This window comes from Bos mutus, chromosome 17, assembly GCF_027580195.1.
Source record: "Bos mutus isolate GX-2022 chromosome 17, NWIPB_WYAK_1.1, whole genome shotgun sequence".
Classification (NCBI taxonomy): Eukaryota; Metazoa; Chordata; class Mammalia; order Artiodactyla; family Bovidae; genus Bos; species Bos mutus.
Window position 1 is genome coordinate 68400446 of NC_091633.1, and position 144179 is coordinate 68544624.

General features: G+C 42.9%; 3 protein-coding genes across 5 annotated transcripts in view; 1 reads left to right on the forward strand and 2 right to left on the reverse strand.

Annotated features, from left to right (window-relative positions):
• Positions 1 to 1620: 1620 nt before the first annotated feature.
• TLR2 (toll like receptor 2) lies at positions 1621 to 24735 on the forward strand. 3 transcript variants are annotated; one of them, XM_070386674.1, is made up of 2 exons: positions 1621 to 1639; positions 21215 to 24735. In XM_070386674.1, the coding sequence occupies exon 2, from the start codon at positions 21231 to 21233 to the stop codon at positions 23583 to 23585; it is 2355 nt and encodes a 784-aa protein (XP_070242775.1). In that variant the 5' UTR covers positions 1621 to 1639; positions 21215 to 21230; the 3' UTR covers positions 23586 to 24735. The 3 variants fall into 3 exon arrangements, with proteins under 3 accessions (XP_070242775.1, XP_014336306.2, XP_070242774.1); XM_014480820.2 differs by lacking the exon at positions 1621 to 1639 and adding an exon at positions 11681 to 12008 and having other exon boundaries at positions 21215 to 24733; XM_070386673.1 differs by lacking the exon at positions 1621 to 1639 and adding an exon at positions 12336 to 12530 and having other exon boundaries at positions 21215 to 24734.
• Positions 24736 to 25044: 309 nt separating this feature from the next.
• On the reverse strand, positions 25045 to 94636 carry RNF175 (ring finger protein 175). Its single transcript, XM_070386675.1, has 9 exons — positions 93468 to 94636; positions 83496 to 83533; positions 80109 to 80250; positions 55285 to 55439; positions 42049 to 42156; positions 38717 to 38837; positions 34035 to 34168; positions 30463 to 30564; positions 25045 to 28243 (listed from the first exon to the last, which is right to left on the reverse strand). The coding sequence occupies exons 1-9, from the start codon at positions 93516 to 93518 to the stop codon at positions 28123 to 28125; spliced, it is 972 nt and encodes a 323-aa protein (XP_070242776.1). The 5' UTR covers positions 93519 to 94636; the 3' UTR covers positions 25045 to 28122.
• A 41205-nt stretch (positions 94637 to 135841) lies between these two features.
• SFRP2 (secreted frizzled related protein 2) overlaps positions 135842 to 144179 on the reverse strand; it is an 8618-nt gene continuing 280 nt past the window's right edge. Inside the window, exons 1-3 of the mRNA XM_005903796.3 lie at positions 143673 to 144179; positions 141214 to 141294; positions 135842 to 137022 (exon numbers count right to left, since the gene is read on the reverse strand). The exon at positions 143673 to 144179 is cut by the window's right edge and continues 280 nt beyond it. Coding sequence (XP_005903858.1) covers positions 136718 to 137022; positions 141214 to 141294; positions 143673 to 144171 — 885 coding nt within the window. The 5' untranslated portion in view covers positions 144172 to 144179 and the 3' untranslated portion in view covers positions 135842 to 136717. The remainder of the gene's footprint in view (positions 137023 to 141213; positions 141295 to 143672) is intronic.

Genomic DNA, 144179 nt, shown 5'->3' on the forward strand with positions numbered 1-144179 from the left:
TGATTGAACACATACCATATACAAGTTACTGGGTAAGCATTAAGAATACAATAGTGAGCTAAATAATTCTTTTTATGGCTTCATGAGAGAGACGGGCATTAATCACACACATGGGAGCATCTAGTTGCAATCTAGCTGCAATCTAAGCTAAATTCTATGAAGGAAGGGAACACATATCTAGGTTGAAGAGTAAGGGAAGTGAAGGTGAGTGGAGACCTGAAGGAGAAGTGAGAGTCTCTATGGCAGGTGGGGACGGTGCTGGGGACGGTGCTGGGGATGCCGAGACGCCGGAGACGGTGGAGATGGTGCTGGGGACACCGTGACGATGGAGACGGTGGAGATGGTGCTGGGGACACCGTGACGATGGAGACGGTGGGGATGGTGCTGGGGACGCCGTGGACGGAGACGGTGGAGATGGTGCTGGGGACGCCGAGGCAGCGGAGACGGTGGAGATGGTGCTGGGGACACCGTGACGATGGAGACGGTGGAGATGGTGCTGGGGACACCGTGACGATGGAGACGGTGGGGATGGTGCTGGTGACACCGTGACGATGGAGACGGTGGGGACGGTGCTGGTGACGCCGTGACGATGGAGACGGTGGGGACGGTGCTGGTGACGCCGTGACGATGGAGACGGTGGGGATGGTGCTGGTGACGCCGTGACGATGGAGACGGTGGGGACGGTGCTGGTGACACCGTGACGATGGAGACGGTAGGGGGGCGGTGCTGGTGACACCGTGACGATGGAGACGGTGGGGACGGTGCTGGTGACGCCGTGACGATGGAGACGGTGGGGACGGTGCTGGGGACGCCGTGACGATGGAGACGGTGGGGACGGTGCTGGTGACGCCGTGACGATGGAGACGGTGGGGACGGTGCTGGTGACGCCGTGACGATGGAGACGGTGGGGATGGTGCTGGTGATGCCGTGACGATGGAGACGGTGGGGATGGTGCCGGTGATGCCGTGACGATGGAGACGGTGGGGATGGTGCTGGCAGAGGTGGTGGTCACAGTGCTTCCAGCTGTTCATATGGAGGGGCAGGGGAAATGTTAGTCACTCAGTTTTGTCCAACTCTTTGTGACCCCATGGACCATAGACTGCCAGGCTCCTCTATGAGATTCTCCATGCAAGAATAGTGGAGTGGGGTGCCATTCCCTTCTCCAGGGGATCTTCCTGACCCAGGGATCGAACCTGGTGGTGGTGATGGTGCTTCCAATTGTTCATATTGAAGGACAGGGAAGATTCTGGAGATTGGGGGGAAGGAAAACCCTCTCCTTCAACCCTGTGTTTGGTGGCACGATTGACAAAAGAGCCTGCCTGTGTGGGAGGTAAGGGTGATTCAGAGATTCTGAAGTCAGAAGAGCTGCATCATCCCAACTTCCCCCAGGCTTCCTGCTGGCTACTCTGGTGCCCCTATGCAGCACACATGCATATTCAGACCATCTGGAGGCCACATTCAGGCTGGTATTTTCCCCTCAAAAAGGGGGAAAAACCTAGTGAACCAGAAATTTGGGGTCAAGTATGACTCTCCATAGAATGCTTAGAGAATAGGAACCCCAGGGTCTGCTAGCCCTTCCACTGTGAGCTCCAGCTTGTGCCAAGTGCTGGCCTGAATCTAAAGAAGGAAGAAAGAGAAGGTAAGAAATGACCAGTGAGTTGGAGGAAGAGGCAGGACAAGTGGACCCTGAGAAAGATGCAGGAGGCCAAGTGAGTCATTTTGAACTTGGACAACTGTTGGTAATGTCCAGGTTCAGGGGGTGACCGAGGTAGTGCTGGGGAGGAGGTCTGGAGGAGCTGGCGTAGGAACCGAGAGGTGATGAGGAGGTCATCTCTATGACCAGGGAATCTGGGCTCCTGGTAGATCTTAAGAGGTCTAAGAGCAAGTGCCAAAGTCTTTGACAAGTGAAAGTAAAGGCATAGGAGGTGCGCAGATGGTGAGACGAAAGAGGCTGTGAGGGCAAATGGTGTGTGTGAGCCTGGAACTTCAGAGGAACTGGTTTTCTTACAAGTAGCTGGGGAGATAAGAGTCAGTGGCTCTCACATCTCAGGAAGTGGAGTTCCTGGGTCTGATGATGCCTTTTGGGGGACACTGCGGATTTAACCCTATAGATTTAATCCCATTGTATAAACCAAGATTTAGTTCAAATCATCTCTTAGAAATCTAAGAGGCCTGGCACTGTTAACAGTGCGCGGTAAATAATGGATACACAGTTGAATCTGTCCCAGTGACTGACAGTTCAGGGAAGCCACAGCTGAGGGGAGGGTGGAAGGACACCAGCAGGACACGCAGGAGCAGACCAGAGGACGAGGCCTGAGGTCAGGAAGCTGACTCAGCTCCGAGGAAGCCGCGGGGACAGGCGGCAGGAAAGGGAGGAGGACACGACAAACTTTAGTTAGTGACTCAAATGTAATTTTGTCAGCGTTTGCTTTTTAAAAAAGTCTTCAGAATTTGTCTGCAGAAGTGAGAATTTGGAAATTTGCTTTGGCTGTATGATTTTAATATCTAAATGACTAACTTTGCCATCTTTAATATCTAAATGACTAACTTTGCCAACTTTAATATCTAAATGACTAACTTTGCTGTATGATTTTAATATCTAAATGACTAACTTTGCCAAGTTAAAAACTTTGTCCTTCCTTAAGTGTTCAGGTTCCACTATTCATAAATCTACCAAATTTAAACATCACTTTAAAAGGGACTTTGGCTTTTGTTTGATCCTGTTTACAAATTTTGCTAATTAAGCCTAAATAATTTTAGCAGCATTTATAAGTGTAATGTATTTGATATTCTCTGTATTAGTTTGACTTAGTAAAACTTTACTGAGTTCTTAAACAATGCTTATATAACTAATACACTTCTAAGAATGATAAACTGTAAACTCTGTTAAATGTTTCAATGTATGACAAGTACTTCGATACATGTTTATACAATGAAAAATTTCAGCTTAAAATCACAATAAATGAAGTAAGCATTTTAAGTTGGAATTACAAGCCTGACCTTGACTCTAATAGGCCAAATTAAAAAAAAAATGTGACAAGTCTTTAAAAAACAAATACGGATTCCTTAACACAAAATATTAATGTAAATACTAATTAAAGTCTTCCAGAGTTTGCATCCAGAAACTTTCTGGGTCAAGCATAACCATCTACACAGTGTCCAAGAAGACAGCAACCTCCAGGCTTTGAAAGGTAACACAAATAAGGAATCATTACATCATCATACATAATCTGTGAATTCCTTCATAGAGAGGTGGCCAATGATATGGATTATGAAGCTGGCAACATTCTTGTCTGTGACCGTGGTTGGTACACACTGAGCCCTGTTTGTGCTTTTTAATAGGACTGAAGCTAGAGAAGGCAGTGGTCACACAGCAATGTCCCTGGGTTTGAGTCATTATCATGAGCTCATTTTTTCCATCCACACGGAAGGCAGCGACTTCTATGCAGGTTGCCACATCACATGGTTGGATTTAGCAGCTATCTGATTCTTAAAATATTTCAACATATTTCCCCAGGCGCTCCAAAGAACTGGGAAATTGATAAAATTCTGCCTTCTTTCCCTGTTCTTCCTGATGGATGAGGCCACGCAGAATTAAAATGATACCAGCTGCTCACTAGTGGCTTCGTCTGACTCTGTGGTTGGAAAGAATACACCAACATTTCTTCATTCTTGTTTTTAAACAAGGTCAGCTATCGTGTGGCAAGGATAGGAAGTTGGGGCAAGAAGTCACTGGTCACACTTCTGTCCCTTGAAGTCTCACTGTGTCTGTAATGTCCACACTCCATTCCTCTAGACCCAACTAACCCTCCGAAAAGACTCATCAACCCATTACTCAACAAGTAATAGTTGATTAGCGCCTCCTGCAATCTCAGGGCTGCTGAGGCGTCACTGTACAGAGGAGCACAAAGGCCACGCCCTCATGAAATATACTCCCGCCACAACCAGCTGCTGTATGCGAATTTGAAATCTCCTTGTCTGTCGTCTAGTACATGTCTTGCAACAGGTGAAGATTATTGCCTTGTCTGGATTCTTGTATATTTGAATCTAACTCATAACAACTGACCTCATATGTCATCTTCGTGGTTTGGCCCTTTGCATCTGGGATAGTGCATCAAAGAACTTGAAGAAAAGTCTCTTTCCCTCTTTTTTCATCTTTCCAAGTTGTAGATTCCTGAAATACTTACAAATTCTTTAAACTAAAAAAGAATCACAAATTTTTATGGGCTTTATGTTCTGAGTTAACTTAAGACTGATGCTTCTGATCCTTAGAAATATGTACCAACAAGTTTGAAATCAATGTAGACCAGTCACTTGGACTAACAGATGAAATAGTCAATTTTACTCTGAGAACTTTTGTCTTTTTTTCTTTTCTTTCTTCCCTCCTTTCTTTTTTCTTTCTTTCTTTTTTAAAAGAATGAACATTTAGGCCATCAGGAATGGTCTAGGAATACATTAATTCCTGGAATCATTGTAGCCCAATGAGTCTAGTCCTGGAATGGATTTTGTAAAATTTGGGTGATGAATTGCTCTGACTATGCATGGAGTAGTATTGGCAAGACAGAAAGCTGAAAATGAGCATTCCAGAAGGGATAAAGCCATCTGAATATGATATTAGAAGATTTTATGATTTATACTTCTGTGTAGTTTAGACTTCCTGAGCTACTTAAGAAATAATTTTCTTTCCATCAAGAAATACCCTAGTTAGATCTCTTGCAAGTGAGAAATTAATGTAAACTTATTAAGGTAAAAGTAGATGTTTTATAAGCAAGGCAGAATGACCTGTTGGAGAAATTAGATGTTTTCTCCTTCCTTCTATAAAAAACAGACAAATGGTCCTCTATTTTGGAGGCCTGATATACCCATTCTTTGCTCTTGGAGAGAAGAGGATTATTTAAACTCAGTTTTATTGAGATAATTTGTATAGAATAAAATTTATCAATCTAAGAAGTACCGTTTGATGAGCTTGACAAAGACATACAGTCGTGTAACCATTATCACAATCATGATGCAGAACATTTCCATTATGTCCCAAAGCCCCTTATTGGCCCCGATAGTCAGCCCTCTTCCCAAGCTGGTTTCCTGATATCTCTGCTCTCTGTCATGATTTGTGTAGAATTTCATATAAATGGATTCTGTACTATGTATTTGCCTGTGTCTGATTTCTTTCACTTAGTATCATTCTTTTCAGATCATCCAGTTCTTGTATATTTCAGTACCTCTGTCTTCTTATTGTTGAGTAGGAGAAGGCAATGGCACCCCACTCCAGTACTCCTGCCTGGAAAATCCCATGGATGGAGGAGCCTGGTGGGCTGCAGTCCATGGGGTCGCTAGGAGTCGGGCACGACTGAGCGACTTCACTTTCATGCATTGGAGAAGGAAATGGCAACCCACTCCAGTGTTCTTGCCTGGAGAATCTCAGGGACAGGGGAGCCTGGTGGGCTGCCGTCTATGGGGTTGCACAGAGTCGGACACGACTGAAGTGACTTAGCAGCAGCAGTAGTCTATGGTATAGATATACAACAATTTATCTATTCACGAGTTGATAGATACTTGGGTTGTTTCTAGCCCTGAATGAAGAATATGCTTTTTTTGTGGATTTATTTTTCATTTCTAGTCGGTAAATACCCAGGATTGAGACTACCGAGTCATTGATAAGGTATTAATATAATTTTACAAGAAACTTTCAAACTTTCTGGGAGTGTCATTTTGCACTGCCAGCAGCAGTGTATGAAAACGTTTGTTCTGTATCCTAACCAACACTTGGTATTGTCAGTCTTTATCTCTTTAGCCATTCTAGTGAGCACGTGGGCTTCCCTGGTGGCTCAGTGGTAAAGAATCTGCCTGTCAATGCAGGAGATGCAGGTTTGATATCTGGGTGGGGAAGATCTCTTGGAGAAGGAAATGGCACCACACTCTAGTACTCTTGCCTGGAGAATCCCATGGACAGAGGAACCTGGTGGGCTAGGTCCACGGGGTCACAAAGTGTCGGACACGACCGACAACAGCACAGTGAACAGGCCGTGGTATCTCGATGTGTCCCACCTCCCAGTTTTATTGAGACATGATTGACATGTAATACTGTATTAGTTTAATAATACAACAATAATAATTTTGATATTATTATTATTAATAATTTGATATATGTATGTGTTGTGAAATAATTATTACAACCTTTTTACATAATATCCAGCATGTTAATAACATCCATCACTTCAGTTACCATTTTTTCTTGTGTTGAGAACTTTTAAGACTTATTCTCTTAGCAACTTTCAAAGTTATAATAACAGTATTATTAATTATCGTCACCTTGCTGAACATTACTTTCCCAGAATTTATGCATCTGATAACTGAGAATTTGTACCTTTTGACCACATATGAAGAGGTCAATTTTATTCTGAAGGTTTTGGTAAATTTTCCAAGTTTCCAAAATGTTTAAAAGTGAAAAATATTGCTCTTCATATGAGATCATAGGCAACAGAAGACAATCTCACATTCGGGCCCATGAAAAAACTAATAGTTAAAGAAGTTGTAGCTATTAAACAAGATGATTTGAAAATCTGTTTAGAGGATGTAGAACTGGAAGACTGTACTTCAGGAAAATGGAAAATGGATAACGAGATATCTGAAATTCCATGATCAGACCAGGCTGAATAGAAACTGTAATAACGAGAGCTTAGCTATGAGAATTTTCCACCATGACAGAACTTTAAAGACACGCTTTTTTATACTAACTAAAGACATTCACGGTTGAAAGTGCCAAAGTCTGCTCAATGTCATATCTTCCTTCACAATATTTAAAATCCACAGGATACTTGGATCTCAGTGAAAATTTGATGATTGGAGAATAATTGAAAACAGTTCAGAGGATGCCTTGTGCTACCTACATACTTTTCATTTAAGACAAAATAATATATAAACTTTGGAGAATGTTACTTTCTTTAGAAAAACCTAACATTGAATTTGGTCAGTGTCAACTTGGTTCTTCACTTAAATCTTATCAGTGGCCAGAAAATTTATCCAATGCAAATATTAAGTAGAATCTAACACCCAGTGTTTTCCAGACACTAGGCATATTTGATGTTAGCAATATTGTTGTTTTCCAGTTGCCAAGTTATGTCCGACTCTTTGCGACCCCATGGACTGCAGCATGTCAGGCCTCCGTATCCCTCATCATCTCCTGGAGTTTACCCAAGTTCATGTCCATTGAATCAGTGATGTCGTCCAACCATCTATACTCTGCTGCCCTCTTCTCCTTTTGCCTTCAATCTTTCCCAGCTTCAGGATCTTTTCCAATGAGTTTGCTCTTCATATCAGGTGGTCCTTCCAATGAGTATTCAAGGTTGATTTCCTTCAGAATGGACTGGTTGGATCTCCTTGCAGTCCAAGGGACTCTTGAGAGTCTTCTTCAGCACCACAGTTTGAAAGCATCAATTCTTTGGCGCTCTGCCTTCTTTATGGTCCAACTCTCACATCCATACATGACTACTAGAAAGACCATAGCTTTGACTATGACCTTTGTCAGCAAAGTGATGTCTTTGCTTTTTAATACACTGTCTAGGTTTGTCATAGCTTTCCTGCCAAGAAGCAATTGTCTTCTAACTTCATGGCTGCACTCACCATCCCCAGTGATTTCAGAGCCCAAGAAGGGAAGTCTGTCACTGCTTCCACATTTTCCCCTCCTATTTGCCATGAAGTGATGGGACTGGATGCCATGATCTTAGTTTTTTGAATGTTGAGTTTTAAGTCAGCTTTTTCACGCTCCTCTTTCACTTTCATCAAGAGGCTCTTTAGTTCCTCTTCACTTTCTCCCATAAGGGTGGTGTCATCTGCATATCTGAGGGTATTGTTATTTTTCCCAGGAATCTTCATTCCAGCTTGTGCCTCATCCAGCCCAGCGTTTCTCATGATGTACTCTGCATATAAGTTAAATAAGCAAGGTGACAATATACAGCCTTGACGTACCCTTTCCCTATTATGAAACCGGTCCGTTGTTCCATGTCTGGTTCTACCTGCTGCTTCTTGACCTGCATACGGGTTTCTCAAGAGACAGGTAAGGTACTCTGGTATTCCCATCTCTTTCAGAATTTTCCACAGTTTGTTGTGATCCACACAGTCAAGACCTTAGTGTAGTTAATGATGCAGAAGTAGATGTTTTTTCTGGAATTCTCTTGCTTTTTCTATGATACAATGGATGTTGGCAATTAGATCGCTGGTTCCTTGGCCTTTTCTAAATCCAGCCTGAACATCTAGAAGTTCTTGGTTCATGTACTGTTGAAGCCTGGCATGGAGAATTTTGAGCATTACTTTACTAACATGTGAGATGAGTGCAATTGTGCGGTAGTTTGAGCATTCTTTGGCATTGCCTTTCTTTGGGATTGGAATGAAAACTGACCTTTTCCAGTCCTCAGCCACTGCTGAGTTTTGCAAATTTGCTGGCATATTGAGTGCAGCACTTTCACAGCATCATCTTTCAGGATTTGAAATAGCTCAACTGGAATTCTATCACCTCCACTAGCTTTGTTCATAGTGATGCTTCCTAAGGCCCACTTGACTTCACATTCCAGGATATCTGGCTGTAGTTGAGTGATCACACCACATGGTTATCTGGGTCATTAATATCTTTTTTATATAGATCTTTTGTGTATTCTTGCCACCTCTTCTTAATATCTTCTGCTTCTATTAGGCCCATACTGTTTCTGTCCTTTATTGAGCCCATCTTTGCATGAAATGTTCCCTTGGTATCTCTAATTTTCTTAAAGAGATCTCTTTCCCAGCTTCAGGATCTTTTCCAATGAGTTTGCTCTTCATATCAGGTGGCCAAAGTATTGAAGCTTCCACTTCAGCATCGATCCTTCCAATGAGTATTCAAGGTTGATTTCCTTTAGAATGGATTGGTTGGATCTCCTTGCAGTCCAAGGGACTCTCAAGAGTCTTCTTCAACACCAGTCTTTCCCATTCTATTGTTTTCCTCTATTTCTTTACATTGTTCACTTAGGAAGGCTTTCTTATCTCTCTTTGCTATTCTTTGGAACTCTGCATTCAGTTGGGTATAACTTTCCTTTTTTCCCCTTGCCTTTCCCTTCTCTTCTTTTCTCAGCTATTTGTAAGGCCTTGTCAGACAATCATTTTGCCTTTTTGCATTTCTTTTTCTTGGGAATGGTTTTAATCACCACCTCCTGTACAATGTCAGGAACCTCAATCCATAGCTCTTCAGGCACTCTGTTTATCAGATCTAATCCCTTGAATGTATTTGTCACTTCCACTGTATACTCATAAGGGATTTTTAAGTCATTCCCTGGTAGCTCAGTGGGTAAAGAATCTGCCTGTAGTCAGGAGAACCAGGTTCGATCCCTGGGTGAAGACCTCCTGGAGGCGGAATGACTACCCACTCCAGTGTTCTTGCCTGGAGAATCCCATGGACAGAGGAGCCTGCGGGCTGCAGCCTGTCGGGTTGCAAGAGTCGGGCATGACTGAACCACCAGCACACATACCCGAATTGCCTAGTGGTTTTCCCTACCTTCAATTTAAGTCTGAATCCACACTCAGCTCCTGGTCTTGTTTTTGCTGACTCTATAGAGCTACTCCATCTTTAGCTGCAAAGAATATAATCAATCTGATTATATTCATTTTACATAGGGACTATTAAATTCTATTCTTCAAAAATTACAGATGTTATTGACATTGTTCAAAGTAGAAACATTTTGAAGAATGATTATTTGTGTACAAAGATCTGTATATTAATTAGTGCAAGGATTACAGCAGATTTTCATTAAGTGATTTTTGATGGATGTTATTTTTTATTATTTTCTTTAACTAGTACAAAATATTTTATGTGAATAAGACACAGACTTTTTTTGATAACTTCATTTTAGAATTTCAGTCAGATTCTCAAAAATATGGATACCATTAAAGTTATATTTAAGTGAATACATTTTCATATTGTGTTCATTTAAAAAAAAAAAAAGTTTTGTGGTTAAATAAGTTTTGAGTTAGAGAAGGTCTGATATCCTACCAAAAAGAAGCTAAGGTATTTTGGACTCTGACCTGGGTTTTGCCACTTGGCTGTGAGCCATATGGCTTGAGTCAAATTCTTTAATCACTTGAACTGAAAGGTGTTATAATATCAAAACTATTTATTTCACCTGCTATTGGGAGACTCAAGTGAAAAGATTCATGTGAAAATGCTTTGAAAACGTGAAGAACTGAACACGTACAAAGATGTGCCAGAGGAGAACGTGCGGAGTTTTGAGGAGAGTGTAGGAGAAATCTTCATTGCAAGGAGATGATACTGGTAATATGTTGTGGGTAAATACATGATTTTTACCTTATTTTGTCAGAATATTCTAATCGACTTTGGGATTACAAAGCAATAACATCAGTCTATCTAGGCAGCTCTACTAGAAAAGATTCACAGAGAAAGAACAGAGGTTTTAGTTTCAGGGCAAAAAAATTGGAAAGAAGTTTTCCCAAGGATCCACTTGAGAAATCATGAGGAAGGGTGGGGGGGATTTTGAAGTAATAAGAAGGAAGTCTTTCCAACAACTGGAGAGCCAGGATGGTCAGGAATGAGGAGAAAAGTCCACAGGTAATCAGTAAACTGTACAGAAAACCAGATTCCACCCTCTCAAGTTCACGTTCATGCCTGTAGATTAAGTTTGCCTGAGACTGGGGCCTTTAATGAGACCTGCTGCTGCTGCTGCTAAGTCGCTTCAGTCGTGTCTGACTCTGTGCAACCCCAGAGACAGCAGCCCACCAGGCTCCCCGTCCCTGGGATTCTCCAGGCAAGAACACTGGAGTGGGTTGCCATTTCCTTCTCCAGTGCATGAAAGTGAAAAGTGAAAGTGAAGTCACTCAGTCATGTCTGACTCCTAGCCACCCCAGCCTACCAGGCTCCTCCGTCATGGGATTTGCTAGGCAAGAGTACTGGAGTGGGGTGCCTTTGCAATGAGGACTAGGCATGTAGAATAGAAAGAAAGAAACCTTAGTTTCGGGTAAAATTCTGGTTTCAAGTCTCATTTCTGCCACTTAGAATTTGCATGGCATTTCCTCCTGTGTCAAAGAGGAACAAGAATGCTTCTTCAGTCTCTGATCTCAATTTAGGAAGGGCAAATGTAATTATGAAAATAAAATGTAGTTTATGACTATCAAGGTAGTTCGTTTCCCTTACAGACACGCTTCACTAGTTTCTGTGGCAAAGAAGAAAGCCAAACTAGGCTGTTTGTTTTGGGAATTACCCACTTTGAGAAACAAGGATGGAAATGCTTAGGCTCAAATCGTAGACGCAAGTGGAGTCCACACCTTTTCATCATAAGAGCAGGGATGGCAGGTGGCAGGCAGCTACGGACGGACAGTCAGCGCACCACAAAGGGACCACCACAGGACTGAAACGTTTAAACTCCGTCTCATCCTCATCTGCTCTTCAGGCAAAATTCTGCTGCGTTGGTTTGGATAGTGATTGACGAGTTATTCTAATGCAGGAGACTGTAAACTTGAGAGTGGAGGTGGGCCGTGTAGATATGCTGACGGGGAAATAGTGTTGAAGAGGGCGTAGGGGCAGGGGTGAGCCCGAATTTGGGCATCCACGGGTGCAGAAGAATGGAGAGGTGGAGTTTAAAGACCGAGTGTTTCAGGGTAATAGGCTTTGGGTGCTCGAGGCTTCAGGAAAATACTGGTTGGGTAATAAGCCTTCTCGTTGGTTTCGAAATCTAACTGTGTGATGGGGGAATCCCACACGGAGGCGTGAAGCATCTCCCCGCAACCCGGGCCCCAGCGCCCTCCTCCGACCCGGGCAGCACCCGGCAGCTGTCCGGGCAGCACCCGGGTCACGGTCCCCGCCGGAGACCGTGGGGAAGCGCGGCGGCGCGCTGGGCCACAGGGGTTACGCGCACTCCGCGGAACCGGCGGTCCCGCACCCGCGAGGAGGGGGTGCGCACGTTCCCGCGCTTTTCCCGGGCCGCTCCCGGCCGGAGGCTGTGGAAGGCGCTGCAAGGCCGCGCAAGTCCCAGGTACGTCGGTCAGGAATCAGGATCCGCTGGCATCCCCGCTCCGCAGTCGTCTCCGGACCCGGCGGGTGGCCAAGCAGGCAGGGCCCCAGCGTGGCCGAGCGCGGACGCGGGCGCTGGGCATCCCCGCTTCCCTGTCGGCGGCACCCGGGACCCCCGTCGTGCCGCGCGGGTCCCTGGGAGAGTGGGGCACTGGGCCCCGAGGCCGCGACGCTCCCGCCGCCCCGCCCGCGCAGTCCCGGGGAGGAGCGGGGGCCGCCCGGAAAGGGACGGGGGCGCGGCCGGGGTTCGCCCAGCCCTCGGCGTCCGGGTGTCCGCGGGCCGCGGCGGAGCGCAGAGTCCTGGAGCCTCCTAGCGGGGCTCCGCGCTGCGGGCGGCCGCGTTCCCGGAGGCGAGGGGCGGGTGGCCAAGGTTCCCCGAAGGGCCGCCCTCTCGCCGGCCGCTGTGCCTGCCCCGGCCGCTCCCGCCTCTTTCACTCGAAGCGGCTGTGACGGGGCCCAGGTGGAAGCTTTCCAGGGTGCACAGGTGCGTCTGCGCTCACTGCTTACCGCAGAGACCCGGCTTCCAGGGCTGGGATTTCCCACCAGGGCTCAGAAGTGGGACAGGGTCAGGACTCGGATCTGCCCAGGACTCTCGCTCCCCGCACCCCGAGCCTGGCCTCTGTCCCCGGGGTGGGCTTCACGCCCTTTGAACCTCTATAAATGAGAACTTGTGTTTAGAACTTCTATCCCAGGCAGGAAAATACTTTTTCCTGTTTGGGGAGAAAAAAAAATCTGGGAGAATAGAAATTGTTCTGGGTGTGAGCAGTTCAGGTGGGTGAGATGCTTGTACTCTTGTAAAAGGTCTCCTCTGCACTGCCTGCAATGTTGCTAACTCAGATCTTGGCAAAAAGCAACTGGGAAGTAGGATGACCTGACTTGAAAGTAGAGACAAAAAAAAGGCAGATATCCTTATTCACCAGTATTTTGTTTCTTCCTGTTCTGAGCAGAAAACATTTGTATCTTTAAACTTTTTGTAGTGAACGCATTTTACAAACATTGCCTGAAGTTGACAACTTGTTTTGGAAGTTTCTAAGCCGTCAGTTAATTTTTTTTTCATTGTGTTACTTAAGAATTTGATTTGATTGGTTAAATATCTTGTTTTGATTTTGCTGATTGAGCATAATTAATTATATGTGGCATCTTGGTGTAACCTCTTCATAAATATCTTTAAGTAAATTGCTTGTCAAAAATTTTTTTTATCTCCACAATATCATTTAAAATTTACATCACTGTGCCCTCATACAGAAGAGGCATGTCTGAGTTTCTGAGTGCTGTCTTCTTCCTTATCTATCGTTATGTTTAAAAAAATCCAGTTGTTGCTTCTTGCTATCTATTCTTACTAGGTTTATTTTCCATGTTGCTAAAGAACATATGTATTTGGGTACTTCTTTTAACAACTGTCTATGCATAAAATTCTTCTTTAGGTCTTTAATGTCTGGAAATGTCTTAGCTTTACTCTTGGATGATTATTTAAATAGATGTAAATGTCTAGACTAACAGGTATGTTTTCTCAGCCCTTTGGGGCTATTATTCCATTGTTTTGAGGTTAGATGAGAAATTTCTATTCTTTTTTTTGCTTGGGATTTAATATACATTTATAATTCATGAACTTACATTTTTCTTAAGTTCTGAAAAATTCTTAGTTATTTGAAAAGACCCTGATGCTGGGAAAGATAGAAGGCAGGAGGAAAAGGGGACGACAGAGGATGAGATGGTTGGATGACATCACCAACACAATGGACATGAGTTTGAGTAAACTCCGGGAGTTGGCGATGGACAGGGAGGCCTAGTGTGCTGCAGTCCATGGGGTCGCAAAGCGTCAGACACGACTGAGTGACTGAACTAAACTGATATCTTTTAATATTTGGATCCATACCAGCATTTGTGGCAGACCTTATGGGAGATTTCTAGGATGCTAGCTTCTAGCCAAGTGGAGACCGAGGGTCAGAGGGCAGAGATTTGTGAGGGCCCTGTTCACAGAAGGTGTAGCCTCTTCTCTGCGCCTGGCTTTATGGAGAGCCCACTTGCACTTCTCTGCCAGGCATCTGGCCACCAGCCTGTCCCTCTCCAGTCCGGCTTCACCTCGGCATCCCAGCCCTTGCCCTGGAGAGAAGTCTGCTCCTGCTTTCACTCTGAGCCACAGGGCTTCAGCTTCCTCTCAGCTAGATCGCCTCTAATGCCAGGCTTGCTCCTCAGACTCCTGTCCTATCCTAAGTCTGGGACCAATAATTCCTCACCACTCTGGCAACTTTCTGAATTCTTTAGGCACATGATTTTTATACTTTGTGCAGGTCCACAGCCTTCATTAGATGTGACTCCACTCCATCTAACTTGAGCATCCCTTCCCTTTCCTGGTGTCTTACATTGAAGAGTTCTCTGCCCCCTGCTATAATGTCTTGAGGAAATGTGAGGAGAGACAAGTAATTCTAACCTTAAGTATCAAGTTGTTAACCATAGTTTTAGCATTATCAATAATTATTATTTGTTGAAAACTGGTCATGCAATAGGTGTCATATAACATTTATATGAAATAGCTCAAGACCTCTGCTCATATACACTTCACCTTTTAAAGAGAAAAAGAAGCGAGGACAAATTTTAAAATGGGCATCAGTTCAGTTCAGTTGCTCAGTAGTGTCTGACTCTTTGCGACCCCATGAATCACAGCACGCCAGGCCTCCCTGTCCATCACCAACTCCTGGAGTTCACTCAGACTCACGTCCATCAAGTCAGTAATGCCATCCAGCCATCTCACCCTCTGTCTTCCCCTTCTCCTCCTGCCCCCAATCCCTCCCAGCATCAGAGTCTTTTCCAATGAGTCAACTCTTCGCATGAGGTGGCCAAAGTACTGGAGTTTCAGCTTTAGCATCATTCCATCCAAAGGAATCCCAGGGCTGATCTCCTTCAGAATGGACTGGTTGGATCTCCTTGCAGTCCAAGGGACTCTCAAGAGTCTTCTCCAACACCACAGTTCAAAAGCATCAATTCTTCGGCGCTCAGCTTTCTTCACAGTCCAACTCTCACATCCATACATGACCACTGGAAAAACCATAGCCTTGACTAGACGGACCTTTGTTGGGAAAGTAATGTCTCTGCTTTTGAATATGCTATCTAGGTTGGTCATAACTTTCCTTCCAAGGAGTAAGCATCTTTTAATTTCATGGCTGAAGTCACCATCTGCAGTGATTTTGGAGCCCCCCAAAATAAAGTCTGACACTGTTTCCACTGTTTCCCCATCTATTTCCCATGAAGTGATGGGATCAGATGCCATGATCTTCGTTTTCTGAATGTTGAGCTTTAAGCCAACTTTTTCACTCTCCACTTTCACTTTCATCAAGAGGCTTTTTAGTTCCTCTTCACTTTCTGCTATAAGGGTGGTGTCATCTGCATATCTGAGGTTATTGATATTTCTCCCGGCAGTCTTGATTCCAGCTTGTGTTTCTTCCAGTCCAGCGTTTCTCATGATGTACTCTGCATAGAAGTTAGATAAGCAGGGTGACAATATACAGCCTTGACGTACTCCTTTTCCTATTTGGAACCAGTCTGTTGTTCCAAGTCCAGTTCTAACTGTTGCTTCCTGACCTGCATACAGGTTTCTCAAGAGGCAGGTCAGGTGGTCTGGTATTCCCATCTCTTTCAGGATTTCCCACAGTTTATTGTGATCCACACAGTCAAAGGCTTTGGCATAGTCATATTTGACTTTAAATCTTAGTATAATAAAAAAAAATTGGTATAGATTCCTTAAGATTTGTGTACTATCTTACAAAGTGGACAAAAATCAAGTAAATTTTGGTTGTTCAGTAAAATTATACTAAGAGGATTTTTCCTCCAACAATGATTAAGCAGGAAGACAATGGCATAGACATAGGCGCAAACAGTAGTAGTCATCTCATCTTAACTCTGTTACTTTTAGAGGTGGGGACAATGCTGGATCTGTGGCCTCTGTGGGTTCGTGTCTATTGTCTGCTGTTTCTGCTCTTCTTGTGCTTATTACCTTGCTTCCGTTAGTGCCTGGTTGTTTTTGTTTTATACTGGACATTGTATCTGAAAACTTGTTTCAGATTTTCAAATGACATCTGAGGCCTAGGATGATGCTGTCTTCTTCTGAAGCAAATTTTCCTTTGCTGCCTAGTGCTAGGTACCCGTGAGCACTAGCTTTCCAGAAATGATCTTGGTCCTTATTCAGAGATTGAGGCCGCCTGAGCCATCTGGATAAATCAGAGCTGTGATGGAACCTCTGTAAGGACTTATCTTCCTCTAATTTGGCCTTTCCTATCCAATCCATGACTGCCCCAGACCTTAACACTTAACTCCCTGTCTTCTGAGGCTGTCAAAAATGCTCTGCAGCTTGTCAGACTGTGATACTGTGTTCAAAGTGATAAAAATCAAGGCTGAAAATTTTGGCAGAGAATTTGAAACTATCTTGCCTGGAGAATCCCATGGATGGAGGAGCCTGGTAGGCTGCAGTCCATGGGGTTGCTGAGTTGGACACAACTGAGTGACTTCACTTTCACTTTCATGCATTGGAGAAGGAAATGGCAACCCACTCCATTGTTCTTGCCTGGAGAATCCCAGGGATGGGGAGCCTGGTGGGCTGCCATCTATGGCGTCACACAGAGTCGGACACGACTGAAGCGACTTAGCAGCAGCAGCAGCAATGACATAGCAGATATGTAAAGGAACCAAATAGAAATTATATAGCTTAAAACTATAATAATAAAAAAATTTAAAATCAGTGGGTAGATTTAACAGTAAATTAAACATAGTTGAAGAAAAAAAAATAAACTAGAAAATAGATCAGAAGAAAATGGTTAGACTGAAACTTGAAGAGACCAAAGTATGGAAAGAACAGAGTGGAGAGAGACATGGAGACACAGCTAAACTAGTGCCCAGAGGAAAATCCATGACCTGAAGCGGGTATGTCAGCAGTGAGGAGCGGCTGAAAGTGAATGAGGAAACATCTGTCCAAGGAAACGCAAATGAGAACGTTAAAATAAATCCAGAGAAAGCAGAAGGAAGAAAATAGTAATATAAGAATAGAAATTAATGAAGTAGAGAATCGAGGCTCTGTTGACTGAAAAGTTGGTTTTTTGAAAATGCTAATAAAGATGATAAACCTCTGGCAAGACAATCGAAAAAGAAAGCAGGCATGAATAACTCATCTAAGGAGTAGAATAGAGGTCCTGTAGACGTTAAAATAATAAGAGGATGTAAGTAACTATGTCAGTAAGTTTGACGAATTAGGAGAAAACTTGATAAATTCCTTGAAAAACATAACTGACAAAAGAATAAAAAGAAAATCTGAATCATTCTGTAACTGTTAATATATTTAACAACAACAACAGCATTAGGAGGAAGGAAATTCAAAGGGCAATTTTATTTATGAGTATAGATTCAGAAATTCTAAACAAAATACTATAAACAAAATCCAGCAATATATAAAAAGGATAATCAGTTCAGTTTAGTTGCTCAGTCATGTCCGACTCTTTGCGACCCCATGAATCGCAGCATGCCAGGCCTCCCTGTCCATCACCAACTCCCAGAGTTCACTCAAATTCATGTCCATCGAGTCAGTGATGCCATCCAGCCATCTCATCCTATCGTCCCCTTTACCTCCTGTCCCCAATCCCTCCCAGCATCAGAGTCTTTTCCAATGAGTCAACTCTTCACATGAGGTGGCCAGGGTACTGGAGTTTCAGCTTTAGCATCATTCCTTCCAAAGAAATCCCAGGGCTGATCTCCTTCAGAATGGACTGGTTGGATCTCCTTGCAGTCCAAGGGACTCTCGAGAGTCTTCTCCAACACTACAGTTCAAAAGCATCAATTCTTTGGCGCTCAGCTTTCTTCACAGTCCAACTCTCACATCCATACATGACCACTGGAAAAACCATAGCCTTGACTAGACGAACCTTTGTTGGCAAAGTAATGTCTCTGCTTTTGAATATGCTATCTAGGTTGGTCATAACTTTCCTTCCAAGGAGTAAGCATCTTTTAATTTCATGGCTGAAGTCACCATCTGCAGTGATTTTGGAGCCCAAAAACATAAAGTCTGACACTGTTTCCACTGTTTCCCCATCTATTTCCCATGAAGTGATGGGATCAGATGCCATGATCTTAGTTTTCTGAATGTTGAACTTTAAGCCAACTTTTTCACTCTCCACTTTCACTTTCATCAAGAGGCTTTTGAGTTCCTCTTCACTTTCTGCCATAAGGGTGGTGTCATCTGCATATCTGAGGTTATTGATATTTCTCCCAGCAGTCTTGATTCCAGCTTGTGCTTCTTCCAGCCCAGCGTTTCTCATGATGTACTCTGCATATAAGTTAAATAAGCAGGGTGACAATATACAGCCTTGACGTACTCCTATTCCTATTTGGAACCAGTCTGTTGTTCCATGTCCAGTTCTAACTGTTGCTTCCTGACCTGCATACAGGTTTCTCAAGAGGCAGGTCAGGTGGTCTGGTATTCCCATCTCTTTCAGAATTTTCCACAGTTTATTGTGATCCACACAGTCAAAGGCTTTGGGATAGTCAATAAAGCAGAAATAGATGTTTTTCTGGAACTCTCTTACTTTTTCGATGATCCAGTGGATGTTGGCAATTTGATCTCTGGTTCCTCTGCCTTTTCTAAAACCAGCTTGAACATCTGGAAGTTCACGGTTCATGTATTGCTAAAGCCTGGCTTGGAGAATTTTGAGCATTACTTTACTAGCATGTGAGATGAGTGCAATTGTGTGGTAGTTTGAGCATTCTTAAGGATAACACATCCAGACAAATGGGTTTATTTTAAAAATGGGAGGTTGCCTTAACACTAAAGGTTGCCTTAACACTATCTGTGTAGTCACCAATGTTTATTAACAAAGTAAAGAAGGAAATGTTATTATCTCAATAGTTACAGGAAGAAAAAAAGAATTTGATAAATTTCAGCATTTATGAATAAACAGAATAAAGTATAAGGAAAAAGGAAATCAAATGAAAAAAGGGAATAAAATGATCATTATGCCTGGATGATATGATTATGTATGTAGCAAAAAAACAGGAATTTATAAACTGTGAAAATTGCTGAATTAGTTTTGCAAGGTTGCTCAATGTATGGTAAATATGTAAAATTTAATTGAATTTCTCTCTCTGTATCTATAGGTATATGCCATATATAAGTAATACTATTTTTAAAACTTCAAAAGTATCAAATGCCTAGGAATAAATATCACAAAAATATGCCAAGACCTCTGTATGGAAAAATCATAAGGTATTATTGCAATAAAGAAGACCAAAATAAATAGAAATATATCATGCTCATGAATTGAGAACTTCAATATTATAATGATGTCAATAATTCCCAAATTATCTATAGATTGATGGTATTGCCAATTAAAAATCAATGGATTTTGTTTTTGAAACTGTTAAGCTAATTCTGTAGTTCATAAGAATATACAGAGGGCCAAGACTAACCAAGGCTCACTTAAAGAAGAACAAGGAGGAAGGCCTTGCTCTTCTGGATATGAAGATGAGTCATATATGTAATGTTGCCAGTACAAAGATAGATGCGTAGACATCGGATTGGAATAGAGAGCCTTGAGGAGGCACACTCACCCTTAGATGGACGTGTGAGTATTGGCAAAGGTAGTATTGTTGTTTCCCCAAAATGATCTTTTGAAAAAGGTACTGAGTCAAACAGCTTCCTCAGTGATTCAGCAGGTAAAGAATCCTCCTGCAGTGCGGAGACATAGGAGACATGCGTTTGATCCCTGGGTCAGAAAGATCCCCTGGAGGAGGAAATGCCAACCCACTCCAGTATTCTTGCCTGGAGAATTTCGTGGACAGAGGAGCCTGGTGAACTACAGTCCATGGGGTTGCAAAGAGTCAGACGTGACTGAGCCACTGAGCACGGGCGCGTGCACACACACACACCGAGTCAAACACTGCTTTCTGCACTTAGTTTCTCAGGAAGAGAAAGTTCTGATGGTCTGATTGTCCCTCAACCCAACAAACCCCCTTGCTCTGCCTGGGATTCTCAGCATCCCTCCTGTCTGCTAGTCGTTAAGTGCAAAACAGGTTGAAGAGCATGGAACCTTTTTCTTTTGGTTAAAGAGCACACTCTTCCTGGAGCTGCTTCTAGTGAAAGGTGGTCAGAGAGAGCTGTTGTTTGGCTTTGTGAGACCTCTAACTCTTGGGGGCATCAGGTCCGACAAGAGGTGTGTTCTAGTGGAAGGTCTGAAGGGTACAGGTAGGAGGTGGTAAATCCACTTGGTTAAGCCTAGCCCTTTTCTTAAACTGCTTGCTTTTTCATCCTCTATAATTCATTTACTCATTTTTCAATCCATGATTGGTCCTGCTCCATATTCCTACGTGGTACTGTGCTTTTTATGTCATTGTTCAGTGGTGGTCTACCTGTGTTAGTGTTGTTGGAGGTGTTAGGGAGTTCATTTTTTATCCTATTCATATATTCCATTTCTCTCTTGGTTATTTCTTGGTGTATATGTGTGTGTGTGTGTGAAGAATTGATGCTTTTGAACTGTGGTGTTGGAGAAGACTCTTGAAAGTCCCTTGGACAGCAAGGAGATCCAACCAGTCCATCCTAAAGTAAATCAGTCCTGAATATTCACTGGAGGACTGATGCTGAAGCTGAAACTCCAATACTTTGGCCACCTGATGTGAAGAACTGACTCACTTGAAAAGACCCTGATGCTGGGAAAGATTGACAGCAGGAAGAGAAGGGGACGACAGAGGATGAGATGGTTGGATGGCATCACTGACTCAGTGGACATGAGTTTGAGTAAACTCTGGGAGCTGGTGATGGACAGGGAGGCCTGGCGTGTTCCAGTCCTTGGGGTCACAAAGAGTCGGACACGACTGAGTGACTGAACTGCGCTGATGTGTGTTATATCTCATTCATTTATGGCTGGCTCGGTCTGTGTTGCTGCGTGTGGGCTTCTCATTGAGGTGGCTTCTCTTTTTGTGGAGCATGGATTCTAGGTGCATGGGCTTCAGTACTTGCAGCACATGGGCTCAGTAGCTGTGGTGCAGCTGAGTCTCCTGCATTGGCAGGTGGCTTCTTAACCACTGGACCCCAGGGAAGTCCCATGTTTTATATCTTACAGAACATTTCTCAAGAACTGGAATTAAGCCATGATGTCAAACACAGTCATTCATTTGAACCTCTTTTCTTTGTAGGTCAAATGACTGGACAATGCCACGTGCTTTGTGGACAGCGTGGGTCTGGGCTGTAATCATCCTGTCCACGGAAGGAGCCTCTGATCAGGCTTCTTCTCTGTCTTGTGACCCAACTGGTGTCTGCGATGGCCATTCCAGATCTTTGAACTCCATCCCCTCTGGTCTCACGGCAGGTGTGAAAAGCCTTGACCTGTCCAACAACGAGATCACCTATGTCGGCAACAGAGACCTGCAGAGGTGTGTGAACCTGAAGACTCTGAGGCTGGGGGCCAATGAAATTCACACAGTGGAGGAAGATTCTTTTTTTCACCTAAGGAATCTTGAATATTTGGACTTATCCTATAATCGCTTATCTAACTTATCATCCTCCTGGTTCAGGTCCCTTTATGTCTTGAAATTCTTAAACTTACTGGGAAATTTATACAAAACACTTGGGGAAACATCTCTTTTTTCTCATCTCCCAAATCTGCGGACCCTAAAAGTAGGAAATAGTAACAGCTTCACTGAGATTCATGAAAAGGATTTCACTGGACTGACTTTTCTTGAGGAGCTTGAGATCAGTGCTCAAAATCTGCAGATATATGTGCCAAAGAGTTTAAAGTCAATTCAGAACATTAGCCATCTGATTCTACATCTGAAGCAGCCTGTTTTACTCGTGGACATTCTTGTAGATATTGTAAGTTCCTTAGATTGTTTAGAACTGAGAGATACTAATTTGCACACTTTCCATTTTTCAGAAGCATCCATCAGTGAAATGAGTACATCGGTTAAAAAGCTTATATTTAGAAATGTGCAATTCACCGATGAAAGTTTTGTTGAAGTTGTCAAACTGTTTAACTATGTTTCTGGGATCTTAGAAGTAGAGTTTGATGACTGTACCCATGATGGAATTGGCGATTTTGGAGCACTGAGTTTGGACAGAATTAGACACCTAGGTAATGTGGAGACGTTAACAATACGGAAGTTGCACATTCCACAGTTTTTCTTATTTCATGATCTGAGTAGTATATATCCACTCACAGGCAGAGTTAAAAGAGTCACAATAGAAAACAGTAAGGTTTTTCTGGTTCCTTGTTTACTTTCACAACATTTAAAATCATTAGAATATTTGGATCTCAGTGAAAACTTAATGTCTGAAGAAACCTTGAAAAACTCAGCCTGTAAGGATGCCTGGCCCTTCCTTCAAACCTTGGTTTTAAGGCAGAATCGTTTGAAATCACTAGAAAAAACGGGAGAACTTTTGCTTACTCTGGAAAATCTGAATAGCCTTGATATCAGTAAGAATAATTTTCTTTCAATGCCTGAAACTTGTCAGTGGCCAGGAAAAATGAAACAGCTGAACTTATCCAGCACAAGGATACACAGTTTAACCCAGTGCCTTCCCCAGACCCTGGAAATTTTAGATGTTAGCAATAACAATCTCGATTCATTTTCTTTGATTTTGCCACAACTCAAAGAACTTTATATTTCCAGAAATAAGTTGAAGACTCTACCAGATGCCTCCTTCTTACCCGTGTTATCAGTTATGAGAATTAGCAGAAATATAATAAATACTTTCTCAAAGGAACAACTTGATTCTTTTCAGCAACTGAAGACGTTGGAGGCCGGTGGCAACAACTTCATTTGCTCCTGTGACTTCCTGTCCTTCACACAGGGACAGCAGGCACTGGGCCGTGTCCTGGTCGACTGGCCCGATGACTACCGCTGTGACTCTCCCTCCCACGTGCGGGGCCAGCGGGTGCAGGACGCCCGGCTCTCCCTTTCTGAATGCCACAGGGCGGCCGTGGTGTCCGCCGCGTGCTGTGCCCTCTTCCTGTTGCTCCTGCTCACGGGGGTGCTGTGTCACCGTTTCCACGGACTGTGGTACATGAAGATGATGTGGGCGTGGCTGCAGGCCAAGAGGAAGCCCAGGAAGGCTCCCCGCAGGGACATCTGCTACGACGCCTTCGTGTCCTACAGCGAGCGGGATTCCTACTGGGTGGAGAACCTCATGGTGCAGGAGCTGGAGCATTTCAACCCTCCCTTTAAGCTGTGTCTTCACAAGCGAGACTTCATTCCTGGCAAGTGGATCATCGACAACATCATTGACTCCATTGAAAAGAGCCACAAAACCATCTTTGTGCTTTCGGAGAACTTTGTGAAGAGCGAGTGGTGCAAGTATGAGCTGGACTTCTCCCATTTCCGTCTCTTTGATGAGAACAATGATGCTGCCATTCTGATTCTGCTGGAACCCATTGACAAGAAGGCCATTCCCCAGCGCTTCTGTAAGCTGCGGAAGATCATGAACACCAAGACCTACCTGGAGTGGCCCGTGGATGAGACTCAGCAGGAAGGGTTTTGGTTAAATTTGAGAGCTGCAATAAGGTCCTAGGATCCTTCATTAAGGGTCAGTCTTGGTCTGGTGGTGGTCCTTCTATTGCTAGTTATAACTGAGTCCATTCTGACTCAATTATATGTAAACCATCCAGTGAATATTCACTGGAAGGACTGATGCTGAAGCTGAAGCTCCAATACTTTGGGCACCTGATGTGAAGAGCTGACTCACTGGAAAAGACCCTGATGCTGGGAAAGATTGAGGGAAGGAGGAGGAGAAGGGGACGACAGAGGATGAGATGGTTGGATGGCATCACTGACTCAGTGGACATGAATTTGAGCAAGCTCCAGGAAACAGTGAAGGACAGGAAAGCCTGGTGTGCTGCAGTCCATGAGGTTGCAAAGAGTTGGAATTTAGCGACCGAACAACAACCATATATAAACTATTGAATGAGGACCTGCTTACTAAAATGACTAAAACTGTTCAAATTTTGTCTAGAGTGCTGTTTTATCAAAACTGCGACCAAATTGGAAAAACATGGTTCTAGGCTTTTATTTATCCTATGAGACAGTCATGATCTCAGTCCATTATTGATATGTGAATTATCTGTAGCAATTGGCTTAGTTCATTAGGAAACAGCAGAAATGAATAGATTTTAAGTGACTTTCCATCAGCTTTCTGCCAGGGGACTCATCCATGTCTGGAGAGGGTGTTCTTTGTCCCCCAGCTGTCCCTTCTGTGTGTGACTGCTCTCAGGAGCAACAAGACAAAATGTTAAAGTCCTTCAGCCAAATGTATTGTTCTCAGAAAAAAAAAGTGCTGTTTTGTGTCCCCATTAAGCTTTACAGGATACTAAAATACCTAGAGGGTATATTTTAAAATGAACTGTGTGCGTCTTCCTCAGAATTTGATAAGTTTCTCCAGCCATAGTTACTTGAGAGAGCGTATATAACCCAAGGTGCAGTAAATTATGTATTTCTATGGAAATGAAACTGATGAAATAAATACTCAGTTTTGAAGAATTTAAAGCAGTCTTCTACATCCCTGATGCTGATCTTCAGCCTTTAGTTATGTGTGAGGTTCTCATTACTGTCTGGTTACTCTGCTCCCTGAATCATATTGCTTTTTCCTTCTTTTAAAAAGTCTTGTTTCTAATTCTAAAAAGGGCCCTCTTTTTCTCTTTCTGAAATGTTATAGAAGTATGTGTGAGCTAAATAAATTTTTAAGCAAGCATCGACCTAGAGGTTCCTCACAATGACTCAAAAATATTTGATACACAGTGATTTAAAAGAAAGATACTACTTCCATATGTTAATTTTTAGAATCTAGATAATAAGGCATTAAATGAATGCATTAAATTTAAAAGCAAGGAGCTGATCCTGGATTTTGTGCAACTCTCTTGGTAAGCTGGGAACCATGTGTGAAGGAAGTGACCTTGCTTCATCTTCAGCCAGAACTGGGTCTGTGTGGTTTACTGGGGTCTGAAGTCAGAAAGCCCTGGGTTAGGACAGTGCATCTCTGGGTAAGTCGGTCTGACCGCAGATATTTCCCTGTCACAAAGACAGGGCAGTAATGAATCCATCAGAGGGTCCTGTGTCGAGACCGATATTCAGCAGAGTCAGTGAAGCACTGGGCGTGTGCCCCGGGGTGCTGTTCAGGCTGAGGAGGCAAGAAGAACGCCTGCAGGAATGGAGACCCGGGTGCCCACACAGGCCAACAGGCGCCTGTGGCGGATGTTAGCGATTATTATTTCCACGGAGTGGTTCATCTCATTAGATATTATGGGTTGTAAATGAACATTTTTGTGTTATGGGTCCTAGTGGGGATCTCGGGTATATTTTCTGCTGTTTGCAGAAAGTTATACCAAAGAAATAAGTCCATTAAATGCATAATAGGCTTTAGTCCTTGGGAAACCCAAGGGTGGGTTCTTCTCTCTTACAAACTCCTGGGAGCATGCAATGGAGGAGACAGTAGCCAGTCTAATAAAAAACAGGCAAGTTCAGGAAGAGGAAACGAGAGATGCCACAGAAACCAAAGACAAAATGGACTTTTTGCTTTACTTCTCTATTTCCTACGTAAGTATAACATTGTCATGAGAACCAGACAAATTTAACATGGATGTGATCTGTAGATTTAATTTCAATAATTTAAACAGCAACAGGAACAGCTTCATAGTTAATTGATAGATCTAAAATAATTTTTTGAAAAGAATCTTTATTTTTTTTCATTACAAATGTTAAACTGTAGAAATTTTGGAGAAGAAACTACAGCATATAAAAGAAATTAAAGAGTCAGCTCTTATCCCTTCACCTTGAGCTAACCTCTGGTAACTGGAGATAGGTTAGTGCTCTCCATAATTTTTTCAATGTGTATATATATATTACTTCATAAAACTGAGATTAGATTTTACATGCTTAAACTGTATAAAGAAAATAGCATCTCTTTTTTTGCCCCTGATATTGTTTGGTAATTATCTAACATTTCTAAGCTCTGAAGTTCAGTCACAATTCCATGCAGACATCTATTGGTTTACTTGCTCAGAGTTCTAAAGGGCCATCATGCAGCTCTCCATAAAAAATAAGTGGCAAATACCCCAGAGGTCGAACACATCAGAGGTCACATACAACAGAGGTCATTTAAGGACTCTTGTACAGAAGAGAAACTAAGTGTTAGTTGGTGTTTATCCAACTGCAAGGTGCTTTGTCAATACCCAGTTCAAGAATCTCGTTTTCTCTCTTTAACCTTGCACATGGCTGCTATGTAATATATATGGAATTGTTGAAATGTCTGCTGAGTAGGGAAATAAACTAGAGTTAAATCTTCTAATAATCTGGATGATGAGCCAGTTGTAATACTGAAGCATTGAGTAGTTTCAAGAAGGAAAATTACCAAAAGGTAGAAATCTTAATGTGAGGGACTTCCTTGGTGTTCCTGTGGTTTAGAATCCACCTTCCAACGCAAGGGATGTAGGTTTGATTCCTGGTGGGGGGACTAAGATCCCATATACCTCGGGGCAACTAAGCTTCTGCCCTGCAACTAGAGAAAGCCTATGCATTCCAATGAAGACCTGGCACAGCCAAAAAAACATCTTAATGTGAGATCTCATCATAACTATGATGGAATTTTGTATAAAGGACATTGCCAACATTTTTTTAAATTTATTAAGTACAATTGATTTATAGTGTTGAGTTAATTTCTGCTGCACAGCAAAGTGATTCATTTATACATATGTGTCCATTCTTTTTCACATTCTTTTCCATTATGATTTATCACAGAATACTGAATATAGTTCCCTGTGCTACACAGTAGGAGGTTGTTGTTTATCCTTTCTATATATAATAGTCTGCATCTGCTAATCCCAAACTCCCAATCCAACAGTCACCTGGCCCCCCTCCGCACTGGCAACTCCAAGTCTGTTCTGTCTGGGAGTCTTTCTGTTTCATAGATCAGTTCATTTGTGGCATATTTTAGATTCCACGTATAAGTGATATCAGGATATTTGTCTTTCTGATTTACTTCACTCAGTAGGATAATCTAGGTCACCTATGTTGCTGCAACGTGTTGCCCGTGTTTTGGCAATAGACGTGTTTCCTTTTTACTTCATTCAAGTGTAATGTCGTCAAGTGTTGCAGATGTCTGGTGTGATGTATAGTGGTGACTATTTAGTAAATGACCAGTAATTTAAAATGAATTAATTTGAGGGAGTTAAACGTGGTAATACCATTCTTAGGTTAATTTGTTCTGACTTCTCAGTTCTGTTCATTTTTTCTCTCTTGTTGGATTGGTTCATTTGTTCAGCAGATATTTATTAGTGCCTCTTATGTGTCAGATGGTGCCCAAGTGCTGCAAAGATAGTAGGGAACAAAACATAAAATCCTCTGTGTTCATGGAGAGGAAGAAAGACAGTAGACAAATGAGTCTATGATGTGATTTCAGGTGTTGAAAAGGGCTGGGATGGAAGCGAAAACAGTATGGCCATGGAAAGAGTGTGTGTGTTTACGTGTAAACAGGTGGCCCCGAAGAAGAGAGGGGTGCGCTCCCTCAGTCACCCGTGCGTGGGCTGAGTGTGCAGCAGCCCCAGCGGACCCCGCGCGGCTCTGGCCCATTGTATGGACAGCAGCACCCGGTGCTAACGGAAGGGCTCAGTGGTACCAAAGCTGCCGCGGGGTAACAAGAACAGAGACCAGAAAAGACCGTGTCCTTAAACCATAGATTTAATGACTCTACTTCTTTGAAGATGTTCAACCGATAAGACGGCATTTGTTATAACTCAATAAAATTGTATGTGAGAAGCACTTTGCAGACCTCTGAAACCCATCCCAGGTGAGATCACTGTAAGCCAAGCTCGGGATGGGATGTCCACGGTGGGTGGTACCAGAAGTGCCACAAGCCCGGATGAGACAGTGGTTGTAACCGGAAGGATGCAAGGCCTCTGTGTTTATTCCACTGCTCAGCTTCTGCTTAAATTCTTTCCACACAGACCCAGTGCCAGCTTTTATTCAGTCCTCTGAATTCTTGGGATCTCTAAAAATTAAAAGAGTGTTAGAAAATATTTCCACATGCAGTACATCGCTTCTGGGGTAAGCGTGCCATGTTATTCCAGCCCTAGTGAATAGGTAATGCCTTGGACGATCCCGATGACCACGGGTTGCCAGGCCACCAGGTAACGAAGCCAGTCCAGGATCTGTCCGTATAGAAAGTGTGTGCGCTCCCAGCTGAATCTCAGTTAAGGAGGTTGCGCTACATCTAGCCACATAGCAGAAATAGTCACTGTTATTTATACTACATCTGATTTCTAAAAGTAAAACGGTCTACAATAAAATCCCCAAATACAATCCCAAAGAAGAATAAAAGGTAAGGGTCACATACTGAAAGAAAGAGGAAGCGGGGGATGATGAACGTGGAAAACGAAGGACGATGAAAACTACCGTTGAGCGAGCAAAAACAGCTCTGGGCTATTCTGCCCTCGTTCATCAGAGGGAACTCACTGCATGTTAAAAAGGAAGGCATTAGTTCACTGATAATACATATCCTATCCTGGTCCCTTGGCTAGACTGTGCTGAGGGAACTTCATACGTAGTATCTCTATTAGCCGTGTTATACACGGAAAGGCAGACTTTTCATACGTATCGTTTATCTTACACTGAATCTCAATGAGGAGTGCATGTGTTTCTTTAGCTGCCTTGGAAGAATGATGCTTGTTGTTAGATGCTCCATTCAGAAACACAGTTCTGTATTTCACAGAAAAAAAAGTACATGTAATATTCAAAAGTTTATTCTCTCAAGACCGTTTCGTTCTCTCAAAGAAATCAATTGTCTTTTATTATTTAAATGATCGTTAAGGTGACATTTATGACCACATTATCACCCATTTTATGACAAAGACGCATATACTGAGGTTTCACAAGTGAGTTACTAGTCGAAAGCTGTTCTGGCTCAGCCTAGTGAGGAGAGAATGTGCATGACGGCCTTCTGCCGGGGCTGGGGCTGTTCTTGGCCAGGTTCTGAGACAAAAGCCAGCTGGGAGGGAGCTGAGTGGGTTCTCTGTGCCGGGGTGTGGCTCTGAGACCCAGGGCCCACCTGCGCTGCCGCCCCTGCGGCTCTACTGACAAGTCCTTCCTTACCTGCAGCTCTCAGCCACGGCGGCGCTTCTGCAGATAGCCACTGGTGAACCTGCACAGTGAGGGTTGGTGAAGAGTCAAGGGAGCAGGGATGGGGGATCTCCTTTAGCACTGTGAAAGTCGGGTGACTGGAACTTAGAAGGAATACGGTAAGTCCCCTGCGTATGAGTGAGTTCCGTTCAGAGAGTGCTTTCATAAGTCCAACAAAGTTATCTAGGTACCCAACTAACATCATCATCTACATACTGTACTTTTCACACAAATAACACATAAAAATCAAGCAAACAAAAAATGACACATTTTTAATCTTATGAAAAGTACAGTAGTACAGTACAGTGGCTGAACAGACACACGAGCTAACTTACATGATTGGACATGCAAAGGCACATTCCCATCCCTGAAAGTTCACGGCTTGGAGGTGCATACGTAGGGGACTGACTGTCGGAAGGCTGCTGCTGAGGAGCTAAGAGGGAGTTCCTGGCAGGCTGTGGCCATCCCCTCAGGGCTCTTCCACTTAAGGGGGATGCGTTTTAGATCTGTTTACCCCCCTGGAAGAGACACTGTGGTCTTGGGCGGGTGGGGTGGAGGGCCAAGGCTTGTAGTCAGCGCTGGAGAGGGACACTCCCTTCCTGTGACCTTAATGAGATGTGAGTTTATTTGGTCGGGGGTCCCTGCTGTCCATAAAAATCCTGTTGTTGCCATTCACTGACCAAATCTGTAGTAGGTCTTCAGTCCTTTCAATATTATTATTACTTAGGTTAGCCTAAGAAAAGATGAGATACAGCAAGGAATTAAAGAAGCCAAAACTCAGGGGGAAAAACCCTACTAATTCTGGAAATAATACAATTTTGTACACCTTAAAAATACTTTTCTATAGTTCACAGTTGGGGCTTTTAAATTTTCTATTCTATTTCCCTCCCCATCCACTCATCTTATCCACCTGTTATTTATCATCTGTCTCTCTGCCTATCTATCATCCATTTATCTGCCTACCTACTTATCTTATCCGCCTACCTACTTATCTTATCCTTCCATACATTCATATTATCCATATTTGCAATGTCCCATCACATTTTCACTAAAGCCCTTATAGTGGAATAAGTGGAATACAAAGAGTAGAATGTATCTTTTTTGGCATTTAACTTAGCTAGAATAGTAACGCAGACATGGGCAAGAAAAGGGACAAGTCACTTTGAAATAGGTAGTTAGGGAAAACGGTGTTTTCTGCCGTACCTGTAGTGATGATAAAGAAAGTTTAGATTAGAGAATGTGTTGCCAGAAAATAATATTTCATAACTTCATAAAAAGGATACGGGTTATTGATCATCCTCTTCAAATCGACCTTCTCTTTGCAGTAAGGGCACGTCTGCTTTTTACCAACAATACACCAACCTCGGATGCAGAATTCATGAAAGCTTAGGGATCTTGTTAGGGAAGATACTGAAAGGCAAGGTCTACTTCATGACGATGTGATGGAAGTGATCCCGCCTGTTGGGTGGAGTGGTGGAGGCAGAAATGGCTCTCGGTCATGACTTGGTTGTGTCTATTGCTTTCCTAGAGCCTCTGCAGGACAGTGGAGCCACCAAGGACAGTGAGCTTGAAGTCAAAGCCTATGACCTTGAGGAGTTTACTGATCTTCTTAGCCTTACATGTTCTGACCTCAGATTCTGTGATTAAATTAGACAAAGAATGTGGATGTGCTTTTTTACAGGATGTCTTATGCAAACATATCCTCACTTTTTGTGCATATCTCTGCATTTATCATAGCATCTCCCCATTTAGCTTTTTGGGCACCTACCCACTACCATCTATGTAATGAGATTCAGTTCAGTTCAGTTCAGTTCAGTCGCTCAGTCATGTCTGACTCTTTGTGACCCCATGAATTGCAGCAAGTTCAAATTATTTGTGGTCAAATATTTGTACAGATATTTCTATTAGCTTCATAAGTTTTTTCTCAAGTTTTTATTACTGATAAGGAGCCAGTTATTTTGAAATAGAATATATAGAATCTAGGCACTTACAGATTCATTTGTATACAATCCCTTTTGATGCTTTGTCCCCAAAATTGACAATGAACCGTATGTTTTCCCTCAGCACCAGGGACTGAGTCTTACAGAGCCTGAGTCAAGTCACTCTGGGTCATGACTTTTTGTGTACTTACATATCTCTCCTGGGCAATGTGCTACCTGTGGGACAGTGACTCATTCATCTCTGTGCTCAGCACCTTAAGCAGTGCCTTAGTGCCTGTTTGGGGGCTTCCCAGGTGGGACTAATGGCAAAGAATCCACCTGCCAATGCAGGAGATGCAAAACTCAAGTTGGATCCCTGGGACAGGAGGATCCCCTGGACGGGGTAATGTCAGCCCCCTCCAGTGTTCTTACCTGGAGAACTCCATGGACAGAGGAGCCTGGTGGGCTATACTCCATGGGGCCTCAGACAGTTGGACATGGACATGACTGAGCGACTAAGCACACACACACACACACACACACACACGCCTATTTATTGAATGAATATTTGAATGAATCATTCAAAACCAATTACTATTGCAAACTTATTTTCCTTGGGTTCCACAGCTTATAGATTTGAGTAAGATCATTAACTGGGGCTTTTCTGGTGGCTCTGTGGTGAAGAATCTGCCTGCCAATGTAGGAGATGCAGGTTCAATCCCCGGGTTGGGACGATCCTCTGGAGAAGGAAATGGCAACCCACTCCAGTATTCTTGCCTGGACAGAGGAGCCTGGTGGGCTACAGTCCATGGGGTCACAAAAAGAGTTGGCTATGACTTAATGACTAAACAACAAACACAATGATTAACTATGAGATTCATCGTGTTGATTTCTTTCTATAGTCACTGACCCCAGGTGGCTTTCCCTGATCTGCTACAGAACCCATGTAGACGTTCCCTCACTAACGGAGGGCGTGGAGGTGGAGACAATCAAGGCCACGCAGATGATTCCTCGGTATTAGATTGGTGTGCGACCAAGAGTCCCCATTCTTTTATGTTCTTGGAACTGGGGTCACTTTTGCATGTTTGGGTTAACATAAAGTGTATTATAACAAAGATACTAAGTCAAAACCTGTACAGTTCTTCATTCAAAAGAGCTGGTGTATAGCCCCATACCCTCCAGATAGGTATGGCATTCAGGGCTCATTGAGCAAGCATTGAGATGTTCATCTCCTCTTTAATATCCCCTTTTATCTTCAAAATCTCATATGCAAAGCCTTCACCCCAGCAGAATTTCTGCAGAGCAAGACTCAGATTCCCACCCCTTGTTAATATGATTCATGTTTGCCCACTCCTTGCTAATATGACTCATGCTAAAATGGGCCATTAATAATACTCCCTGCAAAGCAAATTTAAAGGTGACTACATTTTCGATTACATATGCACACATGTACAACAATCCCTAAGGGCTTTTAAAGATGGAGAGAGAAAATATTTCCACTTGCAAATGGCAGAAGGGGCTCTGTTCCAACATTTGAAAACTAAATCATATTTAAAACTAGGACCAGACTTGGAAAATTTCTACTAAGAATGATAGGTTTTTGGGAAATGTATCACACTGAAAAACCACATAGAATCCCACATGGGATATCTTTGTGTTTCTTACCTTAAAATGTTAAGACTTAAATGTTGGAGTAAAGGCTCCTATTACAGTTCAGATGCATTTGGTCCAGTTTTTTACTCTCAGGATTGAATAAATGGAATCTGTCCAGATTAAACAGAATCAAATCATGAGTGCTGCACGTCTATGGTGTTACTGACTGAGTTTGGTGGGCTTCAGAAGCAAGAGGCAGATGGTTTGATCACCTTATAATGCCAGAGCTTTGAACTGACTGAGTGCCCAGCAATATTATAAAATTGATATTGTACTATCAAATAAAGATAAATGATGCCTTCTTTTCCCTGTATGAAGAGAAGAATTAAAATACTGATTGTTGGTCAATGCAAACACCACTGTGGCATCCAGAGTTACGTGCTCAGGCGGTGCAGCCTCGGCCCAGGGCTCTTGATGCCAGCATCTCTCAGCACATGGAGCCCTTCCTCACTGTTGCTGGAGTCCCAGAGGGTGCTGGTTTCCAGGGCCAGGCTGGTCTGGCCCCCAAAGATCCCTTCTCCTGTGGATAGTGATTTGGGGCACAACCCATAGGCCAGGGAATCAAATGGTCCAACTGTAATTTAAGGTGTCCTCTTTTCAAGACCAAAGCTGATACTTGGCTTTCCCCATCACCACTGTGGACACAAGCAGGTTCCTGAGAATTATTTCCAGGTAAAACACGCCACCATTAATACCGTAGATGTGTAGCACTCATGATTTGATTCTGTTTAATCTGGACAGATTCCATTTATTCAATCCTTAGAGTAAAAAAACTGGACATTGTCATTCTTGTTCTTGTGAGATTCAGACAAGGGCTCCGCCAGGCAAGTCCTGAGCTCTGCCCTGCAGCTGAAACTGCACTCTGTTCTTCACTCCCCACCCTCTCTCCCCTGGTCCTCACTGGCTACCTGTGTGCTTAAGGCTTCACCGGCTCTCCCAGCCAGCCTCTGCTCAGATGCTGCAGCCCTCCTGTTCGTGTGGCCTGAAGACTCCTTTTAAAAAAGCAATTACTGGGGGAGGAGGAGGGTGGGGAGGAGGAGGGAAAGAGGTTTACCGCCTGCTAACTAAGAGCAGTTCATTATTCATCAGGGATCAGAGAGAGTCTCAATAAGAAAATGGACAGGAGCATAAAGGCTTGGGGTTTGGTGAAGGGAGCTAAGCAAGGCAGAAGGAAGTGGGGAGAAGGAGGAGACAAAGGAGGAGGAGGGTAATGGGACAGTCTTCCCTGATTTTCCATCTCCCGGCTTGAGGAAGGCCAAATGGCCTCCCGTGAAAAAGGATACACATGCTTGCATGAAAGCTGGTAGGTGTTTTCAATGAGCCCTTCCTCATCAAGTTCCACAATGATCTTCTGCCCACACACGGCGCAGATGTCGTCCGACAGACTCCTGGTGGGCATCCCACTGCCGCTGTAGAACTGTTGGGGGACAGGCCCAGAGCACACATCATTCTGTGAACACAGGGAAGCCACTGGCAGCTGGAAGACATAGAGGCTTCACCGTTTCTCTGCTGCTTTAGAACTTGAAACGTGTTTTCCCATAGAACAATGCTACTGTGGGGTGAAGGTTTCCCAGGCAAAACCCCACTGAGCCCCAAAGCACATCGCTAATTGTAACCACCTAACTTCTCCACTGAGGAATCCTTTAAGAGGAACAGTTTTATCGAGGGCTATAGTTCAGAATGACATGGGAAGCTTTTTAAATTCACCCAGAACCTGACCCTTCTCCTTATTCTCCTGAGACTCTGATTCCCAGATCTCAAGTAATCCCAGACATCTATGTATCTTTTAATTAACTTTAATATAATTAAAATTTTAATCAATTTAAATAAAATCCCATCTGACTATAGGGAGTATGAAGACTAATCCCATTAGAAAGCAGCGCATTTAGAATTCTAACTTGGGACATTGCATCTCCCCAGGGCTGTGGATGAGGAGCGATTCCTAACATTGGCAGCACATTAGAATGTCTAAGAAGCTTTTTTAAAAATAAAAGATTTATTTTATAATTGTTTTAGATACAAAAGATACAAAGATAGAATAGAGTTTCCACACCAAGTTTCCCCTGTGATTAACATTTTACATTTAGGGTGGTACATTTGTTACAATTAATGAACCAACACTGATGCATTATTATGAAATCAAGTCTATACTTTGTTCAGATTGCTTGGTTTTTCTCAAATGTCCTTATTTTGTTCTAGAATCCCATCCAGGATACCATTAATTGTCTTATCTCTTTAGGCTTCTCTCTTTTTTTAATTTTTTAGGCTTCTCTTGGCTTTGGCAGTTTCTCAGACTTTTTTTCCCTATGATTGACAGTTTGGGGGTGGGGGCGGTGCTTATAGAATGTCCTTCACTTGGATTTTAGCTAATGTTTTTTTCTCTTGATTATGCTGAGCTTATGAGTTTTAGGGAAGAAGAGAACAGAGGTGAAATGCCACCCTTACCACATCGTGTCAAGGGTGCGTGCAGTCCACATGATCCATCGTTGCTGATGTTGACCTTGATTACTGAGTTTGAGGTAGTGTTTGTCAAGTTTCTCCACTCTACAACTACCTTTTACTTCTTTTACTTCTTTCTACACTGTACTCTTTGGAAGGAAATCACCATCACCACGAGCACTTCACACTTAGGGAGTGGGGAGTTAGGAGTTATGGTCCACATCTGTATCAGTCAGAGTTCTCCAGGGAAATGGAACAGAGGATATGCATGCATGTGGGTCGGGGGAGAGTGGGCAGAGAGGGAGAAAGGGGGAAGGGAGAGAGAGACTCATTTTAAAGACCTGAGGCTGGCAAGTCTGGAACCTGGAGGGCAGGCTAACAGGCCGAACTCTGGAAAGAGTTTTCAGACTTGAGGCAGAACTCCTTCTCTGAGAAACTTCAGTTTTTGCCCTTAACGTCTTTGACTGATTAGCTTAAAGACCCATCTATATTTTCAAGGGTATTTGCTTTCCCTTAAAGTTAATTACAGCTACAAAATACATTCAAAGCAACATGTAGACTCATCTTTGGTCAAACAACTGGATACGAGAGCCTAATCAAGTTGACACATAAAAGTTAACCATGCAACCTCTTAAAGGTGGAATATCTCCATAAATTATGTGGAATTTGTCTGAATAGATTTGTCTGTTCTCATTTATTTATATATCTATCTATTCAATCATTCACTTATTTCACTGTGGACTCATGGATATTTATTCTAAACTTCGAGTTATAACCCAATACTATTTACTACGAATACTACTGCTACTGTGTTGCTCAAATTGTTTCAGCCTTGGCTTCTGTGTCTCTTTGACATAGCCTCATCATTGTGGGTTTTTTCTTGTGTGGGCTTTTTTTGAGAGCCTCCTTACTTTCTGGCCCTACAAAATACTCTAGGTTCATATTGTATGTTCCCTGCCAAGACCCAGAATCAGACGTTCTCCCAAGGAACACTGTTTCCTTTTATTATAGACTGGTATTAGAAAACAAGATCGGAGCACTTTGTGTGCTCACTGCTACTAAGCTGTCATTGCTTCCAGGGCTTCTTAGTTGACAAAGCAAGGAAATATATCTGTATACTCTAACCCATGTGTATACACATATCTATAAAATATTTCTCTATATATCATCTACATTAAGATACTTATAATCTATGTTATATGTATCTTCCCTGGTGGCTCAGACGGTAAAGCATCTGCCTGCAATGCGGGAGACCTGGGTACGATTCCTGGGTCGGGAAGATCCCCTGGAGAAGGAAATGGCAATCCATTCCAGCACTCTTGCCTGGAAAATCCCATGGACGGAGGAGCCTGACAGTCCATGGGGTCGCAAAGAGTTGGACATGACCGAGCGACTTCACTTTTAAACTTTCACTTTCAATCTATGTTAAGCTAAACACCAGTTCAGACTGATGTCTCTGATCCATTCACAGATCATTCTAGCCTTCTCTCCTTGCGTGTATATAGCCTTCTGAGAGCAAGAAACATAGCTTCCATGACCAGTCTTCCATTCATTTGGAGTCCAGTTCCAGAATACATGCGCAGTGGTATCAGGGTATCCCCATAGCCCTGAGGGGAACTTACTTAATGGAGTGCAGTGCTTACATACAGTTCCTTTTGCTTTTAATCTTAGATCTCCACTCATTTCAAAGAGACTTAGGTCAGCACTTCCCCTGTCCCCCCGACTTCAGAGAGGTTATTTTACACATTTGTAATACAGTTGAATTCTCTTGTCACAGTCCGCATTCTATCCTGGCATTTCCTGACATCCTACATGACTTGTTTTAGATTTGCACACTTAAGGTTTAACCTTTCTGCTATAAAGTACTGTTGATTTTGACAGATGCATAGTGTCATGCATTCACCATTAGAGTATCATACAGAATAATTTCACCACTCTAACAAATTCCCTGTGCTTCACACATTCAACCCTGCTCCCTCCCTAAGCCTCTTGGCAACCACTGGTCTCTTTAGCATCTCCACAGTTGTACCTTTTCCAAATTGTCATATAAGTGGAATCATAGAGTACAGACTGGCTTCTTTCACTTAGCACTATATATTTACGACTCATCCAACTTTCTGCATGGCTTAATAGCTTATTCCTTTTCCTAGGGAGCTTTTAAAACAAAGCAGATGCATTGGCTCCACTCCCAGAGTCTGACTTAATTAGTGTGGGGCTCAGGCACTGGTGTGGTGCTTCCTCTTTACCTCTGTCACAAGCACATGAATAAGTGCATGTACAGACGTGCACACACACACACCATCAGTTGAAGTCACTGGTGGTTGTGCCAATGGCTTGAGACAGTACTTGGTGGTTGGAACGAGGATGGCAGGAGATGACAAGACGTCATAGACTGGTGGGATGGAATCAGGTGAGGAATCTCTGTAAAGCTGGGGTTTAAAGACTTTGTTCTTTTGCTAGGTTAAGTCTTTTCTTCCTGGTCCACTGGAGAACAGAGGAAATTCAACTCTTCCTCTCCTGTCCACAAGCAGGCACAAGAGGCTTTGGAAATTTGTAGAAGGGGGATGGCTCTGGTTTCTGTTGGAGGCACTGGGAGTGAAAATGCTCCCTTCTGTGCTTGCCTTAGACCTCACTAGAAAGGCAGCTGTCTTAGAGATGACACAAGGCTGGCCATTCCAGCATTCCACCACAGAAGTTGGACTCCAGGCTCTAGAGAAAGAGTAAGATGGAGTCTACAGAGATGGGGAAGGGGAGGTGGGGGATGAAACAAAGGCCTTATCGACTAGGTCCTGACCGGTAAGTGGAGGGGAGAACACAGTCCAGAAGGCCAGTCTTTCCTCGCTGCTCACAGCGGTTTCTCCATTTCATACCTGGATGTGTGCCAAGAGACTGGTAGAGGACAGAGATGTGGAATTTCTGAAACCACTGGTCACACCCGGAACCTTTGGGATGTAAGTTTTTAAGAGATGCGCGTGTGTTAGACCACAGATGGTTACTCCTAATATCTGCATCTGGAATCCATCTTTCCAGAAAGTGTGTCCATTCTGAGTTTTAATTTTAAGAGCGTTAAAAAAACTATTAGTGATTTTTTTAATTCCAGGGGACAATACACAGTCAGAACACATTTAGCACACATTTTATCTCTTCTATTTCTTCAAATGCTGTATAATAACTGATCTTTATGATGATTATTACCCTGAGGTACTTATTGATTCTAAAGTGCTTTATGTGCATCAAATATGACTTTTATTTGCATCGGCAGATAAAGGGTTTTTGTTATTGCTGAATTTTTACTAATTCTTTATTTTTATTTTTTAGATTAATTTTTACTAAACCTTTAAATGTTGGCAATTGGAGTATGCTAGATATGGTTACTTCCAGATAATTTGACACCCGGAGAATCCAAGGAGCAGTTGGGCTGATAGAACCAAATAACACCTATTTCTTAAAATGGTCACAAATGTGTAAGATGAGACCATTTTTCTACATACCAAAAATGATTTCAAAGAATGAAAGCAACGCTTACCCCTAGAGTAGAAGCCATGTAGTCCGAACAGATCTCTGCGAAGTCTCTCCCCATTACTCCATAGTAGAGGCCATAGAACAAGGACACGATGCCAAAATCCATGGAATCTCTAGCTTTGATTCTATTGAAAACAACAGCCAAGGGAAGTAAGAATGGGCATCTTGTGGTGGTGGTGGAGGGGGGGTTGGTCTCGGGAAAGACTGCAGCTTGGAAAGTATTTCTTGCCATGGTATCTAAGAGAACCTTGAGTGTATTTTCCTTCATTTATTTGTTTAGTGTTTCTTTTTTTTAAGTGAATTTAAAATTCTCTCCATTCCTTTACGTTTTACCACTCAAGGCTAAGTGGACGAAATAATTCTTGAAAGAGTGTTTAACGTCTTCTTTGGACTGCAGTGCTGAGACAAGCCAACTCTAACCAGAGGTTCTCAAGCTTGGCTGTCGGTGGGAAAACCTGGGCAGCTTGTAAAAAACCTCCATCTGCAGGCTGCACCCTGGGCCAATTACATTAGCTCTCTGGAGGTGGAGCCCATGCAGCAATATTTTTGGAGGCTCTCCAGACAAGGATGATTGCAGTGGGGAGCTAACATGAAGAACCTCTTTAATAGTCCAATGGTTCTCAGCCCTAACTGTATGTTAGGATTACCTGGGGGAGATTTTAAGTATATACTAATACACTATCTTCTAGGGCTCTAATTTAAGTGGCTTGGGGTGGGGTCTGGACAGTAGCTAGGGCTGAGAAGTTTGATTCCTGTGATCAAACTTAGATTTTACAGAATGCTTTCAAATACTTAATCTTACCTAAAAATATTGGAGATAGACATCATTAGCCATACTTTGGTTTGAAAAATGGGGACTTAGGGAAAATGATTGCTTAACCTGACAACTGGTACAGGGATTAAGCTCACATTTTGATGTCATTTGTTACTATGCCATAGTGCCATGTATTAATAAAAAAATTTTATTTTGCAAGTTGGATATTTCAAATACACTAGGATTCTCTACAACAACTCCTATTTCTTTTTTTTTTAATTTATTTTTAATTGGAGGATAATTGCTTTACAATGTTGTGTTGGTTTCTGTCATATAACAAACGTGAATCAGCCCCTTCCCCACCCCCGCCCACTGCCTTCTTTTTCTAAAGGTCAAGGTTTCTTTAAAAAGTGAATGATTAGCTCCTGATGTAATATCTGGATCTTAATGATCACGCTTTCGATTTGCTCCCTCTGCAAGAGTCACTAATACTAGCAATGGAAGTTGGGGATCTGCCTGAGGCAGGAAGGAAGTGGAGAGAGGAGAGGAGGTGGGGGTCTGTCTCTCTCTGGAACCCTCTACTGGTGGTTTCTGTGCTCTGTTAACTTGAGGAGGGAATGGTACAGCTGTGCAGACCTGGAGGGCGGAGGTCTTTTGGTGTTGTGAACTGGGCATTCCAACACAGTGGGCAGCTTCATCCTTCCAAACTGGGGCAGTGACGAAGAATGAAGATGACCTTTCCTCTATGCCCAGGGGAGCATGGATTTATAGTCTAATTGATAAAAAGTGTAGCAACAAACTTGTAGTTCCAGAGAAAAGAATCTCAATACAATTGTGTTCAACGACAATTAGTAGTGAAAAAAATAGTTCCTTCCCATCTGAGGGCTTCTCTGGTGGTTCAGCTGGTAAAGAAATCACCTGCAATGTGGGAGACCTGGGTTCCCTAACCCCTGGGTTGGGAAGGTCCCTTGGAGAAGCTACCCACTCCAGTATTCTGGCTTGGAGAATTCCATGGATAGAGGAGCCTGGCAGCCTACATACAGTCCATGGGTTTGCAAAGTCAGACACAACTGAACGATTCTCACTTCATTTCCCATCTGAAGGGTTAGGTTCTTCATACACCTCATTATAGGAGAATTCCTGGATAAGGATCTTAAAATCATACAGATAATATTTTGGGGATAACTACAGTCCCAAGTGACTTCATAAAAGTAAAAAAATATTTTACACACATTAAAATAATATAGACAGTATGCTGCAAGAATAATTCAATGTCTTTCTATAGCTTAAACAAACAATAATAGATCTGTACAGCTGTATTCTATCCCTTTCTTCCTAGGGAATGGTAGGAGTTCCCTCTCTGAAAATTGCATGAAATATTTATGAAATCAGATTGTTGTGTTGCCACAGGAAGAGCCCTTCCCCCCAGGGCTGGGTCTCCATCAAGTTTCCTTCCTTGTTTTATGACTTATGGGTAGCTAACTTCTGCCTTTCAAATTTCTAAGGTTCCAGAGATTTAGAGTAATTTTTTTTTGGTCACGTGGCCTGTGGGATCTTAGTTCACTGACCAGAGATCGAACCTGCACCCCCAGTTGGAGTCCCAACCACAGGACCACCAAGGAGGTCCCAGAGTTAGAGGAATTTTGACGTGAGACATATTCCAGGGATTTTCATTTGAGTGGTTTTCCACAGCTGGTATGTCCACCATCCACAGTGGTATGTCTCACACTTCCTTTCCAACACACAGGTTGATTACAGCTCTGCCCCTGAGAACCTCACTCACAGCACATCTCAGCAGCCATCTTCCCAGTGGAAACATGATTCTGAGTCATGGATATTATTATCCCAACTTCCTTTATTTCTCCCTAGACTTTGTTGCCCCATTACCTCTTCACTTCTCTTTCACTGTCTAAGTACTCAGTTTCCTCTTTTACTAAATGCCTCCAGCAGAAGAGATTTAGAGCAGAAACAAAATTCTAGAGCAGTGCTGTCCAATGGAAATACAGATTGGACATAATTAAAAATTTTCTTATAGCCACAAATAAAAGGTAAAAAGAAACAGATCAAATAATTTCACTAAAACATCCAGAGTACTGTCATCTCATGTAATCATAAAATGATTTTCTTATACGATCTTTGAAACTCAATGTGTATTTTAGACTTACAGCACCTCTTATTTCATATTTTACATGCTCAGTATTTACATGGGTTGGCAGCTACTGTGTTGGATAGCATAGCTTTAGGGGTTTAAAGAAGAAAGATATATAGAGGGATATGAGACTTAAGAATTTTGTAGAAGGGAACTTTTTAGCTCAATAAAAATTGCTCTAACAAATATAGGCCAACTTTTAATGACGATGTCTTTAAAGCTTATAATTTTTTAAAAACTTTGAAATCTGAGTGTTATTTTCCTTTTACTAGTGTCCCCCAGTGGCATCTATGATACCAATGATAGCCCTATAAACAGTGCGTCCCTGGAAAACTGCAGGGCCAAATGTGGCTTCCAGACACTGAGAACTTGACCAGGTTAATGCTACAAGTAAGTGCTAAGAGACATCAATATCTTAATTGGAGATACTTACCTGAAAAATAAATGGAATCCACACATTGTAAATATGATAGCCAAATAACCCACAACACCAAATGCACAGCTGAGTTTGTAGATTAGAAGAAACCATTTGTAAACCAATCTGTGGAGTGAAAAATGGGGAGACGCACCAAACGTGATATATTAGAAAATATTTTCTCTTTTTCAAACATTGTTATAAGTCAGTTTTTAGTTTCTAAAATTCTGTTCATTTTACAATACACAGAACATGAATATATCGTATCAGCTAAACTCCATGATAATCTAGAGTTTTAATATACTACCAACAAGCAATATATAGACAGTACTATCATGCAGGTGTGTTTCTATGTATATATCCGTATATAAATTCATTGTGACTTACGCCCTCATGTAAAGGTGACCTTCGGGACTGGTTATTCTACATGGGGCCCTGTCGACCTCCCTCTCTTCTTTTCTCATTTGACCCTATATTGGCTTACAGTGGCTTTGGCAGGAGTCTCTGAAGGCAAGCGAGTGATGCGAGATGTCCTCCCCGGAGCCTCTCGCTTCCCGCCCGCGCTGCCCCTGCCCTCGCGCGGCCTCACTCACGCGGCCCCCGCGCAGCCCTGGAGCAGGAGCCCTGCGCATTGTTTTCTGTGCTACGTGGACGGGCCCTGTGTCCGTCCCACACTCACCATGGTGGCTTTCAGAGCTTTCCCCCTTCCCACAGGGTCCACATGGAGAAGCGAGAGGGTGGGGATGCAGGGCAAGGATGGAGCGGATGTGGAAGGAGCCGTGGACCTGGCTGCTTCCCCTGCTGCCCGCAGTAAAAGCTCTTAGGAAAACCGCCCGAAGGGCCGCATGGCTGCTTCCTGCCTGAGAGAGCCTGGGCTGGGGCTGGGGCGCGGCTCCATTCCTGGTTCGGTACCAGGGCCCTGCCTGTCAGAACACACAGGGGCTGGAAGGAGGGGGGCTGGGGGCCCGGAGCAGCAAAGGGGGTGCTGGCACACTGCACACGAGCATAGGGCTCCCCGTTTGCCCTCAGCCCTTTCCCGCCTCCTTCTCTGGAACCCCTCTCCTGCATTTCTCCCCAAACTTCATTCAGAATCTCCCTCTGGAGACAGGGCCCCACGCTTTCGCCTCTGACCCCTGGCACCCTGTCCCCAGATCTCACCTTCCCTGGCTTCCTCCCTGTTGGAGCCATTGCCGCAAATGCTTATGTATATTATTACTGATGCAATGTTTCAGCGTTCTTTTATTTACTTATTAAAATTTTTATTGAAGTATAGTTGACATATGACTTTATATTACTTTCAGGTGTACAGCATAGTGATTTGATATTTCTATGTATTATGAAATCACCTCCACTAGGAATCTAGTTACCACCTATTACCATACAGTTATTATGATTTTACCAACTATACAGGCAGACCTAGCTTTATTACACTTTGCAAACACTGCATTATTGTTATTGAACAGAAGGTTTGTGTTAACCCTTTGTTGAGCAGGTCTGTAGGCACCACTTTTCCAACAGCATGTACTCACTTTGTGTCTCTGTGCCCCATTTTGGTAATTCTTACAAGATTTCAAACTTTTACATTATTATCATATTTGTTTTGGTGATCTGTGATCAGTGATCTTTGGTGTTACTGTTATAATTGTTTTGGGGCACCACAAACCACACACATGTAACATGGCAAACTCAACTGATAAAAGTAGTGTGTTTTGACTTTACTGCTTGGTCTTCCCCCCACCTTTCTCCTTCTTCTCAGGCCTCCCTATTCCCTGGGACACAACGAGATTGAAATCAGGCTGATTAATAATCCTACAATGGCCCCATTGCTCAAGTGAAAGGAAGAGTTGCATATCTGTCACTTTAAATCAAAAGCTAGAAATGATTAAGCTTAGTGAGGAAGGCATGTCAAAAGCAGAAATTGGCTGAAAGCTTAGGCCTCTTACATCAGTGAGCCAAGTTACGGATGCAAAGGAGAAGTGCTTGAAGGAAGTGCAAAGTGCTGCTCCAGGGAATGTACAAATGAAAGTGAGACAGCTTTACTGCTGATATGGAGAAAGTTGTAGTGGTCTGGATAGATCAAACCAGCCACAACATTCATTCTCTTAAGCCAAAGCCTAATCCAGAGCAAGGCCCTGCTGCTGCTGCTGCTGATGCACTGCTTCAGTCGTGTCCGACTCTGTGCGACCCCACAGACGGCAGCCCACCAGGCTCCCCTGTCCCTGGGATTCCTAACTCTCTTCAATTCCCTGAAGGCTGAGAGGTGAGGAAGCTGCAGAAGAAAAGTCTGAAGCTAGCAGAGGTTGGGTCATGAGATATGTCAGGAAAGACCCTGTCTCCGTAATAAGAGTGCAAGGTGAAGCAGCCAGTGCTGATGTAGAAGCAGCAGAAAGTTACCCAGAAGATCTAGCTAAGACAATTAACAATGGTGGCAACAGTAAATAGAGGCTTCTCTAGTGGCCCTGCGGCAAAGAATCCACCTGCCAAGCAGGAGACATGGGTTGGGTCCCTGGGTTAGGAACATCCCCTGGAGAAGGAAATGGGAATCCCCTCCAGTATTCTTGTCTGGGAAATCCCATGGACAGAGGAGCCTGGTGGGCTATAGTCCATGGGGTTGCAAAAAGTCAGAAATGACTTAGTGACTAAACAACAGATTTTCAACATAGACAAAACAGCCTTCTATTGGAAGATGCCATCTAGGACTTTCATACTTAGGAGAAGACAATGCCTGGCTTCAAAGCTTCAAATGACAGGCTGACTCTCTTGTTAGGGTCTTATGTAGCTGGTGACTTTCAGTAGAAGCCTAAGATTTGAAAATCTTAGGGTCCTGAAGAATTATGCTCAGTCTACTCTGCTTTTGCTGTATAAATGCAATAGCAAAGCCTCGATAGCAGCACATCTGTTTGCAGCATGTTTACTGAATACTTACTAACCCCCAGGGAAAAGATTCATACTATTGCTGCTCACTGACAATGCACCTGGTCATTCAAGAACTCTGGTGGAGATGTACAGTGAGATTAATGCTTTTATGCCCGTAACACAACATCCATTCTTCAGCCCATGAATCAAGGACCGATTTTGAATTTCAATTCTTATTAGTTAAGAAGTACATTTCATAAGGCTACAGCTGTCATAAATAGTGATTCCTCTGACGGATCTGGTCAAAGTAAATAAAAAGCCTTCGGGGAAGGATTCACCATTCTAGATGCCATTAAGAACACTTGTGGTTCATGGGAAGAGGTCAGAATATCAACATTGACAGGAGTTTGGAAGAAGTTGATTCTATGCCTTGTGAATGACTTGGAGGAATTTAAGCCTTCAGTGGAGGAAGGAGTTGCAGATGTGGTGGTTAGCAAGGCAGCTAGAATTCAAAGTGGAGCCTGAAGAACTGCTGCAGTCTCATGAGGAAACAAACGAGGAGTTGCTTCTTATGGATAAGTAAAGGAAGTAGTTTCTTGGGATGGGATCTACTCCTGGTGAAGATGCTGTGAAGCCTGCTGAAATAACAAAGGGTTTAGAGTATTACATAAACTTAGTTGCTAAATAAACAGCAGGGTGTGAGAAGACCGACTCCAATTTTGAAAGGAGTTCTATGTGGGTAAAATGCTATCAAACAGCACCACACTGTACAGAGAAATCATCATGAAAGAGTCAATCAATGCAGCAGACTTCACTGTCTTATTAGAAGAAATTGCCACAGCCAACCCGACCTTCAGCGATCACCAATCTGGTCAGCAGCCACCAACTTGGAGGCGAGACCTTCCACCAGGAATAAGATTACAACTCCTTGAAGGCTCAGGTGATGGTAGGCATTTTTTAACAATAGAGATTTAAAAATAAAGAAATGCACATCATTTTTTGGATATAATTCTGTCACACACTTAATAGTGTAGTATAAACATACGTAGTGTAAACTTTTATATGTACTGGGAAGCCAAAAAACTTGTGACTTGCTCTGCTGTGATAGTCACTTTATTGCAGTGCTCTGGAACCTGACCCAAAAGGTATGCCTGTATATTACGTCCCTGAAACTTCCTTGTTTTGTAACTTGATGTTTGTGCTTCTTAATCCCTTTCACCTATTTCATTCCCCTACTCCCTTCCCCTGTGGCAACATCTATTTTATTCCCTGTATCTATGACTCTGTTTCTGTTTTGTTATGTTTGTTCATTTGTTTTTATTTTTTTTATATTCCACATGTAAGTGGTATATGATATTTGTCTTTGTCTGACTTCTAAACTTAGCATAACCTTCTAGGTCCATCCATGTTCTCAAAATATGCAAACTTTGGTCCTTTCAATGGCTAAGTAATATTCCATTTTACATGTATACTCCCTCTTCTTTATCCATTAATCTATTAAGGAACATGCTGCCATATTTTGGCTATTGTAAATAATGCTGCAATGAACAGGGGGGTGCATACATGTTTTTAAGTTGGTGTTTTTACCCAAGACGTACCCCAGAGAAGAACTGCCGATGGTAAGGTAATCGTATTTAAACATTGTTTTTTTGTTGTTGTTGTTATTGCTGTTTTTTAGGAATCTCCACAGTTTTCCATAGTGACTCCAATAATTTACCGTCCCATCCACAGGGCACAAGGGCTCCCTTTTCTTCACATTCTTGCCAACACTAATTATTTCTTGTCTTTTTGATAATCATGATTCTGACAGATGTGAGATAATATTTTTTTGTGGTTTTGATTTCCATGTGATTTGATTTCCCCAGATGACTGATGAGCATCTTTTCATGAGCCTGTTGGCCATTTGTATGCCTTCTTTGGGAAAATGTCTATTCAGGTCCTTGGCCCATTTTTAAAATGAATTGTTTGGTTTTCTAATATAGAGTTGTATGAGTTCTTCATATATTTGGAGATAGACCCCTTATTGAACATATCATTTTCAAATATCTTCTCCCATTCAGTTGGTTACATTTTCATTTTTGTTGATGGTTTCTGCTGCCGTGTAAAAACTCTTTAGCTTGATGTGGTCCCATTTGTTTACTTTTGCTTTGGTTGCCCTTGCCTGAGAAGACAGATCAAAAAATATTGCAAAGACTGATGCCAAAGTGTGTCCTGACTATGTTATCTTCTAGGATTTTTATGGTTTCAGGTCTTACACTTAAGCCTTCAATCCATTTTGAGTTTATTTTTTGTATATAGTATAAGAAAATGGGGTCGTTTCATTCTTTTACACGTAGCTGTCTGGTTTTCCCAACACCATTTACTAAAGAGACTGTCTTTTCTTCATTGTATTTTCTTGCCTCCTTTATTGTAGATTAATTGATCACATTAGTGTGGGTTTATTTCTGCACTCTCTACTCTATTTCATTGATCTAAATGGCTGTTTCTGCCAGTACCATACTGTTTTGATTACTATAGCTTTGTAGTTTGGTTTAAAATCAGACAGTGTGATACCTCCAGCTCTGTTCTTTCTCAAGATTGTTTTAGCTATCTGGAGTCTTTGGTGGTTCCATACAAATTTTAGGATTATTTGTGAAGAATGCCATTGGTATTTTAATAAGGATTGCATTGAACCTGTGGATTGCCTTGGGTAGTATGGATTTTTAACAATATAAATTCTTCCAGTTCATAAGACCGGTATATCTTTCTATTTATTTGTGTCATCTTCAATTTATTTTATCATTGTCTTAGAATTTTCCAAGTATAGGTCTTTTACTTCCTTAGGTAGGTTATTCCTAGATATTTTATTCTTTTTGATGCTGTGATAAATGGGACTGTTTCCTTAATTTCTCTGTTTCATAGTTCATTGTTAGTATATGGAAATGCAACATGTTTCTTTGTATTCATTTTATACCCTGCAACTTCACCAAATTCAATAATGAGTTCTAGTAGTTTTCCAGTGGCATCTTTAGGATTTTCTGTGTACAGTACTATGTCATCTGCACACAGTGGTACTTTTACTTCTTCCTCTCCAACTTAGATTTATTTCTTTTTCTTCTCTGATTGCTGTGGCTAGGACTTCCAAAACCAAATTGAATAAAAGTGATGAGAGTGTATATCCTTGCTTTGTTCCTGATCTTAGAAGATAACGGTTCAGTTTTTCACTGTTTGAATATGAGGTTAACTGTGGGTTTGTCAGTGTTTATTATGTTGACACATGTTCCCCCTATACCCACTTTGTTGAGAATTTTTATCATAAATGGATGTTAACTTTTCTCAAGTGCTTTTTCTGAACCCATTGAGATGATCATGTGATTTTTATCATTTGTTTAGTTAGTGTTCTTTATCATGTTGATTGATTTGCGGATGTTGAACAGTCCTTGCATCCCTGGAGTAAATCCCACTTGATCATGTTGTATGATTTTCTTCAATGTATTGTTGAATTTGAATTCCTAATATTTTTTGAGGATATTTGCATCTATGATCATCAGGGATACTGACCTGTAATTTTTCTTTTTTGGTAGTGTTTTTGTTTGGTTTTGGTATCAGGGTAAGACTAGCCTTATAGATTGAGTTTGAGAGTGTTCCCTTCTCTCTCTCTCTTTTTTTTGAATAATTAGAGAAGTTTAAATGTTTGGTAGAATTCCCTGTGAAGCCATCTTGTCCTGAATTTTTGTTTGTTGGAAGTTTTTTGATTATTGGAGAAGGAAATGGCAACCCACTCCAGTATTCTTGCCTGGAGAATCCCAGGGACAGAGGAGCCTAGTGGGCTGCTGTCTATGGGGTCGCACAGAGTCGGACCCCATAGACGGGGTTTGTTGGAATTTTTTGATTACTGATTCAATTTAATTACTAGTAATTGGTCTATTCAGATTCTCTATTTTATGTTGATTCAGTCTTGGAAGACCATATGTTTCTAGCTATTTATCCATTTCTTCCAGGTTGTCTAATTTGTTGGCATATAATTGTAGTAGTCTCTTATGATTGTATGTTTATGGTTGTAATTTCTCCTGTTTCATTTCTGATTTTATCTGGGCCTTCTCTTTTTCTTGATGAGGCTGGCTAAAGATTCATTAATTTTGTCTCAAAGAAACAGCTCTTGGTTTTGTTGATCTCTTCTATCTTTAAAAGTCTCTATTGCATTCATTTTCTTTGCTTTTTTATTATTTCCACTCTTCTACTAACTTTGGGCTTTGCCTGTTCTTTTTTCTGGTTCCTTTATATTTAAATTTAAGTTATTTGAGATTTTCCTTGTTTCTTGAGGTATACCTGTATTGCTATAACCTTTCCTCTTAAAACTGATTGCTGCATCCCGTAAGTTCTGGACCTTGTGATTCCACTTCCATTTGTCCTGAGGTGTCTTTTGATCTCCTTTTTTTATTGCTTTATTTACCCATTGGTTGTTTAGTAGCGCATTGTTTAGTATCTATATGTTTTTATTTTTCCAGATTTCTTCCTGTAGTTGATTTCTATTGTCATACTATTATGATTAGAAAAGATACTTGATATGATGTCGATCTTCTTAATTTATTGACACTGGTTTGACATATGGCCTAGCATGTTATCTATCCTGGAGAATGTTCCATGTGCACTTGAAAAGAATTTGTATTCTGCAGTTTTTGGATGCAATGTTGTATACACATCTATTAAGTTCATCTGATCTAATCACTTAAGGCCCATATTTCCTGACTGATTTTCTACCTGGGTGATCTATCTATTGAGATAAATGAAATATTAAAGTCCCCTGCTAATACAGTATTGCTGTCAATCTCTCCCTTTATGTCTGTTAATATGTGCTATATGTATGTAGGTGCTCCTATCTTACGTGCATAAATATCCCCAAATGTTATATTCTTTTCTTGGACTGACTCCTTTATCATTTTGTAGTCTTTGTCTTTTGTTTTAGTCTTTGTTTTAAAGTCTATCATTTCTGATGTAAATATTGGTATCCTAGCTTTCTTTCACTTTCCATTTAGAAGGAATGTATTTTCCATCTTTTCACTTTCAGTCCCTGTGTGTTTTTAGATCTGATGTGTATCTCTTGAAACTAGCATATAGATGGGTTTGAGTTTTTAATCCATTCAGTCACCCTATGTCCTCTGATTGAGTATTTAGTCTGTTTACATTTAAAGTTCTCATATATATATATTTACTGCCATTTTGTGAATTGGTTTTTGGTCATTTTTATAGTTCCTTTCTCCTTCTTTTATTCTCTTCCCTTACAGTTTAGTGATTTTCTTTAGTGTTTGCTTAGAGTTCTTTTCACTTTATTTTTTTGGTATATCTATTGTGGGTTTTTGGTTTGTGGTTCATGAGCTTCATATATATGCTGCTGCTAAGTTGCTTCAGTCGTGTCCGACTCTGTGCGACCCCACTGACGGCAGCCCACCAGGCTCCCCTGACTCTGGGATTCTCCAGGCAAGAACACTGGAGTGGGTTGCCATTTCCTTCTCCAATGCATGAAAGTGAAAAGTGAAAGTGAAGACGCTCAGTCGTGTCCGACTCTTCGCAACCCCATGGACTGCAGCCCACCAGGCTCCTCCATCTATGGGATTTTCCAGGCAAGAGTACTAGAGTGGGGTGCCATTGCCTTCTCCGTCATATATATGGACCTGTGTATAAAATATATATATATATATATATATATATATATGGATTTGTTTTGAACTGATGCTCACTTATTTGAATGCATTCTAAAAGTAGTACATTTCTACTCCTCTCCAGCCCATGTTTTATGGCTTTGACATCATATTTTATACCTTTTTGCTTTGTGTATCCCTTAACTATTTATTGTAGTTATAATTTATTTTACAGACTTTGTCCTTTCATATTCATACTAGTGATTGATTTATTGCCTTCACCAGTGGATTTACCTTTACCAGTGAGTGTTTTCCTTCATATATTTTCATATTTCTAGTTATGGCTAGTTGTTCTCCACTTAAAGAAAACTCTTTAACATTTCTTGTGAAGCTGGTTTAGTGGTGATGAACTCTTAGTTTTAGCTTATCTGGGAACCTCTTTACTTCTGCTTTGATTCTGAAGGAGAAATTACCTTGTTGGGAAGAGTATTCTTGTTTGCAACTAAAAAAAAAAATCCTTGTAGCACTTTAAATATATCCCGACACTCTCTTTTGGCTTGTAAAGTTTCTGCTGAAAAATCAATTTATAGCTTTAGGGGGGCTCCCTGGTATGTCACTCATTTTTCCTTGCTGTCTTCCAAATTTGCTCATTATCTTTAACTTTTGCCATTTTAATCATGGTTTGTGTTGACATGGATCACTTTGGGTTCATCATGCTTTGGATTCTCTGTGCTTCCTGGACCTATATATGTTTCCTTCCCCGGCTTAGGGAGTTTTTCTTCAAAGATGTTTTCCGTCATTTTCTTTTTTTCTTTTCCTTTTCAGACTCCCATAATGTGAATGTTAGTATACTTGAGGTTGTCCCAGAGGTCCCTTAATGTATCCTCATTGAAAAAAGTTCTTTTTGTTGTTGTTCTGATTCATTGACTTTTACTGTCTTCCAGTTGCTGTAGGAAGGCGGACCCCTTCCAGGGCCCGAAACTGGGCTCTTGTCTAACACTTGGAAATGAATTGTCTGAGGAGACACATGTGCTGACAAAGCAAGAGATTTTACTGGGAAAGGGCACCCAGGGGGAGAGCAGGAGGGTAAGGGAACCCAGGAGAACTGCTCTGCCGCGTGTTGGTGGTGGCTTATTAGTTCCGTATTCCTTACCAGGATCTCCTGTCATAAAACAACTCATGCAAATGGTTACAATGGTACCTGGCCAGGGTGGGTGGTTTCAATCAGTGTGCTTCCCCTAACACAGTCACTGATCCATTCTTCTGTATCATCTAATCTGCTATTGATTCCCTCTAGTGTATTTTTTTGTTTCAGTTATTATATCCTTCAGCTCTGATTGGTTCTTTTATATTTGCTAACTTATTTGTTGAAGTTCTCCCTCTGTTAATCCATTCTTCTGAGATTTCTGAGCATTTTTATGACCATCACTGAACTCTTTATCAGACAAATTGCTTATCTCTGTTTCATTATTTTTTTTTTCCTGGAGTTTTATCTTGTTCTGTTCTTTTGAAAAAAAAAATTACTTTGTCTCCTCCTATTTGACTTTTTGTGTTTGTTTCTATGAATTAGGAGGCGTGGCTTTGGCACCAGCTTTGCTTTGTGAACTATGTTTCCGGGCAGCTTGGCAAGCTGGTTTGCACTGGAGTGGGCGTGGGCTGGGGATTTCCCAGGGTGTGCCTGGAGCCAGTGTTCTTTAAAAAAATGCTGTGCTTCACTGAGTCCCAGTTAAAAGGGATCTTATGAAACATGATTTAAACGAGGATTTGTGACCTTGTCTGAGAAATGACTTGTCATTTACATTATTTCTATGGTGAGATGCTTTCTCTGCTTCAAGCAATTGACGTACCACCATTATCTAGACAGCATTTTCCTATAGGTGTAATCCTGTCCCATCAGGGAATTACCTGGAGCAGGAAACTCCCAGGGGCTGCAGAAGGTGTCTCCAAGGACTGTGAGGTTGTGTCACCTGTAACAGGGGCCAGAGAGGACTTGGGGGGTCTTCCTGCCACAGCAACTCCTTGGGCTGCTGGTCCTATGACTTGGTGCTGAGCACTGTGGATCACTGTTCAGTGCACGAGATAAAGGCAGAAGTTAATGCTGCCACAAATGGTGACGTGGGAAAAGTGGCTGCTCTGAGAGGATCTTCCCTCCACCCTCACAGCACCAGTTAGCACCAGAGTGGGCTTCCTTCAACTCCACACATATTCTCTACCTCGAGGGTCCCTGCTCACGGCTGTGCCAGCATTAGAGCTGTGTCTGCTTACTAACTGTTTGAACTGCAGGGTTTCTCTATGCAAAGCAGCCGGTTACCATAATTAAGCCGCAACATGCTCTTGGGGCAGGGGCTTTGCACTCCAGTAGTCTGTGGCTTGATTCTGGGCTCCCTGACTTACTGCCTGCGGGACTGTGGCCCCCTGCTTAGCTTTTCTTCCTACAATTTCTTCATTTACGAAGTGGGGGAGGGGGACAGGTAACACCAGCTCCTAAATCTGTCCTAAAGATTATGTGAAAAAATGTAGTCATATTTAAAAGAACTGACATGTTAAATGTTCAATATGTCATATCATTGTAATAGATGTGTTATGTTTTCCAAACCTACCCTTCCCTGCCCCCACTCAAATCTTCCTGTTTATTGGCAGTATGAGTTTGTAGAGCCCAGAACTCCCTTGCTATTCACAGTACACTGAAATAGATACGCCAGATTAGACACTGTGCTCGTGTCAGAGCAGCCTCCACAAGGGGAAGCTTGGCTTTGGGCTGGAACTGATGTGATCGGTCCCAGCTCTTTGTGGCTGACCTGTGGCCTGTGTTTGAGCCTGAATATTGCTTGACAGAAACCTGACTGTAGTAGAGAGGAAACCCACTTCCCTTTCTCTGTTCTCTCTCCCACAGCAGGGCCTTGGTGCACTCTGGAGAGGAATAACCAGTTTTTAAACTGCATTGGTACTAGAGATGCCTCTTGGGTTTGCCCTCTGCACCATGCAAATCTGCTCTGACCAGCTTTCCTCACTTGTCATGAAGTCCTCCACTTCCAAATGGGACACAGTGAGACTCACCTATAATGTGATGAGTAAGCAAGCATCCATAAAGACCCTTAGGGCATACTATTTCTCAGGACCTGGAGCTCCTTTATCCAGACTACTTTTCTGGAAGGAATGGAGCCTTAATATGATAGTCCCATTGTCTCTTAAAATGTTAGTGGAGCATCTTGGCTCTCAGACTGTGCCAAGGCTAGGAGCTGAGGGGCAGGAAGAAGCTGGAGGAGGAGCAGCGGAGGGCAGGGGGCTCTGGTCATCTGAGATATAGGAGCAATGAAGCGTCAGGAGGTGTTGTAGGTGTTTTAGGCATAGGAGTTCCTCTTCACAGGCAGAGAAATAGCTCAGTGTTTAGCTCAGGGAATTCATTAAACAGTAGAAAAATGACGCTTTCTCACTGAAACAAAATGTGAATTGCATTCAGGAGATGAAAACAAGTACATTTCAATTCATCCAAAACATAGATCTCTTTCACAAGTCTTAAACAATTTATAAAGTATATAGCGTTTTGTAAGAAGGAGAAAGGGTACTGTATGCTCATTTGCTGATGGGTAAGCCAGGCCCGACAAAGGCTGTGTAAAGCCCTAAACTGGCCAGCTTAGAAGGTTTCTTAATATCACCCTAAAGCTGTTCCCTAAGTGGGATTAAACTAAAATACGCATAAACGTGAAATTCATTTACTTGAACGTCAGCTTTCATCATTACATTTATTTATCTGGTTTCTCTCACTGAATATATTTTCCTTCTCCAAAGCAGAAGTAAAAGTTGATATCTGCCTTTCCCACTTCTCTAGAGGATTACAAATAAGCATGCGAATGGCTAAATAATCATAAAAATATTTCATGGATACTTCTGACTTATTCTCCAACACAGATCAAAATCTGACATTGTCTTATTGCCATTGAACACTACACATTTTCTCTTTATCTCAGCAGTTTTATCTGAATTGGATTCAGATCTTGTCTACAGAACACAGAGAGCAAGAACTTGTGGACACATTATGAGACTATAAACCCTTTGGAAAGATTAGTGAATGATCCGATGGAATTATATACATTTCCAGAGGTTGGCAGTGGTAACTAAAGTGAGTGCTGGAATATTAAAGCCTCATTTGTTATGTGAGTAATAGCTTGTCTGTTGCTTATGATTTATCAGATGTGAAATACATACATAGCTGTTGGAAGTACAAACTTCTAACTCTTACTTTATGATAAAATGTCTGTGACCTGACTTAGCATAGAACCCTATAAAACGCTGAACTAAAAATCAACATGCAAATAGTGCTCTAGAAAATTTAAACAACGGTTTCACTTCTCTTCCTCCTGGCTTTTACTAGCTATTGTCTAAAACAATAAAATTTACAGGCATGTCTGAATCCCCATTAAATATGAATGTGAACACACAACAGTAGAGCAAGTCTCCAAACAGTTTTGCAACAAAGGGTCAAAGAGATATAATACCCTACTCCCCATCAGATCAGATCAGATCAGTTGCTCACTCGTGTCCGACTCTTTGCGACCCCATGAATCGCAGCACGCCAGGCCTCCCTGTCCATCACCATCTCCCGGAGTTTACTCAAACTCATGTGCATCAAGTCCGTGATGCCATCCAGCCACCTCATCCTCTGTCATCCCCTTTTCCTCCTGCCCCCAATCCCTCCCAGCATCGGAAAAAGGAAATTAAATATACTTTCTAATGGTTGAAATGAAGGGTGTGCTGAGGAAGGAATGAATGAAATACATACCGTGGTGTTCTCCCTGAGAGGGGTTTTCGGGTAGCTCTGAAGAGGATGTAGCTGGTAATAACTGAGAACATCCCCCACATAGACAGAAATCGCCACCAGTAAAGTTTTATCGTGAAATACAAAGGGACAACCCACATCTGCAACAGGGTCACCAGCTGTCAGAAAGATGAACAGAAAGTCTCCTTCAATGACTGAGGGCCAGACAGCATGTCTACTATTGACTCTGGGTTAGGGGTTGGGGGAGCCACCTTCACCACCCTGTCTGGGACATGGCACCTGGTTCACCACCCCACATGCAGAGCTCTGAAGGGCACAGTTATTTGAACATTCAGATGGGAAATAATCCAAAATATCCATCTTCCGTCACCTCCTGCAGATATTTCAGATGGAAGGAACTTTAGGCTGAAACAGCTCTGTGCTGTTGGACAATGCACTTTAGTCGTAAAGTTGGGGACCACAATGCCTGCCTTCCTGTGCTGATTCAAAGTGAAAGTGTTAGTTGCTTCGTTGTGTCTGACTCTGTGACTCCATGGACTGTAGTCCAGCAGGCTCCTGTGTCCATGGGGTTTTCCAAGCAAAAATACCCGAGTGGGCTGCCATTCCCTTCTCCAGGGGATCTTCCCAACCCAGGGATCGAACCTGGGGCTCCTGCACTGCAGGAAGATTCTCTACTTTCTGAGCCACCAGGGTGGGACACAAATGGCATCACAGCTGTAAGGGCTCTGGAAACATCCTGGGCTGCAGGGAGCAGGGGCTACAGTTACTCCCACGGCACATATACACACGCACAGCGATGGCAAAGGAGGAGGTGGTGTCAGGGCATGTCGCGTCAGGGACCCGCCTGCCTTCCGTCCCAGCGCACTGTGTGGGGAAAACCCTTGCATCCTGACTGCGGGGTGATCTTGTCCCTGATCACTGGATCTGTAGACCACCATTTGCTTCTCGTCTTTTCTCTTCAGTTACTGGTGCCCTTTCCAGGCTGTTCCAGATGGGAATCAAACTCCTTCCTGTCCCTTCTATGTGTCACCCCTTTGTGGCCTGTGACGCTGACCTGAGTCCCAGTAGCCTTCAGAAGGTCCCTTAAGTTGGCTGGCCTCAGTTCTGCATGGCAGGAAGCAGGACAGACTGAACTGATGGGCTGTGGGTCAATGACGTGATACAGTTACCACAGTGATATTTTTACTCTGCAGATCAGGCCTAATGCCAGCTACTCACCTCCTGGTAAAAAGCAGATTGGTTGGAGAAGGGAAAGGCTACCCACTTCAGTATTCTGGCCTGGAGAATTCCATGGATGAAGTCCACGGGATTGCAAAGAGTCAGACGCGACTGAGCGACATTCATTTTCACTGGAACAGTAGCAATAACCCTTGGTCTTTTATGTTTTAGAACATTCGACTAACTGCCTGTATTTGCTCAGCACTAATATATGAGGTGGACGGCAAAGACATTTGTCTCACGTGTGGAGTTAAATTGGTAATACTCTGTTCAGGAAGATTCTGAGCCTGGGTCCTGTCTGAGCAGTGAAGATCAATTAATTATAATCATGGTCAATTAATTATGTCTGCCAGGGATGTGGAAAGAGTTGTCAGAGCATGCGTGTCACATGCCTGTCATCTGAGTATAAAAAAGACTAATGTTGTTTGCTTAATTTCTTCATCTTTGTGATTAAAAATAGGCGGCTTAGAAAAAAGTTTATGGGTATACTTTTGGGTCCTTTAATAAGAATTTTGTTACAACAGTCTCAAGGTCAATAATCAGAATTATTTGATAGAACTTCAAGATGTAAATGAAATGCAGCCTTTCTTCTTTCCATGTCATATAAGAAGACATTTTCCAGGCCTTTTATTCTTTTTTTTTTTTTTATTCTTTTTAATCCTTCTTGAATGAGCTGGATCTGAAGTCTTCTTAGAGTTGCTCTAAATTTTCTTTCAAATTACATACAAGATGGTGGAGTAAAAGGACATGTGCTCATCTTCTCCTGTGAGAACTCGAAAACTGCAACTTGCTGCTAAACAACCATTGACAGGAAAATTTTGGATTCTTTTTTTGGATCCCACCAAAAAAAAGATACACCACATCCAAGGGTAAAGGAGAAACCCCAGCAAGATGGTAGGATTGGCAAAATCGCATTTATAATCAAAACTCCAGCCTGCCAGACATGCTCAGAGGGCCCAAACAAAACCTTGTGCACGCCAGGACCCAGAGACCCCACAGAGACTGACCTGCTCAGCCTCTGGCTGAGGAGGCCTTACCAATAGCTGAGAAAATAAGAGAAGCAAAAGGCAAAGGAGAAAAGGAAAGATATATCCATCTGAATTCAGAGTTCCAAAGAATAGCAAGAAGAGATAAGAAACCTTTCCTAAGTAATCAATGCAAAGAAATAGAGGAAAACCATAGGATGGGAAAGACTAGAGATCTCTTCAAGAAAATTAGAGATACCAAGGGAACATTTCATGCAAAGATGGGCTCAATAAAGGACAGAAATGGTATGGACCTAACAGAAGCAGAAGATATTAATTAAGAAGAGGTGGCAAGAATACACAGATCTTCATGACCCAGATACCCATGATGGTGTGATCACCCACCTAGAGCCAGACATCCTGGAGTGCAAAGTCTGGTGGGCCTTAGGAAGCATCACTACAAACAAAGCTAGTGGAGGTGATGGAATTCCAGCTGAACTATTTCAAATCCTAAAAGATGATGCTGTTAAAGTGCTGCACTCAATATGCCAGCAAATTTGGAAAACTCAGTAGTGGCCACAGGACTGGAAAATGTCAGTTTTCATTCCAATCTCAAAGAAAAGCAATACCAAAGAATGATCAAACTACCGCACAATTGCACTCACCTCACATGCTAGCAAACTAATTCTCAAAATTCTCCAAGCTAGGCTTCAACAGTACATGAACCAAGAACTTCCAGATGTTCAAGCTGGATTTAGAAAAGGCAGAGGAAGCAGAGATCAAATTGCCAACATCTGTTGGCAATAGAAAAACCAAGAGAATTTCAGAAAAACATCTACTTCTGCTTTATTGACTATGCCAAAGCCTTTGACTGTGTGGATCACAACAAAATGTGGAAAATTCTTCAAGAGATGGGAATACCAGACTGCCTTACCTGCCTCCTGAGAAATGTGTATGCAGGTCAAGAAGCAACAGTTACAACCAGACACGGAACAACAGACTGGTTCTAAATCGGGAAAGGAGTACAACAGGAATGTATATTGTCACCCTGCTTATTTAACTTATACACAGAGTACATCATGCGAAACACTGGGCTGGATGAAGCACAGCTGGAATCAAGATTCCTGGGAGAAATACAAATGACCTCAGATATGCAGATGACACCACCCCTATGGCAGAAAGTGAAGAGGAACTAAAGAGCCTCTTGATGACAGTGTAAGAGGAGAGTGAAAAAGTTGGCTTAAAACTCAACATTCAGAAAACTAAGATCATGGCATCCAGTCCCATCACTTCATGGCAAATAGATGGGGAAACAATGGAGACAGTGACAGACTTTATTTTCTTGGGTTCCAAACTCACTGCAGATGGTGACTGCAGCCATGAAATTAAAAGACACTTGCTCCTTGGAAGACAAGCTATGACAGCGTTTTAAAAAGCAGAGACATTACTTTGCCAACAAAAGTCTGTCTAGTTAAAGCTATGTTTTTTCCAGTAGTCATGTATGGATGTGAGAGTTGGACCATAAAGAAAGCTTCAGTTCTGTTCAGTCGCTCAGTCGTGTCTGATCCTTTGTGACGCCATGAACTGCAGCATGCCAGGCCTCCCTGTCCATCACCAACTCCCGGAGTTCACCCAAACCCATGTCCATTGAGTCAGTGATGCCATCCAACCATGTCATCCTCTGTCATCCCCTTCTCCTCCTGCCCTCAATCTTTCCCAGCATCAGGGTCTTTTCCAATGAGTCAGCTCTTCGCATCAGGTGGCCAAAGTATTGGAGTTTCAGCTTCAGCATCAGTCCTTCCAATGAACACCCAGGACTGATCTCCTTTAGGATGGACTGGTTAGTGCTGAAGAATTGATGCTTTTGAACTGTGATGTTGGAGAAAACTCTTGAGAGTCCCTTGGACTGCAAGGAGATCCAACCAGTCAATCCTAAAGGAAATCAGTCCTTTAGGAATATTCATTGGAAGCATTGATGCTGAAGCCAAAACTCCAAAACTTTGGCCACTTGATGCGAAGACTCACCCTGATGCTGGGAAAGATTGAAGGTAGGAGGAGAAGGGGACAACAGAGGATGAGATGGTTGGATGGCATCACAAACTCGATGAGTTTGAGCAAGCTCTGGGAGTTAGTGATGGACAGGGAAGCCTGGTGTGCTGCAGTCCATGGAGTTGCAAAGAGTCAGACATGACTGAGCGACTGAACTGAACTGAAATCTTCTTTCAAAGAACACTACAATTGTTATTATATATGTGAATTTGAGAGGAAGGAATGGCAACCCACTCCAATATTCTTGCACGGAGAATCCCCATGGACAGCGGGAGCTCAGTAGGCTACAGTCCATGGGGTTGCAGGGTCAGACGCAACTGAGTGAGTAAGCACAGCATGACATAGCATATGCATTTGAACAAAAATATACACAGTGAAGGGCTTTCCTGGTGGCTCAGATTGTAAAGAATCTGCCTGTAATGCAGAAGACCCGGGTTTGATCCCTGGGTTGGGAAGACCCCCTGGAGAAGGAAGTGGCAACCCACTCCAGAACTCTTGTCTGGAAAATCCTATGGATGGAGGAGCCTGGTAGGCTACAATCCATGGGGTCCCAAAAAGTTGGACACGACTGAGTGACTTCACTTTATCTTGCTTTTTTTATACTTGGAGAAAATCTGAAGTAACTGTTTGGAGAGTTCAGAAAAAGATATCTTACAACATACTTTTTTTGTTTATAAATTTCAGGCAGTACTTTCAGGGAAGAGTAAATATTCATTACTTCTGCCTGAATTAATCAGATCATTGCTTTCATTTTCCATCCTATTTTGTAGGTATGGTCAAAGCTAATGGATGAGTTTGCACCTTTATTTGTGAAACTGAGATAAATACGTATACATGTATCCAAACAGGTAAAACAAGTTTTACTGAAGGAAGCAGAATAGTTTTCATGAGGGCCAGAAACCACATGCTAGGTAACCAGGACTTAAGATATGTTTCTTTTAGCACTCAGCAGCAACAACTTTTAAGATTTTTATGTGGACCATTTTAAAAGTCTTTCTTGTATTTGTTACAATATTGCTTCTGTTTTATATTTTTTTTTTTTTACTTAAGCCTGTGGGATCTTAGCTTCCAACCAAGGATTGAACCCACGTCCCCTGCATTGGAAAGGGAACTCTTAGCCACTGGATTGCCAGGGAAGTCTCTGACTCTACTATTGATAATGACATTGTGCAATCCCTCAAAAAAATCTCCTCAGTATTTAGGTCATTCATTTCTTATAACTGATCACCAAGATTGTTATCTATGGTAAATTATAGCTTTTGGCTTTTTTAAGTTCATTATTCTGGCATTAAAGAAGGAAATGGACATGAACCCCATCTTTCAAAATCTGATCATCTGTCATTTGCATTTTTCATCTTTTTGCTTTAAGTTATGATTCACCTTTACATTTACCCTGTAAAATGATGAATTAAAAAAAAATGAATAACTAAGATTCAGTTCATTTTAATTTAGAGAAACTATCATGCTTCTATATTTTATACTTTAGATTATAAGTCAAAATTTATAAAATTAATCTATTTCCTCTAATCAGTGGTACTATGCTCTAACTATAGTTTGAAGCAATGACTGGATTATATTTTTATAAAGCTAATTCTTTCCCTGTAGAGCTATAAGTCCGACCCATTTCTAGAAGATGCCAAATTTCTCTTACTTGATGCCTGGATTTAATTAACAATAAATAACAATGTTCAATTTATAGACATGCTACTTTTTAAAAATAGGCCTTGGAGATGAGAAATAAAAGGAAAGTAAAAAATCATTATGATGTATTATGTATGCAAATATTAACTTCTTGACTATCTTTAAAGTGGAATACTCAGAGCCATGTTTTCTCAACATGCAAGGGGAAAGGTCAGAAGTTTGCATTATGAATTCAATAACTGCATGAGAAGTCATTTTGAAATGATGGCCACATTTCAAAGCAATTTAAAAGATTCTTTATCAATTTCCAGAAGAGTTAGACCTGCTCATTTTTAATAGTAACTGCCACATGTGAAATGTAGGAATGTCGTGGCTCATAAGTAAGCACACGAAATATGTGACACCGAGGCGCATACACGCAGAGGAGGAAGCCTGGCAGCTGGGACACATTAATAATGCCAGAGGGGTCAGCATCCGGGCACGCGTGGATGAAACACATCTGCATTCCTGGCGAAGGGCAGCCCATGCATCTGGATCGCATCACCCTGCCCTCCCCACCCACACATCACGGCAGGAGCAACTTCCCGACTAAGATGCTGCTGAAAGGCACCGTGTTTGTTGTTGTAGCCCTGCACATAATGCAAATGAAAAGAGCTGCTAATTATGTCAAAACAAAGGAATCTTTTCATTTGTCTAGTTGTACAGAATGTTGAATGACTCACACAGTGTGAAAGGAGAGAAAAAAAGGGAAGAGAAAGTCATGTGATGCTGTTTGCACTGCAAATCCCAAACTATCTGCAACCATTTGTGCGTGTGTCTGTGTTTGTATGGGTGGGGCTGGATGCAGAGCAGAGGTGTGCCCAGAGGGGAGCTGAAAAGTATCATGAGAATAACTGATGCCAGGAAATACTGCTGCTACCAGTTCAAACAAGTAGAAGTATGGAATCCTGGCATATGAAGGGCTCTCAGAAATTCACTGGGTCCATATTTCTATCTTCAAGTCAATTGACTTGATTTTGCCATTTAAATTCTTAAAGGCGATTCTGCATATATATATATAGCACACAATATATATGCTATATATATATATATATGTATATCACACACACACACACACACACACACATATATATAGTGGTAAAGAACATGGCTGCCAATGCAGGAGACAGAAGACACAGGTTCAGTACCTGGGTCGGGAAGATCCCCTGGAGGAGGGCACAGCAACCCACTTCAGTGTTCTTGCCTGGAGAATCCTATGGACAGAGGAGCCTGGCGGGCTACAGTCCATAGGGTCTCAAAGAGTCAGACACGCCTGAAGTGAGTTAGCACACCTGCAAATGCAGCTATGGATATATTAGAGTCTTGTCTCATTTTTAAAAGATTCGAACAGATAGTACTTTACTGGTACAATAATATGTTCTAGTGTTTCACAGCTAGTATTAATAGGAGTAAGTTTGATTTAAATAGAGCAACTTTTCAGTCTGTGGCAAAGTATTTGCCTGTGTATTGAGGCAAGTTAACAGTAGGATGAGATGGCTGGATGGCATCGCCGACTTGATGGACATGAGTTTAGGTAAACTTCAGGAGTCGGTGATGGACAGGGAGGCCTGGCGTGCTGGGATTCATGGGATCGCAAAGAGTCGGACACAACTGAGCAACTGAAGTGAACTGAACTGAACAGTATGTTCGAAGACAAAATTCTGTGTATTTCGTCATCAAGCTTTCTACTGATTTGAAGAGCAGTAGAAAAATTCTATTTTGGTGCCGCACCCCCATTTCTTACAGCTATGAAAAATAGGATACATAAAAGAAGGTGGAGAGGGTGCTGTTGAATGAAACTTTATTTTTAATTAAATGCTGTTAAAAGCATTTGGAAGTAATTTAACTTTGAGGCTTTGCCTCTGTTTCTACCATATCAACACTAGCAGCTGCAAAGAGAAAAATTCAAATATCCAGATGCTCAGTTGATACTGTGCTAAAAATGTGTTTGGAAGAAGGAAATGGCAACCCACTCCAGTATCCTTGCCTGGAAAATCCCATGGACAGAGGAGTCTGGTGGGCTACAGTCCATGGGGTCGTAAAGAATCGGACACAACTGAGTATCTGAGCATGTTAGGTGAGGACCCCTAAACTTCCCTCTCTCTCTCATTACTGGGTGGGTGTTCACCTGTTTCTGCACATTTCAGCATGAACCTGGCACAAGAGAGATTGCTTTAGACTGAGAGTGCCCGACTGCTCCCCCGAAGGTGTGTGGGAGCCTGGGGCTTCTTGCAGGGGAAGTGATGCTCTTGGTTATGGGGGTTGGACTCCTTCGGTGCTGCCTTGAGCCAAGGATGGTTAGGGAGGGGAAGCGCAGCATCAAATTAAGGCTGCAGTGGCTGGCTAATAGCTTTCTTATAGATCAGTAATCAATTAGAATTAAAAACCGAGAAACGAAAAGAAGAAAAAATAATAATAACATTAAAAACCCAGTACCATTTACATTAGCACCAAGAAAGAAGAAGAAAGGAAACAAAATATTTACGTATAAATCTAACAAAATATGTACAGGATCTCTGTGAGGGAAAACTACAAAGTTCTAGGTCTATACATACAATGGAACATTATTTAGCCTTTAAAAAAAAATTCTGAAATGTGCCACAATGTAAGTGATTCTTGAAGAAACTAAGCTACATGAAATAATCCAGGGGCAAAGGACAAATTCTGTAGGATTCCATGTATATGAGATACCAAGAGTAGTCAGATTCACAGAGACAGAGGTAGAATGGTTATCGCCAAGGATGGGAAGGAGGGAATGGAAAGTTACTGTCTAATGGGTTGCGAGTTCCAGTTGGAGAAGTTGAAATTCTGGACATGAATGGTGGTGTTGGTACAACAACATGCATGTCTGTAATGCTACTGAACTGTATATTTTAAAACATTAAATTTCATCTTATATATGTTTTCTCACAATTAAAAAAAAGGACCAAAAAGTAAATAAATAAAGAAAAATGTGTCTGAAACTGTCAGATATTAAGCAGTATCTCAAACAAAATATCAGACCTTTCCTATTTTCTACTCACATGTTTTGGCATCACCTAGGAGCAGTTAACGGGATATTTTCTTTTTTAAAAATTTATTTGTTTTAGTTGGAGGACAACTACTTTACAGTATTGTGGTGGTTTCTGCCACACATCAGTATGGATTGGCCGTAGGCATTCCTGTGTCCCCCCATCCCGAGCATCCCCACCTCCCTCCCCGCCCAGACCCTCCAGGTCGTCACAGAGCACCAGCTCTGGGTGCCCTGAGTCACACACCAAACTCACACTGCTTACTGTTTTATACATGGGAATGCATATGTTTCAATGCTATTCTTTCAAATCAACCGGCTCTCTCCCTCTCCCACTGAGTCCAAAAGAATGTTCTTTACATCTGTGTCTCCTTTGGCTGCCTTGCACGTAGGATCGTTGGTACCATCTTTCTAGATTCTGTACATATGCATTAATATATGGTATTTGTCCTTCTCTTTCTGTGGATAGACATAGCCTATTCACTCTGTGTAATAGGCTCAAGGTTCATCCACCTCATTAGAACTGACCCAAATGTGTTCCTTTTATGGCTGAGTAATATTCCATTGTGTATATGTACCACAACTTCCTTATCCATTCAATCTGTCAAGGTTGCTTCCATGTCCTGGCTGTTGTAAATAGTGTTGCAATGAATATTGGGGTACATGTGTCTTTTTCAATTCTGGATTCCCCAGGGTATATGCCCAGTAGTGGGATTGCTGGGTCATATGGTAGTTTTATTCCTAATTTTTAAAGGAATCTCCACACTGTTCTCCATAGTGGCGGTATCAATTTGAATTCCCACTAACAGTGTAAGAGGGTTCCACACTCTCACCAGCATTTATTGTTTGTAGACTTATTGATGATGGTCAACTATGTGTAAAAGAATGAAAGTAGAACACTTTCTAATACCATACACAAAAATAAACTCAAATGGATTAAAGACTTAGATCTCAGACCAGAAACTATAAAACTCTTAGAGGAAAACATCAGCAGGACACTCTCTGACATAAATCACAGCAAGATCCTCTGTGACCTACCTCCTAGAGTATGGAAATAAAAACAAAAATAAACAAATGGGACCTAATTAAACTTAAAAGTTTTTGCACAATGAAGGAAACTATAAGCAAGGTGAAAATACAACCCTCAGAATGGGAGAAAATAATAGCAAACAAACAACTGATGAAGAATTACTCTCTAAAATATACAAGCAGCTCATACCACTCAATACCAGAAAAATGAACAATCCAATCAAAAAGTGGGCAGAAGACCTGAACAGACATTTCTGCAAAGAAGACATACAGATGGCTAATCAACTTTATTTTCTTAATAACCTATTTCCTTTGCTTTAGGTATTTATGATAAGCTGCTCTGATGTACACAGTTCCTACAGAAATACAACTGAACCCGTCTAGAAGAATTAAATGAGCACTTCAGAAGACAGACACATTTGTTAAAAACTGTATCTGAAAAAGTTCTGAGCTTTTGGATTTGTCTCTTGCTGCTGAAGAACACGGTTCAAATTATGCAGGAAATAATGTGAAAGTAATAATACTTTATGCATAATAAAGTATACCTTCAGGGCATAAGTTTATGTAAAATAATAATACCTTCTGGGCACAAAGGTGTTCACACATATTATTGTGTGTACTTCCTACTTCTTTCCTAACTTCCTCCGCTTTTAAAAAAAATCTGTAAACTCCCACTCCTGCCATTTTCCACTGATTTACAGAGTTGTCCATCCCAGTACACATAAATAGGACCATCAAAATTTTTTAACCCATAGCCCATGGGAAACAACCTTGTCAACAAGTGATCACGTGCAGCTCCTATTGCCTTCATCTTATGGACTCCTCTAGTTTCCAAAGGTAGGGTGATCTCAATTTGTTTCCAAGACAAACCATTCAACATCACAGTGGTCCAAGTCTATGCCCCAACCACTGATGCCAAAGAAGCTGAAGTAGAACAATTCTGTGAAGACCTACAAGACCTTCTAGAACTAACACACACACACACACACACACACAAGATGCCCTTTCATCACAGGTTAGTGGAATACAAAAGTGGGGAGTCAAGAGATACCTGGAGTAACAGGCAAAGGCTAACAAACACCCTCTTCCAACAACACAACACAAGAGAAGCCTCTACACATGGACATCACCAGATGGTCAATACTGAATTCAGATTGATTATATTCTTGTCTTGCAAAGACAAGACCTGGAGCTGACTATGGCTCACATCATCAGATCCTTATTGCAAAATTCAAACATAAATTTTGGTATGACCAAAATCAAATCACTTATGATTACACGTTGCAGGTAACAAGTAACAAGTCAATTCAAGGCATTAAATCTGGTAGACAGAATGCCTGAAGAACTATGGATGGAGGTTTGTCACACTGTACAGGAAGTGGTGACCAAACCCATTCCCAAGAAGAAGAAATGCAAGAAGGCAAAGTGATTGTCCAAGGAGGCCTAACAAATAACTGAGAAAAGAAGAGAAGCACGAGGCAAAGGAGAATGGAGAGTTCAAGAGAACAGCAAGAAGATATTAGAAAGCCTTCTTAAGTGAACAATGCAAGAAATAGAGGAAAACAATAGAATGGGAAAGACTAGAGATCTCTTCAAGAAAATTAGAGATACAAGGGAACACTTCATGCAAAGACGGGACAATAAAGGACAGAAATGGTACAGACCTAACAGAAGCAGAAGATATTAAGAAGAGGTAGTAAGAATACACAGAAGAACTATATAAAAAAGATCTCCATGACCCAGATAACCATGATGGTATGGTCAACTCACCTAGGGACAGACATCCTGGAGTGTGAAGTCAAGTGGGCCTTGGGAGGCATTACTAAGAACAAAGCTAGTGGAGGTGATGGAATTTCAGCTGAGCTATTTCAAATCCTAAAAGATGATGCTGTTGAAGTGCAGCACTTAATATGCCAGCAAATTTGGAAAACTCTGCAGTGGCTACAGGAATGGAAAAGGTGTTTTCATTCTAATCTCAAAGAAAGGCAATACCAAAGAATGTTCAAACTACTGAACAATTGCACTCATTTCACATGCTAGCAAACTAATGCTCAAAATTCTCCAAGCCAGGCTTCAACAGTATGTGAACTGAGAACTTCCAGATGTGTACAACATCGTATCTTGTAAGCTGACTTTAGAAAAGGCAGATAAACCAGAGATCAAATTGCCAGCATCTGATGGATCATAGAAAAGGCAAGGGGATTCCAGAAAAATATCTACTTTGGCTTCATTGACTATGCTAAAGCCTTTGATTGTGTGGATCACTATGAACTATGAAAAATTCTTCAAGAGATGGGAATACCAGACCACCTTACTTGCCTCCTGAGAAATCTGTATGCAGGTCAAGAATAAACAGTTAGAACTGGAACAATGGACTGGTTAAAAAGTGGGAAATGAGTACATCAAAGCTGTATACTGTCACCCTGTTCACTTAACTTATATGCAGAGAACATCATGTGAAATGCTGGGCTGGATGCATCACAAGCTGGAATCAAGATTGCCAGGAGAAATATCATCAAACTCTGATATGCAGATGATACCACTCTAATGGCAGAAAGTGAAGAGGAACTAAAAAGCCTCTTGATGAGGGTGTAAGAGGACAGTGAAAAAGCTGGCTTAAAACTTAACATTCAAAAAACTAAGATCATGGCATCCAGTCCCATCACTTCATGGCTAATACATGGGTAAAAAGTAGAAACAGTGACAGATTTTATCTTTGATGGCTCCAAAATCTCTGTGGACAGTGATTGCAGGAATGAAATTAAGATGCTTGTTCCTTGGAAGGAAAGCTATGACAAAACTAGACAGTATATTAAAAAGCAGAGACATTACTTTTACCAACAAAGTTCAGTATAGTCAAAGCTATGGTTTTTTCAGTAGTCATGTATGGATGTGAGAGCTGGACCAAATGTGAGAGCTGGACCATAAAGAAGGCTGAGCACTGAAGAATTTGATGCTTTTGAAATTTGGTGCTGGAGAAGGCTCTTGAGAGTCTCTTGGACAGCAAGGAGATCAAACCTGTCAATCCTAAAGGAAATCAACCCTGAATATTCATTGGAAGAACTGATGCTAAAGCTGAAGCTCTAATACTTTGGCCACCTGATGGGAAGAGCCAACTCATTGGAAAAGACTCTGATGCAAGAGAAGGGGGTGACAGCGGATGGGATGGTTGGATGGCATCACCGACTCAATGGACATGAGTTTGAGCTAATTCCGGGAGATAGTGAAGGACAGGGAAGCCTGGCATGCTTCCATGGGGTCACAAAGAATCTGACATGACTTAGTGACTGAACAAACAAGCAAAGGTTTCCAAAGGTACCCAGAACAGCACATTTCCCCCTAATTTCCTTCAATGAGGTTGTTTCATAAACTTGTGATGCACTTTCTCTTCACCATCTGCATTTCTCCCTGGGATTCCCCAACCTCCAAAATGATTTTTTAAAATTTGCATACTTTTAGGTCTGCTTTTTGTGCTACACAGTTCAATCAGATCAGATCAGATCAGATCAGATCAGTCGCTCAGTTGTGTCTGACTCTTTGCGACCCCATGAATCACAGCACGCCAGGCCTCCCTGTCCATCACAAACTCCCGGAGTTCACTCAGACTCACATCCATCGAGTCAGTGATGCCATCCAGCCATCTCATCCTCTGTCGTCCCCTTCTCCTCCTGCCCCCAATCCCTCCCAGCATCAGTCTTTTCCAATGAGTCAACTCTTCGCACGAGGTGGCCAAAGGACTGGAGTTTCAGCTTTAGCATCATTCCTTCCAAAGGAATCCCAGGGCTGATCTCCTTCAGAATGGACTGGTTGGATCTCCTTGCAGTCCAAGGGACTCTCAAGAGTCTTCTCCAACACCACAGTTCAAAAGCATCAATTCTTCGGTGCTCAGCCTTCTTCACAGTCCAAATCTCACATCCATACATGACCACAGGAAAAACCATAGCCTTGACTAGACGGACCTTTGTTGGGAAAGTAATGTCTCTGCTTTTGAATATGCCATCTAGGTTGGTCATAATTTTCCTTCCAAGGAGTAAGCGTCTTTTAATTTCATGGCTGCAGTCACTGTCTGCAGTGATTTTGGAGCCCAGAAAAATAAAGTCTGACACTGTTTCCACTGTTTCCCCATCTATTTCCCATGAAGTGATGGGACCAGATGCCATGATCTTCGTTTTCTGAATGTTGAGCTTTAAGCCAACTTTTTCACTCTCCACTTTCACTTTCATCAAGAGGCTTTTGAGTTCCTCTTCACTTTCTGCCATAAGGGTGGTGTCATCTGCATATCTCAGGTTATTGATATTTCTCCCGGGAATCTTGATTCCAGCTTGTGTTTCTTCCAGTCCAGTGTTTCTCATAATATACTCTACATATAAGTTAAATAAGCGGGGTGACAATATACAGCCTTGACGTACTCCTTTTCCTATTTGGAATCAGTCTGTTGTTCCATGTCCAGTTCTAACTGTTGCTTCCTGATCTGCATACAAATTTCTCAAGAGGCAGATCAGATGGTCTGGTATTCCCATCTCTTTCAGAATTTTCCACAGTTTATTGTGATCCACACAGTCAAAGGCTTTGGCATAGTCAATAAAGCAGAAATAGATGTTTTTCTGGAACTCTCTTGCTTTTTCCATGATCTAGTGGGTGTTGGCAATTTGATCTCTGGTTCCTCTGCCTTTTCTAAAACCAGCTTGAACATCAGGAAGTTCACGGTTCACATATTGCTGAAGCCTGGCTTGGAGAATTTTGAGCATTACTTTACTAGCGTGTGAGATGCGTGCAATTGTGCGGTAGTTTGAGCATTCTTTGGCATTGCCTTTCTTTGGGATTGGAATGAAAACTGACCTTTTCCAGTCCTGTGGCCACTGCTGAGTTTTCCAAATTTGCTGGCATATTGAGTGCAGCACTTTCACAGCATCATCTTTCAGGATTTGGAATAGCTCAACTGGAATTCCATCACCTCCACTAGCTTTGTTCGTAGTGATGCTTTCTAAGGCCCACTTGACTTCACATTCCAGGATGTCTGGCTCTAGGTCAGTGATCACACCATCATGATTATCTGGGTTGTGAAGCTCTTTTTTGTACAGTTTTTCTGTGTATTCTTGCCATCTCTTCTTAATATCTTCTGCTTCTGTTAAGTCCATACCATTTCTGTCCTTTATCGAGCCCATCTTTGCATGAAATGTTCCTTTGGTATCTCTGATTTTCTTGAAGAGATCTCTAGTCTTTCCCATTCTGTTGTTTTCCTCTATTTCTTTGCATTGATCACTAAAGAAGGCTTTCTTATCTCTTCTTGCTATTCTTTGGAACTCTGCATTCAAATGCTTATATATCTTTCTTTTCTCCTTTGCTTTTCGCTTCTCTTCTTTTCACAGCTATTTGTAAGGCCTCCCCAGACAGCCATTTTGCTTTTTTGCATTTCTTTTCCATGGGGATGGTCTTGATCCCTGTCTCCTGTACCATGTCACCAACGTCATTCCATAGTTCATCAGGCACTCTCTCTATCAGATCTAGGCCCTTAAATCTATTTCTCAGTTCCACTGTATAATCATAAGGGGTTTGACAAATGCATAATGTCTTGAATCCAAAATTACAGTACCACACAGATCAATTCTATGGCCTTAAAATACCCATTTCACTTGCTTAGACTTATCCTTGGGCAGAGGAGTCTGGTAGGCTGCAGTCCATGGGGTCACTTAGAGTCGGACACTACTGAGCGACTTCACTTTCACTCTTCACTTTCATGCATTGGAGAAGGAAATGGCAACCCACTCCAGTGTTCTTGCCTGGAGAATCCCAGGGACAGGGGAGCCTGGTGGGCTGTTGTCTATGGGGTCGCACAGAGTCGAACACAACTGAAGCGAATTGGCAGCAGCAGCAGCAGACTTATCCTTTTCCTTCCCTGAGCAGCTTATTTTGTTTGCTTTTGCATTTGGATGTCATGTAACTGGAATCAGTATGTAGCCTTTTCATATTGGCTTGTTCCTCGGTGTCTTTTTGGGACTCGATAGCTTAAATCTTTTTCTGCTGACCAACATTCCATTGTACGGAGGTGCCACAGTTTGCTCATTTAGCCACATTTTAAAGCAGCAGAACCCAGGATTTTTGGTACCAGGGACTGGTTTTGTGTAGGACAGTTTTTCCATGGACAGAAGGTGGGAGGGGGTGGGGGTGATCTCAGGATGACTCCAGCGCGTTACATTTATTGTGTGCTTCATTTCTTTATTATTACATCAGTTCCAGCTCAGACACTAGATCGTGGGAGCTGAGGATCCCTGTTTTAAAGGACATCTGGATTGTTTCCAGTTTGGGGTGATTATGAATAAAGGTGCTGTAAATATTTTCATGCAGCTTTTTGTGTGAGGGTAGGTCTTCAGTTCAATTGGGTAAATCCCTAGTGAATAATATACTATGACCTTGTGTCCTGCAACCTTGCTATAATAATTATTATTATTATAGTATATAATAATAATATACTATATAAATAATGTTATTTATAAATAATATATTTATAAATATATACATATATTTATATGCATATAAATAATATGCATTTAGCTTTGTGGAAGACTGCCCAACTGCTTTCCACAGTGGTTTTATCATTTTGCATTCCCACTCAGTGGGAGTTGCAAAGAGTTCCTGCTGCTTCACATCCTTGTCAGCATTTGGTATTGTTAGATTTGAGCCATTATAATACCCTTATATTGGTAACTAATTGCAAGTTATTGTTTTAACTTGTAATTCCCTAATGACAAATGATGATGGGCTTCTTTTCATATGCTTATTTGCCATCTGTATATCTTGATGAGCTATCTTTTTAGATATTTTGCCATTTAACTGAGTTGCTTTCTTATGATTGAGCTCTAAGTATATTTTGAATATATATTTGAATTTTTTTTGAATATTTTGAATAGCAGTCCTTTATTAAGCATGTATTTTATAATTACTTTCTCCCAGTTTGTAGCTTGTCTTTTCATTCTCTTAACTGAATCTTTCACAGAGCACTTTTTACTTTAAATAAAATCCAACTTACCAATATTTTCTTTCCTAGATCTTGCTTTTGGTGTTATATCTAAAAACTCATCAATTTTTCCATTTTATCTTCTGAAAGTTTTACAGTTTCACATTTAGGTCCATGATCCACTTTGGGTTTATTTTTGTGAAATATGTAAGTTCTATGTCTGCTGCTAAGTCGCTTAAGTCGTGTCCTACTCTGTGCGGCCCCAGAGATGACAGCCCACCAGGCTCCCTATCCCTGGGATTCTCCAGGCAAGAACACTGGAGTGGGTTGCCATTTCCTTCTCCAATGCATGAAAGTGAAAAGTGAAAGGGAAGTTGCTCAGTCGTGTCCGACTCTTAGCGACCTCATGGACTGCAGCCTACTAGGCCCCTCCATCCATGGGATTTTCCAGGCAAGAGTACTGGAGTGGGGTGCCATTGCCTTCTCCAAGTTCTATGTCTAGATTATTATTATTTTTTGCATATGAATGATCAATTTTTTCAGTACCATTTAAAGTAAAAGTATCCTTGTACCAAGAAAAAATATCCTTGCTCCACTGAATTGCCTTCACTCCTTTATCGTGGATCAGTTGACTATATCTATGGGGGTCTATTTATGGGCTCTCTCCTTTTTTCCATTGATCTATGTGTTCTTCCTTTCACCAAAACCACACTGTATTCATTACTACAGTTTTATAGTAAGTCTTGAAGTAGGGTAGTGTCAGTCCTCCAACACTGTTCTTCACTGTTGTGCTGTCTATTCTAGGTCATTTGCCTTTCCACATGAAGTGTAGAATCAGTTGATCAATGTTCACAAAACAGTTTGCTGGGATTTTGAATGGGATTACAGAACCTATAGATCAAGTTGGAAGGAATCAACATCTTGAAAGTATTGAACTTTCCAATCCAGGAACACTGATTACATTTGCATTGACTTGAGACCTTCTCAGTTTTTGCATATAGCTCTTGTGAATATTTTGCTGGATTTATAAATAAGTATTTCCTTCTTTGGGTGCTATTGTAAATGATATTGTGTTTTAATTTCAAATTCCAATTATTCATTGCTAGCATATAAGAAAGTAATTGACTTTTTCATATTGACCTTGTATCCTGCAACCTTGCTATAATCACTTATTAATTCCAGGAAATGTCTGTTGATTTTTTGGGAGTTTTCCATATAGACAGTCATGTCATCCACAAACAGAGATGGTTTTATTTCTTCCTTCGCAATCTATATACCTTTTATTTCCTCTTTTTTTGTCTTATTGCACTAAAGCTAGGACTTCCAGTACAATGTCGAACTGGGGTGGTGAGAGGAGACATTCTCGCCTTCTTCCATATCTTAAGAGGAAATTATCCAGTTTCTCACCATTAAGTATGTTAGGTTAGGACAGGTTTTTGTAGATATTCTTATCAAGTTGAGAAAGTTCCCCTCTATTCCTAGTTTGCTGAGAGTTTTAATATGAATGAGTGTTGGACCTTGTCAGACGCTTCTTCTACATCTATTGGTATAATCATGTAAATTTTCTTCCTTATCCTCTTGATGTGGTTGCTTACATAAATTAATTTTTAATTGTTGAACCAGCCTTACCTACCTGGGACAAATTCCACTTGGTCATGGTGTATAATTCTTTTCATGCATGGTTTAATTCAATTTGCTAATATTTTGTTTAGGATTTTTATATTTATGTTCATGAGAGATGCTGGTCTAGAGTTTCTTTTTCTCATAATATCTTTATCTGGTTGAAGTATTAGGTTGAAGTGCTGGCTTCAAAGAATGAATTCTGATGTATTCTCTCTGCTTCTAATCTCTGGAGAGATTGTAGAGAATTGGTATCATTTCTTCCTTACATAGTTGGTAGAATTCATCAGTGAAATCATCTGGACTTGGTGCTTTTTGTTTTGGAAGGTTATTAATTGCTGATTCACTTTTTAAAAACAGACATTAATCAGATGATTTATTTCTCCTTGTGTGAGTTGTGGTATAGTTTGAGTTTTTCAAGGAATTAGTCTATATGTGGGCATAGGGTTGTTCATAATATTAATTTATTTTCTTTTATGTCCATGAGATCAGTAATAATGATCCTTTCTTCTGTTCTGATATTAGTAATATATATTCTTTCTCTTACTTTTCTTGGTTAACTGGCTAGAGGTTTATTAAATTTATTGATCTCCTCAAAGAACTAGCTTTTGAACCAGTCTTGAACTCCTCCTCTCAGCATGACTTGTAATTTTTCGTTGAGAAGTTCTTATTCAGGCTCTTATTTGGGTATTAAGAACCTTTAGTGTGGGGTTCTGTGTTAATCTGGCTGGACTAGCCCATAGGAGTGGGACTATGTTTGATATTTGCTCTGTGTCAGACTCTTCAGTTTCCATTAGTACACTTGTTTGTGTCTCTCTTTTCGTCTTTGGTTTCCCTAAAAACTCATTGTAGTTTGTGTGGCTTGCAGCCCTTTTAGCCATAATGCACTGTTATACTGGACACCAGATGATGGGGTCCACCAGGAGGCAGTGGAAGCATTCTATCATTCTGTGTTTATCTTTCAGTGAGCTCCATCCCTGGAATATGACCTTCACAGGTGTTTCTGAACTTTTTGTTTTCCCATTAGGTGAGACAGGAAGGCTAGAAGGGCCTGGGGTTGGGTCATTTCCCTTTTTCTCCTAAGGCTAAGGCTCTTATCTTATCGGCTTTCTCTTATCGGCTAAGGCTCTGATAAATTCTTAGGTCTTTGTGGTGGCGAACACTTATTCAAAATGATTAATTTTCCCCTGCAAGCCTGTTGGAAACACAAAAATTTTCCTTGGCTTTTTACCATGAGAAGACCTGTTGGGGTTCCAGGAGGTAAAATCTACAAAAATATGAGGGGTCCCTAAGACTGTGGCCCCTGGAGGTTCCCGCTCTCACACTGGCCAGAACTCTGCTCCCAGCAATTCTTCCAAGTTACCCATTGAGCATTTCTTCCAGTCTATGGCTCTGGCAGCTTCTGTTCCCAATAAGCAGATCTTGGTTATGATTCCCTACATGCATCTGTTTTTCCAGATTTAGGGGTGATGGCTTTTCCTGGGAAACAATTTAAACAGGGACAGATTTTATTTTGGGAGGCTCCAAAATCACTGCAGATGGTGACTGCATCCATGAAATTAAAAGATGCTTGCCCCTTGGAAGAAAAGTTATGACAAGCCTAGACAGCATATTAAAAAGAAGAGACATTACTTTGCCAACAAAGGTCTGTATAATCGTAGTCAAAGTTATGATTTTTTTCAGTAGTCATGTATAGATGTGAGTTGATATCAGACTGAGCACCGAAGAACTGATGCTTTTGAACTGTGGTGCTGGAGAAGATCTTGAGAGTTCCTTGGACTGCAAGGAGATCAAACCAGTCAATTCTAAAGGAAATCAACCCTGAATATTCATTGGAAGGACTGATGCTGAAGCTGAAGCTCCAATAATTTGGCCACCTGATGTGAAGAACTGACTCATTGGAAAAGACCCTGATGCTAGGAAGGATTGAGGGCAGGAGGAGAAGGGGACAACAGAAGAAGAAATAGTTGGATGGCATCATGGACTCAATGGACATGAGTCTGAGCAAGTTTCGAGAGATGGAGAAGGACAGGGAAGCTTGGCGTGCTGCAGTCCATGGGGTCACAAAGCGTCGTACACAAGTGAGCGACTGAACAACAACAATTTTTCCTATGACCTCAGTTCTCTGATAAGTCCAGGAGAAGTCACTGATACTCAGCTTGTTCAGCTTTTTCCCTTGTAGCAAGTGATGATTTCAAGCTTTTTATGTATCAGAGCTGAAACCAGGAGGCCTTCCTATTTTTAAAAATGCCATCTTTTTAAAGATCAGAAAACTGAGGCTCACTGTGGTAAGCTGAGCAACTAGAGTTGTCTGACTTCTAAGCCAGGGCTCTTCTCTTCACAGCCTGCCCCTCATTCCTGGAAATACATCTCATAGAACCAGTCCAGGGAACACTCCCAGACAAAGCAGATGGCAGAGTAGGGGGGTATGGCAAGGCAGGATACACAGATGTGATATCTGAAAAAAACATTACATTCAAGTCTCCTAATGGAGAATGTAGATTAATGGGGGAGGGGTGGTATTCACTTTAGCTTTACAAAAGCATTCAGAAAAGCATTCTTTTATTAGTACACTGCTTTTACAGTGTATGGTTAAATTTACACAAATGTTATTTACAAGTCATAGCCCTTGAATGCATTCAGAGTCAACTGATGGTACTGAACATTCACTGTGCATCTAGAAATTCTCACAGGGAGATGTTCTCAGTCCCGAGTCTGGAAGGTGGGCTCTTATGTGCATGACGTGCTAAGTTGCTTCCGTCGTGTCTGACTCTTTGAAACCCCAGGGACCGTAGCCTGCCAGGCTTCTCTGTCTATGGGATTTTCGAAACAAGAATACTGGAGTGGGTTGCTGTGACCTCCTCCAGGGAATCTTCCTGACCCAGGGATCCAATCTGAGTCTCTTATGTCTCCTGCATTGGCAGACATGTTCTTTACCACTAGCGCCACCTGGGAAGCTCCTCTTATTTGCAGTGTTTACATTTTGCAGATAAGGAAAGTGTGATTCAGAGATATTGAAGGAATATCAATAGCCTTGATGTAAGAGAAAATAACTAATGAGGTTGGATTTTTGTTTCCTCTCTGCAACTAATTAGTTATGTGACCTTGACCAAGTTATTTAATTTCTCTGAACTATATTTCACAAAGGGAGTAAAAATTATCACCTCCCAGGGTAAGTTAGATAATGTACAAAAAGCACTTAATCACAACTGTAATAATATGTAACAGTTACATATAAATTTATATATGGTATTTCATATATATTTTATAGTAATAATTATTATGGAGTAACTATTATAGTATATTATTATATTATACTATATTATAGTAATTATAGTTAATATGTTATATATAATGATATATTATTAATGTATTGGTGAAGGTTACAGCATCAATTCATGAAACTTCATCAAAAACTTCACTATATGGTCTCTTGTAAAAAGAGCCAGGAGCTTCCTGAACCTTATAAACATGTTAAAAGCTCTAGTTCTGGTAGGTCCTACATAATCTTAAATGCCAAAAGAAACAAGTTAAAAGTGTGCTTAGTCACTCAGCTATGTCTGACTCATCATGACCCCATGGACTGCAGACCGCCAGGCTCCTCTGTCCATGGGGATTCTCCAGGCAAGAATACTGGAGTGGGTTGCCATGCCCTCCTCCAGGGAATCTTCCCAACTCAGGGATCGAACCCAGGTCTCCTGCATTGCAGGTAGATTCTTTACCATTTGCGCCACCAGGGAAGCCCAAGTTAAAAGTTAGGTTATATGTTAAAAACAAGTTGGGTTATTTTTGGATGACAAGGCTGTTTAGGTCAGCTTTTATGGAAACATGTCCATCAAATTTCATACCAAAGATGTTAACCTGAATAGGCCGTTAGATCCAGGTTTTTGGATACAGTTCATGCAAACCACAGTAAGAGAGCTGGAAACCAGTGCTGGAGTCAGCTACAGGCGCTCTGGGAACTATTACCAGCCCCAGTGTTTGCAGATGTCACCAAGGGCTCCTGAGATGGCCGAGTTCTGATGACGGCTCTGGCAGTGAACCTCCAAGAAGATACACAGAGCAAGGGGTGAAGCCAAAGCATTGGCATGGGAATGGTCAGCCTCACACGCTGGCTCTTACCTTGAGCCAAGACTGTCATCAGAGACACACAGGGTCTCTCCACCTGTTCCTGTGGGGCCATGCAATAACAGTAGATGGACTATGATGGGCAAAGAAGTAAAGAACATTCTAGAGGCCAGCTGTATCTTTGTGCTAACCCAGAACGGTTCCTTTGGCACCACCACAAGACCCAAATCTGTGCTTGACCACTGAAGGCATCCTTAGGCTCCTGGCTTTGTCAGAATGGGTCACCCTAAGAGATGCAACAATCACAGTCACCTGGTTACCTCCAAGGTATCCTCAGGACCACAGAGCACATCTGAGCAGACATAAAATAGTGCAGCTGTGTGGCAGGACACAGTAACAGCGCCTCAGGGAGAAGGGGAGTGACTGCGGGAGCCCAGTTCTAGGGGGCAGAGCACAGGCAAAAGCAAGGTCCCTGGAGAGGCGTTCTGGGCAGTACAGCTTGTGCAGTGGGCATCGGGAAGCACCTGGGGAGGCCACTCCCGCCGGCCGACAGCTGTAGCCAGCCACCGAGGCTCAGAACCGCCAGCAGCAGCAAGTCCTCCAAGGGGCCCCTGACTGCTCATGGGCGGCTGCGTCGCTGGTGCAGCCAGCGTGTGAAGCTCCACAGTGGTGGAGGCAGCGGCAGCTTCAGCTTCGATATGAGCAACCTCATCAGACACGAGGACGGATCCTTTCTAGCATGAGGTACCTCAAAAATCACCAAATAAAAATGGCAGAGGAGTGGTGGGATACAGTTCAAGTCAGTTGGCTCATGTGGTGTTTCCTTTCAAAGGGGATTTCTTTCTAAGTAAATCTACATCTGTGTCTTCGTGGAAACTGAACTCATACCAACTCAGAGGTAATTATCAGTTATAAAGGAAGGATGGAACAGGGCTACAAACCCTTTCCTTAAGAATCCAGGTTTCTTTTTAAGGACTCCGGAAATTCTATGCTAGGTATTTCCATTTTGAAGATAAGGAAACCATATATTTAAGGGGCTTTTTCTTTGATATGAGAGAGAATAACTAATGAGGTTTGATCCTACTCTCCTTCATTGAAGAAAATTCATTCAAGTGGAATATAGAGGGTGTTCATTTTAATCTACAGGACAGTGGTGACATGACAGCACATGGATGCATTTGTTTAAAAAACAAACGGAAATCTCCTGAGATTCCCCTTTCTAAATAAAATGGTCAAAATTAACTTAGATTTACATATTAGAGGAAACTTAGAAGAATTCTTTTCAGTCCCATGCTACGTAGGAAACAATTTTTATGATAGGCGGAAAGAAAATAAAATACTTGTCTAAGCCAGCACTTCATTTGTCACAGGCAAGTTTTCTGACACAGTGACCAGTCTGAGACCCAGGGCCACGGACAGCGTGAACAGCGTGAACAGCGTCTCCCCACCCAGCCCATTCTCAGGCCTGCATCGCTGGTTCTCAGAGTGCCATCCCTGGACCAGTAACGTCTGTACCACTTGGGAACTCGTTCAACGTGCAAGTTATTTGGCCTACATTGAGTGAAAAAACTCTGGGGGTGGGACCTGGACATCTCATTTGACGAGTCCCCCAGCTGATTCTGCTGCACCCGGGGCAGTGAGCAGCTCTGCTCTCAGCATGGCAGCGCCTGTCTCAGTCCAACAAGCCCAGGCCACGACTGAGGCCATGAGATGGGGAGGTTCCAGTGGGCGTGCCGGGTGGGAGGGGTCTGTGACAACAGGGTCCTGCTTTTCCACGCCCCCCTGGGGACAGAAACCATCCACGCCAAGACAGTTTAATGCTGATGAAGCCAAGTTAGACAGCCTCAGCCTTTTGTTTCTGCCATTCCTAATCCTCCTGTCCTGGGCCATTGGCAGAAATAGTTCAGCCCAAAGGAAAGTAGGCTTACTTAAGCCTGGGTTTCTCAGCCTTGGCACCACTGGTGTTTCTGTCATGAGGAGCTGTTCTTGCGTGTGGAGCGGCATCCCTGGCCTCTACTGCTACATGCCAGTAGCCGCTCCCTTCCCCGCTTCCCTCCTGCTAAGGCGTGACAATCACAAACGTTTCCAGATGTTGCTCAGAGTCTCCCGGGGGCAAAACTGCATGGGGCTGAGAGCCACTGACTTAAACCAAACCATTTCCTTCAAAGTGGTAACAAAGGAGGGATGTGTTGGGAAGAGGCGCAGGCTTCCAGCGGCCCCGGGGGTGACTCACGTTGTAGGAGCGGCCGTGCCTCTGTCTCCACTGCACCAGCACTATCTGGGCAACGACCAGGGCGCAGAGGAAGATCAGGACCATCTCCACGTGCATGGACTCGTGTCCCCGATGCATCTTGTACATCCTCTCCTGCTGCAGGCTGCAACCAGCAAAGGCGGTCAGCTGAACAAGCCCTCAACTCTCGGACAGTTAGCAAAACAAGAAAAATAGGCAGGACTCATGAGAAGCAATTGGGAATTTCAAACTGGGGGTTTTTGAAGCTTTGATTACAAAGTTCTCCTAAGTTCTCAGGTCCCCCCTTTCCCCCAGGCTTGGGGGAAGGGACAGCAGAGAAGAGGAGCCTGAGTCTGTCAGTGAAACCAATTCCTCTCTGCCTTTAGCTTACCCGTGTGCTTTTGGCCTCAGCCTTGTCCTTTCAAGGTGAGCAGTGGGGACGGAAGCTCACTGGTGGGCTCTGAGGACCTGGGTTCCAACCTCCCATCTGCCACATCATCCCCTTGGGAAAGTCAGTTATTTTCTCTGCACCTCAGTTTCCTCATTTTCAAATCTAAAATAATGATCTCTCTGTACCTCACAAGATAGGTGCTCTATAACTGTAGAGCACATATATATGATATTTTATTTGTATCTGTATGAACAATAGTCTTCCCTGGTGGCTCAGATGGTAAAGAATCTGCCTTCAATGTGGGAGACCCAGGTTTGATACCTGGGTCAGGAAGATCCTCTGGAGAAAGAAATGGTAACCCACTCCAGTATTCTTGTCTGGAAAATCCCATGGACAGAGGAGTCTGGTGGGCTACAGTCCATGCGGTCGCAAAGAGTCAGACACAACTGAGAAACTAACACTTTCACTTTCATATGAAGAATAATACTTACTATTATGTTGTATCATATGAAATTGCCATTTTTGAAAGTAAAAAAGCCCTCCAATCAAATATTGGCAATTTCAAGTAATTTCTAACATTCTTAGGTAAAAGGAGATGGTGCCTATGGAGAGAATACTATTTGTGGGGCTACGGAAAACCTCGGAGTTGTAGAAATTATTTTCATCATAAGGAGAAAGAAGAGGCCTAAGTATTATCTTAGGCACAAACATTCAGAGGATGACTAAATGCTTCCGTGTTTAGCTGGACTTTTAATTTTATACAGTGGTAGATAAAACCACTGAAGTAGCAAGTCACCTGGTTTAACCTCCTACAGAGCAGAGCTGCTTGACCGGGACTGTGACCTGGAAATCACTGAGGAGCTTTTAAAAATCACAGTGTCCAGGCTGGACCCCACAGCAATGGAGTGACCATTGCTTGGTGTTCTAGGCTGAACTGGGTTCCCTCAAAATTCATAAGCTGAAGTGCTAACCCCCAGGACCTCAGAATGTGACTATGTTTGGAGAAAGGGTCTTTAAAGAGGTAATTAAGGTAAATGGGGTCATTAAGACGGGTCCTAACCAACATGACTGGTGTCCTTATGAGAAGGGGAGGTGAGGACACGGGGAAGACCGTCTGGATACACAGGCAGAAGCCAAGGAGAGAGGCTTCAAAAAGAACCAAAGCCTGCGGCCCCTGGGTCTTGGACTTGAAGCCTCTAGATCTGTGAGAAAATAGGTTTTTGTTGTTTTAGCACCCAGTCTGCCTGATCTGCTATGGCAGCCTGAGCAAATGCATAGAGATTTCCAGGATGCGATTGAGGCATCAGTAATTTTCACAGTTCCTCTTATGATTCTAAAGTGCAGCCTAAATTGGGATCTACTAACCCAGAGGAAGAGAGAGTGGTTCAGGAATTAGGTAAAATGGAATAGTATTTAATATGAACCTTGACAATTACTTTATAACTATTGGTTAGCATCATCTTCTACCCCAAGTGAGGCACTATCAGTCACAGAATCTCTTAGTTTGCACTTAGTTAGGGCACTGATCAGAAAGCACTCCAGGGTAATATCCTGTGACCTTTTAAAGCCACTTATTGGGTACCTGGTTTGGGTCTCTCTCTACCAGCATTTCTACAGAGCTACCTCAGCAAGGGCTCCATCCAAATCCCAGGGGTGCCCCCTGCTGGAAAATGCACAGAAATGAGCCCACAGAGCCTCCTAAATATTTCTGCTTGCTGCTGCTGCTGCTAAGTCGCTTCAGTCGTGTCCGACTCTGTGCGACCCCACAGACGGCAGCCCACCAGGCTCCTCTGTCCCTGGGATTCTCCAGGCAAGAACACTGGAGAGGGTTGCCATTTCCTTCTCCAATGCATGCATGCACGCTAAGTCGCTTCAGTCATGTTCAACTCTGTGTGACCCTATGGATTGCAGCCCACCAGGCTCCTCTGTCCCTGGGATTCCCCAGGCAAGAGTACTGGAGTGGGTTGCCGTTTCCTTCTCCGTTAACTTACTAACTTGTGCTGTTAAAGCGCTGCACTGTTTGAACCTCCTGTGTTCCCAGCATTTCCATGAATAATTAATAATTTCTCAACTATTCTCAAACTGCTCAGAAATCTATCTTCTCAGATAAAATCTGAGACTGTTAGTCCTGGGAGGTACCATAGATGTGCTGAGACCCCTTCATTAATCAAATGGAGAAGCTGAAGTCCATATTAGGTAAACAACCTGAATAAAATTATGTGACTATTGGTCTCTGTATTGGAAGCTGAGCTTAGGAGCTGAGAATGATTTCTAGAAGCTCTTTAAAAAATATATTCATTCTTCTGAAGAAATGGGAAGTGAAAAAAATAAAAGGGTACAAGCACTTAGTTATAGTTTTTACATTCCAGGTCCAAAATAACTATTTAACACTCTGTGTAATACATAGATAGAAGAGTGGGTTTGTCATCAGTCGAAAATAGGACTTGCATAGATATCAAACAAAATATACTTTATAACATTAACGATTTTGTGAATATATGGTGAAAATGCATCTTAGATGGTTAACCTACGTGGAAGTACTTTGGAAAGTATAAACTAGTGTAGAATGTAACAGGTATCATCTGTTTTGATTAGGAATACATGCATAATTGGTGACGATAATGCAAAAAAAAGGAAGAACTGTTTCATTTCATTCGGTGCCCACAGGAGTCCAATGGCCCCAGAGTAGGTACCATAACACAGAAGAAATAGCCTAAAAGGAAAACAAGATGTATCTTGTGCCTAAAAGGACAAGGACATATAAGGACATATATTGAAGGACATATACATTTGTGGAACAGCATGTAGCCCATTGCAGAAGGCAGATGAAACCCCCGCAGTTTGGGTCTATACAATCATTGCGCATACATGGCTTTGCTAACCCACCTTCTATCCTGGGGAATTATAGTAAAATGATGGCTGCATTTAATTTCTCAAACTATTACAATGGAAATCTAATTTTTAGTATATCAGCTATTAAAAAAATACAAATCACTTACTTCCACTCATCATCCGCGGAAAGCTTTGTGTGAGAGATCTGAAAAACATAAGAGATCCCTTCTCAAAATTTTCTTGTTTCCTTAGCTTCCATTTTACAGCATTACATGAGAAACGCAAACCATGAAAAATACTGATGTTTCCTAGTACTGTAATAGTTTAGAATGAAAGCTGTAACAAAATATTTAATTACGGAACTAAAAACACACACACATACACCCACACAAAACAGGAATCAGGTCACTATTAATAAATACTTGATTCTGCTCTCCAAGGTCAGGAAACCAAATGAGGCTCCATGCCTGTGGTTTTCTTTGGCAATTCAGTCAAAGTTGTAGGAAGTGGTCTCCCAACAGGCAGTGCCACCCTGGCTTCTGGTGTAATCTATGAATTGGAGAGCTTGTGAAAAACATTTGTTTTGCTGATGCCTTAAATGATGCCAGTGAGAACTTGGAGATGACATTCTCCAGGTTCAAGGATGTAGAGTCAGAGCTGACCAGCTTCTCGTTTGGAGCACTGTTGTGTCCTCCTGTTCCTTTAAACCCTTAAACCCTGATCACAGGGAAGGGGGCAATCTGGCCCAGCCCGTGGGCTGGGTGGGAGAGCATACAGACCATTCCCAGGAAAGTGCTTGAGACTGACCTACAGGGTGCACCCACGTGCTGCTGATCCACTGTGTGGATCACAATAAACTGTGGAAAGTTCTGAAAGAGATGGGAATACCAGACCACCTGACCTGCCTCTTGAGAAACCTATATGCAGGTCAGGAAACAACAGTTAGAACTGGACATGGAACAACAGACTGGTTCCAAATAGGAAAAGGAGTATGTCAAGGCTGTATATTGTCACCCTGCTCATTTAACTTATATGCAGAGTACATCATGAGAAACGCTGGACTGGAAGAAACACAAGCTGGAATCAAGATTGCTGGGAGAAATATCAATAACCTCAGATATGCAGATGACACCACCCTTATGGCAGAAAGTGAAGAGGAACTCAAAAGCCTCTTGATGAAAGTGAAAGTGGAGAGTGAAAAAGTTGGCTTAAAGCTCAACATTCAGAAAATGAAGATCATGGCCTCTGGTCCCATCACTTCATGGGAAATAGATGGGGAAACAGTGTCAGACTTTATTTTTTGGGGCTCCAAAATCACTGCAGATGGTGACTGTAGCCATGAAATTAAAAGACGCTTACTCCTTGGAAGGAAAGATATTACTAACCTAGATGGCATATTCAAAAGCAGAGACATTACTTTCCCAACAAAGGTCCGTCTAGTCAAGGCTATGGTTTTCCCTGTGGTCATGTATGGATGTGAGAGTTGGACTGTGAAGAAGGCTGAGCGCGGAAGAATTGATGTTTCTGAACTGTGGTGTTGGAGAAGACTCTTGAGAGTCCCTTGGACTGCAAGGAGATCCAACCAGTCCATTCTGAAGGAGATCAGCCCTGGGATTTCTTTGGAAGGAATGATGCTAAAGCTGAAACTCCAGTACTTTGGCCACCTCGTGCGAAGAGTTGACTCATTGGAAAAGACTCTGATGCTGGGAGGGATTGGGGGCAGGAGGAGAAGGGGACGACAGAGGATGAGATGGCTGGATGGCACCACTGACTTGATGGACGTGAGTCTGAGTGAACTCCGGGAGTTTGTGATGGACAGGGAGGCCTGGCGTGCTGCGATTCATGGGGTCGCAAAGAGTCAGACACGACTGAGCGACTGAACTGAACTGAACTGAAGGCTAATCTTTGGAAAGACATCATTGTATAACTTTCATGGAGAATACAGACAGCTTAACCTCTAGTCCAGTAGCATCAAAAGCTAAAATCCCCAATGATGGCAAAGAAGAAAAGGCCTTGTGTAATAAAGCTTTTATTACACAAATCAGACATTAAACAGGTTTTCTTTTTTCCCTCCTTTGTTTTCTTGAAATCAGCTCAGTTCAGTTCAGTTGCTCAGTTCAGTTCAGTTCAGTTGCTCAGTCATGTCTGATTCTTTGCGACCCCACGGACCACAGCACGCCAGGCCTCCCTGTCCATCACCAACTCCCAGAGTCCACCCAAACTCATGTCCATTGAGTCGGTGATGCCATCCAACCATCTCATCCTCTGTTGTCCCCTTCTCCTCCTGCCCTCGATCTTTCCCAGCATCAGGGTCTTTTCCAATGAGTTAGCTCTTCGTATCAAATGGCCAAAGTATTGGAGTCTCAGCTTCAACATCAGTCCTTCCAATGAATACCCAGGTCTGATCTCCTTCAGAATGGACTGGTTGGATCTCCTTGCAGTCCAAGGGACTCTCAAGAGTCTTCTCTAACACCACAGTTCAAAATCATCAATTCTTCTGTGCTCAGCTTTCTTTATAGTCCAACTCTCACATCCATACATGACTACTGGAAAAACCATAGTTGCTCCATTGTGTGCAACTCTTTGCGACCCCATGGTCTGCAGCACGTCAGGCTTCCCTGTCCATCACCAACTCCCGGAGCTTACTCAAATTCATGTGCATAGTGTCTTGAGATGGCAGAAGCAATTCCTCTGTGTGTGTGTGTGTGTGTGTGAAGCAATTCTGACAGATGGAAAGAAACAACACTATCCATAGTTCAGGCTAGGAGTCCTCTGACTCAGTTTCCATAAGACATGTGTGCCTTGGTCAGAGACTGGAGCGGTTCCTTATAAGGGGGATGAAAGCTCCGGGAGACACAGCTTAGCTGAGGTTTAGGCAGGTTTAGGACTTGCTGGGTGATGGTGGAGAGGAGGTGGTTGGGGCAGCAACTGCTGCCTGCAGCTTCCCTGGGGCTCTCTGCCACTGGCTGATCCTACCAGGCAGTCCCTGATATCCAAATGAAGGTTGTGGCACTTGGGCTCAAGGCAGCCTTCCAGTGGCAGCCCTCAGGGAAAAGCAGGGCCAAGTCCCCTCCTTAGTGGGATATGGCCAACTTAACTGGCTTCTGCTTTGGGAATGAGCCTTGTAGCCACACAGACCCATCCAGTACCAAACACTGAGCTGACTGGAGCTCTGGGTAACCCAGGCGCATCACCAACCTGTGCTTGTCTCCATTTCCTTCTCAGAGGCTGGAGACTGACGTAAAAACTGCTCTTATCTACTTCACTGCAATATTGTGAATATAAATAAGACATTAGATGAGAGTTTTCTAAGAAGGTGCTTCATCCAAGGGTCAGTCATCTTAGTAAAAGTTGCAACCAAGACTTCATGGGTCCCCTTTTTGCTGTTCAAGATCTTTGGCTTCACAGTGCTTTTTGTTCAAATTAGCTTAAAACAGGGAATTGGGTTTTTAGTTGAGAAGATACACTTCCTTTGACTTTTACAAGTAATGTAGCTTTGGGTATAAATGTGTAACTACCCACCAGATTCCAAGTCTTTTTTTTTTATTGAAGTATAGTTGATTTACCATATTATATTAGTTTCAGGTATACAGCATAATGATTCAGTATTTTACAGATGATCCTCCATAAAAGTTATTACAAGATAATAGCTGTAATTCCCTGTGCTATTCAACATGTCCTTGATGCTTATCTATTTTATACATGGCAGTTTCTCTCTCTTAATCCACACCCCTAATTTGCCCCTCCCTACAACCACCAGTATGTTTCCTGTATCTGTGAGTCTGTTTCTGAAGTCATTTTAAATGAAGTATGATAAATTGTTCTACTGAAAACGAGGAAAGCTTAGGGAGTGGAAATTGCAGCTGAAACGATTTCTGCTAAATACAATTACGAACTTCCTTAGATCAAGTGATATTGAAACAATATTCTTTTTCTTAGAGAAAAAGCAAACTACGATGGTGGTACAATTAGAGACATCTCTTTTCTAGTAATGGTTTCCTATAGTACAATTTTTTTTTTCCTAGGTGGAATCTGTTTTTTGAAAGATTTTTTTTTGTGGTATGTTATTATGTAAGCTCATCCAGGGGCTTAACAGGACTTACTTTGGAAACTGAAATGACACTAAAATTCATCTGAAGGATAAGCATAAGGCTATCCAGGAAAATTCAGAAGACTAGGGGTGCGGTCTGTCAGCCACTGAAACCCACAGTACAGCCACAGAAATTACCTGACAGCCTACGGGCCCAGGAACAGGAAGACAGTGAGTGAGCAGAAGAACCCAGGAGCAGACCTAGCTACAGATGATGAGCGAGCTACTTCAGAGCAGTGAGAAAGAAACAGATCGTTCAATAAATGGTGCTGAGACATGGAACTCTACTCAGGGTTATGTGCCAGCCTGGATGGGAGGGGTTTGGGGGGAGAGTGATATACATATGTATGGCTGAACTCCTTTGCTGTTCACCTAAAATTATCACACCATTGTTAATTGGCTATACCCCAATACAAAATAAATGAAAAAAAAAAAAATGGTGCTGAGACCATTAGCTAGTCATTTGAGAAAACTAAAGCTGGATCCATACCCGGCTTCAAAATAGATTCCAAAAGGATCAAATATTTAAATGTGAAAAGGAAAACCTGAAAAGTGCTAGAAGAAATACAGTTAAGCATTTTAATAATACCTCAGTGAAGAAGGCATTTCTAAGTATGACAGGGAACTCAGATACTGTAAAGTAAAAAAATCGATGAATTTTGAGGACGAAAAATAGATTAAAATCACCTGTATTTGAAAGATAAACTAACATATGTGAAGGCAAGAAGTGACTAAACTGAATAGAAAAAGAGCTTTTACAGTTTAACCCAAAAGACATAAAGCATTTGTAAAGGGCAAAGCACATGAACAAGAAATTCATAAAAGAGGAAATACAAATGGCTCATTTATGCAAAGATGGTTTAACTCACTAGTGATAACTCTGGAAAAGCCCTTCTGAAAGCAGACGTTCTATGCTGAAGACCCTCGGGAGGGCTGACGGGTGGAGGAAGCCTAGCACGTCTAGAAATGTGGCTGCAGCCGTGTTGAAAATAGAAGGCTCAGTCAGTGTGAGACTGTGTCATTCTCCACCCCACTCCAGCCTGGGGGGATTCAATGGGGCTCAGAGACCCAGGCTCTGGCAGGGAAGGGGGAAGCATTTAAAGTCCTCGTCTGGAGGGGAGATTCCAGCCTGGTCTTCCATCAGGCCCCACGGGCACTTCCCTGCTCTAGAAGCCTCCCCCCTACCCCCATGCATCTCAAATTTGGAAACACAGAGGCTTTTTTTTCCCTCTTTTCTAACTCAAGAAAATATTTTGCGGGAATTCCCTGGTGGCCCAGTGGTCAGGACGCTGTGCTTTCAGTTTGGAGGGTGCCGGTTCAATCCCTGGTTGGGGAACTAAGATCCGGGAGAAAAAGAGGGCCAAAAAAAGCAGAAATATTTTGAAAGCTTGAGTAAAAATTGACTGAAGATGGCTGGTATAGGGCTGATGCTCTCAGGTGGACTGGGGAAGAAGGGGAGCCTGGAAAATCCAAGATAGAGTTTTTAATTTGCACCCCCAGCTCCACCCCAGGCCATCCAAAGCTGGTGTCTCAGTGGACCAGGCCCCCATCATAACCACACTGCCTCTCTCCCTCCATCCAGTGGGTAGTTTGGAAGCAGCTATGAACTGCCTGGAAATCCTTAGCGTGAGAAGTGAGGAGGTGAGCTGTGCAGTGGGTTGCTTCCTATCAAGAGTCCTTGAGGCATCTGATGGGACCAGTCCTGGCATTGGTTTCTGTTCTGCAGGGGGATGAACCTGTCCCTCCCTACCCAACCCACAAAGATATGGCCTATTTCTGACCTCTGGTTCCTACGACTGTGATCTCATTTGGAAAAAGAAAGAATCTTTACAGATGTGAATAAATTAAGGATTTGGGGATAGGATCATCCAGGATTTAGGATGGGCCCTGAACCCTGCAGTCGATATAAGAGAAAGTCGAAGGGAGATCTGACACCTGGAGAGACACAGGCATGGAGAAGGAAGCCATGTTGAGACAGAGGCAGTGACTGGAGAGAAGCAGCTACAAGCCCAAGACACCTGGAGTCCCTTGAAGTTGCGAGAGGCAAGGAAGGTTCACCCTAGAGTCTCTGAAGGAACCATCACCCTGCCTACACACAGGTTTTAGACTTCCGGCCCCCAGAACTGTGGAAGAGTGAGGTTCTATTTTTCTTTTTTTGTAAAGACTGATTGCTTTATTTTTGGCTGTGCTTGGTGTTTACTGCTGAGCGTGCACGTCCCCTGGTCGTGGTGAGCTGGGGCTGCTCTTCGCTGCTGCGCACGGGTGTCTCATCACACTGGCTTCTCGGAGCACAGGCTCTAGGCATCCTGGTTTCAGCAGTTGTGGTGAGAAGGCTGAGTTGTTCCTTGGCATGCAGGATCTTCCCAGACCAGGGATGGAACCCGTGTCCCCTGCAATGGCAGGTGGATTCTTATCCACTAGACTGCCAGGGAAGGCCTATTTTTTTTCTATTTCTATTTTTTCCCTTTCTATCAATATTTTTAAAATTTTTCTCTATTTAAAAAATTACTTTTTATTGGACTATAGTTGATTTACAATGTTGTGCTTCAGGTGTACATATTCTTTTTTAGATTCTTTTTTTAAGATTCACTCTTTTTTAGATTCCTTTATCATATAGGTTATCCCAGAATGTGGGCTTTCCTGGTGGCTCAGATGGTAAAGAATCTGCCTGCAATGCAGGAGACCTGGGTTTGATCCCTAGGCTGGGAAGATCTCTTGGAGAAGAGAACAGCAACCCACTCCAGTATTCTTGCCTGGAGAATCTCATGGAAAGAGGAGCCTAGAGGGCTAAAATCCATGGGGTTGCAAAGAGTCAGACACGACTGAGTGACTAACATTTCATTTTCATTTTTTTTTTTCAGAATGTGGAGTTCCCTATGCTATACAGTAGGTCCTTATTAGTTATTGATTTTGTATATAGTGCTGTGTATATGTCAATCCCAATCTCCCAATTTATCCCTTCAGTAAACTCCTCTTGTTACGGCAGCTCCAGGAAATGGATACCTGCACATCCAGCCCCGGCAGGTAGCCACTACACTCAGGTGAGCAAACCGCCGTGCGGGCGGGGAGGGCATGCCTCCTGTAAGCTCTGGGTCAGGGAGGCGGCACAGGTCCTGGTGGGCCTGCAGACAGGCCTGTGAGAGCAGCTTGGCTTATAATCTTTAGACACAAGGCATGTGGGCCTTTATCTGTACTCTTGCTCTAGGCCTGCCACCTGGCTGGGGATGCTGGCTTCCAGGCAGCATGTGGAAGAGGACGTCTCTGCGATACTGTCCAGGCCAAGAGAAAAGACTTACAGATGTGGACTGGAATCATCCTTCCTATGAAAAGGCCTGGCTAGGTCCTCCTCCAGTGCAGCCTACCCTTCCACAAGCTCTCCCTGCTTAAAGAGCTTCCAAACAGTGTTTTACCATCTCCCCTTTAACACAGGCAGACAGCCAAAGATGACCAAGCGCTGGAGACAGAAGAGGGCTCTGCACCCATGAGGACAAGGACCCCAGGCTTTAGAAATGGAAACAGACAAAGATCTTAGAAATAAAAAATTTGAGAACTGAAAATAAAAAATCTAATAGAAATGTTGAAGATAAATAATGAAACTCCCTCAGAAAGAATAAAAAAATAAAAAAAAAAAAAACCCAAAGGAGGTGGAAAAGAAGAAAGAAAATATAAGAAAATTAGAGAATCTGTTCAGGAAATCTCATATCCAAAAAGAGGATTTCCAGAATAAGAGAGCAGAGATGGCTAAAGTCAAGAAATGTAAAAGAAATTATACAGGAAAATTCCCATGGCTTGAAAGACACCTGTTTCGAAGGAAAGGACTCACCAGGTGCCCAGTAGAGCTGATGAAAAATGAGCCACATCAAATTACATCAGTAGGAAGTCTGAACATTGTGGTTCAAAAGGAAGGGCCTATACAGAGAGAAGACATGGGTCAAATGCAAAGGATCCAAACTCAGGAGTTACAAGAGAGATCCTCTGACAGGCTCCAGCATGTTGAGAAGAGCCTGGCAAGTGAGTTTGGGGATGAGTCCAAGTCTGGCGGTGAGTTTGGTGACGAATGGGTGAATGGTGCACAGAAAATGAAGGAACCAGAACTGAAGGGAGTGCAGAGTAGTTCAAGGTGTACATGTAGTGACTGGCTGGGAGTGACGAGCATTTGGTTAGAGTCCCTGACATAGGCAGTGAGTGAAGACTTAGCCAACGTGTGATGTCACTAACGTGAGAGGCTGGAAGAAGGCAAGTCACGGGCATGGGGTGGGGTGGACAGGTTGGTGGGAGAGAGTGTAGTTCTTTCTTATCCTCCGTAGCAGGGAATCGATCCAATAGCACTAGTGACTAAAAATCAAGAAGTGTTGTATGACTGCATGGTTGAAAATATGGAGCACAGACCAGAAAAAATGACTGAAAAAGTTGAAAATCATTGCCTCTGGGGAGTGGAAATCAGACGTGGGGAAGGGTGAGTGGAGTGGAGCTGCTGTTTTTGTGTTTTAAGTCTACAGAATGGTACAGAATTATTTGACTCTTTAAATTTTGGATGTTCAAAACATTGATAATAATAAAGCCTACCGACCATATTATCCTCCCCCTGGCCACCATTGTTAATGTCCCTCCTGAAGTCCCATGTCCCTTTTCAGCCTCACCTCCCTCCATTGCCTCAGCACACTCTCTGCTCCAACCAAGCAGAACTTTCTGTCCCTCAGTGCTTTTCCTGCACCCCCAGCCTCCCTTCTGGGCTGCCGGGGGCCCACCTCCTCCAGGGAGCCCTGCAGGATAGGCCCCTCCATTGGCAGAAGTGGAGACACTGGACATCTTGAGGGACATGCAGTTTCCTTAGCGCCTCTTCATTTTGGAAATGAACTCCCAAATGCATGCCTAGCTCTTTCCCTTATCTTTCCCCCTTCTTTAAGACAAGCCTTCTGAATTTCTACCAGGGTCACAGTGAGCGTTGCTCCCTCCCCCCTTTCCCATGCTCACCACTCCCCAACAATTTTCTTCACCTCCAACAAGTTGGTACTGCTGTTCCCTCCATCCAGAATTCCTAGCCTCCCCAGTCATCACAAGGTCAGCTCTCACCCACTCTCCAAGGCCAAGCTTAATGCCATGCCCCTCACTAGCCTTGCCCATCCCCGCTGCCAATTGCAATCCCTTGCTTCTTAGAAATCTTACAAAGCTTCACTTGAACCTGTTTTGGGGACAGTAATTTCTCCCTACTCTCAATGAGTTCTTTTTGTCCTCCTTTTTCTGCTCTTCCAGAATGTGAACTCCCAGAGGAAAGGCCCGCCTCTAATTGCACGGTTACTGCCCCCCCTACCCCAGTCCCCAGTACTTGGTCATGGCCTAAGAACTGTCAGATGAATGAAAAATAAATAAATGGATAGGGTTTTAAACCACCACCAGGAGGAGGAAGAACGTGACAGTCCAGTGATTCTCAGAGCTCAAGCAGCAGCACCCCCTGGGAACTGGTTAGATTGCAAATGATCAGGGTCTACCCCAGAAGTGAGTCTTGGAGACCCTGGGGATAGAAATCTACATCTGTGGGTACAGCCCTCCAGGTGGCTCTGCCCCAGCCTCCTGAGTGAGAACCACGGAGTCAGCTTGATGTACCCCCAGCATCCCTCAGCCGTCTGCCTCAAGGCCCCGGCCTTCACCGGGCCCTGGGGGTTTCTGCCAGGGAGCGGGGAGCGGGTGGGCAGCTAGTGTGCAGGGCGGGGAGAGGACAGGGCCAAGCAGGGTAAGGTTCATCCCGGAAAAGACAGAGTGGGTGGGGGGAGGGAAAGGAAGGAACCGGGGAGGACGAGAGAGGGGGAAAGGAGGGGAAAGAGAAGGGGAAGGGGAGAAGAAGAGGAGAGACAGAGGGAGATGGAGAGGAACTCTGCCTCCCAGAGTGGGGAGGAGTGAGGACAAGCCACAGCGTCTTCCAGAAGGTCATTCGCCCCTCCACCGGGTGCGCGCGCGGGAGGGGGCCTTGGAGACCGACCTGTGCAACCGGCAGCCCCTGCGCGGGCCTCGGGACCGCGACCCGGTGACCCCGCCCCGCCCGCGCCCGTACCTGCTCGTGCTGGGGGGCCCCCTCCAGGCCCGGGGCCGCCCTCGCGGCCATGCCTCCGGCGCTCAGGGCCCGCTGCCCGGGTGTCCGCGTCCGCGGGTCCCCGCCGCCCCGCCGCCCCGCCCCGGGCAGTGCGGGTCAGATACCCGCGCGGGACCCTCCTGCGGAGCAGGGATGCTCATGCGGGCCACCGTCGCCGCTGAGGAGGCCCTCTGGGCCTCGGGGCCCTCTGCAGGGAAGCCATTCCGTCGGCCACTATCGCCGGGAAACCAGTTGCGCTTCCCCCAACCCCGCACCCCGCACCCCATCAGCCATGCGCGGGGCTGGACCCAGCGGCTTTGTTACCCGGAGACCAGGCGGGAGGAGATGAGAGAGTGAGAAACGGAGGTGAGAGAGGGGCGAGGAGGAGAGGCGCCCTTGTTTTCTCTTCAGTTCTCTCCCTCAGTGGAAGACAAGAGGTCAGGTGCCGGTCCCCATGTGGGGAGACCAGCATGGTCTCTGACCTCTGCGGCCGCCCAGTCCTGAGCCTTTCCCCCGCCTGGCCGCTTCTTGCTCAGTTCTCTGCAGCCTCAGTCATGGGGACAGATCCTGGGCAGAGTCCCATCGGCCCTTCCACAGTCTCTCCAAAGGAGAAGACTTCCCTGTGGGAGAACGTACACCCGCTTAGCGCCCGTGCTGCTGCAGGCCCCGGGCCTTCCCCTGAGGGACCACCCTCCGCTTGTCTTGTGCCCTTCGCCTTCTAAGAGACCCTCCTTTCCCCTCAGCGTGAGACCTCGCAGCCTGGACTTACACAGGGACAGCTGGAATACTTCCACAAGCCTTTAGGAACACTTGTGTCAATTCTGGGCACTCGACAAAGAGAGAGGACGCCTGAGGGGACAGTGTGGCTTACAAAATGTGGCTTACTCGATTCCAGCTTGTGATGGCTCCCGTTTTTTGTGATGGCATGTACAAGGAGATACCAGGGACACTGACCACAAGATGTGGACCCATCCTGGCCACTGTGGACCTACAGCCGGCAGGGGGAGGAGACAAAGATGCAGTACAATTCACCACGAGAAGTGCGTCAGCGCTCCAGTCTTGGTGCCTCAGAACCCTGGAGGGGTTGTTAAAACTCTGTGGCAGGGCTGGACCCCCGTTTCTGGTGGGTCTGGGCTGGGGCCCGAGAATCTTCCTTCTTCACAAGTTTCTTGTGGTGGCTGCCTACACCCGCAGGCTGCCAGGGTGTGATCAGGGTGATGCAAAGGCCTGGAGGCTGGAGAAAACTTTGTGAACTGGAGAATCTGAAATAAAAGTAACAGCTGACACAGATGTAAGGCTGACTAGGTACCAGGCCCTCTTCCGAGGACTTTACTGTGTTCAATCCTCATAACAACCCCCTGAGCAAGGCGATATTATCTGCAAATGGATAAAACCACCTCTAAAATGATAGGTGAGAACACTAACACAGAGAGAGGGGCAGGTGTTTGCTCAGCTTTCAGGGTGGTAGGCAGTGGGGTGGGGATTTGAACACAGAGAAGACTGACTCCATGGCTTGGGCCCATAACCACTCAAGGAAGGTCCTGGGGGACCAGATCAAAGTCTATGTAATTCATATTAAACAGTTTGAACTGCAGCCTAAGGCATGGGAAACCATTTCAGAGTAGTAAGAACATCACATTTCTAGATCAGCCTTTTGGCTTCAAGGGTGCGGAAGGGAGCTTAACTAGGACCCACTGCAGGAAAAGCCAGGAGCCTGTTGCTGTAGTTCTAGCTAAAGGTGGCAGGGGAGTCTGTGGTGGTATATGGTAGTCTGTGCAGAGCCTGGGTGAAGGGAGATAGAGGCCTGTGGATAGAGCTGAATGACTTAGGCGATCAGTTCTCTAGGGCTTAAGTTATCTTCAAGGACGGTGCCCAGGCGAGCAGTTTGAGCAGCAGGGCACTTGGGGAGACAGGGCTGCCATCTCTGACAATGGAAACGTGGAGAGTGCAGCAGATTTGGGGGAACAAAGATAATGAGCTCATTTGCACATGGTATCTCTCTACCTGGCTCCTGGCCTCTCTTCAAGTGGCAAAGGCCACTTTTTCTCTCTAGCCCAGCAGGTCCTCAAATTCTAGATTCTTCTAAGTCTGCTCCCCTCCCACCTCCAAAAAAGACCAGAATTTCCTGTCCCTATAAATTCTGGCTCATTATCATAAGTCTCTCTGCTGTGAGACTCTCTTCCTTGGTTGATTGACACCCGAAATATCCACCTATTTCACTGGTGACAGAGGTAAACACAAAGGCAGTCATCTTTCTGGCTTCAGCTCCACCATCAAAAAGTCTTGTTTCTCGCCCTCTGGTAGGTAGTGGTAGATTGGCTGTGATCTATTTTCCTGTCATTGGGGCCTCCCTGGTGGCTCAGAGAGTAAAGAATCTGCCTGCAATGCAGGAGGCCTGGGTTTGATTCCTGGATGGGGAAGATGCCCGGGAGAAGGAACAGCTACCCACTCCAGTATTCTTGCCTGGAGAATCCCATCGACAGAGGAGCCTGGCGGGCTACAGTCCACGGGGTTGCAAAGAGTTGGACATGACTGAGTGACTAACACCTTGACCCGTCTTCATTCTCCTGTCGTACTGGGTTCCCTCTGTGGCCAAATTCCTGGTGGCCAGGAATTTGTTTCTCAGTCAGTTAACCACTCTGGAGTAGTTCACCTCATCAAATTATGTAATCTGCAACTTTGTTTCCCGGATCAAATGGTTGGCAGCTGACTCTGTCATCATTGAGGAAAAGAGGAATCTGTTGTTTAGCTGTAATCTCTCCAGCATGTTAGCCCTACTCTGCCCTTTCCTGTCATCTTCTGGTCTAGAATGTGGAGGTGAGTGTAATGATGTAGCGGAAATGAGCTAATATCATAAAGGTGATTGAAAAACAGTGGAGTCAAGACTAGCTATACAAATATGGTATGTGGTGTAGAAAGAGACAAACAGACCCATGGAACAGAGTAGGAAAACTCCAAGTGGACACACGCACTGGGATGATTCATCAGCAGGGAAAGTATAGACTAGTTGGTAATTAGCTTATCCATCTGAGAAAAAGTGACCACATATCAAGACAAAGCAGATAGTTTAAAAAGCAAAACTTTAAGATGATTTCAAAAATTATCTTTGTCATCTCAGTGTAGTAAAGATATATTAAAATACGACTCAAAAAGAACAAACCATAAAGGAAAAGATTCACAAAGTAGCCCATGCTAAAATGTAAAATTTCCATATGTGCATTTATCTAGCTGCTAAAGATTAGTGCACAGAATAAACAGCACTGTTAGAAATAAATTTTTTAAAATATCTTAATCCATAGAAAATGCTCAAAGGATATAAACCAATTGGAAGAGATAAAGTTATGAGATGTTTCTGTAATTTAAAGAAAATTCTCGCATTTATGTATATGAGTTAAACTAGAGTATGGTTCACAGGAATGCCTTGTATAGGTTAAATTACCAAATGCAATGTGGGTCCCTCCAGCTTTTTACCCACTCTGTGTGTGTGTAGTCAGTCCTGTCTGACTCTTTGTGAACCCATAGACTGTATCTCCCCAGGCTGCTCTTCCATGGAATTTTCCAGGCACGAATACTGGAGTGGGTTGTCATTTCCTCCTCCAGGGGGTCTTCCCCACCCAGGGGTGGAAACTGCATCTCTTGGGTCTCCTGCATTGGCAGGTGGATTCTTTACCATTGAGCCAGGGAAGTCCTCCACCCACTCTGTGTGCAGGCGTGCTCAGTCGTGTCTAACTCTTTTCGACCCCGTAGACTGTAGCCCCTCAGGCTCCTCTGTCCATAGGATTTTTCACTGACCACCTGTTCATTTCCCCCCTTTCTCAGCTGAGACCAACCAAACTGCCTTAGGCTGATGGTGCCACCTAGTGGTATGATCTTTAAAAAGACCTCTGCTGCTGCTGCTAAGGTGCTTCAGTGGTGTCCGACTCTGTGTGACCCCATAGACGGCAGCCCACCAGGCTCCACCGTCCCTGGGATTCTCCAAGCAAGAACACTGGAGTGGGTTGCCATCTCCTTCTCCAGTGCATGAAAGTGAAAAGTGAAAAGTGAAAGTGAAGTTGCTCAGCCGTGTCCGACTCTTAGCGACCCCACGGACTGCAGCCAACCAGGCCCCTCCGTCCATGGGATTCTCCAGGCAAGAGTACTGGAGTGGGGTGCCATTGCCTTCTCCTTAAAAAGACCTCTAGGTTGCTTTATAAATGACCTTTTCCAAGTAAGTTTCTTTTCCCCCTGTGCTCCTTTCCTCTTTCTCATATTGTTGTAGCCACAAATTCTGGGAAACAAACTCACTCAGAAGGACAATGCAGATAGTGGAGTGCAGTTGATTACACTGGCGGGCCCAAGGCAGAGTCTCCTCTTAAAGATTCTGACCAGTTTTTCTGAAAACCCTAACTGTACGTGCCAAACTCACCTCCCCAGATTCCCTGAAACTAGTCTGAACAAAGGAAAAGAAAGATACAATCAAAGTTAACCTGTGATTCATATGCCTTAAGCCTAGGTAGTAACAGAGGACAATTATCAATAGGCCTGTGGTCGTACCCCAATAAGCATAATAGAATTTATGATTCTATACAGTTACACAGATAATAAGGGTAATCTTTTAGGCAACAGAAAGTCTATGTACGAGCCCTGGGGCTCTTCCATCCAGGGGGCCTGGTTTTCCAGTTGGTATGTCGTTTCCATAGATACTGGGTTATACCATTATAACCCAGATCAAAGTCCACAGTCCGGCCCAAGATGGAGTCCTGCTCTCAAGATGGAGCCTGTTCTGTCTGTTTCCTCCTTCATTCCCGCCTCTTGATGCTCTTAACTCATAGAATGAGCATCATTCATAGGGATATATTGCACCCTGACTTTCCGACCTCTAATTTGGAAGAACGACATCAACCTTTGGGTTACAAAGTTCATAATACGTTGTGAAGTAAAGGGTCCACAAACAGAACTATCAAGGCAACTATAACAATGGTAAATACAGTTTTCCACCCATCACCCTTCATCCAAGAAAGGACCGAAATCCAAAAAGGAAGATTATCATCAGATATAACTTTTACCTGACCTTCATGTCATCTAGGGTGGCTGATATATAGCCAGATAAATCAGGAATATATACACAACTTTCAACTTTGATTATAGCACAGGTCCCTCTTTGTACTGAAACTATGGTTAGTCTGAAGATGATACCAGCATGTCCTTGTAGCAGCAGTTGATTGTAGAACTTCATCTCTGTTTCTTCTTTAAGATGACCTTGGTTTCACGGGGATCAGTGGGGTCCTGTTGTGTAGTCTGCTGGGCGTCCTCCGGGTCTGCGTGGTATGCTCTCTTCACCCTCATGTGGGGGACCCAGGGAGTGACACCTGCATCTTTAACTGCAGTGGGGCTGGTTAGAGCAACAGTATATGGACCCTTCTAATGTGGGGCCAAGGAGTCGTGTTTCCAGTCTTTGACCACACCTGATCCCTGGGCACAAGTTCGTGAATCTGTTCCCCAAGGGGGAATGGCACCCTTTCTTATACAAACTTAGTTACCTGATTTATTACCTTACCCAGTTGTTCCATCTGCTGTGAAATCTCATCTCCCCTTACCTGAGGCAAATTTGTTGACACCTGTTTTATTATGGGAGGGGGCCTCCCATACACCATTTTGTACGGAGAAGAGCCATGGGACTGTGGGGTCATCCTGAGTCTGAGCAGAGCCATCGGAAACAAGTCCACCCAGGAACAGTCAGTCTCTAAGATCCACTTGGAGACTGTCTCTTTAAGTGTCCGTTAGTTCCTTCCACCATCTCAGAACTCTGGGGCCTGTATGTTGTATGTAATTTCCACTTGATGTTTAAAGTTTTGCTTACTTGTTATACTAAATCAGCTATGAAAGCCGGGCCATTGTCTGATACAATGCTTGTAGGAAATCCAAATCTGGGGACTGTCTCCCTAAGCAGGCACCAGGCTACTTCTGATGCTCTTTCAGTCCGGGTAGGAAAAGCTTCTACCCATCTGGAGAATGTACATACGAAGACCAGCAGGTAATGGTAGCGTCGGTGAGGTTTCATTTCAGTCAAGTCCACTTCCAGATGTTCAAAGGGCAGTGTCCCTTTCACCTGAATCCCTGGAGGTTTCTGTCTGTGCCGAGAGGCAACACTGACCTGTGAGCAGGCAGTGAAGTTCTGAGATTTTGTCTTGCATAGGGAAGAGAGATAGGGAACCAAGAAATATTTTCAAATTAGCTCTTCCAGTTTATCATGGCCTAGATGGGTTGCTTGGTGTGTTTGGCTTACCAGAGTGGGTGCCAGCTCGTCCGGTACCAATAATTTGCCACTTGGCAATTCCCACCATCTCTTTTCAGTCTTGATGGCCCCTTCTGCTTTGGCTAGTTGGTTTTGGGCTTCAGTGTATTTTGGAGAGTCTAGCGTTAGCTCAGGCAGCTCTGCCAATATGAGAGCTTTAATAGGGGCTTTACTTGTCACCCCCAAGCCCTCGGCTGCTTTTTATCGGTCTTATCTGTCAGTCTGTTCCCTGAGCCCGGGGGTATCCTCTTTTTGACGTCCTCAGCAGTGTATGACTGCAACCCTTTCTGGTTCCCAGGCAGCATCTAATAGGGTCTTAATTTCTTCCTTATTTTTAATATCTTTTTTACTGGCTGTCAAAGGCTTTCTCCTTATACAGAGCCTCGTAGTGTAGCAAAAGCATACCTGGAGTCTGTGTAAATGTTTGTCTTCTTACCTTTTGAGAGCTGGAGGGCCTGGATTAGAGCATATAGTTTGGCCTATTGAGCGGACCAGTGTGATGGCAGACAGCCAGCCTCGACGATGGGTTCTTCCATGACTACTGCATATCTCGACAGTCATTGTCCTTGTTTCACCGGGCTGGTGCCATCGGTGGACAGGACCAAATCTGGGTCCAGGATTGGCTTGATCTCTCAAGTCAGGTCTGCTGGGCAATCATGTGAGGGCCCACCTTCCCCCACAGGAAGGACAGTGGCCAGATTCAGGGCCTGACAAGGCTCAGTAGTAACATGGGGGAGGGGGCGGGTCTCACATAACAGTCCCTGGTATTGGGTAATCCGGGATGTTGACAGCCATTTATGGGATCCCCTCGTAGAAAAGTGTTGACCTCATGTGGGACTTGTATGAACAAATCTTGGCCCAAAGTCAGCTTGGTTGCCTCCCGGACCAGTAAGGGAACTGCAGCAACTGCCCGTAAGCATCCCAGCCACCCAGTGGCAACACTGTCCAGCTGATTAGAGATAAGTCACTGGTCTGCCCATATCCCTGTAATCTGGGACAACATTCCCATGGCCACCTTGTCCTTTTCAATCACGTAAAGAGTAAATGGCTAAGCAAGATCTGGCAGGCCCAAGGCGGGTGCTGATGTCATTGTACTGGGTTTGAGTTCTATTACCAGTGGGACTTGTTTTTCAAGGCTGGGGTGGGTTGTCTTCCGCCCAGACCTGAGGGAATTGTTGAGTTAACTTTCTCTCTCGACTGTTTAGCCTGATGGTTTCCCTTCCGGGAGATCCTGCAACCTCCCTTCATCTTGAGGGGTTACTGAGAGTAAGAGTAAATAGGTGGTTAAGCCCACCCAAACAGTGGGTCTTTAGCTGGGGGAAAGGTCACTTGTGTCCCCAGTTTAGACAGCAAGTCTCTTCCTAACAAAGGTACCGGGCATTCAGAGATGTATAAAAATTCATGAGTCACTTGGTGTCCCCCCATCTGACATTTTCATGGTAGGCTAGAGGCACAAAGGCTGCATTTATCACCATCTGAGACCCAGCAGCCTCTGGCTGGGTCTATTGGCGTCTAAAGTCTGTAGGCCTCACACAGTCTTTCGCAGAACTCAGAGGGTGATTCGCTTTCCCTTTGAATCACTTCGGAGAGTTTTGCAATACTCATAGCTTTTCGGGCCCCCATCTTGGGACCTTGTAAAATAGTCACCCGGTATCTCTCCACGTGGCCCCTCCCTTTCTCTGTGTTACAGTCCCAATTGGGGCTTTCATCGGGGGTGGCTGGTTCTGCCCACTGCTGTGGGTTTGCAGTACCCTCAGGTGCCATTTCTCTTAACCATTTTTTGGCCTCAGTTAGGATCCTGTGTCTCTCCTCAGTGCTAAAAAGGGAGCCTAGTGGTTGGATTATGTCATCCTATGTAGGGCAGTGGGTTCGAAAAATAGTCTCCGTTAGCCTAATGATGGCTTGTGGCTGCCCCGAGTATGGTGGAGCGTGTCTCTGCCAGTTTAATATATCTGTGGAGGAAAATGGCTGGTAATAACAGGCTACAGGGGGCTGATGGTAGTGCCCATGCGTCCTGAACTGGAGGCTGTTGTAGCTCTCTGAGGGGCATCTGTAGAGGGGTTCTTTCCCCCTGTTCCTTGGCGGAGTGCAGCCTCTGTCTAATTGCTGTGTTTTCTTCCCCCTTCCCATCAGCACTCGCTGGGAGAGGTGGATACAATCTAGGAGGTCTAGCTGAAGTGGAATTCTGGGGGCGTTGACCAGAGGTCTCCATTGCTGGGACTGGAGCCTGCCGAAACGGCAGCTCTACGAACTCCGGGAGAGCTGGTGGAAGAGCAGTGGCTGCTGCAGGAACTTCACCTGGCCCTGGATTGGGCAGTAAGGCGGCCTCCGGTCCTGGTGGAGCACTGGGAGGCAGACGTGTCATTATCCAGTATGGAGGAGGGGTCAGGTCATCCTCGTCCAAATCTGTAGAATTTCCTTTTTTATCATCAATTTTTGTGCCATTAATATTCTTCCCTTTCCCTTCTGGTTACAGAACCTTGTCCAAGTAGGAGGGTCTTGAGCTAACCCTAGCCGTGAGTCAATATCCGTCAATATATGGATATCGATCCAGGTGTCCTGGCTCTCCTGTGACTACTGTCTAGACTGCTTCCACTGTTTTTAAGTTCATGGTGTCCTCTGGTGGCCATCCTACTCCCACAGGGGGCCATTCGACCTCAGAGTATGTGGAGGCGGTTAGGCTTCATCTTCACCCCAGAGTCTCCTCCTAATCCCTTCTTTAAATTTTTAATCATGTACTCTAATACAGTTGCCTTAGATTCACTTCCCCCCCATCTTGCTTACCTTCTCGGACCTTCTTCTACTTTTCCTTTTCCTTCTGTCTACGAAGTTCTCAGTACCTTATGGACTTTGGGTATTTCCACTCAATGACACTTAAATTGCCATTCTGCCTCCTTCTTAATTGGGGTGAGAAGAGTCTTACCTGCCATATCCCAGAGGGAAAAGGGGGATCAGCCTGTCTTCACCTGCTGGTCAGCACAGCCAAACCGGAACACCATGTGATCCAAGACTGTTTCTCCCTTAACTTTTAAAGTCCATTCTGTCTTGGTGGGCTTGATCAGGTGTGGATGAAAATACACATGGGTTAAATATCTCATGTCCCAGGCTGTCTCCAGAAAAGCCAATTCATACTCACTTATGTAACCCCCTTTCTCTAGCCTGACAATTCCAAGGGGGTCAAGAATTTCACAGCAGTTGGGACACCTCCTTTGGGAGGGCAGAATACGAGCACACAGAAACCAAGTTTCTTCTCCTAAAAATCCCCTGGCAATTACTTGGTAATAATTTTCCCCAAGACGGCGTGGACACCACCTCCTAAATGACCTTCACAAATTTCCTTTCTAAGTCCTAACATGCTCGTCAACCTGTGTACCAAGCAATCGTTGCTACCTGCCTATTCCAGGCTCCTGTGGGTCTGCGCCCCTTCTAATCCCTCCCAGGGCGGTGATTAGACCCCTCTTCCACCCTACCATGTGGGTTCCTCCTCACCTGAGCGCTCAGTTCCCCTGCTGCCGTCCACTACCTGCTAACATGAAAGGTCCGGGCATTGAGAAGCAGAATCCTTCCAGAAGGGTGAGGCGCCTTCCCCCCTCTAAAAGATTCGAGCTGCAAGGCCTCGGAGTAGTCCCAAATGGGACTTGTCTCCTCAACGTGAGGAGTTTCCCGGCCAATGCACCAAATGTAGCCACGCCTTCTGGGAAACAAACTCACTCAGAAGGACAATGCAGATGGCGGAGTGCAGTTTATTACACCGGAGGGCCCAAGGCAGAGTCTCCTCTTAGCCAAGGACCCTGACCAGTTTTCTGAAAACCTTATATACCCTAAGTGTACGTGCCAAACCCACCTCCCCAAATTCCCTGAAACTAGTCTGAACAAAGGAAAAGAAAGATACAATCAAAGTTAACCTGTGATTCATATGCCGTAAGCCTGGGTAGTTAACAGCAGACAATTATCAATAGGCCTGTGGTCATACCCCAATAAGCATAATAGAATTCATGATTCTATTCGGTTACACAGATAATTAAGGTATTTTCTTTAGGCAACAGAAAGTCTATGTACGAGCCCTGGGGCTTTTCCATCCAGGGGGCCTGGTTTTCCAGTTGGTATGTCGTTTCCATAGATACTGGGCATATAGCTCAAAGTCCACAGTCTGGCCCAAGATGCAGTCGGGCTTTCAAGATGGAGCCTGTTCTGTCTGTTTCCTCCTTCAATATCCTTTTCATATTGATAGATAAAATCTGTATCTCACCGTTATTATTACAGTTAAAATGGATCATTCAGGATGTCTTTAACCATATGCAGTGTGGCCATGTGGAGGAGGGAAATGGAGGGACAGAGTCTAGGCACCTGGTTGGGGCTGTCCTCTGTGCTAGGCTGGTAATAGCAGATTCCGTCTAAATGGGGGGAAGGGAGGCAGGTTCGAAACCATCCGGGCATTGTGAGTAATCAGCAGCTTACCTGGTCTCAAAAATCAGTATTAAAAGGGTCACCAAAAGTTCTGCCTTTCAGCGATTCTTGGGGTCAGAGGTAGCCTGAGGCATTGATGGCGGCGATCATTCCTTAAAGGGCAGGGACCCCAAGGCGAGGTTCTACCTTGGAAGATGGAGTGGCTCAGTTCAGTTCAGTTCAGTTCAGTCGCTCAGTCATATCCGACCCTTTGCGACACCGTGAACTGCAGCACACCAGGCCTCTCTGTCCATCACCAACTCCCAGAGTACACCCAAACTCATGTCCATTGAGTTGGTGATGCCATCCAGCCATCTCATCCTCTGTCATCTCCCTCTCCTCCTGCCCCCAATCCCTCCCAGCATGAGTCTTTTCCAATGAATCAACTTTTTGCATGAGGTGGCCAAAGTATTGGAGTTTCAGCTTTAGCATCAGTCCTTCCAAGGAACACCCAGGACTCATCTCCTTTAGAATGGACTGGTTGGATCTCCTTGCAGTCCAAGGGACTCTCAAGAGTCTTCTCCAACACCACAGTTCAAAAGCATCAATTCTTTGGCACTCAGCCTTCTTCACAGTCCAACTCTCACATCCATACATGACCACTGGAAAAACCATAGGCTTAACTAGATGGACCTTTGTTGATGGAGTGGCTACCTAGAGATAATTAAGCTAACCTTCCAACCCAGCACTTCAACCTGCGTTCCCCCAGCTCCCTCTGGATGATAGGTTAGTCTTTAGGTGTTGACACTGGCCCCTTAGAATTGGCAGAAATCATGCAATTTTATCTGATTGCCGGCTGCCTATGTTCCTAACTCTAGTCAGTGTTTCCTAGTCCCTCACAGGGTAACCTTTACATTCTCCTGGAATTAAATCTGCTTTTGCTTAATCATTGTCCTCAAGACAAGTGAAAGAGACTCAACTTTATTCTTTAGCTCATTCTTTATTAGTATTGTAACATTATTGACTTTTTTTTTTTTTGGCTAAAATGTGGAGTATTTAGCTATATTATGGTTAAATGGAGTTTTGTGAGCTGGCCTATGGCCCCAATCACCATTTATAACATCTTTTCTTTGGGAAAGTGTATTCTGCCTTTCAAACCGTAGCCTTCCAAATGCACATTTGGAACACAATCCATTTGTGAGTTGGGAACTCTGTATTGATGTCTCTTGGCCCAGGGCAGCCCCACCACCAAACGACATGTGGTTTAAAGTTCATGTAACAGCTGGTTCATTTAAATAATGTTAGCTGGAGCTCAGCTTTCAGGTTCTCAGGTTTCTGGTTAATTTAAAATCGAGGAGGCAGCAGAGTGGCAGCGCTCAGAGACAGCATGTATGGGGCTCCCGCTCCCCAGAGAGAGATGGCACATCCCCCCTTTTCATGGTTTTCCCTGCAGGCTTTAGGACTCAGCCTCTTCTGAGGGCAAGCTTTTCAGTTCTGCTGAACAATTGATCCTGAAATAGAAGAACTCCTTTTAAAAACCAACTATACTTCCAAGGCTGGGAGTTCAGCTAGGGTCATTCTGGTTTATTGAGTGCAGGGGCCCTCTCAGCAGGAGGAAAAACCACATTTAAATCCTTGATGGGGATCCTCCCCCTCCCCTCCTTGTTTTCCTTTCGCGGTGCCTCTGCTAAGAAGTCTCATCTTTACTCATCTTTACTTGCTGTCCCAGGCAAGCCAGCCTCCTCACTGTCCTAAAAGACTTAATATTTATCACACACCTCCAGTGTGCCAAGCACAGGGCTAAGCAGGCCACTTGCCTAATATCATTTAATCCCCAAAATGACCTCCAAAGGAGGGCATCATATCTCTATTTTGTCAATGAACCCATTTATAGTAGAAAAAGGTAATTGTTTTATCTAAGAATGCAGAGCTGTTGACATTGCCCACCAGTGCTCTCACCCCTGGGTGGGGTTGGAGGCCCTGCACTTCATGGGGGTACCTCCAGGAAACCCCATCCTGGGGTGGAAATGGTCATTTCTAGTTAAAATCCAGGTATTGCCATCATAATTCCTCTGGGTATGTGTGTTAGTCGCTCGGTCATGTCCAACTGTTTGCAACCCCATGGACTGTAGCTCACCCACCAGGCTCCTCTGTCCATGGAACTCTCCAGGTAATAATACTGGAGTGGGTAGCCATTCCCTTCTTCAGGGGATCTTTCTGACCCAGGGATCGAACGTGGGTCCTTTGCATTGTAGGCAGATTCTTTGCCATCTGAGCCATTAGGGAAGCCTCATAATTCCTCTACTTCAGGTTAATTGCCAAGATCGTGTTGCACCTTTGTTCCATAAAAGTCACATTCCCGTGAAAGAAAGCAGTAACATTCCTACTTTCTCTTGACTTCAGATGTCTGTCCTATTTGGAAGTTTGGAGCAAGATCAGTTATAGAAGCAATGCCAAGTGAACATAGTTATTATTTTCTGGAAAACAAAGACTTCCCGTGTGCCTTTCTGGCCTTATGTACTTTGATCTCTACCTGCCATAATAGCTAAGACTTATTCTAGTGCCTACCAGTGCAAGGAACTTTAATGTATTTAATCCTCAAAATCACCCTGTGAGATAGGTGTCCTATTCTTTACTGTCACTTGCAATTAAGGACAAATAAGGGCTTTGGGGAAGATCCCCTGGAGAAGGAAAGGCTACCCACCCCAGTACTCTGGTCTGGAGAATTCCATGGACTACAGTCCATGGGGTCGCAAAGAGTTGGACACAACTGAGCGACTTTCAGTTTTCAAGGGCTTCTGGGTCATCCCTTATGTTTACAATGCCTGTACCTTTCCTCATGTGGATCTGCCCAAGTCCTACCCCTCAGCCAAGGGCCTGGACAACATTATTCTCTCACCAGGCTTGCCCAGATCCTGAGGGTGGGGTGGGGTGGGGGGAGCACAGCTTTCTCAACCCTGTGCTCTCAGGGCGATTTTTCATCTGCCTCTATTCCAGACAGCTTTGTTTTCAAGGTGCTGGCTTGAATGTCTCAGTCAGCTACCGACTGCAAAGGCTTGAAGAGTAGAGACCCAGTCTCACCATCTTTATTCCACCTTTGTATCTAGCACCATGCCTGCCCTGGAGCCTCATGGAATTAGTGCTTTGGTCATGTTTCCAGGACAGATGCTTTCCCTTAGCCCGTGGCCTACAGAGGTTCCTTCAGGAAGGGGAGGGAGATATTGACATTGTGGCCATAGACTTTGGCCATCCCCCCATTATAGGACATTGACATGGATATAAAATAAAAGGCCTAAATTGTGTCCTTTTCATAGCTCCATGCAGTTCAGAAGGTGTGTCTACTATTTCTTGTTTAATGATGAGGCATTTTTCACCAGATGGGGACACACTTCTGCCATCACTTAGAGATGAGATTGGGAGAAGGAAAGTTGTGTCAAGGTTAAGGCTTGAGTCTGTTTCATCCTGCCTGTTATTGTATTTTATGCTTGTCTTGAAGGAATGAAGTTTTGGTGTTTAGCCACATAACTGCTGAAAATATGTGGCATGTGAGTGTTGGTGATATAGTTGCTTTTCTAATTTATTCCATAAATGCAGTAATCCTAGCACATCATATAATAGCTGGAATAGTGCATCGATGAAAATAAAACACATATTTACAATATTTTAAAGTATCAGAGAAATGGAATATCAGTAGTTTTTGTTGGTTGTTGTTGATTTCACCTTTCTTTTGGTTGGAGGAGGAAGGATTTCAATTACACCAAGTAACTAGATGGTTATAAACGAACATTAAGGGCTGGGCGTATTGTCCAATTATGGCTATTTTAAGATTTTAATATCTTGGCATGAAATTACTTATGTATGTTTAATTTTTATGGCAAACACATTTTTCTGGGTTCTCAAAAAAAGGAAAATTTTAGAAGCTGCCCTAGATACAATAGTTAGTGGGTTACTTTGAGTAGAGTTAAACTTTCCCAGTTTAGGATTTTCCTGAAGATATTGACCAGAATGGCTGTTGTCATGGGCTGTAGTCTTCAAAGGCAGTTTCGCGTGGAGAAGGCATGTGTGAGCTCAGTGCACACCAAGACTTGAGTCCAGGTCCGGCTGCCACTACTGGCACTCGAGAAATGTTTGGAGACAGGGTCTTTCTCATTGCCCCTTAGCTGCTGTTGTGTCCTTATCCGAAGTAAATAGTCAAGGCATTATTAGTGTGAAATGAGGATGAAAAATCTCTTGGGAAGATGTCATCTGAGGGAAGAGTCAGCAAAGAGAATGGTCAGAACTGGTAACCCGATCCTGAAAAACTTGATCATGTACTGGATTTGGGGGAGGTTAATTATCCCTGTTTTCCAAATAGCCTGAGGAATGGAAAGGACAGCAGCCAATGGGGAACAACTCCCAGGGAGAGCTGTTCATAAAAGGAAGATAGTTGTGGAAGGTGAAGTTCAATTGGTTTAACACATGTTGATTCTGAGGCCTCGCTAAACCATGCAGGCAGGATTGTCCACAGTGAGAGACAGGCTGACTCAGGAGGAGTGTTAGGGTTAGAGACGGAGGCCAAGGTCACTCTGTAGAGTAAATGGCATTGTCTAGAAAGTCTGTAATGTGAACAAAGAAGGTGGCCTGGGAGTTTAGTTGATAGTTAAGACAATGGGATTTAGAATAAAAAATGCTTCAAGTGTTGTTTATAACATACTTGCTGTATTGCCTTAAGTCTTGAGATATCTGACTTTTTTTAAAAAATAATAGATTTCAGGTGTAATTCACATACTATACGATTTACCCTTTTATTATCTTTGTCTGGTTTTGGTATCAGGGTGATGTTGGCCTTGTAGAATGAATTTGTGAGTGTTCCTTCCTCTGCAATTTTTTGAAAGAGTTTTAGAAGGATAGACATTAGCTCTTCTCTAAATGTTTGACAAAATTCTCCTGTGAAGCCATCTGGTCCTGGGCTTTTGTTTTTTGGGAGATTTTTGATCACAGTTTCAATTTCAGTGCTTGTAATTGGGTTGTTCATAATTTCTATTTCTTCCTTGTTCAGTCATGGAAGATTGAACTATTCTAAGAATCAGTCCATTTATTCCAGGTTATCCATTTTATTGCCATATACTTGTTCATGATAGTCTCTTATAATCCTTTGTATTTCTGCATTGTCTGTTGTAACCTCCCCTTTTTCATTTCTAATTTTGTTGATTTGATTCTCTCTCTTTTTTTCTTGATGAGCCTGGCTAAAGGTTTGTCAATTTTGTTTATATTCTCAAAGAACCAGCCTTTAGTTTTATTAATTTTTCCTATTGTTTCTTTCATTTCTTTTTCATTTATTTCTGCTCTGATCTTTATGATTTTTTTCCCCTTCTACTAATTTTTTTGTTTTTGTTGTTGTTCTTCTTTTTCCAGTTGTTTTGGGTGTAAAGTTAGGTTGTCTATTTGATGTTTTTCTTGTTTCTTGAGGTAGGGTTGTATTGCTATAAATTTCCCTCTTAGAACTGCTTTTGCTGCATCCCAAAGGTTTTGAGCTGTTTTCATTGTCATTTGTTTCTAGAAATTTTTATATTTCCCTTTTTGCTGGGAGCCAGCACAGGAGTTCCCACCCATGACAAGGTCATGTGGGAGAGCCCTGACGGACAAGGCAAGTCAGGGCTCAAGGGCCCACCCTGAATCTGCCTGAGCGTCTACCCCAAAACCAGAATCTGTCTGTTTTACTATTTTATGACTTTCACCAACTCCTCTGACATTAATGGGGAGCTATCCCTGATCACCTTTCTCTGAAGGAAATCAACTTGAGCCCTAGTTAATTAGCCTCCTGGGCATAATAGGAGTGTTTCAATCCAAACCCCTCAGATGGCTCTCTAACTTGCCTGATAGGTTTATCCGGACTCCTACAGCTATGCATATGATTGTTTACAGTCTCCCAACCTCGAGAGGTACGGGAAGCTTAAGATATTAAAATAGTATAGAGCCTCTTGGAGACTTAGAAATTGTTAGAATAGAACTAGTAGAAGATTTCATTTTTTGAGCCAATGCTTGTTGCCAAGTTTCCACATCCCCTGTATTGTGTCCTTGAGAGTATATTAATTAATATAGTTGGTATATAGAAAAAATAAGTAGTGGCCTTGGTGCTAACAACTTTAGACCCTTAAGGTAATAAATTCTTTCCTTGTTGTAAACCCACTGCACCTCTGCCCTATAGGAATGCAACTTTGTCTAACACCTTCGGAGGATGGCGCCAAACTTTAAAATAATTACTCTTAGAGAAAATAAGTCTTATGGTTGACAAATCTTTATCAGAGTCATAAAATGTTAACAGGCCTTCTGGCCAAAAGATGATGTAAATCACCTAAACCATTTGTATACGATAAGTTTGCAGAAAAGAAAGCCTGGTCTCGATAAGGATCAAAGACTTTGCATGATTTTACACCCCTTATTATCCTCTATGCACAACTTAAGGTATATAAGCTCCCTTTGAAAATAAAGCTACAGGCCTTGCTCAAAGCTTGGTCTCCCCGTGTCATTCTTTCTTGCTTCCCTTTCTCTCCTTTTCTTCTCTGTTCTTCCTTCAGGGTGACTGACTTGGAGCGTAGGGGCTCTCTGAGACCACTTACTTGCCTGGGCTTCTAAGACCCACTCAAGAAGATGCCTAAGGTGGGGCACCTTCTGCTATTTGAGAGGGCACCTGTGGCCTCCGTGGTCAGTGCAAACCTGGTGTCACAGGTTTTACTAGTTTCCACGTAAACCAGTTAGTTCACCTCTGTCTCTTTTTCCTTTTATCTATTCTTTTCGCCAACGCCGTTCTCCCGAGGGAATCCCTGGATCCAACCGGGGCTGGACCCCGGTAAGTGGCGCCTGAACCAGGCTCCCAGTAAGGTAAGCCCCAAATTGTGCAGTTTTCAGATGGCTAGGACCCCTCTGTCTCTTTTTCCTTTTATCTATCCTTAATCGCCAATGCCATCCTCCTGAGGGAATCCCTGGATCCAACTGGGGCTAGACCCCGATACCTTTTGATTTCTTCAGTAACCTATTGGTTATTTAGTAATGTATTGTTTAATCGCCATGTGTTTGTGTTTTTTACAGTTTTTTTTCCTTGTAATTGATATCTAGTCTCATAGTGTTGTGGTTGGAGAAGATGCTTGATATGATTTCAATTTTCTTAAATTTACTGATGTTTGGTTTGTGACCCAAGATGTGGTCTATCCTGGAGAATGTTCCCTGTGCGCTTGAGAAGAAGGTGTATTCTGCATTTGGATGCAATGTCTTGAAGATATCAATGAGATCCATCTCATCTAATGTATCATTTAAGACTTGTGTTTCCTTATTGATTTTCTGCTTTAATGATCTGTCCATTGGTGTGATTGGGGTGTTAAAGTCTCCTACTATTATTGTGTTACTGTCAATTTATCCTTTTATATCTGTTAGTGTTTGTCTTGTGTATTGAGGTGCTCCTATGTTAGGTGCATAGATATTTATGTATGTCTTCCTCTTGGATTGATCCCTTGATCAATTATGTAGCATCCTTCCTTATCTCTTGTAATGTTCTTTATTTAAGGTTTATTTTGTCTATATGAGGATTGCTACTCCAGCTTTCTTTTCTTCCCATTTGTATGGAATATATTTTTCCATCCTCTCACTTTCAGTCTGTATGTATCTTGAGGTCGGTCTGAAGTGGGTTTCTTGTAGACAGCATATATATGGGTCTTATTTTTGTATCCATTCAGCCAGTCTGTGTCTTTTGGTTGGAGCATTTAATCCATTTACATTTAAAATAATTATTGATATATATGTTCCTATTGCCATTTTCTTAATTGTTTGGGGTTGATTTTGTAAATGTTCTTCTTCTCTTGTATTTCTTGACTATATAAGTCCCTTTAACACTTATTGTAAACCTGGTTTGGTACTACTGAATTCTCTTGATTTTTGCTTGTCTGAAAAGCGTTTTATTTCTCCATCAATTTTGAATGAGAGTCTTGTTGGGTACAGTAATGTTTGTTGTAGATTTTTCCCTTTCAGTGCTTTAAACATATCCTGCTATTCCCTTCTGCCTGCAGAGTTTCTGCTGAAAGATCAGCTGTTAAACGTATAGGGTTTCCCTTGTATGTTATATGTTGCTTTTCCCTTGCTTCTTTTAATAGTCTTTCTTTGTGTTTAGTCTTTGTTAGTTTGATTAGTATGTGTCTTGGAATGTTTCTCCTTGGGTTTATCCTGTATGGGACTCTTTGAGCCTCTTGGACTTGATTGACTATTTCCTTTTCCATACTGGGGAAATTTTCAGCTATAATCTCTTCAAAAATTTTCTCATACCCTTTCTTTTTTTCTTCTTCTTCTGGGACCCCTATAGTTTGAATGTTGGTGTGTTTGATATGTTTCCAGAGGTCTCTGAGGCTATCCTCAGTTCTTTTCATTCTTTTTATTTTAGCCTGTACTTCAGAAGTTATTTCCACCATTTAATCTTCCAGCTAACTGATTATTCTTCTGCTTCAGATATTCTGTTATTAATTTCTTCTAGAGTATTTTTATTTTCAGTAATTGTGTTGTTTGTCTCTGTATGTTTATTCTTTAATTCTTCTAGGTCTTTGTTAATTGAGTCTTGCATGGTCTCCATTCTGTTTCCAAGGTTTTTGATCATCTTTACTATTCTTTTTCAGGTAGTTTGCCTATTTCCTCTTCATTTATTTGGACTTCTGTGTTTCTAGTTTGTTCCTTCATTTGTGCAGTATTTTTCTGCCTTTTCTTTTTTTTTTTTTTTAAAGTTATTGTGTTTGAGGTGTCCATTTCTCAGGCTTCAAGGAAAGTTGAATTCTTTCCTTGAAGAAGGTTGAATTCTTTCTTCTTTTAGGTTTCTGCCCTCCTAAGTTTGGTCCAGTGGTTTGTGTGAGCTTCACATAGGGTGAGATTTGTGCTGAGTTTTTGTTTGTTTGTTTGTTTTTCCTCTGATGGGCAAGGCTGAGTTAGGTGGTAATCCTGTCTGCTGATGATTGGGTTTGTATTTTTGTTTTGTTTGTTGCTTAGATGAGGCATCCTGCACAGGGTGCTACCGGTGGTTGGGTGATGCTGGGTCTTATATTCTAGTTGTTTCCTTTGTGTGAGTTCTCAATATTTGATATTCCCTAGGGTTAGTTCTCTGGTAGCCTAGGGTCTTGGAGTCAGTGATCCCACTCCAAAGGCTCAGGGCTTGATCTCTGGTCAGGAATGAAGATTCCACAAGTAGATTGTTATGGCATTTAGTGAGATTAAAACAAATACCCAAAAACAAGAAACCAAAGATGAACCCCAGACAAATGGCAGTTACAAAATCAGGCACATAATAATTAAAATAATGGAATATACACATATACATATACACATGTAAGCAAAATCAAAACAGTTCAACAAAATAAAGTACAATAGATTGACCTGGCAAACAAAGGAAACCAAAAATTATACCTACCAGTTAAAAACAAAACTAAAGCACAAACTGGAAAACAAAACTAAAGCAAGGTGCCAAGTGGGGAGTAAAGCAATGAAAATAAAACTAGCAAATATGTTGAGAGGAAAGGAAAGAAAGGAAATAAAGAAAAGAAAGAAAGAATAGATATGCAAAATTAAATGGAGGTAGATGAAGAAGATTTATATACATTAAAGATTAACTTCAAGGGGAAAAGAGCAGTAGGAAAAGCAAACAAATGAATAAATGTAGAAAAAATAATAATATGTTTAAAAAATTAAAAATTAAAATTAAAAAGAGAAAAGAAAAAATAAAGGAAGAAGAAAGAAAGAAAAAAGGAAAACTCCACAGAACTGCAAAAGCCCTATGTAGAGGCAGAGGTTTATAACAACAACAAAAAATGTGACTGAGGAAAAAAAAAAAAGCAAGCTCAAAACTTAATTAGATTTCATAGTGCCAATAAAATTGACAACTACAACAGAGTGGGGAATAAAGGGGGAAAAAAAAGAAAAAACAAACAAAAGAATCTACAGAACAAGTCAAAACATAAGAATAATATATGTTTTTCTTTAGTCACTGCTGTCAGAGTCCTTTCCCTCGCTGGGAGTCATAGTCCATCTCACCTCCCTAGGATGCCTCCAACACTGTGCTGATCTCTGGACCTTCTGTAGGGGCAGCTCAGATTCTAATCTGGTCTTACCCCTATGTGTTTTTGCCTCCAATGTCCACAGCTATCAGAACTAGTCTGTTTTCTTTTGTGGGAGCTCGCAATGATCTTTTACGTATTCCATAGACACAAAGTCTGCCTAGTTGATTGTGTGGATTTAATCTGCAGCTTGTACAGCTGTTGGGAAGGTTTTGGGTCTTCTACCTTAGCCACACTGCCCTTGTGTTTCAATTGTGATTTGCTTCCACCACTACATGTGGGTTGTCCAATGGGGTTGGCTCCTGAGGCTGCCCTGGAGGACTTGGGTTTGCCCCTGTGAGGGCCAGAGGTGATGCAGCTGCTTGGGGTTCTGGCAGCACCAGGTACTCAGGGGGGTTGGCGGCTAGGGCAGCAGGAAATATAGTGCTCTAGAAGGGTATGGCAGCCAGTATTGGCCAATACGCTCCAGTATTCTTGCCTGGAGAACACCCCTGACGGAGAAGCCTGGCAGGCCACAGACCACAGCATCGCAAAGAGTTTGACACGGCCAAAGCAATCCTGTGTGCATACATGCAAACTTTTTTTGCCTGTGGCAGCTCTGCCCCAGTGAGGGTTGAGCGTGAAGGAGGCACAGCTGCTTGGCTTGTGGGGACCCTGGTGGTGCCAAGTGTGCAGGGACACGGAGTGACACCACTGTAGGAGTTATGGTCCTATCAGAGTCTTTTTTTTGAACCTCTTGTAGCTGGTGATCAGATGACGTCTTTGATCAGTCTTTCTCCATAGCTCCACCTGTTCAGGCACTTAGAGGGCTCCCTTGCTAGGGGTCCTTCTCTGTTGATCCGTGTGTCAGGCACATAGAGGGACCCCCGCCCTTGACTGCAGTCCTACTCTGTAGACTGGCATGTCAGGCACTTAAAGGGGCACCCTGGGTGGGGTCCTACTCTGTAGTTCACTGCATCAGGCGTTTGATGGGCCAGCCTCTCTGTTGTTCAGATGCCCATGCTGGGGTGTGGGGAGAGAAAGGCTATGGTGATGGCTCCACCCCCTATGCATGACTCAGCAGTATTGCCTTGCTTCCATGGCTGCCTGGCTTTCCTCCCCAGGCATTTCCCACCACAATCTCCTCCCTCACATCCCCTCCATCCGTCTCTCCACAATCAACAGGAGACCTCACCCTGGGATTGCTCCACAATCCCTAAACTCCAGCTCTGCTGCTGGGCGTTCTAGGGGACCTACATCCCTGTTCAGGGTATGTATGGCTGTGGCAAGGACTGTCTGACTCTCATTCCATTTAGGCTGTCACAGATCAGCTGTTTCACTCTCAGCCTTAAATGTTTCTCCTCTGACTTAGACAATTCCCCTGATGTGGGGATCGGACCCCTGCTTCAGTTTCCCCAACGGCCAAGAGCAGGTCCAGTCCTGCTAACACGCCTGTTTTTTCCCCTAGTTCCTTCATCCTACCGAGTTTTGTGTGGTTCTATATATTCTTTTCCGCTGGTCAGGTACTCGTGTCTGCTCTCAGCTGGTGTTCTGCATGCACTTCTGTGTTTTGAAGGTGTGTTCCTGATGTGTCCAGTGGAGAGAGATGTACTCCATGTCCACCTACTGCTCCGCCATCTTGTTCCTCTCTCTGTATTAAGTTTTGAGATTGAGTCCTCCAACTTTGTATTTCTTTTCCAAGATTCTGTCAGCTATTCTTGGTCCCTTGAATTTTCATGAGAATTTTAGAATCAGCTTGTCATTTTCCACAAAATAGTGGCTGGAATATTGATAGAGGTTTTACTGAGTCTGTAGACCAATTTGGGGAAGTATTGCCGTCCAAGCAATATTATGTCTCCCTATTCATGATCATGGATGTCTTTTCATGTATTTAGTTCTTTCATTTCTTTCAATGATTTTGAAAATAATTTTCAGTGTAGAAATCTTGCCCTTCATTTATTAAATTTATTCCTAAATATTTTATTTTAAAAATTCTTTGGTAAATGGAATTGTTTTCTCAATTTAATTTTTGGATTGTTTAATGCTAGAGTATATAATTACAGCAATGAAATTAAAAGATTCTTGCTCCTTGGAAGAAAAGCTATGACCAACCTAGAAGGCATATTAAAAAGCAAAGACATTACTTTGCCAACAAAGGTCTGTCTAGTCAAGGCTGTGGTTTTTCCAGTAGTCATGTATAGATGTGAGAGTTGGACTATAAAGAAAGCTAAGTGCCAAAGAACTGATGCTTTGAACTGTGGTGTTGGAGAAGACTCTTGAGAGTCCCTTGGACTGCAAGGAGATCCAACCAGTCCATCCTAAAGAACATCAGTCTTAAGTGTTTATTGGAAGGACTGATGTTGAAGCTGAAACTCCAATACTCTGGCTACCTGATGAAAAGAGCTGACTTATTGGAAAAGACCCTGATACTGGGAAAGATTGAGGGCAGGAGGAGAAGGGGATGACAGAGGATGAGATGGTTGGATGGCATCACCGACTCAGTGGAGATGAGTTTGGGTGAACTCCGGGAGTTGGCGATGGACAGAGAGGCCTGGCATGCTACAGTCCATGGGGTAGCAGAGTTGGACGGGACTGAGTGACTGAACTAAACTATAGAATTACAATAGACTTTTGAATGTTGATCTTGTACTTTGCAGTCTTATTGCACTCGCTTGTTCCAATAGTTTTTAGTGGATTTCTTAGGATTTTCTATATACAGGGTCATGTAATCTGCTAATAGAGGTAGTTGTTTTACTTCTTCCCTTCTGACCTGGATTGTTAGGCTCTTGCACTCTCTTCTTTTCCCCTCCCTCCACTCCACCTTTTCCCTTCCTGCCCCACTTCTTCCCCCCCCGCCTTTTTACCTTGTTATGCTACCTAGAATTTTCAGTAATATGTTGAATGAGAGTGCTTAGGGTGTATATTATTTTTTTTCCTGATCCTAAAGAGAAAGCCTTCATTTTTTCCCCCTATTAAGTATGAGGTTAACTGTGGTGTATGTAGGTGATTTTACAAGGTTGAGGAAACTCCCTTCTGCACCTAGTTTATTGAGTGCTTTTATAAAAAATGTGCTGAATTTTGCCAAGTGCCTGCCTGCATTTATTGATAATATCATGTTGTTTTTGTCCTTCAGTCTATTAATAGAGTGTATTACATTAATTGATCTTTGTATGTTAAACTAAGCTAGCATTCCTGGGATGAGTCCTGCTTGATCACAGTGTATAATCCTTTCAGTATGCTGCTGGATTTTTGAGACTTTTTGCATCTATATTCATACAGTACATTGTTTGGTAACATTTTTTACTGATATTTCTTTGGTTGTGGTATCAGGGTAATACTGGTCTCATAGTATGAGTTGAGAAGTATTCCCCTCCTCTTCTATTCTTTTGGATAAATTTGTAAATGACCGACATTAGTTTTCCTTTAACAGTGTTAGCATTATCTAATTTATTGGCATAAAATTGTTCACAATATTCTCACATAATCACTTTTACTTTTGAAAGGTTGGTGGTAATAGGTATTTCATTCCTGGTTTTAGTAATGTGGGTCTCTCTCTTTTTGTTGGCTTTCCTGGTGGCTCAGATGGTAAAGAATCTGTCAGCAATGCAGGAGGTCTGGGTTCGATCCCTGGGTTGGGAATATACCCTGGAGAAAGGAATGGCTACCTACTCCGGTATTCTTGTCTGAGAATTCCATGGACAGGGGAGCCTGGCAGGCTACAGTCCATGGGCTCGCAAAGAGTTGGACGTGACTGAGCGACTAACACACACACACACACACACAGCTAAAGTTTTGTCAATTTTGTTGATTTCTTTGAACAATCAACTTTATTTTCATTTATTTTCTGTTCTCTATATTATTGATTTCTCCTCTTGTCTATTTCCTGCTAAATATTTATTTAACTGCATCTTATATATTTTGGTATGCTGAGCTTTCATTTTCATTCACCTAAATTTCAAACACACTTAGAAATGTGTTTAGTTTTCAACATATTTGTGGAATTCCCAAATTTCCTTCTGCTATTTATTTCTAATTTCATTCCTTTGTGTTTGGAGAACATACTTGGCATGATTTTGGCCCTTTCAAATGTACCAAGGCTTGTTATATGGCCTAACATATGGTCTATTCTGGAGAACGTCCCGTGTGCATTTGTATTTTGAGTATGAGGATTTGGGGGCTGATCAAGGAAAGATGAAACATGAGATGACCATGGTGTACAGTGAGCTTTTTGGGCAGTATTTGGACATGTTTCCATGAGAGGGGAAGAGCCTCACAGCAGAAGGCCTTCCAGAGACAAGGCCCGCCATCCAAAAGGGGAAGAGAGAAAGTGAATTCCCAGGGAAGAGAGAAATGGAGAGAGGGCTTATGTGTTAAGATGATGTCCCTCAGCAGCAATGGCGGGTCTCAGATTCAGAGAGCTCTGAGGGGCAGCAGTAGTTTGGAATCTTTTACACTCAGTGTTTGTCTTCTCTATGGCTTGCAGATATTGGGTGCAATTTTGCAGGGTATGCAAAGCAGACAGGCCCTAAATGGCTAAATACACACTTACTTTAGATATATTTAAAGTAATTGGATATGTAAGAATTTGAGTTTGGCATTGAGTTGATGGTGCCAACCTCTTGTGAAAAAGTAAATAATGTAAGGGCCAATATACACTAGCCATCTTTGGGCCACTTACAGAATAATTTGAGAAAAATATGTTTTCTGCTATTGCTTGATGGAAAGTCCTATAGATGTTTGTTTGTCTAGTTGGCTTATAGTGTATTGGAATCTTCTATTTGCTTTCAATCTTCTAGCTCTTTGTTCACCCCCTTGCTGAAAGTGGGTTTTGCAGCTTTTAATATTTTTGAGTTGTCCATCCACTTATCCCCTCCCCCTTTCCCCATTGCTTAGATAACTCCTTCCTATACCATAGACAGTTGTTCAGGATTCACGTCGATGGTCTGATCTGCTAAGCAGGGGTCTCTTTACTGGTTTCGGTTGGTAATTTTAGTTCAAATTTTACTTTCTAGTCTCTCATCGTAGACCAGTGCACACATTCTAATCCTCTGAAGGACAAGAATTTAAAGGAATGAGGCCAGGAAATATGAAGGGAGCATGCTCCACTCAGAACCTGTCCACTTTCTATATTAGCAGTGGTTGTTCAGATTGTTAGAAGTCCAACACACTAAAAATATTGTTAATGGTTTCCCACATCACCCCTGCCCCCCAGTTCTTATTCTGAAAACAAGCAATCACTATTTATTTTATTGAAGTATAGTTGCTTTACAATGTTGTGTTAGTTTATGCTGTATAGCAAAGTGAATAAGCTATATGCATAGGTATGTGCTTCTTTTTTGGATTTCCTTCCCATTTACACCATAGAGCACTGATTAGAGTTCCCTGTGCTGTACAGTAGGTTCTCATTTGTTATCTGTTTTTTTTTTTTTTTGGAAAGTTTTGCATATTTATTTTTAAGTTCTTTCTACATAAAGTCATATTTTTCCCATCAGTACATTCTTTTTTTTTTTTTTTTTTTTTATTTATTTTTTTCTTTTTTAAATTTTATTTTATTTTTAAACTTTACAATATTGTATTAGTTTTGCCAAACATCAAAATGAATCCACCACAGGTGTACCTGTGCTCCCCATCCTGAACCCTTCTCCCTCCTCCCTCCCCATACCCTTGTTATCTGTTTTATACACAGTAAGACACTAACATATTTTAAAAGGCATAAGTAAGCACACAGTGGTTTGGTTTTCTTCTCTGGTGACTATTTTAATGCTTTATTGAAAAATAAAAACCAAAATCAAAAGCTTTCCCTTGCATTGTCCTGTTTTTGGAACACTTGCTTGTTTGGTACCCTAAACACAATGTGTTGCCCGTCATAGAATTAAGCACTAACAGTGTCCTTTGCCCCTAGGACCTGAGTGGCAAGTGTCTGAGGCATGGCTACTGCTCTGTCCTCCCACACCCAGAGCAGATACTATCAAGAACACGTGTATATCCTCTTCTGCCAAATGACTGTTAATGTCTTTTGCCCATTTTCTAAATTTCTTGTTTGATTCTTTTTTTTTTACTGTTGAGTTTTGAGAGGTTTTTTTTTTTTTTTTTTTTGGTGGGGAGGGCAGGCCACGAGGCATGCAGAATCTTCTCCAACCAGGCATGCATTGGGAATGCGGTCTTAATCACTGGTCAGATATGTGGTTTGCAATGATTTAATCTGGAATTTATCTTTTCATTCTCTTAACAGGGTCTCCCATCACCCCTATGTTGTGGGATGATTGACAATATAATTGTATAATATTGAAACTGTACAATGTGATGATTTGATATACATTTAACAGGGTCTTTTTTTTTCAGGAAGATAATTTTATTTATTTTTTTAATATAAATTTATTTTAATTGGAGGCTAATTACTTTACAATATTGTATTGGTTTTGCCATACATCAACATGAATCCGTCACGGGTGTACACGTGTTCCCCACCCTGAACCCTCCTCCCATCTCCCTCCCCATCCCATCCCTCTGGGTCATCCCAGTGCACCAGCCCAGAGCATCCTGTATCATGCATCGAACCTGGACTGATGATTCATTTCACATATGATATACATGTTTAAATGCCATTCTCCCAAATCATCCAACCCTCACCCTCTCCCACAGAGTCCAAAAGACTATTCTATACATCTGTGTCTCTTTTGTTGTCTCACATACGGGGTTATCGTTATCGTATTTCTAAATTCCATATATATGCATTAGTATACTGTATTGGCGGAGAAGGCAATGGCACCCCGCTCCAGTACTCTTGCCTGGAAAATCCCATGGATGGAGGAGCCTGGTGGCCTGCAGTCCATGGGGTCGCTAAGAGTCGGGCACGACTGAGCGACTTCACTTTCACTTTTCACTTTCATGCATTGGAGAAGGAAATGGCAACCCACTCCAGTGTTCTTGCCTGGAGAATCCCAGGGATGGGGGAGCCTGGTGGGCTGCCATCTATGGGATCGCATGGAGTCGGACACGACTGAAGCAACTTAGCAGCATCAGCAGCAGCATACTGTATTGGTGTTTTTCTTTCTGGCTTACTTCACTTTGTATAATAGGCTCCAGTTTCATCCACCTCATTAGAACTGATTCAAATGTATTCTTTTTAATGGTTGAATAATACTCCATTGTGTATATGTACCACTATCCATTCATCTGCTGATGGACATCTAGGTTGCTTCCATGTCCTGGCTATTGTAAACAGTGCTGTGATGAGCACTGGGGTACACGTGTCTCTTTCAATTCTGGTTTCCTCGGTGTGTATGCCCAGCAGTGGGATTGCTGGGTCATATGGCAGTTCTATTTCCAGTTTTTAAAGGAATCTCCACACTGTTCTCCATAGTGGCTGTACTAGTTTGCATTCCCACCAACAGTGTAAGAGGGTTCCCTTTTCTCCATACCTTCTCCAGCATTTATTGTGTGTAGACTTTTGGATAGCAGCCATTCTGACTGGCGTGAAATGGTACCTCATAGTGGTTTTGATTTGCATTTCTCTGATAATGAGTGATGTTGAGCATCTTTTCATGTGTTTGTTAGCCATCTGTATGTCTTCTTTGGAGAAATGTCTATTTAGTTCTTTGGCTCATTTTTTGATTGGGTCATTTATTTTTCTGGAGTTGAGCTGTAGGAGTTGCTTGTATATTTTTGAGATTAATTATTTGTCCATTGCTTCATTTGCTATTATTTTCTCCCATTCTGAAGGCTGTCTTTTCACCTTGCTTATAGTTTTCTTTGTTGTGCAGAAGCTTTTAAGTTTAATTAGGTCCCATTTGTGTATTTTTGCTTCTATTTCCAATATTCTGGGAGGTGGGTCATAGAGGATCCTGCTGTGATGTATGTCAGAGAGTGTTTTGCCTATGTTCTCCTCTAGGAGTTTTATAGTTTCCAGTCTTACGTTTAGATCTTTAATCCATTTTGAGTTTATTTTAGTGTATGGTGTTAGAAAGTGCTCTAATTTCATTCTTTTACAAGTGGTTGACCAGTTTTCCCAGCACCACTTGTTAAAGAGATTGTCTTTAATCCATTGTATATTCTTGCCTCCTTTGTCAAAGATAAGGTGTCCATATGTGCGTGGATTTATCTCTGGGCTTTCTATTTTGTTCCATTGATCTATATTTCTGTCTTTGTGCCAGTACCATACTGTCTTGATGACTGTGGCTTTGTAGTAGAGCCTGAAGTCAGGCAGGTTGATTCCTCCAGTTCCATTCTTCTTTCTCAAGATTGCTTTGGCTATTCGAGGTTTTTTGTATTTCCATACAAATTGTGAAATTATTTGTACTAGCTCTGTGAAAAATACCGTTGGTAGCTTGATAGGGATTGCATTGAATCTATAGATTGCTTTGGGTAGTATACTCATTTTCACTATATTGATTCTTCCGATCCATGAACACGGTATATTTCTCCATCTATTAGTGTCCTCTTTGATTTCTTTCACCAGTGTTTTAAAGTTTTCTATATATAGGTCTTCAGTTTCTTTAGGTAGATATATTCCTAAGTATTTTATTCTTTTCGTTGCAATGGTGAATGGAATTGTTTCTTTCTATTTTCCCATTATTAGTGTATAGGAATGCAAGGGATTTCTGTGTGTTGATTTTATATCCTGCAACTTTACTATATTCATTGATTAGCTCTAGTAATTTTCTGGTGGAGTCTTTAGGGTTTTCTATGTAGAGGATCAAGCCTTTGACTGTGTGGATCACAATAAACTGTGGAAAATTCTGAAAGAGATGGGAATACCAGACCACCTGACCTGCCTCTTGAGAAACCTATATGTAGGTCAGGAAGCAACAGTTAGAACTGGACATGGAACAACAGACTGGTTCCAAATGGGAAAAGGAATACGTCAAGGCTGTGTATTGTCACCCTGTTTATTTAACTTATATGCAGAATACATCATTAAAAACGCTGGGCTGGAAGAAGCACAAGCTGGAATCAAGATTGCTGGGAGAAATTTCAATAACCTCAGATATGCAGATGACACCACCCTTATGGCAGAAAGTGAAGAACTAAAAAGGCTCTTGATGAAAGTGAAAGAGGAGAGTGAAAAAGTTGGCTTTTAAGCCAACATTCAGAAAACTCAGATCATGGCCTCTGGTCCTATCACTTCATGGGAAATAGATGGGGAAACAGTGGAACCAGTGTTAGACTTTTTTTTTCTGGGCTCCAAAATCACTACAGATGGTGACTGCAGCCATGAAATTAAAAGACGCTTACTCCTTGGAAGGAAAGTTATGACCAACCTAGATAGCATATTGAAAAGCAGAGACATAACTTTGCCAACAAAGGTCCATCTAGTCAAGGCTATGGTTTTTCCAGTAGTCATGTATGGATGTGAGAGTTGGACTGTGAAGAAAGCTGAGCGCCGAAGAATTGATGCTTTTGAACTGTGGTGTTGGAGAAGACTCTTGAGAGTCCCTCGATTGCAAGGAGATCCAACCAGTCCATTCTAAAGATCAGTCCTGGGTGTTCTTTGGAAGGAATGATGCTAAAGCTGAAACTCCAGTACTTCGGCCACCTAATGCGAAGAGTTGACACATTGGAAAAGACTCTGATGTTGGAAGGGATTGGGGGCAGGGGGAAAAGGGGACGACAGAAGATGAGATGGCTGGATGGCATCACTGACTCGATGGACGTGAGTTTGAGTGAACTCTGGGAGTTGGTGATGGACAGGGAAGCCTGGCGTGCTGCAGTTCATGGGGTCGCAAAGAGTCGGACATGACTGAGCGACTGAACTGACTGAACTGATTGATGTAGAGGATCATGTCATCTGCAAACAGTAAGAGTTTTTCTTCTTCTTTTCCAATTTGAATTCCTTTTATTTCTTTTTCTGCTCTGATTGCTGTGGCCAAAACTTCCAAAACTATGTTGAATAGTAGTGGTGAAAGTGGGCACCCTTGTCTTGTTTCTGACTTTAGGGGAAATGCTTTTAATTTTTCACCATTGAGGATAATGTTTGCTGTGGGTTTGTCATATATAGCTTTTATTATATTGAGGTATGTTCCTTCTATTCCTGCTTTCTGGAGAGTTTTTATCATAAATGGATGTTGAATTTTGTCAAAGGCTTTCTCTGCATCTATTGAGATAATCATATGGCTTTTATTTTTCAATTTGTTAATATGGTGTATTACATTGATTGATTTGTGGATATTGAAGAATCCTTGCATCCCTGGGCTAAAGCCCACTTGGTCATGGTGTATGATCTTTTTAATGTGTTGTTGGATTCTGATTACCAGAATTTTTTAAAGGATTTTTGCATCTATGTTCATCAGTGATATTGGCCTGTAGTTTTCTTTTTTTGTGGCATCTTTGTCAGGTTTTGGTATTAGGATGATGGTGACCTCATAGAATGAGTTTGGAAGTTTACCTTCCTCTGAAATTTTCTGGAAGAGTTTGAGTAGGATAGGTGTTAGCTCTTCTCTAACACCTAAATTCTCTAACTGAATTTTTGGTAGAATTCAGCTGTGAAGCTGTCTGGACCTGGGCTTTTGTTTGCTGGAAGATTTCTCATTACAGTTTCAATTTCTGTGCTTGTGATGGGTCTGTTAAGATTTTCTATTTCTTCCTGGTTCAGTTTTGGAACGTTGTACTTTTCTAAGAATTTGTCCATTTCTTCCAAGTTGTCCATTTTATTGGCATATAATTGCTGATAGTAGTCTCTTATGATCCTATGTATTTCTGTGCTGTCTGTTGTGATCTCTTCATTTTCATTTCTAATTTTATTGATTTGATTTTTCTCCCTTTTTTTCTTGATGAATCTGGCTAATGGTTTGTCAACTTTATTTATCCTCTCAAAGAAGAACCAGCTTTTGGCTTTGTTGATTTTTGCTATGGTCTCTTTTGTTTCTCTTTCATTTATTTCTGCCCTAATTTTTAAGACTTCTTTCCTTATACTAACCCTGGGGTTCTTCATTTTTTTCTTTTCTAGTTGCTTTAGGTGTAGAGTTAGGTTATTTATTTGACTTTTTTCTTGTTTCTTGAGGTATGCCTGTATTGCTATGAACCTTCCCCTTAGCACTGCTTTTACAGTGTCCCACAGGTTTTGGGTTGTTGTGTTTTCATTTTCATTCATTTCTATGCATAGTTTGATTTCTTTTTTGATTTCTTCTGTGATTTGTTGGTTATTCAGCATCATGTTGTTCAGCCTCCATATGTTGGAATTTTTAATAATTTTTCTCCTATAATTGAGATCTAATCTTGCCGCACTGTGGCCAGAAAAGATGTTTGGAATGATTTCAATTTTTTTGAATTTACCAAGGCTAGATTTATGGCCTAGGATGCAATCTATCCTGGAGAAGTTCCATGTGAGCTTGAGAAAAAGGTGAAATTCATTGTTTTGGGGTGAAATGGCCTATAGATATCAATTAGGTCTAATTGGTCTATTGTATCAGATAAAGTTTGTGTTTCCTTGTTAATTTTCTGTTTAGTTGATCTATCCATAGGTGTGAGTGGGGTATTAAAGTATCCCACTATTATTGTGTTATTGTTAATCTCCCTTTCATACTTGTTAGCATTTGTCTTACATATTGCGGTGCTCCTATGTTGGGTGCATATATATTTATAATTGTTATATCTTCTTCTTGGATTGATTCTTTGATCATTATGTTGTGTCCTTCTTTGTCTCTTTTCACAGCCTTTGTTTTAAAGTCTGCTTTAAATGAGTATTGCTACTCCTGTTTTCTTTTGGTCTTTATTTGTGTGGAATATCTTTTTCCAGCCCTTCCCTTTCAGTCTGTATGTGTCCCCTGTTTTGAGGTGGGTCTCTTGTAGACAACATATATAGGGGTCTTGTTTTTGTATCCATTCAGCCAGTCTTTGTCTTTTGGTTGGGGCATTCAACCCATTTACATTTAAGGTAATTATTGATAAGTATGATCCCGTTGCCATTTACTTTATAATTTTGGGTTTGAGTTTATACACCCTTTTTGTGTCTCCTGTCTAGAGAAGATCCTTTAGCATTTGTTGGAGAGCTGGTTTGGTGGTGCTGAATTCTCTCAGCTTTTGCTTGTCTGTAAAGCTTTTGATTTCTCCTTCATATTTGAATGAGATCCTTGCTGGGTACAGTAATCTGGGCTGTAGGTTATTTTCTTTCATCACTTTAAGTATGTCCTGCCATTCCCTCCTGGCCTCAAGAGTTTCTGTTGAAAGATCAGCTGCTATCCTTATGGGAATCCCCTTGTGTGTTATTTGTTGTTTTTCCCTTTCTGCTTTTAATATTTATTCTTTATGTTTGATCTTTGTTAATTTGATTAATATGTGTCTTGGGTGTTTTGCCTTGGGTTTATCCTGTTTGGGACTCTCTGGATTTATTGGACTTGGGTGATTATTTCCTTCCCCATTTTAGGGAAGTTTTCAACTATTATCTCCTCAAGTATTTTCTCATGGTCTTTCTTTTTGTCTTCTTCTGGGACTCCTATGATTCGAATGTTGGAATGTTTAACATTGTCCCAGAGGTCTCTGACATTGTCCTCATTTCTTTTAACTCGTTTTTCTTTTTTCCTCTCTGATTCATTTATTTCTACCATTCTATCTTCTACCTCACTAATCCTATCTTTTGCCTCCGTTATTCTACTATTTGTTGCCTCCAGAGTGTTTTTAATTTCATTTATTGCATTATTCATTATATATTGACTCTTTTTTATTTCTTCTAGGTCCTTGTTAAGCCTTTCTTGCATCTTCTCAATCCTTGCCTCTAGGCTATTTATCTGTGAGTCCATTTTGTTTTCAAGATTTTGGATCATTTTCACTATCATTATTCAGAATTCTTTATCAGGTAGATTCCCTATCTCTTCCTCTTTTGTTTGGTTTGGTGGGCATTTATCCTGTTCTTTTACCTGCTGGGTATTCCTCTGTCTCTTCATCTTGTTTATATTGCTGTGTTTGGGGTGGCCTTTCTGTATTCTGGCAGTTTGTGGAGTTCTCTTTATTGTGGAATTTCCTCACTGTGGGTCGGGTTGGATGGGTGGCTTGTCAAGGTTTCTTGGTTAGGGAAGCTTGTGTCAGTGTTCTGGTGGGTGGAGCTGGATTTCTTCTCTCTGGAGTGTAATGAAGTGTCCAGTAATAAGTTATGAGATGTCAGTGGGTTTGGAGTGACTTTGGGCAGCCTGTATATTGAAGTTCAGGGCTGTGTTCCTGTGTTGCTGGAGAATTTGCGTGGTATGTCTTGCTCTGGAACTTGTTGTCCCTTGGGTGGTGTTTGGTTTCAGTGTAGGTATGGAGACGTTTGATGAGCTCCTGTCGATTAATGTTCCCTGGAGTCAGGAGTTCTCTGGTGTTCTCAGGATTTGGACTTAAGCCTCCTGCTTCTGGTTTTCAGTCTTATTTTTACAGTAGCCTCAAGACTTCTCCATCTATACAGCAATATTGATAAAACATCTAGGTTAAAGATGAAAAGTTTCTCCACAGTGAGGGACACCCAGAGAGGTTGACAGAGTTACATGGAGAAGAGAAGAGGGAGGAGGGAGTTAGAGGTGACCCGAATGAGATGAGGTGGAATCAAAAGAGGAGAGAGCAAGCTAGCCTGTAATCACTTCCTTATGTGTGCTCCACAGTCTGGACCGCTCAGAGATGTTCATGGAGTTATACAGAGAAGAGAAGAGGGAGGAAGGAGACAGAGGTGGCCAGGAGGATAAAGGGGGGGAATCAAAAGGAGAGAGACAGATCCAGCCAGTAATCAGTTCCCTAATTGTTCTCCACCTTCTGGAACACACAAAGAGATTCACAGAGTTGGGTAGAGAAGAGAAGAGGGAGGGAGGAGATTGAGGCGACCTGGTGGAGACAAAGGAGAGTCCAAAGGGGGAGAGAGCAGTCAAGCCAGTAATCTTGTTCCCAAGTAAAAATGGGTACTAAAGATTGGGTTCTTAAAGGTACAAAATTGATAACAAATACCAAAAAGCAAAGATTAAAAATCTAGAGTAGAGGTTGGATTTTCAAAAATACAATATTAAAGAAAAAAGAAAAAACAAAGTCACAAAAATTATAAAATATATTTATATTAAGTTTGCCTTAAAAAATAGGTCTCTCTCTCTCTTTTTTTTGTGCAAAGTAATAGTATGTTATAAAAATGAAAATTAAAGGAGTAATAGAGGACTTAAAAATTAAAAAAAATAAAGAATGATAGTAAAAATATATCTAGGACTTTCTCTGGTATTGTTGTGGGCAGTGTGGGGTCAGTTCATTTTTGGGGAGTTCCTTGATCCAGCTTATATTTCTCAAGATCTATAGGCCCCTTCCTATGTAGTCGGTACTAACTACAGGGTTTTAATCTATTGCACCTGTCACTTCCAAGAAGGTTCCCTCTGTTTTAGCTTCTTCTGTTTGCTGGTCTCTTCAGTGTCTGATTTCCGCCCTGACACAAGGGGGCGGTGGTGGACATTTTTTTAGGCTAACTTGGAGAAGGAAATGGCATGCCACACCAGTACTCTTGCCTGGAAAAGCCCATGGACGGAGGAGCCTGGTGGGCTGCAGTCCATGGGGTCGCTAAGAGTCGGACACGACTGAGCGACTTCACTTTCACTTTTCACTTTTATGCAATGGAGAAGGAAATGGCAACCCACTCCAGTGTTCTTGCCTGGAGAATCCCAGGGACGGGGGAGCCTGGTGGGCTGCCATCTATGGGGTCATGCAGAGTTGGACAGGACTGAAGTGACTTAGCAGCAGCAGCAGTTGAGTCATGCTGTGGGGAGGGAGGGTCACTGCAAACAACACTGGTGTGCGCTTGCAGTGTCTCGCCACACTGGGTTTGCCCTTGCTCACGGCGTGTGTGCTTTCCCTGTTTTACACTGCTTAGGTTCCAGGTTGCTCTGCTGGGAACTGTCTGAGGCCGTCCCTGGGTTGTGTGCACTTCCCAGGTCTAAGCCGCTCAGGTTCAGGTACTCGGGTAGTCCTCAGAGGCTCAGACTCGGTTGGGCCTGTGTTTTGTGCCCTTCCCAGGTCCGAGCAGCTCAGGTGATCAGGTGTTTGGCGAGTGCAGTTGCTGTGACTTATTGCCTCCCCGTCCCTGCCACTCAGTTTTCTGGGTGTACAACTGGCGCACCTTCTCAGGCGGATGTTGACCGTCCAGAATCCCAAGAAGTCTTGGTTAGCAACGAAGCCTGCTTGCAGTTTGATAGATAATGCCTCTCTGGGGCCGCAATTGCCCCCTTTTGGCTCTGGCTGCCCTTGCCTGCCTGTCACCGGAGGGGGATAGGCCGGCCTGCAGCCGGCTAGCTCTGCTCAGTCCTTTGTTCTGTGAGCGGGCCTGACGGTATCTTAGGTTAGGGCTTTTCGCGTGGTAGCTTTCCCACGGCTGGTTTGCTAGCCCAAGTTACTTCCCTCAGATTGCCCTCGGGGCATTCATGCCCAGTCCTTACTGTAATCAATGCAGCCCGCACCTCCCTGCCCAGCCTCCGCTTGCTAGTGGCGGATGCAGGCGTCTGAGCTGCTTCTCCACTGGGGGAGTTACTGTTGGGCACATAATCTGTGGGTTTTCATTATTTATTTATTTTTCCTCCCGGTTATGTTGCCCTCTGTGGTTCCAAGCCTCGCCACAGACTCAGCAGTGAGAGTGTTTCCTGGTATTTGTAAACTTCTCTCTTTTTAAAGACTCCCTTCCTGGGATGGAGCTCAGTCCCTACCTCTTTTGTCTTTTTGTCTTTTATATTTTTTCCTATCTCCTTAAGAAGACAATGGGCTGCTTTTCTGGGTGCCTGATGTCCTCTGCCGGCATTCAGAAGTTGTTTTGTGGAATTTACTCAGCGTTCAAATGTTCTTTTGGTGAATTTGTGGGGGAGAAAGTGATCTGGATCCCCGTCCTATTCCTCCACCATCTTAGGACTGCCTTTCTAACAGGGTCTTTTGAATAGCAAAAGTTTTACATTTTGAAGAGGTTCCATTTATGTTTTTCCTTTTATGGACTGTGCATTGGGTATCAAATTTAAGAACTCTTTGCCAAATCCTAGGTCTTTACATAATAAATGTTCTATTTATTCAAAAACTTCAATGGTTTTACATTTAAGTTCATGATCCACTTTGAGTTAGTTTTTGTATTCCATGGGAGGTTTAGATTCTTTCTGTTTTGCCTATGGAATATTCTGTTTCTCCAGCAGCATTTACTGAAAAGGCCATTCCTACTCCATTGAGCTGGTTTTACATCTTTGTAAAAAAAACTAGCTGGGTTCATTTATGGGTTCTGTGTTCCATTCTATCAATCTATATGTTGGTCCCCCCGACCAGTACCATACTGTGTTGATTACTGAAGCTCTATAGTAAGTCTTGGGGCTTCCCTGGTAGCTCAGCTGGTAAAGAATCTGCCTGCAATGCAGGAGACCCTGGTTCAATTCCTGGGTTGGGAAGAGCCCCTGTAGAAGGGATAGGCTACGCACTCCAGTATTCTTGGGATTTCCTGGTGTCTCAGGTGATAAAGAATCTGCCTGCAATGCAGGCGACCTGGGTTCCATCCCTGGGTTGGGAAGATCCCCTGGAGGAGGGCATGGCAGCCCACTCCAGTATTTTTGCCTGGAGAATCCCCATGGACAGAGGAGCCTGGCAGGCCACAGTCCATGGGATTGCAAATTGTCAGACACAACTGACCAACTAAGCACAGCACAGCATAGTAAGCCTTAATGATAGGAATAATGATTTTTCTTGCTTTATTCTTTTTCATAATCATTCTGGATACTCTACAGTCTTTGCCTTTCCATACCAATTTTAGAATAATGTCCAAAAATCTTGCTGAGAACTTGATAGAAATTGTATTAAATTAAACATATAGATCAGTTTGAAGAGAGCTGACATCTTCACCATGATGAATCATTCAATTAATGAACATGGTATGTCTCTCCAATTATTTAGGTCTTTTTTGATGTCATTCATCAGCATTTTGTAATTTTCAGCATACAGAATATTTATACCTAAATATTTTATTTTCTTTGGAGCAGTTGTAAATGGTATTGTGATTTTGTTTTGATTTCTGCTTGTTTGCTCTTAGTATATATAATACGGTTGATTTTGTATGTCAGTCTTATATTCCAGGGCTTCCCAGGTAGTACAGTGGTAAAGAATCTGCCTGTTAATGCAGGAGATGCAAGAGACACAGGTTCAATCCCCTGGAGAAGGAAATGGCAACCCACTCCAATATTCTTGCCTGGAAGATTCCATGGACAGAGGAGCCTTGTGGGCTACAGTCCAGGGGGTCACAAAGAGTCGGACATGACTGATCATGGGTGCATGCATGTGAGCGCATGCACACACACACACACACACGTATCCTAGCTCCTATCCATTCTTAGTTTGCCAGTAGATTTTACCATGAATAGGTGTTGAGTTTTGTCAAATGCTTTTTTTTTGGCATCAGGTGACATGACTATATGATTTTTTCTTTCACCTGTTAATATGGTAGATTACATTGATTGATTTTTGAATATTGAAACAGTCTTGCATAACTTAGATAAACCAGTGTGGTTGTAACATGTTATTCTTTTCACACATTGCTGGATTTGATTTGCTAATATTTTGTAGAGGACTTTTGTGTCTAAATTCATGGGAGATATTGGTCGATAGTTTCCTTTGTCCTTTATTTGGTTTTGGTATTTAGGGCAATATTAGCCTCATAAAATGAGTTGAGAAACACCCTCTCCTCTTCTATTTCCTGGAAGAGATTGTGCAAAACTGGTGTCAGTTATTCTTTAAATGTTTGGTAAAATTCTCTAGTGACACTTCCCGGCTCTAGAGATTTTGATTCTTAGTGTTATTTCAATGTGAATTTATCTGTGCCCATAAGAACAAGTGAAAGGTCTGGAGAGTTTGGGGTCTCAGTTCACGTTACATTCACATGTGGGCGTGTCACACTGGACTGTGATCACATGAGAGAAACCATTGTGTGCTGGTCATTGTTGGGACCTCCGCACTGACGACAGCACCTGGTACACAGTAGGTGTTCAAGTGAGCTTGCGGAATAACTGAGTCGACTCGGTACTCTGTTGCAGACTGGAAGCCTGATGCTGTTAGAGGGCGGCATGGAGGCACCTGAATTCTTTGTGCGAGGTGGAAAAATCTTCTGGGAAGAGTGGAAGAGTACCGAGTACTTACGGTTCACTTATCCCTCTTTGCTTAAACTACTTCTGATCAGGCAGTGGTTGGCTCTACCACCTGGAGCAACCCAGTGTGCTCCAGAATTTGAGGAGCATGGGGAGCTGGTGAGACAGAGGGGTGTGTTGGGGTAAGAGTAGTTGCTGCAGGCTGCTGCAGACTGATGCTCCTTCCTAATCAGGGTGCCTCTCACACAGAAACAAGCTCTGAGAATCACACTTTAAAACAGAGGATACACAGGAAATGAGAATGGATTGAGCTTAAACATAATTTATAGAGTAATAATTCTTGATTGCCCATAAGTAGTGTCAGGCTTGCAGAAACTACTGACTTTTTAGGTGTCTCTGAATTTCGAAAGCTACACCAAGGTACTTGCCACTAGGACTGTAGTTTCTAGTCCGCTAAGTGGTTTGTTTTAGACTAGAAGATTTTCTGTCAGAGCTACATTTCTGTGTGGTGCACAAGAAAGCACGTGCACGCATGAGAGGGTGCACCAGTTTTTAGGTGAATTTCTACTGGGGAGCCAGTTAGTGGTGCTAAGTTCTCATGCCTTGCTCATTTCATAGCATAACAGACTATCTGGGTTGTTAAATTAGTGACGATTATAACTACATTCTGGGACATCTTGTGACAGCTAAACTCTTTGATTTGTTCTTCTAACACTATATTAATCGCTATCTGTATCAATAAGAGCTTTTTTTTTTAGCAGCTTTTTATCTGCATTATTTTCTGGACAATTGTAAACAGCTTCAAAATATTTTATTATGTTGAAGGCTATTTATTTCTGAGCCAAATGTGAATTCATTTGTTTGTAATTTGAGACTATGGGGCATTTATTGATTATAAAGGCAATGGGCCTTATGCTAGGCTTATTTGTAGTGTCTGGAAATCACCATCAGCATGGTAATTGTGCAGTGTTGATTGGCCAACATGTCAAACTGATGATAAACACTTTCTCCTTTATGCCATCCCTGGGCTTGTCTATACTCTCTTTTAACACAGCATGTTGGGATGATTTGTCTGCTTGTCTCTCTCTCTCACTGGATTCAGAGTTCCTTTGGAGAATGAACCATCTCTCTTTCTAGAGCGCCGAGCACAATTCCTGACTCTAGACTAGAAGCTGAAGGAGGACAGATCGCTGTGCGTCCACCACCTGGGACAGCACCTGGGCGTGCAGGTGAGCACTCAACACTTGTCGAATGAATGCATCAACGCTGATAGCTGGTGCGCTAGAAAAGTCTTTGCTGAGTTAATAAATTACTTTGTATTTGTACAGTGAGTTTCAGGGGCAGAAATCACATTGTTTCATAACCCAGAGGCAGTGATTGCACCCTAAAATACATATGCCTTGACTTGCTTTCCAAGGTGACCCCTCCCCCATCAAGAATATTGAAAACCAAGTAGTAAGCAAGATTTGAAAGGCAAAAAATCAAATTATCATTTGATAAGAGAATAGAGAATGAAGACTGGAGGGTACTGTTAGATAAAATGGACCTCTTTATCCTTTTTAACCCTATGAATTTCACTGCACATAGATAGGACCTTCGAGCACGTAGGAAATGTTGCCCCACAACTCTTATAAATGTGTTCCTGTAGAACAACTCATTTCTCAAATTATGTAGGAAAGGGAGGAGGAATCACACGTGTGGTAGATATGGAGCTTTTATATCTTTAAACTTTTCTGATCTCCTATGTGGGATATCTTGGCAGCTTATTAACAGGTCATGAATCATCTTAGGAAACACAAAAATCCAATGTCTTCTGATTCCTTGCTTTTTTCCAGAATAATGGATGAACATTCATGTTTTCACCTGTCTACAAAAGAAATCTGATAGTTGAAAAACTAAGGAAGAATACAACAGTCATGATTATTTCAAAAAGAAATGAGCCATACCTATATTTGAATCATCATGCAAAAGAAAACAATGAAACAAAATGAAAGATGAACCAAAAATCTATGTGCTCTTCCAAGCATGTCTTGTTGGCTCAGTCTTGACAAAGATGGGAACAAAGGGTGTGGGGGATTGGAAAATTCAAAGAAGGGTGTGTAAGGCAGCAGGCAGGCATCGGAGTGCCTACTACCTCCTCACATCATGACCGAAGGAGGCAATGTCTGGCAACAACTAGGTCTATGGAGCCCCAGGGTCCGCATTCTTTAACGTGGGCAGGCAACATCTGTTTTGATTGGACAGGGAACATTCAGATAGGTCAGCATCTTCCAATTGTTTCTTTCCACTCTTTTTGGATGTGTTATACTTATTTCCACTTTCTAATTCCTAAAGCGTCTGTCTACTGTTCTTTTGTCTTTTATCTTCTCTCTCTCTCTTGCCTTTTCCAGAATCCCAAGTTTCCGGTTTCAAATGTTTACAATGAGTCGTGGCCTTAATCATGAGTGTCCCTCATTTAGTCCATGGATGCCTTGTAGGAAGAGGATTGTGTTAGGAGTCTGTGGACTCAGATGAGAAGCCGAGTCAATTGGTAACCCAGAAGAGGAAAGAGATTGCCCAAATTGTGCAGCTCAGCTAGGCAGTGGGGCTCTGTTGCCTTTTGGAGCCACCAGAGCTTGAAGTGCTATAGAGAGATCATGGCTGTATGTGCAGCAAACTTTTTAACTAAATCAACAAAATGCTGTCACGTAAAGGCTTTGCAGGAACACCACTCAAAATTTCGGATTTGTTGAGGACACTGTTGATCTTGTGTATTACCTGTCCTTATATTTCATATAACTTACATTATAAATGTCATTGTACTTGTGATTATTTCTCTTCTTTTACTCTGTTATGTCAGCTCCATAAGGACAAGGAGCTGATATATGGTTCCCCAGCACTTAGAATGGGGCCAGACATGTAGCAGATGTACAGTGCACATTTGTTGAATAGAGATGTGCCACCCTGCTCCTATAATCCACCCTGGATTGAACAGAAGACAGAATTTGTCATCTGAAAGACCTGAATTTCAGCTCTGAATCAGCCTCATGTTAGCCTTGGTGCCTAATCCCTTTGAGCCTTAGTTTCTTCACGTGTTTACTAGAACTTCTCTGGAGCCTCCTAAAATAAAACAATGAAGCATTTGGATGGATGTATGGATGGAAGCCCTTCTCATTTTCCTGTTCTCTTTTCACCACCCCCTCCCTACCTACTGCCTTTCAATGGGTGCTCTTCAAACCATGGCTCTGTTAGAATTTAAGTGGGGAAAGAATGAACACTGTTGCAATAGTGATTCTTTTTCATTATAAAAATCTGCAGAAATGAAAAGCACAACGGCCAAGCTCGTGAACCTCAGGTTCAGGCTTGTGTTGCCACCAGGCTGCCACTGGATGGCTGAAACCAGACCAAAGCAGGCAAACCTCTGCCTCCCTGCAGGGTCTGCAGTAGTAGAATCTGTGTGGGGTGTGAGACACAAGCAGGGGCCAGGGGATGGGTGGTGGAGAGGTGAGGTGCTTTCTGAGTCACACAGGAAATAGACACTTCAAACCGCAGGAGGGCTGGGCCTCGGGAGGAAGGAGGTGATCACTCTCATTCAGCTCCCTTTCCAGTTCCTCCCACTGAGAAGACAAGACAGAAGACAGGGAGTTGGTAAAACAGGATGTAAAGTTTATATACAAGAATATAGTGTTTATCTGAAATATTTACAGTGTTGGTTAAAGCAATATTTTTACAACTTTTTGGGGTCAACTACTATGTATATTACAGGTAAGCTACAATGGTTTAATCTGCAAAATTAAGTAAAAAAGTGTTTTAAACAAAGTTTAAAGTACTCGGGTCAATCATAAAATTGGTCTGTTTTGCCTTTTATTTGAAGAACTCATGCTACGGTGGTTAATGTGGTTTTTATAAATGGAAGTATTCTACCTGGAAATGCAAAACGCAATACATGCTAGTTGTTAAGTTCCCAGCAGGGATGTTAAATGACAAATGACTTGTTACACAATTCAGGTGCTGAGTATCAGGCTGCAGCCGAGAGAGGTGCTGAGATAACAGCCAGCTTTATCTCAACTGGGTTTTGGACCCACAACAGAAAAGGGAAAGTTCGGGCCATACAGAAAAGTGAAGCTGTTTGCACGTTAAGGCAACCTCAGTGGAAACGGACCCAAACCAAACCACCAAAAAAATCAAGCCAGAGTCACAGTTGCACCTACGTGAAATAGTTCTTAACTGACCTTTTCAAAAACTTCATAAAAATCCTTGTGATTTTATTAGTTGGAATATTTCTACAAGATTTCGGTGGATTTTTCCTTTATGTGAAGACACCTATCTGTTCCTGAGGCCTCCTGGGGCCTTATAACTCAGGAAATGCTGGGGGTGCAAACGTGCAAAAGGCAGGGGAAGCCGCTCCAGGCCGGAGCCGGAGCCGAGGGACTGTGCTTGGGAAACCACGCTGAGGTCCCAGAGCAGCGGGGGCGGGTCGGCGGGGCCCTGGGAGGGGTCCGCAGCGAGGCTGGCCTGGGACTAGCACTGCAGCTTGCGGAAGCTGCGGGAGATGCGCTTGAACTCTCGCTGCCCCTTCTGCCACCGCTTCACCGAGGTGATGACCAGCTCCCCACCCAGCTTCTGCCCCATGACCAGGTAGGGCGCGTTGATGTCGTTCATCTCCTCACACGTGCACTGCAGGCTGTCTTTGAGCCACAGCACCGACTTCTTCAGGTCCTTCTCGGACACTCCGTTCAGCTTGTAAATGGTCTTGCTCTTGGTCTCCAGGATGATTTTCGTGTCTCTATTGATGTAGGTGATCTCCTTCACTTTTATCTTCAGTGCTGCGAACACAAAAGGGGGCAGGATCACTCCAGTGATAAGGAGGGCATAAATCCCCCCCGCGTGTCCTAGACTCGCCTGGGAGAGGGAAGAGGAGCCCCTTGAGGTCGACGGGGGCCGCAGGCAGGGGGTTGGGAGCTGAGGGCAGCAGGTGGCTCCATTTCTAAAGCCTCAAAGCATTGATGGAGCACTTTGTTTCAAACCAGCCATCCTTTAAAAACTCCCCTTGTGGACTCAATTGATTTTCCCTCCTTGCCCTGTGTTCCTGTGTTTGTACGGAGGCTGCATGTGGAGTGTGCTCTCCTCGACAAATGACTTCCCCTATTGGAAAATTCACCATGAAAAGAAATGCCTGACTTAGGTGAAACACGATCCTTCTGTGGCTGTAAACTTTAAACTCAATTTATGACGTTGGAGAGGTTTTTGGACAAACCTGTAAGGAAATTATATCACACAATCATTGTTTTCTAAAGAACAGACTACAGGGAAGGAGAATTGATCTTACAGCTGCATTTGATTTGGTAAAGTAACTTGGAGAAAAAATATCCAAGACTCTTTTTAAGAGCACAACATGTTTAGCTGTAAAAGTGTTTTTCTGAAGACCTCATCCTCATATGCTATCATTTGCCTGTCCAAGGCTAAGGCATTTACAGATCATATATGCACTGCTTCCAAGATGGATATGTAGACTCATTAGAATGCTAAGACCTAAGGTAAGTGGTTTACTATAAAAGACACATTTTATAGTCATGAACAGTATGCTTTGGGAAAGAAAACCCTACAAACATACATGCTGGAATTAAATTTCAAGACTCCATGAAGTCAGGGAAGGGATAGAATTTTAAGGTTTACGGGATCATCTAGCTAAGCTCTCTTGTTGGTACACCAAGAATCTGAAATCCAGAGAAATTCAGTGATTTACAAGAGGTCACCCAATTATGCTGTGCCCTAGCTGAGCCTAATTCTCAGAACTCGAGTCCCCAAACCACTGGGATCTTAGCCACAGTATCAAATCTCTTGTCCTGGCTGGTGCATTCACATGCTCAACTATAATGTGTTAACGATTGTTCCATAGAGATTATATGCAGGTGTGACTTCCTGACTCTGATGGAGTTTAGTGCATTGTTTAAGTTAGTAATAGAGGAAGAGGTTTTTTGGTGAGAAATCGCTGCTCTGGAGATTTCTTTCTTTCTCTGTCAGAGGAATTAGACTAAGTTGGCTTTTCCAGCCGAGCAGGAAACGACTGAAGCTCAGCCAGGTAAATCAAGCATGCTGGGACTTGGCCAACCACTGTTTGTCTGAGATGCATCTGGGTCATAATATTGGGTGCTCAGGGTTTTTTGTGAGATGAATCACATGGCAATGTCACATGGTCCTATGGCCTCGGCCTAAGGGCTGGGAGTGGGAAGGTATATGGTGGGAGAAGTGATTATCATGCTACCTGGGACCCTCATCAATAGCACAGACAGAGCATGTGTGAGATTTTGCCTGGTCAGACTAAACATTCTTGAGCCCAAAACATCAGAAAAATCATCACTTTTAATCAGAGGGAAGACTTATGACTCATCTTTCTCTAGCTATGAAATAACTAACTTTTTAAGAGCTTACCATGGGAAAACTTCAGATGTTTCCTTCCTGGGTTTTCTGCTGGGACCAAATATAGGGAATCAAAGCTCTTAAGTAACTTTTCGTGCCCTGGATGGAAGGTATGAGGGGGTGATGCAGGGTGTGTTGGAGACAGAGGTGATGATATTGGGTTGGCTAAAAAGTTGTTTCCATAATACGTTATAGACAAATCTGAACTAAGTTTTTAGCCAACCCAATACTGTCTGGACCAACAAAAGGTTGCATACAGAGGCAGGCAGTTCTGATCTATTCTTTCTTCACCAGTACTTTCCCTACTGAAATCAGGAGGTCTTCTCCATCTTTCTTGTCCTTCAGAAGTGCAGTGGGGAGATTGTCATGCTTTCATGGGTGATTCAAGTTAAATACATCAGATTTCTACCTTGTTCCTTCTACCCTTTCATTACTCCCCCATACTACATAGGTGATGTGGAAAACCACTTATAAACCAGTATAGGACTCACCCCATACAATTTAAGTTTATTATCCCCCTTGGGACAAAATGAACATGAAGAAATAGAAAACAAACTTGTGAGGTATCTGCATGTGTGATACCATAAGTGTAATGACTTCCAAGTTGTTCCAAGGTAAGAGAAAGAGAACATTGGGACAGACAGACAGACAGACACACACACACACACACTTTTTTTCACAGGTCTTGATGCAGCATCTTTAGGAAAGAGATCTTATGTAAGGTAAACCACTAAGCAAGCAGGTAATGTGTGTGTGTGTGTGTGTGTGTGTGTTGGCGTGCACGCGCGCATGTGCACGCATGTGCCTGAGCCCTAATTTCAATTTTTTTGGAGCTTCACTATATCATAGAAGTCAGGAGAGAGATCTGTACTAAAGCTAGTGCAAAGGCTGTAAGCTGCCAGAATAAAATGCCATACATTTTTATATGAACTTTATTTAAATTATATTTTAAAAATTTGCCCTTAAATCCTGAGCATGGAAGCTAAGAACCGTGTTTTGGGTAAGGCTCTGGAGCTTTGGGATTGCTGCTGCCAACATGCCTGGCCATCTCCTACTCTGAGAGTTTTTTGTCTTTGAGTATAGACATCCACCCCCATCCAACCCTATCATCCACTTGTGGCTTTTGCTGAGTGGGAGAAGTAGCTCAAACTGAGTTGCCTCCTTCCTTCCCCTTCCTCAGCTGTGTGAAGCTTCTCCTATAGCTATGGGTGTCCTAGGAGTAGCTAAGGTTAAGCACAGGACCCTTCCTGGAAGTGACCTGGGGTTGTAAGGGGCAGTGATTAGTGGTTTCCAGAGTTTCAGGGACCTGGCCAGGTCTGAGACTTCTGGCTGGTAAGTTGTAAGGCGAGGGTGGGATGTCATTCCTCCACACTATGCACTGGAGTGGTTTCTGTCTCCAGGGTTTAGCTGAGTATGTAGAAGTGTTCCTAGAGGTCTGTTAGAGTCTGTTATTATTTGCTAGGACAGAGACCACATCTGTTTACCAGTAAGTTCAACCTTCTGCTTGAATAAATACTTTTAAAGGGCATCAACCCTCAAACGCACCAAGAAATGCCTGCTCTTGGAAGAGGAGGAAAGCATGAATGTCTCAGGAATCTGGGTGAAGTTCTCTGCCACCCCAGCTCTGAATTTAGTGCTGATCTTATGTCTAGCTGGCTCCTTCGATCCCCACAGAGGCTGAAGGACTCAGAGGAGGTGCTGCTGAAGCTCTGAGTGGACAGTCTCCTCTTTCCTCTTAGAGTTCTCCCTTAAGGGAAGTGATTTACACACCATGGAACTTGGGAGTCCCTGAGCACTGTGTCATCACAGCACCTTACATGTATCTTGCCAAAGTAAATTCCTAGCTTTTTTCTTTTCCAATTCAAGGAAACTCTTTCCACCAAATTATTAACTAGTACCTTGGATATACTCACGGTCAGTGGAATACGAGAAGCAGAGCATCATGTTTGGCACTGGACTAAATTTCTATTTGGGGCCAACTTAATGTCTTGAATCTGTTTTACTGAGGCTAATATTTACATGTTTCCATCCCTGGGACACGTGTTTAAGTGACTAAAAGAGAACATGGGCCAGGATTATGCTTGCTGGCAAGAAAAAGCCAAAGTGAAGTGAAAAATGTGCCATTTGAAATTCATGATATGAACAATTCTCATTTATTTGATTGTTGCTTAACAGAGCAATGACTCTCACCTAAGAAAAGATATAATTCAATACAAGATAGTTAATGTAGAGAGGAAACTAAGATAACCTGTTAGATGATTAGCTCAAGGAAAGATGAGCTGTGATGCTATTTTACCCAAACTTTATCTAGTAAAGGGCTTCCCTTGTGGCTCAGCTGGTAAAAAATCCTCCTGCAATGCAGGATACCTGGTTTCTATCCCTGGGTTGGGAAGATCCCCTGGAGAAGTGAAAGGCTACCCACTCCAGTATTCTGGCCTAGAGAATTACAGGGACTGTATAGTCCATTGGGTTGCAAAGAGTCAGACATGACTGAGTGACTTTCACTTTTACTTTATCTAGTAATAGTAACATCTTAATGAATTGTTATCTTTAAGCTGTTCTGGAAAATAAAACTTTTGCTGGTGGTGTTTACTTACCAAAATCATTTTTACAAAGTGTTTCCATTATGTCGTTGTCATCTTCGTTTTTAGTTTTGCAGGCTTCACATACCTTTGGAGCTAGAAACGTGAAAAATTAGTAACTTTGCTTGAAAGGAAACAGCAGATGGCATTTGTAAACAACTCACTGGTAGGGGCTTCTTCAGGCAAGAGGAACAATTGTCCTGTAAGACCCCTAACTCTGCCTCATTTATAAAGAGGGACCACTCATGCCTAAGAAAGTGTCCCATGCCTCCCCTTTTTTTTGACAGGCAAAAATGCCTACATACTGTGTACAATATTCCCAGTGGTGGAGTGTGGGGGCGCGGCTGCAGGTAACTGAGACAGGCTGTAGCTTTTCGCTCTTCCTCCCACTCCTGGGACAAACAGTCTCTGAAAAAGTTAGCCCCAAGGCCTCTCTGAGGAGAAAGCACTAAAAGACCCTTGAAGGATTTTGGAAAACTAGCAACCACCAAGGATGGCCAAAAGATCATCTTTCTCAGCTGCAGGCCACCAGTGCAGCCTGGCCTCTGCTGGCTCTTCAGCCAAGCTGCTTCTGGGAGGGGGCGGGGGGATGGAGTCATCTTGAGGGAGTTTCAAGTCTGGGCTGGGCGAGGTGGCTAGTGTGGTAAGGCTGCATCTGAGCTTCCCCTTTGGAAGCACACCTCACTAGCAGCTCCAGCCTGCTCTACCTGGGCCTGCGTCACCTCGTGCTTTCTGCCAAGCCTGTGCTTGAGTTAGGCAGCATTTACTTCACTGTTACCTTCCTCCCTGGTGCAGGTTCTTCTTTCCTCTCTTTGCCTGTTTCAGATGCTTGAAAACAAGCAGACAAAACAACAACAAAGCCCAAACAAACAAAAACCCAAAGCTTTTCTAGAAGCCAAAGTAAGTTGAAGCAAACTGTTTCAGGGGTCTGACCAAACCCAGGAATGTGCACTAGCTCAATTATGAGATAGCCAGCTAACGGCTCTTCTAGAAGAGTCTGATTCCTTGGGAAAAGGGAAAGAAGAAAACATTCATTTTCTCTCACATATAAATGTACTAATACTGTCTTTAAAATTTAGGTGAAAGTTCATTAATATGAAATTGCGTTTTCACAGGAAAGAAAACCTGTATGACTCATTTTGGAAGTTATTTATCAATTTGGAGAAAGTGCAGAGCAGATTTTGAAAAATGCAAACTTTTACTGTGAAAGGGGAAATTTTTTTTTTGAGAAATGTAGTATATAAAGTTGGTGCAGATTGTGAAAAATAAAAACAAAAGCAACATACATAAAACTGCCCTTAACTTCTCTCTCTCAAACAAAATGAAACTTTTCCAATTAGGAGCTCTAAGAATGTATATAAAATGTTACTAACCTGTATTGGTTGGTCTGTGGTATATGTTGGACAAATGTTTGAAATATGCCAAACATTTGCAATAAATTATAAATCTAACCAATAAGATGATTGCAGACTCATGGTGCCTGCCAGGAAAGATTGCTAAGCAACTTTGCATTTTCTTTAACTAATGATGGCTGTAGGAAAACAATTAGAGATTGAAAGGGAGATGCTGCTGGAGCCCTGAAAGGGATTAGGAAGCCCCCTTTCTGTCCCGGGGGACCTAAATCAGCTCAGACACATTGTATATGTTTTCCTTTCAGGAAGAATATCAAGAGCCCATGAGGTTTTCATTGCTTTGATGGTTTCTGCGCAGGAACTCCCCCTCTGTTTTCTAAAAAAACTTGGGAAATTCTCTTTTGCACGATTTTCTCCAGTTAATTAAAACCACTCCTAAGATAAAAGCTGATTAGTGATAGAAAAATGAGTTCTGGAGATTCCCTTTGTGCTTCTTTCTTGGACACCTGGGCACTTACAACCAAAGCTGAATTTTCAGCACACATGAGCCAGTCCTACTTTTTATTTTCAAAGCCTGAATGGCAAACAGAGAGTACCTTAAAAGACTATCTGTTTGCACATTTTGGCGATCGTGGCTGTAGGGAATGTCCCTGCGTCTAGAATCCTGCCCAGTGGTAAAAACGTGCTGCGTGAGATTCAGGCCAGGGTGTTCTGCCCAGCGTGCTCACCCGCCAACTCCTCCACGGAGGGCCACTTCCAACTATCTCAATTGCGGCCCCCGTGCTAGCATCTTTTGAAAGAATGGTGCATGTGTCTACAAAGAAAAGACCTCTTTCAGTTCTACATTTTCTCCGCACCCCGACCCCGCCCGGCGCCTCCCTTTTCAACTGTTCCTATGAAAGAGCAATTGGTATAACAGGGGAAGGGAATGAGAGACTTGGATGTGTGTATATATATATATTTTTGGTGTGTGTGTAGGGGTGATTATCTCAGTTTTGTCACGCTGACAAATCAGGGCAAGGAGAGCGTCTGCCCCGCCTGGGACTGGCCCCCTGTCAACGCAACGGGATGCGGGGTCTTCGTGGAGCTGGTGGTGGGGGTGTAATAAGGAGGAGGGCCTACCTTCCTCGGTAGCCGGCAGGAGGTGGTCGCTGCTAGCGAGGGGGATGCAAAGGTCGTTGTCCTGGGGGAAGCGGTCGCAGTCGAGCATGTCGGGCCACGGGAAGCCGAAGGCGGACATGACTGGAGCGCAGCGGTCCTTCACCTGCACGCAAAGCGAGTGGCATGGCTGGATGGTTTCGTCCAGGTCGTCGAGGCAGACGGGCGCGAAGAGCGAGCACAGGAACTTCTTGGTGTCCGGGTGGCACTGCTTCATGACCAGCGGGATCCAGGCGCCCGCCTGCTCTAGCACCTCCTTCATGGTCTCGTGGCCCAGCAGGTTGGGCAGCCGCATGTTCTGATATTCTATGCCGTGGCACAGCTGCAGGTTGGCCGGGATGGGCTTGCAGTTGCTGCGTTTGTAGGGGAAGTCGGACTGGCCGAAGAAGAGCCCGCGCGCCGAGCCCAAGCAGCAGTGCGAGGCGAGGACGATCAGCAGCAGGGAGCCGGGGCCCTGCAGCATCGTGGGTG

Coding starts and splice junctions, on each gene's coding strand:
- RNF175 (XM_070386675.1), bottom strand. CDS start 93,518: ATGGCCGCGAGGGCGGCCCCGGGCCTGGAGGGGGCCCCCCAGCACGAG. Junction 38,838..42,048: donor GGATTCCATTTATTTTTCAG/GTAAGTATCTCC, acceptor TGTTTTCAATAG/AATCAAAGCTAGAGATTCCA. Junction 28,244..30,462: donor AAGAGGATGATCAATAACCC/GTATCCTTTTTA, acceptor ACTGAGATTCAG/CTGGGAGCGCACACACTTTC.
- TLR2 (XM_070386674.1), top strand. CDS start 21,231: ATGCCACGTGCTTTGTGGACAGCGTGGGTCTGGGCTGTAATCATCCTG.